The sequence below is a fragment of the Furipterus horrens genome, unplaced genomic scaffold, assembly GCF_987537825.1.
Source record: "Furipterus horrens unplaced genomic scaffold, mFurHor1.1.pri manual_scaffold_12, whole genome shotgun sequence".
Classification (NCBI taxonomy): Eukaryota; Metazoa; Chordata; class Mammalia; order Chiroptera; family Furipteridae; genus Furipterus; species Furipterus horrens.
Window position 1 is genome coordinate 90,745,441 of NW_028327182.1, and position 144,179 is coordinate 90,889,619.

The 144,179-nt window shown below is 41.9% G+C and overlaps 4 protein-coding genes across 9 annotated transcripts; all 4 read right to left on the reverse strand.

Annotated features, from left to right (window-relative positions):
* Positions 1-450: 450 nt before the first annotated feature.
* KLKB1 (kallikrein B1) lies at positions 451-19,392 on the reverse strand. Of its 3 annotated transcripts, none has more exons than XM_090257979.1 (13): positions 14,005-14,107; positions 11,558-11,717; positions 10,999-11,108; positions 8,911-9,070; positions 8,038-8,147; positions 7,718-7,880; positions 7,506-7,618; positions 7,008-7,176; positions 4,441-4,616; positions 3,378-3,473; positions 1,664-1,803; positions 1,022-1,227; positions 451-939 (listed from the first exon to the last, which is right to left on the reverse strand). In XM_090257979.1, exons 1-12 carry the CDS (start codon positions 14,075-14,077, stop codon positions 1,051-1,053), a joined length of 1,647 nt encoding a protein of 548 aa, XP_090114105.1. In that variant the 5' UTR covers positions 14,078-14,107; the 3' UTR covers positions 451-939; positions 1,022-1,050. The 3 variants fall into 3 exon arrangements, with proteins under 3 accessions (XP_090114105.1, XP_090114103.1, XP_090114106.1); XM_090257980.1 differs by lacking the exons at positions 451-939; positions 1,664-1,803 and adding exons at positions 15,417-15,579; positions 19,335-19,392 and having other exon boundaries at positions 1,083-1,227; positions 14,005-14,111; XM_090257977.1 differs by having other exon boundaries at positions 451-1,227.
* A 3,551-nt stretch (positions 19,393-22,943) lies between these two features.
* CYP4V2 (cytochrome P450 family 4 subfamily V member 2) lies at positions 22,944-46,449 on the reverse strand. The gene is made up of 11 exons (XM_090258280.1): positions 46,161-46,449; positions 37,456-37,568; positions 36,005-36,090; positions 35,048-35,238; positions 34,594-34,663; positions 33,088-33,214; positions 32,100-32,285; positions 29,165-29,267; positions 25,723-25,857; positions 25,451-25,630; positions 22,944-24,264 (listed from the first exon to the last, which is right to left on the reverse strand). Exons 1-11 carry the CDS (start codon positions 46,369-46,371, stop codon positions 24,092-24,094), a joined length of 1,575 nt encoding a protein of 524 aa, XP_090114406.1. The 5' UTR covers positions 46,372-46,449; the 3' UTR covers positions 22,944-24,091.
* Positions 46,450-55,740: 9,291 nt separating this feature from the next.
* FAM149A (family with sequence similarity 149 member A) lies at positions 55,741-95,968 on the reverse strand. The gene is made up of 14 exons (XM_090258084.1): positions 95,343-95,968; positions 75,707-75,817; positions 75,267-75,405; positions 72,719-72,861; positions 70,488-70,613; positions 69,635-69,805; positions 68,862-69,052; positions 67,889-68,043; positions 64,346-64,449; positions 63,683-63,892; positions 60,714-60,834; positions 59,437-59,562; positions 58,721-58,799; positions 55,741-56,360 (listed from the first exon to the last, which is right to left on the reverse strand). Exons 1-14 carry the CDS (start codon positions 95,966-95,968, stop codon positions 56,287-56,289), a joined length of 2,376 nt encoding a protein of 791 aa, XP_090114210.1. The 3' UTR covers positions 55,741-56,286.
* Positions 95,969-106,648: 10,680 nt separating this feature from the next.
* On the reverse strand, positions 106,649-116,931 carry TLR3 (toll like receptor 3). 4 transcript variants are annotated; one of them, XM_090258546.1, is made up of 6 exons: positions 116,670-116,931; positions 113,477-113,643; positions 112,264-112,711; positions 110,397-110,588; positions 107,559-109,411; positions 106,649-107,315 (listed from the first exon to the last, which is right to left on the reverse strand). In XM_090258546.1, the coding sequence occupies exons 3-6, from the start codon at positions 112,705-112,707 to the stop codon at positions 107,087-107,089; spliced, it is 2,718 nt and encodes a 905-aa protein (XP_090114672.1). In that variant the 5' UTR covers positions 112,708-112,711; positions 113,477-113,643; positions 116,670-116,931; the 3' UTR covers positions 106,649-107,086. The 4 variants fall into 4 exon arrangements, with proteins under 4 accessions (XP_090114672.1, XP_090114669.1, XP_090114671.1 ...); XM_090258543.1 differs by having other exon boundaries at positions 116,660-116,931; XM_090258545.1 differs by having other exon boundaries at positions 113,380-113,643; positions 116,660-116,931.
* Between the last annotated feature and the right edge of the window lie 27,248 nt (positions 116,932-144,179).

The window sequence follows — 144,179 nt, forward strand, 5'->3', positions numbered from 1 at the left end:
TAATCTCTCTTAGAAACTGTTATATTTTTCTACTTAATTTACATAATATTCAGTAAGTGGCTTCTTCTGTGTAAATATTACATTAAACTTAACTGCACCAAGTCCAACCAACTACCTGGTATCAGTGTGGTCACCCCTGGCAAGCTCGGCATTCATGTCACGTAAGGATTGATATCATTCACTCCAGGGCTACTTGCTACTGCCATGAATTTACAAGAATGAACTTTATGAGAATTTTTATACCTAACAGTGCTTCTTAAATTACTAGTACAGTTGCCAGTACCCACTGCACCTGCAGCAAAGCAGATCCCTTGCTCTCCACGAAGGTTGTGCAATGGGCCTGTGGCAGGAGCCACAAGCAAGCAACTTCAGCCCCATAGGTCACCCTTGGCCATGCCAGGGTAACCAAAGGAGGAAGTCAGGAAGGGAAGTTAGTTGCCTGTTGTTCTCACAAGTTGAGGTCACTTAATCTCTTTCTTACAGAATGAACGTTGCCCAGGTTTCTTCTCCTCCACTTGGCAATCAATCAATCAAACAAACAAACCAAGCTGGCCAGCTCTTCACCCCCAGTAAGGCGGGCAGCGGTAGGTTTAATGACCATGCAGTGAAGCGCAGGGCACGAGAAGTTGTTACCTCTGAGAGAGCCTGAGTCCCAGAGTACGCAGTGAGATTAGAAGGGTCCCAGACACTGGCTAGAATCTGGAGTCACTTTTCTTCAGTTCTGTTTCACAATCAGAGAAAATAATCACTCTTTAATTTCACTCTTTTGCAATTTTATTTCACGACCAATCGTCGTGATGTTTGGGTATCTCCCATTATTAGTGTGATTGTCGTGTGCTGAAAGCATGCCCCTGTAAGACATCGCCCTGAGCAAACTTGTATGCTGTCTCTTTTTATCTTCATGAAAAGGACAGGAGATCGGTATCACTCTCCATGTTTCTGCAGATAAGAACTCCAAGGCTTAGTATTGGAATTGCTCCCATGTTGCAAAACTTAGGCTATGAACTGAGCTCTTCCCCACCTCTCTGAAGCTTCCTCATGCTGGTGACTTCATCCAAGACGGTCCATGCCTTCCTGTGTCTTTTCTAAAATCCAGTCCAGGTACTCAACAACTTTGGTGTAGACACCTGGTTGTTCTCTGCGAGCACAGCCTTCACCCCAACTGGTGATGCCCACCAAATGCCATATTCTGTTGTGTTGACACACTAAGGGACCACCTGAGTCTCCCTGTGACATCGTGGGTAGAAAAATAAAATGATAGAAGGTTATGACAGGCATACTTTTAAAATTCTGTAGTCATACCACACGCATCCAATTTCTTATAGATCTTCAGGTGTCTCTTATGCCTCATTAGCTGTTGAATGTGGTGAAAATTATTTAATTCAATAGTGGATTGTCCAGCAAAGAAATGTTGACATCATTATCCACTCTCAAGTAAGTCTAATATTCTTAAATTTTAGAACATTAATTATATGTACAATTGTCCTCCCTTAGATATAGCATGTCTCTGCACAGATTGTGACATATGTCATGTGTGTTATATATATCATTTGGCTCAAAGTTTAAAAATAACTATAATAAAATGTGCTAGTGGAAATACATATTTTGAAATGAATTTTCTCAGGTAGCCCCTTGCATTTTTTAATGTAACTGAATGTATTACCTTACAGGCATCCTTTCCCCCTTCTTTATGTCCAGCGCAGATCATCTGTTTGGTTATTTCATAATCTCTATATCTTTTCTGGCATTCTTCATTTGTTACCAAAGGAATTTTTGCCTTTTGTAGGATATTTTGGATTCTACCTATGAAATAACCAATATATAGCTTCAGAAGGAAGAGATGCAATCAATATGAAAATAAGACTGAAGTCTTAAAGCAAATCAGAGCGACGCACTTTGTATTAAAACCACTGCTTTGGATATAAATGGCAAAGGTGAGTAGGGAGAGTTAAAGAGAAGGGGGACTGTACTCTGCATTGGCCTCTGGTGCTGGGTCAGGATGACCTCCGAACCCTGGCCTGACCAGAGACTTTGCTTCCATGTTCTCTGCTATTCTCTCATCTCAATAGGAGTTTCTCAGTAACTCCTTCTTGTTGCCTACAATCCAAAACCTTGGAAGGTTTTACCTTATAGTTTTTGTTTTATATATTAAAAATGATAATTTTGAAATATTTAGTTTTTTGAAAAAATATATCTCTGGTGATAGAAGAGTGGTTTGTTCTTCAAGTAAAAGCAAGTGGCATTTTTCATTTACAAGTAAATGCCACCCATTAAAGTTACCTGTAAGTCTTTCTCTCTCAACCAGTCAAAAAATAGGGAAAAAGTTTGAATTAGTTGAATAAAGGACTGAATCAGGAAAAAAATGAGAAAGCGTGGCAAGCTATTTTTTTTTTTTTTTTTTTGTAAAAAATGATGCAACTATTATATCTTAATGTGCCTATCAGGAACATAATTTTGGAAAGGAAGAATGATTGATTTCCTGAAAATTTTAAGGGCTATTGAAACGCTGTAACTATCTTTAAGTTCTTAATTTAGGATCTATAGATCCTAAGAACTCACACTGTCAATAAACTTGGGTTGGAAAAAATACAATCTTATTTTTGCCAGCCTCCAACTGAAGTCTACTACTCCTTTCAATTGTGAATAAAGGCAACATTCTCAGGAGTATTAGCCGTACCCATGACTTTCCCATCAACATAAATTGCAGGTATGTTCCTATCACATTACAGTTGTGGCAGATAATGGAAATTTTCACGTGTGCTCATCACAATTTCAAAGTTATGATAGTTGTTAGAACTTGCTACTTAATATATTAATAAAGAAGCAGATACATTACTGTGTGATATCTTTTACAAAGTATTTTTGAGAACCGCCTTGTAATTTCATTGGTTGCTTTTGTAACCTTATGTGTTTCTATTTGAGCATTTAAAAACATCATTTAGGAACTGGTTTGTAGACATTATCAGATTGCAGGAGAGACACATGAAAAATAAATTAAAACCTGCCATTCAGAGAGATGGTCATTAACATCAAGGGAAAATAGTATCATCAGGAAGTGGGAACATTATTAACGCTAAAAACGGGTGGGCCAGAGTGGGCTTGTTAGCTCCCTATGGGACCAATCCTTCCTGTGAAGTCAAACTGATATCTTTATCATAGAGTAAGATTCTCAACAGTGTACCTTATTTATTCTTCCAGGCCCAGGCAAAAATATATCTTCTCAAGAGCCACTGAACAAATATTTGAGACTCAAGAGATTGGAAAGACCATGAGTTTGGATATAATTTTAGACAGAGTGCCGACTAAACGGACCCATGCCATAGGTTTTCACATATAAGGCTTGCTTTAGGAACAACATTTAAAAAGTCATACTGTACCTCTTTCCTTTGTGAAGCCCCAGCCAGTGATCCAACAGTTAGTATAAATTATATCTGTATCGTCTTTGGAAGGGAGGCATATTGGTTTTTGGAATTCTGAAAGGTAGTTTTTAAATTAGAGTTTGGTTAAAGTTACAGATACTGACTTTAAAAATACACACTTTTCTTTTCCCATATTCTCTTACTCTAGAGTAGCACCAAGAAGAATAATCCTTTTGCTTCCTGCTCAATGGCTAAGGTCAGTGATTCCAGAAAATTTCTTCCCCTCAGAGTCACTTCCACATGACATTTTTAGTGTTAAATTTTCTGGATTGAATTAAAAAGTCAGAACCCAAATTTATAGTCAAAAGCATTTAGAAGTTTGCCTTGTGGTGTGTGTGATACTTTTAACGGTGATCGAGAGTCTAACACTGTTTCAGGCACCATTTTAAATATTTATCTTATTAACTGACTTAATTATTATAACAGCCCAATGGGATAATTATCATGCTCACTTTACAGACCAGGAAATTTGAGGTGCTAAGAAATAAAAGCAACTTGCCCAAGGTCACGGAATTGTTAATGGACCCAGAAGGTGTTTAGGGACTGCAGGGCGTTATACCTGAAAGGCAGGGCCTCCAAGGCCACGTGACTGTCTTCCCAGAACTTCCTCCTGCATCAGCCTCTCCTCTGCTCCAACTACACCTGGAAGCTAACGTCCGGTCCTGCTTGCCCCCATACCGTCTCCCTCTGCCTAAGCCCAAAGCATGGTAGCTCTGCTCCACTTGTCAAAAGCAGCCGTGCTTCCCCGATGCCAAGGACACTTCTCTGTCTGTCATTTTAATAGTGTACAAGAAGTTGTATTCCTACCTGGAAGAACTAATGAACAGTTCTTGCCCCTACTAGAGGAACTTTTTATGTCAAGTCAGGAGTCTTACTTTCCCTGGAAATCCTCATCTTTCTCCCAACTCCACCAACCAGAAAATAAAGACAATCCCTGCAGATTCCGCCCTCTCATTCAATTCGATGTGAAAACTTAAAACCAATGCCTTCAGCTGTATGGCTTCTGAAATGTGCTACGTACCAGTATAATTCAAAGGAGCCTCGAGCTTGATTAAGGCAATATCGTGAGTGTTTTCTGAGATACTATAATTTTGGTGAATAATAATCTCTTTTATTTGTGAGAAAGGTGTTTCTTTTGTTATCTCTGATAAGTTTAAAATGCCACCGTAAATGCGCCAAACATCCGAATAGTGGAGCCTAGGAAAGGAAAATAAACATCTCTTTGAAACCAGAAAGGCTGGTCCTTTGTCCTTGCACTTCATCTTTAACAACAATGACAACAAACAAACAAACAAACAAATGCTTGGGAAGAAAATACTACATGGGACATAGTTTTACTGACCTAATCTCTCCTCCTGGCAATTTAGCATCACCCACAGCAGCGGTCTTGACTCTCTGAAGGTTTAGTTAATAACATTGAAAATATACATTTATGTAACCATCTCACATGTGCCCTAAGTGAAAATACAGAAACGTGGCTGTTCCATTCTGGGAGACACTGGTTGGGAGGAATTCTAGCCGTTTATTACAGAATGTTCTCAGTTCACCGATTCTGAGAGCGACTGTGCATGAAATCCAGAGGGTCAGGGAGGCAGACCAATCCCGCACAAGCCCCTCTGACAGGGCAAGCGAGGGGGGCGTCAGTGCCATTTCAAATCTCCCTATCTCTGTTGTGGAAAGTGTGGAAATTTAAATTACCTCTTTCAGTATTCTAATATCCCAAGTACACCTAAAATTATTATTTAAAGCAGTCTTATTTTGTGTAAAGATATGGGAATTTTTATTATCAAGTGAGGGGTGCAAAGCATGCACAAAACTCTAGCGCTTCTAAACACAACACTGAGCCTTCAAGACTAAGAATTCTTAATGTAAATAGGTGTGACCACTATGAAAAGCAGTACGGAGGTTCCTCAAAACATTAAAAATAGAACTGCATGATCCAGCAATTCCTCTTCCGGGTCCATATCCGAAGGACACAAAATCACCATCTCAAAGATAAATCCTCACGCCCAAATTCATTGTCACATTATTTACAACAGCCGAGGCATGAAACAGCCTGAGCACCCATCAACAGGTGAGCGGAGAGAGAAAATGTGGTATACACAATGAAGTATTATACAGCCATAAAAAGAAGGAAATCCTGCTGTTTGCAACAGCAAGAATGAAACTTGAGGGCATCACACTCAGTGAAATAAACCAGAGATAAGTACTGTATAATCTCACGGGTGAAATCTAAAAAACCTGGGCCCAGAGACACAGAGCAGATTGGTGGTTGCCTCAGGGGGAAGGTGGGGGTGGGTAGGTCAAAGGTTACAAGCTTTCGGTTATAGGATGAATACAATCTGGGGAGGTGATGTCCAGCATGGTGACTATACTGCATTGGCTAACAATACTGTTTGTATACTTGAAAGTTGCTAAGAGAGTGAATCTTAAAAGTTCTCACCCCACATTCACACACACACACACACACACACACACAAAACCATTGTAACTATGTGAGATGTTGGATGTATTAACTAACCTTACTATGGTTATCCCTTTGCAATATATACACATATCACATCACTGTATTATACAGCTTAAATTTACACAATGTTATATGTCAACTATATCTCAATAAAGTTGGGGGAAAAAGGATGAAAATTCTTGGGGACTGGGGTTTATGTAGTAAAAAGGGGAACAATGATTTCTCTTCACAGCGTCTTCCTTCCGGGCCCACAGCCTCCGCCTCAGCAACGCCATGGGCAGCAGAGCTGCCCGGAGACTCCTGCCGCCACGTGGCAACCAGGCAGGAGGCTCATCTGCTCCCCTGCGCGCTCAGCAACGCTATCCTGAACCCTGTTCGCAGCACCTTTCAGATGAGGAAAGAGGGGGAGCTCCATGGAAAAGAAAATATGCTTTTGAAAGAGATCAAGTGTCTTTTATTTTCCTCGTAGTATCTCTTTTGCTCATTCATATGCTTTGCCCATTTTTACATTTATTTAATCATAGCTTATATCTTTTGAGTAACGTTCTGTCCCAGGAATAGTGCTGGGCATTTTAAGTGTGTCACTTAATCATCCAGCAACCTTATGGACTTGATAGTGTTGTCATTCATACGTTACAGATAGAAAATAAAAATAAGAGAGATTTGCAAATTGCCCAAGGTCAGGCATGCCTCAGATATGTGGCAGAGCTGTGACTCAGGCCTTGTTCTAACTACAAAGTCTAAGGTTTTTAAACTCTAAAATCCTGTCGTGTATACTATTTGCTTGTTGTGTATACATGTTTTCTGAAATATATAGGGTAATAAGCTACTGCATTTTTTGTTTTCTTATTTACTGTTAACACTACTTAGTCTTCGAAGGAGCAGTTGGGACATGTGTTGGTTATTCCACAGAGGACGCTGTCGCAAGCACACCCCACGTTGGTCTGATGGATCACATGGGTGAGTGCTCAACATTTTGAATACCATCCCTGCTTTAAAGCACTTTTTATTAAATAAGAATAATCTCCCATTAAGAAACTGACAAGATGATTGAGAAATTGGTGCAGATTCTTTAAAGCGAAAAGCAAGCTAGGATGCTGGATCAAAGAACCAAAACTTACTCATTGAAGCAATGGGCAGCAGTGAGAACCCACCGGTCCCCAATGAGGGACCCTCCGCACATGTGCTTCTGGGATGTCAACCTCACTTGAAGGCTCACGTGCCAGGGCCATTCTCCCCAAGAAGAATTGGTTCCTCCAACAATGCGCATGGTTGTTTTTGTCATGCAGTCTAAAGGGAGAGTGTGGGATGAGAGGTACATCAGCCAAGAAAGACGAGACCATAATTCCATCTCATAAGACAATATGAGCTATGAAAACAATGCAGATAGTCCTGGCTGGTGTGGCTCAGTGGGTTGATCACCAGCTTGTGAACCAAAAGGTCACCAGTTCAATTCCCAATCAGGGCACATGCCTGGGGTGTGGGACCGGTTCCCAGTTGGAGGCAGGCAAGAGACAACCACACATTGATGTTTCTCTCCCTCTCTTTCTCCCTCCCTTCCCTTCTCTCTAAAAATAAATAAATCAGATCTTTCTTTTTATAAAGTGAGGTTTACTCACTGGCATCATTTTCACTTCTACACAACCTCAAAGAATAACCAGATCTTGCTTGTGTCCCGTATGTAATTCGAGTTGGGGAACCGTCCAAAGATAATCGTAAGGAGCACTTGCACCTGGATAAAATGATCAGGACAAAGATTAAACCTTCAAAGATGGGCAGGTTTTGTGAAATTGGCTTGTTGATTGACTTGGAAAGATAACTTCTCACCCACTTGTCTCCTCTACAGTCTTCTGGGAGTGAAGAGTACGTAAAAAACTGACAGCGGATCATCTTTGTGCAAGACTCTTGGCAATCACTCGCTCCTTTAACAAACGTCACGTTCAGTTCTTCCCCCCCAAAGTCAACTCCTGCATACATTCTTGAATGGCAAGGCTCTGGGGCGATTAGAAACGTAGGAAGATAAACAATGAAAACAGCCCTAAACCAGATTGACACAAGTTTCTGGTACACAGAGGATTGTTTTATCACTATTACTTGTTAGGAGATCATAAAATTGGTCACATTATATGCATTATGATTACATCACATTACCAGGCATAGTTCGTTTGCAGGTTAAAAGGCTGAATCCAGATATGGTGTTTTCCTGAGCAGTAGGGGAGCTTGGTATCCCACTTTTGGAAGTCTTCAGTAAACAAACATTTCTATTTTTAAAAAAAGCAAGAGAAAGAAAACTGCATTAAAAGTGAATAAAAAGCACTTAAGGTCAGGTGGCGGGGGGAAGCTCACCCCTGCCAATTTTATGCTTCTGAGACATTCTCTTCAAGGCAATTCAGACTGCAGGACCCGAATAAATTACAATGATTAAGTGTAAATCAAGCCGCATCTACCTCTAAAGAAAACTGATAGGCAAGGATAATATAAAAGAGGAAAATGGTAAAGTTCTACCTTCTGAATGAAAAAAGAGAGAGCCAAGATCAAATTCTGGGGATTTATGCTGCTGACAATGTTATGTAACTAGATAACCTTCTCCGTGTTGCATATAAAAAAGGGTGCATTATCAGCGAGTGAGCAGGTCAAACCAGAACCTTGATCAGGATAAACAGCTCTGGTTTCTGAGGCGTTAGAACCGAAAGAGCTTCAGTGATCTGCTGCCGGCCAGTGGTTTTTACTTCAAGCTGATCCAAAGCATTAAGATCAGTAAGAAAGGGCTCTGATCTTTCCTTTTCCATGGTTGCTGTTTCCTGGACTCCATGGTGTGTTTAACTAAAAGAAGGTAGGAGGAGAATTCTGCTCGTCTCTTAAATAAATGGCACCTGGCAGGAAAACACCTTCTTAAATGGTGGGTAGCAAGCATTTGGGGGGAAATGAACAAAATTAAAAAAAAAAAAACAAAAAAAAAACCTCTCAAACTATAGAATTACAGGTGCGATAGGAGAGCGGCCGGCGCTCCCCATCCCAGCTCACCTTTGCGACTCTACAGGCCAGGCCTGTGTATAGAAGGTGAAGAAGAGGCAGCCGGGGTGGTAGGTGCAGACCGTTCGGCACACAAAGGCGTCTGGCGTCAGAACTCTGGCCACGTCCACGTCCGAAAAGGCGAGCTGTTGGAACATGTCCATGCGGCAGCCTGTGAACTCACAGAGGGAGGATGCTCCTCAGTACATGACACAGTGCTAAATGTACATGCCCTTTGTCATCCTAACTACGGCAATTAGGACTCTTCACAGCCCTAAACATCCTCAGTGAAAAAATACCAGTATACCCTCAACCTTGTTTGCCATTTGCAAGAAGGAAGAATTCGTCGAACTCGTAAAAGACAGAATCCTATGTCAGAGAAGCAAACTCACTCAGCCTGTGCTCCTAGCTCCATCCTAACCAGTTCAAAATACTCAGGTGAGGCAGCACAGGCTCATATTTCCTTTATGTTCCCTTGACCCTGAATTCCTGGCCTTAGGGACATGAGGTTTTGTGTTATATTTTCCTAAATATTATGAGAAAAATTTTAATAAAAAGAGATTAAGAAAAATATTAGGTGCTAACAAAAACGTCATGTGCCCATTGCAATTAGAACAGAACAAAATCCACTTTCATTATTCTTATTTAATCTTATTTTAATTCCATTTTTTGTTTTATATTATTGTACTCAATTTACTCAATTTGATAACCCAGAAGTTCTAGTAAAGTTATAGAGGCTGAATAATCATAGCAATTATGGGAAAGGCAAAAAGAACGTTATTTATTTTTATTTTTAGTAAATAGTTGTTATTTCTTCTATAAAATATTATTAAATAGTAACAGAGGGTTAACTGCTACACGGGGTGCATAAGAACTTTAAACAATTTAGAAATAGCAAATATAGGGATTAGGACTGATGCAAATTACCTAAAGGCAACACTAAGAACTCAGAAGACCCCGTCCCAAGGCTGAGGTTTAAGCCTGGCTGGAGGGGTTATGATGGCTACTGGGTGATGCAGCTGGGTGCTCAGGTGCAGCTGGTGGTGGGTGGGAGCTCGTCCCCAGGGAGTCATTTGCTGAGGCAGGAGAGAAGGGTCTGCTCTGCCTGGCAGTGCCTTCCCAGCTTCCTCTGTTGACAGACTGGCAACACACTGACTGACGACCTATGTTTACCGGTCTGGCTCCATTATCACCAATCAGGGCAAAGGCAGGTAGATATGGAGCCAAGAGAGAAAATACGCTGATAACAAGCACCGTTGCTAAGTTTACTTATTAATTCTAGTAGCTAGTGCTTCTCTTTGTAATTTCCTTAGTAAATTTCTTAGTATTTTCTATATCTTTTAAGTCATCTGTTACTGAAACAGGTTTGCTTCTTCTTTTCACTCTAGGCACATGTTATTTCAAAAAGAACTTAATTTAAATGTGCATCGTCAGCTTAGGAGAAAGACCCCACCGTAACATAACATCTTCATAGGTGCAGGCTGGGAAATTAGAGCACAGCTATTTAAACCTTTTTTTTTTTTTTTTAATAAAAACATAATATGGGTCACGGATGTCAACCCATAACCATATCCTCTCAAGGATGTCCCTGGCAAGTTGTTCGAGTCTTACTTAGACGTTCACGTCGGTGAGGAGCGCACTACCTAATGCCAAGGCCTGTTTCTTTCTGCACCGCTCCTGGAGTTAGAAACTTTTCTTCTTTTTTTCATGGTAGGATCTCCCTCGGTCTGCCGTATGGAACCACGCAGATCAGTATAGCCCCTTTCCCAATGGCAGGTCTTCAACAAACAAAAAATTAAGAAAGCCAGGATGACCCTTCCTCTGTGTCCAGACCAGCAGCGCCACAGCTTCAGTCTCTCTGACTGATCCTTCTGCCTCCCTCTGTCTCTGGTAAGGACCTTCGTCACTTCATTGGGCTCCTACACACAATCCAGAGTAATCTCCAATGGCAAAGTTCTTAACTTAGTCACATCTACAAAGCCCCTTCTGCCATATCGGGTGACATAATCACATGTTCCTGGGATTCAGATGTGAACACAATGGGGGAGCTCTTATCCTGCCCACTACAATTACATAGTGAAACGGTAGCCATGGAATTACCGATGTCTGAGAGACCACAGGGCTTCAGAGAGAATCCAGATGCCACATTTTTCAGCACCTTTATGCTGGTCGGTGTCCCTGTGGAACTGTGCTTTAACAGACACTTGTTCCTGAAGGCAAAGAAAGGAGGTAACTTTGTTGCTCCAAATGCCAAGTGCACACGGCCATCCATTTCATGGGCCATTGAGAAATAAACAAAGCAATCTGAACAATGACTTCCACCGTGAGTGGGCCAGGGGGGTTGCATTTTTAATGAAATAGACATCCTCATCCTCTTCAGAGGGAAGCTTAAAGATAAGAATAGGGTGGGAGACCTTATTCTATAGGACATTATTCTACTAAACCTTTTTTCTACCAGCACAGCTGTCTGGGAACCAAATAGAAAGCATTCTCTTCAGGGAACATGCCTCCAAAATTAAATAAATAAGGGGGGGGTGTGCTTAGATCTAAAAGCCCTGTCTAGTTTTCAGTTGGAAAAAAAATTTTTTTAAGTTAAGAAGAAGGCAATCAAATCATGGAATCACTGTGGTAAAGAACAAACACTATAGATTTTACTCACCGGTACTCCGCATTGTCAAATGTTTTCGTGGCGTAGCTGAAGAACTTGCAGTGAATGGTATCGGTGCACCTTTTTTGGCATTCTTCCACACTTTCAGCCTCAGACACATTAAAATTGACTCCTCTCATATCAATTCCTTCATAAATGTCTCTGTGGCAAGCTGTCCAAATAAAATGCATAGAGCAAATTCAGTTTCCCTTTTAGAAACAGATGGTCAATCTGGGCAGAATCATTTTGAAGGATAATATCCTGTTTTTGGCAACTGCTCTATTCATTAGGGGGTTTAGGGTTTTTTATTACATCACTCAATGGTCAAAGTCCGCCTGAAATCAACACATTCCAATGTTTTAGAGTGCTAGTGTGGAAAACGGGTTACTTTGCTTCTGAAACTGCAAGGTGTATGCAGCAATATAGATAACACTTTATGCTGAAATTATCAATGAGCAGTGGAAGACAAACAAGAGCCCTAATGCTATGTGCTAGGGGTTCCATTTAGTCAACAAACTGACAGCCTATGACCTCTTGCGTTAAGTGAAGGAGACCTTCCCTCTTTGCTTATCAGTTTTCAGCTACTCCTGTCTGATTGCAAATTGCATCTATAAGCCCTGTCCTTGACATCAGTGTATCCCATCATTGTCACAGAAAGTGGGGAGTTCTTGCCTATGTACGATGAAACCTTTTCCATTCTTGCTTTATAGTTTTATTAAATTCCACTTCACCCTTCCAACTCAAACTTATCTCATGTCAAAAAGAATAGATCGTTCTTTTTACAGACAGTGAACCAAATTCATGAGTTACGCTCTTCTTATTCTTTAAAGGCTGAAACTTGTTAGTGAGACTTTCAGCTAGGGAAACCAGGAGTATAAAACATAATCTACTGTATTAATTTTCCACTCCTAAGATGTATGGTTGAAGAAGTCATAAGACTAGGTTTAATGATGGGGATGATAGAAAATACACAAAGTATTAAAAAAGCAATATATTGAGGTGGGCAGGGGAATTCACGGTGTTTCATTTGCAGATTATAGAAATGGAATCTCTTTCTAATTCTGCTGCACATGAGAAAAGAAACAGGCTAAGAACTGGATGGGATACTTACAAACCAAAAATTGTTTTATGGTTAGTAGAAAGCTATAAACCTACCTCTAAATGTTTTAAACTAAAATTGGTCCTGAGTCTAGAAACTTTATTTGCCCAGGATCATTTTTCTCTTTAATCCTCTCTAAATTATTTGGGGAGAGTTAGAGGGGAACATTAAATCAAGTTCTGTGTGTAGACTAATTTTGGGGAAAATAAACAATAGAGAATTGAAAAGGCATAATATTCTTTTTTTAATTTCACTATGATACTATAACGAAAAATAATGCTTAATTGCATAGTTTATACTAAATTATACTAAGATATAAATTTGATCTTATAAAATAGGAAATGTACTCTTCCTCAAGTGAACTATATATTGGCTAAGTGAGGCCACCATGTTTATAGTAACTAAGGACTGCTTACTTTACAGACTGAGGGCAGAGAAGTGTATTGTGTTGAGGGAGTGGTGGTAATGGGGGAGGAAAGAACAGAAAATGTATAAACCTCTGAAATCTGAACCTACAAGGTTAACTGTAGATAGGAAACCTAGAATAGCCATGCTATATAGTCACAATGTGATTATTTTAAGGTTTTTGCCAACCTACGGTTAAGAGAATCTTTTCAGCACTTTTTGTTTTCAGATCAGTCATGGAAGAGCTGTAGTGAATTTGCCTTAAATTGGTTAGGATAGGGTTGGAAATTGTTTCCCAAGACATTAGTAGCAATAAGCCTCAGAAGTAAAGTTTTCTGGCCCCCTTGTCCTCGAATTTCTTCTAAGCAGTGTTGTTTTTAGCGATATTTATGGAACCCAGTCCTTCAGGGTGGGGGTTTAACAGGGTTTCTTAACCTCGGCACTAGTGACATTTGGGGAAAGAGAATCTTTGCTGCGGGACCTTCCTTGTGCCCTGTGGAATGCCTACCAGCATCTCTAGCGTCTATTCACTGGGCACTAGCAGCGGCATCCCCACAAGTGGTAACAAGTAATAACGTCTCCAAATAGCGTCAAATGCCCCCTGGAGAAGGGACAAAATCTCCCCTGGTTGAGAACCAGGAAGAACCACTCGTGTGAAGCAAGGAGAGACCTGCTCTGTGTTCTCTTTACGATTCTTATCTGGAGTCAAGGGAAGGCCACTGTTTGGATGTCCCTTTCTGCACCTCTTAAACAGTAATGCCAACCCCAAGGCAACAGAGGCTCACTCAGCGGGTGTTGACTGATAAAGACCGGAGGATATGGCCAAAGGACTGTCCCTCTCTGTCATGCCTCTGAGGGTCCCCTTCCGAATGTCCGTGGAAATACATTTGAGCAGGAACTATCCTAGGGCAGACTCATTATTTATTCAAATTGAGCTGAGAAATCCACACCTTACCACTTATTCGATGGCCACACTGCTTTAAGGAATGTCCAGAAATGGCACCTGTCCGTGACGTTCTTGGCAGCATCCTTGCAACACTGTCTTTCAAGAAGCAACCAAACCTGCTTTTAAAAATAGCTTCACTTAGGAAGTGGAATAATAAACACACATTGAGGAAATGTCTAGCATTTTTATACAGTAATAAATATAACCAGGAGTAAGGAAAATAGGATATCTTCCCCGACACTTGCTGGAAAGAACATTCTTAGAGGAATTTCGTAATGTCTAACATCTTTGAAATTCTCAACTTCAGCATTGTTTTCTTTTACAGTCACGTTTTTAAGTACAGAGAGTCGCTTGTATTAAAGAATTAATGATTTTCCCCGTGTTCCTAAACTTTCGGGGAGTTGTGTTCCTATATGGTGATTATTTTTGTTCATGCTTTCATTTACTTAAGAAATTAAATCAGTCATGAGAGGTGGATCTGTGTTTATCTTGCTTATTAACTTTTTCTAGTCCACAACTGATGAAAGACTTCTTTCTGTCTTTAATGTCAACCTTAATGGTAATTTCATCATTCAGAAGGATTCTAGAACCTAACTCAACTTTCTATTTAAAATGTTTATATCTGTCATATACAATCTGGGTTTTCTGTACAAGTTTAGTATGTAGAATCAAGGGGTGATTGTCTAATTCCTAGTTTTTAAATTCAAATAAAGTGAAGATTTTTTTTTTAAAGGATGATAAATGTGGTAATGGGGATGATGAAGAAACATTCATTGTGGGTACTGATCAAAATTAAAGAAAATTATAATGAAACTATGGCTGTATTTAGGCAACTTCATGAAGTAGTAAGATTTTTAATTACCAACTTCTTTTGGCAATGCTCTTACTTTTCCAAGTTACCAGTTAGTGAGATATGTTTGCCCTCACCCCATACATACCCTAAATGACCAAACCGATTCACTGCAAACACCATTCGGACCTGCCCTCCCCAAAGATCACAAGCTCTGGATCTTATCCAATTATATTTGCAACAAAATGCTTGCTTTCTAGTCCGTTTACGTAGGATGGTGTTATCCACAAATGTGATCATGAGTCCCTGTGCAGGTGAAACATTCACCTGTTAGTAAATCCTTTCTTGTAACAGTCGCTTAACTCAACAATTCACAAGCATTTTCCTTGTAAGCCTTTGATAGGATATGACTGGCTTCTACCCCTTTACGTGAATGCCGCAATTGTTTAAAAGGCAGATTTCCAGGCCTGGGCTTCTGCCTAAGAAATTGCTTGTGTAAGAACCACTCTCGGTCATTCCTTAAGCCCCACTTGAGAAACATAGCCCTGTAATATGCTGAACCACTTTGTACACAAGGGACTCCATTTTGAAAAATGACTGGCTTCCCCAATAGCGAAATGTCACCCGTTACCTTTTGTCTGCGTCGTTAGTGGAACTTTCAGGAAGAAAACTGAAGAGCAAGCACCGGGGGTGAAAGGTACACAAGGCCTGGCAGTGCCGGGCGGTGGGGCTGTACACGGCAGTGATGTCCCCGCCTCTCAGGAAGACGTCCTGATAGAGCTGAGTTAGGCACCCTGTGGTGCAATCATTGAAAAAGACATTAATTTGGAATGAGCGCAAATCATATTAATAGAAATCTATCTGTGTCCTGACCCTTCCTGCTTCCTCGATGGAATACCTAAAGTTCTTGGCAACATGACTTTAATTATAGAGGCAGGATAAAACACATTTGAGCAATGGATGATGTTCAAGTCATTTTATGGGTACTTCTGTATAAAAACACTTGGTCGATTTTTATTAAATCATTCAATACTTTGCACCTAAATTGTCCCCGAGAAAACGCAAGCCTGGCTTGGCTTCTTTCTGTAGCCTGACATGCTATGAAAGTATCATGCCTTAAAAATAACAAGGAACAGTCTCTTCTTCAAAACACTTTCGTAATGAACTCCTCCCTAGAGTCTCACAATTGATCTGTAAGGGAAGCTAGAGACAGCCTTTACCATAGGCATCTGACTTTTTTTTTCTTCAAGAAAACCGTTAGGTAACTGAGCTTTAGGGCAGTATGGACTTATCTGAGATCCACGTGGCTAAGGACTGTCTTGGGACACCAACCCAGCTTTTCTGCCTTTCGATCTCATTCCTTCGTATTGTCCAATGTCCAATGTTCCCCATCTCAGTTTAATCCAAGCAAATGAATAGTTGTTGGGTATTTATTACTTTAGGAATGAGTGCAGAGAAGGCAGCAGTTTCTCAGTGTCTACCAGCTCGTTCTTTAGGTAGTTTAAGCAAGTGCATGCCTATGCCAAGTTGAAAATACATTTTGAGCTATTTGCTGTTCGGACTTGTTCACAGTTCTGGGTTACCCCGCATCCCACGTATTGAGAGTATTGTTACCTTGACGATTCTACTCTTTCACACATTGAAGCGATACCTTTAATGTGTGAGTGTAGGGTGATCTTGAAAGACTCGCTTCAAAGTCCGTTTAATAGGCTTTTCCAAATCAGGTAGTATATCTGCCCTAGCTGGTCAAGTGCCCATTAACCACAGGACAGTCCCACAACAACTTTGTCCTTTGCTCAGGGCAGCAGTCACACTTCCATTCTAATCATATCTGTTTTTGCTTCGCCCTTCAGGGAACGGGCAGCTTAGACACATACATTTTGTTAAACACTGAAGTTTATAATTTCGTCTGCACTATCCAGCCCTTCTGGGGACCTGGCCCTGAGCCTTATTATGACAACCCAACCCAGCCAAGGCACTTCTCTTTCCCTCAGAGGTGTGGCTAAGATGACTTACCCTTGGGGAAGGTTTATATTTAGAAAGAGCAGAGATCTCTTTAGGCTGGAGCTTCTGGGAATACAAGTTGCCAAGTGTATAGGACTCGATTTCATATATGCAAAAAAACACTGAGCGACAATGCTATCTGCAAAGTGGCCTGCTTTTTTTAGACAGTTGTTGTTTTGGTGAAAACATAATTATTAAACAGCCATCTTGCCCATTCCAATGCACGGAAAGGGTACAAACAATGACTGGTGCTCATCTGGGAGCCCCCATTCTGCACCTGAGACTTTGTAAACTGCCATGTGATTCAGCTGGTGCAAGGGGACACCTGGGAATACACTAACTTTGAAGAGGACCAGAAAGAAATTTCTAATAAGTGTTCTTGCTTAACCTCATGAGTTGGGACTAATGCTGCTGCTGCTGCTGCTGCTGCTGATGGTGGTGGTGGTGCTGATGATACTAGGATGACAGGCTTATTTGTATTGTACTTGAGTGCATGTAAAACATTGTTCCACAGGTTATATCATAACATAAGTATGTTATATCACACTGGCCCCTAGCCCATAGACTTTGGGCAGATTATTTGGTCTTATTAAAAAAATTACATAATCTAAAAGGGAATGAAAAACACTCTAATTTTTAAAAATTGGGTGAAAGACATGAAAAGGTACTCTGCAAAAGAAAAACAAGTGACTAGTAAGTATATGAAAAACTGTACGAATCATTAATACAGGCCAGTTAAAACAACTAGATGCCCTTTTACTCATCAGGGTAGAAAAACTTTTAAATGATCTCAGTGATCTATGTTGAGGTACTTATTTTGGCTGTAAACGATAAACAGAAAACCGAGCTTAGCAAAGGAAGCTGAGGAGCAGTGAAATGTATCGGCTCAGACACAAGAGTCCGCGGCAGATGTGGCTCCAGGAAGTCCTGGACGCGGCGCTCAGCTGATCCCACCAACACAGGATTTGTGTCCACGCATTTGTTCCTTTTCAGGTGTGGCCTTTGCTCCACGTGGTGCCAAGATTAGTCCCAGAAGCTCAGGCCTCTGTCGTCTCCACAGTTCAAGTCCAGTTTGAAAAAATATAATACATCACAGTCTTATTTCGAGAAGTAGCAGTTCCTCGAAATAAATCAGGATACTGCTTCCAGAAAGGTGAAGACATGTCAGGACCCAAACAACTGATGCCTGTTCAAGCCCCTAAGTGGGAAAAACGATCACTCTCACTTGCTGGTCGGAAACAGTCAACTTAGGAATAACCTTTCTGGAAGACAATTTCATAATGTATATTATAAAACCTTCAAAAATATCCACAAGTTTATTTTACTGAAATAATTGAACATGTGTGTGAAAAGCTACATATAAAAATACTATGAATAAGGAAGAATGCTAAGCTTCAAATAATATGACATACAGTTATTCACTTGAAAAGATAGCTATCCATGGGAAATGTAAATGATAAAAAATATTTATAATTAATAACATCTTTGTTAAATGTGTAAGTGGACATATATAAAAAAATATCTGAAAGAGTAAACAAAGGCTTTTAAAAATGGCCATTGCTGAGTTATGGAATTATGGACACCCGTAGTTTCTCATTTTCTGCCTACTTGTACCTCTGATTTTCCTAGCATGATTTTATATATATATATATAATTTTTTGCCAAAAATATAAAATTGAAGTGACCATGGTTCACAGCATCTCTGGCTTCCAGTCCTCAGCATTCACTGGGTCTGTATGGGGTAATGATTTTGGCTCAGAAGAGCAATGAAGAGTGAGGGGACAGAGGGAAGGGAGTTGAGGTTTAGAAAATAAAAGCTTCTTCCTGAAGAAATTACATCCCTTTATAAATAAACGCTTACCCCAGAGGTGTTCCCCTTAGCCATACATCTGAGCGTTAAGTAAACACCACTGTGGGGTGGTCGTCCCAAGTCAACACAGGCTCCAAACCCACCCGCCGCTGTGGCACAGGAAAAATGCTGCTCTACCATGATTCCTGTGACACCGTGCCCAGAATCATCCTAATTCTCTGAAAAGTTAAAGGAATGGATATAGAGAGAAATAAGATCAAAAGCGCTGTTGTTGAAACTAGAACTACTCCAGTGGGTGGTTTACTAGGTGACATTTGAGCCAGGCACTTTCAATTTTGAAATGGTTCCTGGTTGCCTACCAGAGTCCAAGTACGTCCTGTGTACCTATTATGATGACTTGGGCTGGACTCACACACTTTAAAATGCCAGCCCTCTTGAATATCCAGGTAGAGTTGATTTTTTTTTTTAAGTGTTGATAGAGGGCCGGTTGCTTGGTTTAAGGTCTGCTTTGTAGAGAGCCCTTTCCAAACAGAAGTTTCTGTTAACACAACCGGGAGACATCCTCACTCCTGGGTTCCTCCCCCGAGGGGTCTAGGGCCAAGGTGAGTCCTGAATCCCGACTTCCTAGGGCCTGGCTCCTTCCCCAAAGCTCCATGTGTAGGAGCTTTCCCCACGTTTCTCTTAACTACTGTTTCACACACCCTCCAATGTAGGTCTTCCAGATAAGGCACTCACCACAGGAAACGGTAGCAAACAAGCAAATGAAATACGCAGCTTGCCTGAATGAAATCATCCTGAAAGAGAAAGCAGCACTTGGTGACTCCGCTGTCTGGCGTTGTATTTAACGTCAACCTTAATTTAGGGTGACACAGATTTTCTTTTCAATGTCTGGATTGTGAAGCTAAGCCCACAATTCCCAGGATAGAGAACAAGAGTTTTCTGTACATTTTTGCCCTGGGACTTGGCACAAGGTGTAAACTGAGACCTCTAGGCTATAATTGTGTGTACTGTTCAGGTGCCACCTTATGTTGTTAGTAATTATCAAAAGGGAATCGGTAGAGGGGAATTAAACAGTGGGAATTCTCTTGATTGCAGCAGAAAGTTATTGTAAATAATGGCAATAATATCATTCCAGATTCCCTACGTAAAGCTCTTAAAATATTCAAGCCCATGTGATAACTTTTGAATCAGTGAATATTTGTTTGATTTTAAAATATCTTACATTAAAATGTTTCCACATAAAAGAACACTACTTCCTTGGATACTGTCTAAATACACAGGAAATTAAAACAAACTAGTAGCTCCTTCATAATGTAAAAACCATGCTTAATTTTTTTTTAACCCCACTTTATTTCCAAGCAAATGAAAAAATAGAACTTCTCTACCTGAAAGCACAATTGGGTCTGTGCTTCTGGGCTGAGGGTCTCCCTCCAGTTAAAAATGGACGGTCTTCAAGCTTCCCCAACGCGGCACTGCAGAAAGTATTTGCTTGACTTCATATTGACTTTGGCTTTCTACCAACGGTTCCAACTTTTTGTCCTGTCAACATACCCTATGCATGTGCCATTCCTGTGTTCAGCAATTTAATATATTAACTAGTTCACGCTGGGCCATACAATTTGTGCCCAGATTTCCCTTTTTAAAAACATTCATAACATTCCCTGTTATTTGGGGTCATGAAGCTTAAACCTCATCTAACTGTACTTCTTCCATTAGAATTGCCTAGATGCACACGTGAATGAAGGGTGGGTACAGGCAGCTGATGCGGGAAGGATCTTATCGTAAATGATGCCTTTTTATGTCATGGGCAAAGAATTTAATACGGCTCCACTGAAATCTCAGTACGGAAGGGAGTTGGTTGATGTTTCGGTGCTGCCCCCACCTAACTCAGAGAATAAGATGTAGCAGGGTTGGCAAGCAGACCAAACCTGGCCCAGCACTTGTCTTTGCCAATAAGGTCTTAACGTGACACAGCCATGCCCATACAATCCTGTGTGTGCTTGCTTCCGTCCTCCAACCACAGTGAGCTGGTTGGGACACACACACCGTGGCCTGCAAAACCGAGATTCGCCGTGTGGCCCATTTCGGATAACGTAGGTTGAAAACCCGGTCTAGCGGTCCCGGCGTGGAGCTCAGACTTCTGTGTCAAGATATCCTGACTGCAAAGAGGCACCGTGGTTTTCCCGGGAGCCTGTTTCTGCTCAGGGAGTTTTACCTCATTTTAATTTTTAAGAAAAAGTCTCCCTATAGGAGACTTCTTACTATCCTTCGGTCTTAGATTTACCCACTAGAGCCACACAAAAAATTTATTTTCCTTTCTGTGCTTTTGAAAATATTTAAAGACCACAACTGGTTGACCACTTAATCTCCTTTGTTTTCTAACTATGTTTCAAAATCGCATAACATCATTTGGGCTAGAAAATTAGATTTCTAGGGAGTTGATGCTTAAGTAAATACCTGACGCATATTACTGCAATGTGGAACTGTGTTTATTAAACACGTAGGATAGCATTGCCAATAAAATCACTTATGGCTGTCGTGAAGCAGCATATTTGAAATAAGTCAGCTGTGATGCCTTTGAGATTCAAGGTGTCCATTGAAACACCCGCCATTTCTTTTCATTGTGGTTTACGTTACCGATTCTGTCTCTCTTAGTGTTAGTCAACTTAAGTTTCATGAGAATACTGTGCTAAAAATCCTATTTCCATATAGAAACCTTAGACTACTCTTTTCTTCAAAAGAAAAATTGTCATCATATTGAGACACGATTGTCTTATTGAAAGAGGGTGTTGGAGGAGAACTCTACAAATACCCTGGACTTCCAGATAGAAGCACAAATGGGTCCTAGCGCAAACTAAGCCTGAAACACCACTGGAGGTGGGAAAAAAGACGAAACTGAAACTGTCCTACCTCAGGCACACCATTAGAAGGTAGTTATTGGGACGAGACAGTAGTGCTGCGTAAACTAGCAGGCGGCAGGGAAAGGGGAAGACCGACTATGAGATGGGTGACCCTCTCAAGAAGACACAGGTCCGAGTCTGCAGGAGCTGAGCAGGGCTGTTGAGGACAGGACAGGAGTGGGAGAGCCGACTAATGGCTAGTAACACACACACACACACACACACACACACACACACACACACACACCAGCATATTATTTAGGTGCTGGAAAGAAATACATTTTGTCCTTCTAGATAAGAGTCCATGGTAAAAATTGATCTCTTGGAGACCAGAATCTCTTTTTTGTGGGACAGGTCTAGAAGCTGACCTTCCACAGTTGTCTGTGACAATGAGCAGAGCATCAATCAATTATTCATCACTTGGAGAGGTGTCTGGATGACAAATCCCTGGGTACCCAGTGGGTGCCAGTGGGTTTTGCTGACTCCCTGGTAGTCCTAAGAGACGTCACTTTCTTCTATCAGCTGAGCAAAATTTCCTGGTATTTCTGCTTCTCTAGTTTATTTTTCAGTCAGGGAAACTCGAAATCAGTCTAGAATAACCGCATAAGGATGACATTAACTCAAAAGTGCTATTGTTGTTATTACTTATGAATCAGTCACCCACTAATTTACCTTTTAAAGTTATCTATATTTCAAAATGATATCAATTCTTAGAATAAAATGCAGCACCCATGTTTAAAATGTAGTTTATTTTTATTAAGATACTACTTTCAAGCAGGAGCTTGACAGGGAATAGGGACAAAGATGTGTGATTGTCCTCTTATTTACAAAAAAAAGTCAGCATCTTCATTTTGACACTACAGACCATGACACACTTTCTCCATTCCAACGCTAACAGAGTTTAAGGAAATTTCCAATTAAAATAGGAATAACACATTGTTTTGGGGACAAATGAAAGTGTTAGGCCCAAAAGTAACATGAAACAATGTGCTATTTTAAATTTAATTTCATGTCTAGTGTAGGGTCACGGAAAAGTTTTTTAAAAGGCAAAGTTTAAATGTAAGTGTATAAAATTGAGAAATAATACCGAGTTCTAGGAATAACACTTCAATTATCCAAAATCATCTGGGAACAAGTTTCCTACACAGACCCACTTTCTCGATGACCAAGTTTACCATATCACGGAAATCATTTTCAACTGTATCACATACTTGTTTGACTTTTTTCTCAGCAACTTGGGGACTGACTTGTGTGCACTAGGGCTCTTTGGGATAACAAAGCGGATCGAGCGGTTGACCCAGCCCTAAATACCGCAGCCTGTAACGTTTGCAAAATGGTTTTGGTTTGGTAACCTCGTCCTTTGGAATACATTGAAGAATATATGTTCCATTCTCTTCATTTGTGGCTTCTATCTGCTGTCGCTTTCAGACAACTAAATAAACAATCATGTTAAAATTATTTATTAAAAGAAGTTTTTTAAAAGTTAGTGAGGGAGTAGAGATATTGTCAATGGAATGAAAATGCAGGGAAAATGCTTGACAGGTATGTTCCGAAGGATTGTATTTCCTTGAAGTTTAACCCTGAACTGAGACAATACTGGATTGTTAAATATGCATGCATGGTTTCTCTCTTCCTTAATGGAAGAATTCTAGAAGATCTGTGTTCTAATGACACACCCAGTTACAGACCTGAGTTTTACAAAGCAATAGCATATTGTAGTAGAAGTGTATCATTCTGGGAGTGGAGAGATTGAGAGTATGACTTCTGTGTATTTCCAGCCCTGTCACCCACTTGTGGCATGACTTTGGTCAGAAACTTACCTCTCTGTCTTCTTCCCTTACTTCTAATGAAAAGGAGTATAACTAGGTAAGATCTAAGGTGCTTCCAGTTCCAAAAGCCACTAATCAGCATTATGAGGTACGGTGAGGGATTGGAGATTGCGTAGAGGAATCTCTCCCAATAATATATGATAGATAAAGGTAATGGTGACTTTATTAAGATGAAATGAAGGCTATAAGTACACAGATAAAAGAGAGATAAAAACAGAACCTATAAGTCAACTTATAAATGATATACTCTCCTTGATAAAATCTGAAAAGTATCATCATAATAATTATTCTCATAACCAATGCCATTGATATAATTTTTAAAACTTAAGCTCCTTAACTCTAAGTACTTAATTACTCTCCCTTTTCAAATTAAATGTGTATGTATACATGCACATTTGTGTTCCTGAGTCAACAAGAATACCTTATAAATTCTGGAACTTCCATTAAGTTATATCCTTTAGGTCTACGAACTGAAATTGAACTGGCCTATGGATCCCTCTGTTGAGAAACTTACATGTTTATTTGGGTATGGATATCAGTTAACTCTCTTTTTGGGACCAAGACCCGGGGTGAGATCTATGGTCGTTTTAAATATATAAAACCCTCCATTTGGTGGATTTGACTCCAAGGTAAGAAGGGCCAAGAGAAAAAGAGGTCTAGGGATTAAGGGTATTGTTTGTATTGATGATCTATAAACTGAAAATGAAAAGTTTCCCTGAAAGAAAGACCATAGCCATGACCAGGGCACAGCTGGAGAGTGAAATTAGGCTTCATCTGCATTTCTCCTCTTCAACTTGATCCAGATGCCATTACTTGGACGAAGAATCAGCTCTCCTGCAAGGCCAAGGTCTTCTCTTTTCTGGTTGGATTCCACCCAAAAATGCCTCAGGACGCAGGAAAGAATGGCCTTTTCTTCCATTATGGCAAACTTTTGACCTTCAAGTCAATGTAAATAACATCATTTTAATTGCAGATATACCTCAAACACGAGGAAGAGGAGGTTCTACTGAAGGAAGGAAGCAATGTTCGACTTTCACAGCAGCCCCCCCCCCCCAGGGAGCATCAGAAACACTCAGCATTCTCCCTAAAACCAAAGACTCCTGAGTGTCGGTCCCCATTCCTACCCAGTGCACCTGGAGAGCTGAGCAGGTCCGGAATCTGCATCTCTGCAGCCTGCAGCCCACTGCAGCGCGAGAACCACTACCCTAGAATGCTTTCTTACTGGGCCTGTGATGTGATTTACTAGTTATCAGGCCTCACTTGACCTACACCTGCATTTACATAATTAATAAAATGCCAGAAATACTAGAGCCAAAAGCGTTTATAACGCATGGTGATGTGCCTTCCTATTGTCTGAGTACTTCAGCTCGTCCTGTGGCAAGGACCCTTGGTTTTGGTTTTGATTTTGAAGAAAAGCAATTCTTCAAGGCAATAAACATAGAAATTAGGTTAAATATAACTAATCGTTATAAATACGCTTTCTCCCATAGAGAGTATATTATACTTTAATCCAAAACTGACCACATTTTAAAACTCAGCCATGAAACCGATGATGCTTTATGTTATGGGGTGAATGGTGTTCCCCCAAATTCCCATGTTGAATTCTTAACCCCTAGGACCTCAGAATGTGATTCCATTTGAAGACAGGGCCTTTAAAAAGGTAATTAAATTAAAATGAGGTCATAGGGGTGGACCTTAATCCAATCTGACTGGTGTCTTCATAAAAAGGAGAGATTAAGACAAAGATGGATACACACAGAGGAAAAACTATGTGGCGACACAGCGAGACGACCCCCATCTGCAAGGAAAGAGGCCTCCGAAGAAGCCAGCTCCACTGGCACCTTGACCTTAAGACTCCTGGCCTCAAGAATTGTAAGGAAATAAATGTCTGTTGTTGAAGCCCCCCAGGCTGTGGTACTTTGTAACGGCAGCCCTAGAAAACTGATAACCTTTATGGCAGTCATACTTCAAATCAATAAGGTATCATAAAGTGGAGAAAAAAATAAAACAACTAGTTTTTTAAAAGATGTGTACGTGGAGCACGACATCTCAAAGAAATTATAGTGAGAAACTTCCTACCATGTGGGCCTGAGAGGCCAAACCACCTTGGATGGATACAAACCTATACAGTTTCTGGGTCCCGCAGAGAAGGGCACATAGGCGTATGGATGGCGTCCCGCTGCGTTCTCAGGAAAGAAACGCTCCGGCTTGAACTCCTCGGGCTCTGGGAAGTGTCTTGGGTCTCTGTGCAGCGCATAGGGGATGATGAGAGCTTGCGAGCCTTTGGCGATCTTGAACCCCCCTGTCAGGAGGGAGCCGAGACGCCATGAGAACGGAGCAAGGCAGACATTTAGAAACCCACGCTCCCTGCTGCTTGGATTATGGAATTCTTACCGACTTCACAATCTTCATTAATATGACGGGCAAAAATAGGAACCGGAGGGAACAGGCGCAGGGTCTCCTTAATAACACACTCCAGGTATTTAAGTTTCTTCAGGTCTTCTAGGGTGGCAGGGCGGTCAGACTTCCCTGATGATTCAAGTAAATACACATGAAATAAATAAAATAAAAAATAAGTTGGGCTTGGGGGATAAGACACCAAAAAAGAATTCATTAATCGATACACAGAATGTTAAATACCACAGCTAAAGTAGAATATCTCATATTAAAGATAATCCAAATAAAATGAGATAATAATGCTAAGTCAAAAGGAACCAGATACACAAGGTCACATTTTGTATCGTTCAATTTATGGGAAGCATTTAGAGTAGGTAAATCTATAGCAACAGAAAGTAAGTGAGATGTTGCTAGGGACTGGAGAAAGAGAAAATGGGGAGTGGCTGATGAGTGGTACAGGCTTTCTTTTGGGGGCGCTGAAATGTTCGGGAATTAGAGGAAACAGTGGTGCAGCATTGCGAATGCATTAAACTGTATACTTTAAAATGGTGCATGTTGAGTTCTCAGCACTTCTTCCAGAAGCGCATCTTCTCTTGGGTCAGAGTCTTGGACGTTCCCCCGAGCATGGCTCCCAAACGCCCTCTCTTCCCACCTCAACAGAGAAACCCACACCGCCTGCCGCCTCCAGGCCTGAGGGGACAGCAACCTCTCTGGACCTGCGCAAGGGAGACGAAGCACGGCAGGCAGCAACGGGACACACCGAGGAAGGAAAAAATGAAACAGACCCACTTAATGAACCAGCTGATGGGAAGGTTCCGCAGGGAGACCTACAACCAACCCTGCTGACTGTTTCTCTTTTCCAGAAGAGGTTGAAATCGGTTGCCAAAATCCCAAATTCGTCAACCATCTCTAAACCTGCACTGCTTGGGAAGGGAGATGAAAAGGCACGGGGTCATTTGACCACAGCTGAAGTGACTGAATTGGAAGATATTAAGTCAGGTCACAGAATAGATGTTCATTTGGATGGAAACCCTTCCTTCGAAAATAAAGTTCTCTCCAAAGAATTTCATCAGAGTGAGAGCGGTGATGTATTTTCAAAGCCCACTGAACTATGTGGAAAAAGATTTGATGAAATGTTCACGTCGAAGGCTGAATAAATCCAGCAGGGAGAGGCAGTGTGAGAAACCAAAGAACAGCCTGATCTGGGGTATGACCGCTGTGATGCAGGGGCTGCTAAGTTGGGAGAGATGCTCACAGGAGATAGTCAGCAAAACCCAATTCATTGCGACGTGGTTCCTGATATGGACGATGAAGAAGGGGGAGGAGAAGAAAGAGAAGATGATGATGAAGGAAAAGAGAGAGAGGCGTGAAAGGTACCGATGAAGCTGACGAGGATGAAAGAGAAGATGTCTAAGGAACAAAGATGGATTCCAACCTTCAGTTTAAAAAAAAAAAATGTTCTCCGGTCACAGGGAGCAAGGCCTTCGCTACCGTAATTTTGTTCCTGTTTATTTTAAATTTTCTTTTGTTTCACTGGAAAGAAAAGATAATGCTCAATTTTAAACATTAAAAGTGTACCAGTTGCTTTGTTACAATAAAACTAAAAACAAAACAAAACAAAACAAAAGGAATTAATACTTACATTGCAAAATCAAAGATGAGTTGCTCAAAAAATTTAGAACTAATACTGGGGGTAGAAGAAAAAGTGAGGCACCATTAGCAAAAATCATGAGAAGCAGCAGAATAACAATTCTAGTAAAAATAATGGGACTAATTATGTGAAATCAAGAAGCATTTGTGAGACCCACAATGAACCAGACATTGTAGAGAACACAAACACGTGGATGTATTCCAAAAGACCCTGTGAGCTTTTAGAATACCAGATTTACCCACCAGAGGCAATCTGAGGGGAATTCACACTGACAGGGAAGAAATAAAATGATGGCAGAGACGGAGATGAGAACTTTGGGTTGTCTCCATGCTACAAAAGAGTCTTCCCTCTTGATATGAAAATCCAGTTCTTACACAATCTGAACACGAAATTACTTTTCCAACTTCATCTCTCAATATAGTCGAACCAGTGTTCTGAATTCTACATGTCCTTTACTACTTACTATTATCTTCAAACTTTTCCACTCTGCGATTGTTCATCTGGTTCCTCTTTCTAGAATGCCTTCCCTCTCTTCCTTTTACCCTTTATTTTTCTCTCCCCACTTCTTTTCTGTAGGAAAATCCATCAGGTACCACTTTGTTGGTGGGTCAACTTAACCTTTACCTTTCTCCTTCCAGCTATGGGAGGCCATGTGACATCTGCTTAAACAAAGGACAAAGTTGATGGCACAATGCATAGTCCCTTTGTGGTAGGCCCTAATCCAGGGAGCCTGCAAATGTTCCATTATTTGGGAAAAGGTGCTTTTGAAGATTTTATCAAGGATCTTAAAATAGAGAGATGATGGTGGATTATCCAGGTGGGCCCTAAATGCATCCCAAGTGTCACTGCTAGAGACAGCAGAGGAAGATGTGACTCACACCCACAGAAGAGAAGGAGAAGTGAAGACGGAGACAGAGATGTGAGTGGTGTAGCCATAAGCCAAGGAGTGCTGGCAGCCACCAGAAGGAACAGATTCTGCCCTAAGGCTTCCAGCAGGAGTGCAGCCTTGCCAATACAGTGATTTAGCTCAGAGGGACTCATTTGGGACTTCTGGTGACCAGAACTGTAAAAGCATAAATTTCTATTGTTTTAAGTCACCCACTTTGCAGCATTTGTTACAGCAGCCAACAGAGACTAATCTATCCTTCCTCTCCTCCTCCCCTATCTTCTTGCCTTAAAGATAAACATGAGACCCAGAACAGCCATCAAGAAAACAAAACCCATGATGGTGAAAATGAGATAGAAAAAAGAGCAAGGCTGGGACTCTGGTGGCATCCCTCTGAGCATGAGCCCAGGACGCTGTATCTACAGATCGCTGGTTGTACAAAAGAAATGCATGTCCTACCAGCTTAACCCACATCTTCTCTCATTTGTGGCCCGAAGCAATCCTACAGAAAATAGCTCTCCTGGACCCTTCTAACTATCCTCTCCTGCTCCTCTCTGCTCCCAAATGGCACCTTCTTCATATCACTCAAGCCCACAGCCATGGCTGCATGGCTTATTTACAATGCTTGCTTCCTCTGTGAAGCAGTGAGGTCCTTGAGGAGGTAGGATTTATTGGCGTAGCCCCAGCATCTAGCCCAGTGCTATCATATGCCTGGCAATTAGCAAATGCCTGTAAGTGAATGGATGAGGTCTTGCAAAGCAGATCGGTCCTGGAAGGGATCCTATACAGCTACCTTCCTGCTCATGGCAACCTCTTTAGAACAGGTCCAATTGCACATTCGGAATGAGAAAGAGTGACATTTGCCTCAGTGACTTGGGACCCGGTAAAGGAGCTAGACCTACCAAACACTTCATCCAGTTCATTGTTCAATTTTTTCTGGACTTCTGGGTAGGAACCCAATAGATACAAGGCCCAGTTTATGCCAGCTGAAGTTGTATCATGGCCCTACAAATGTAAGAAAAAAAAAAAAAACAGTTTAAAAAGCAGAGCTTTATTGAGAAGACTCGGAATGGTAACTATTTGGAATTGTTTCTGGATTTGAGGGCTGCAATGGGACCCTGGAACAGGACACGTTAATGTCGGGCAGGGTTTGACTTTGGTGAGAAGCAAACAAATAAAACAGTCCCTTCAAAGCAGATGCCTCTGCTTAGAGGGCCCAGAAAGCTTATTAGGAGGTAGAGGCAAGACTAGGACCCTTGGGACTTCTGATGACAAAGCAGAGTCCACACTGTTCCCCTCTGGGAGCACGGGGGTCTGCGTTCAGGAGACTCCGGCTCAAGTACAAGTGGGACCACCCTGGACAACTCTATTCTCTGCCCATTTGGTGGCTCAGGCATTAGCCCCCTATTTCTTAGTTTTATCTCTCCAGGACTCTCCACGTGCAGAAATGGTGAGTTCTGCAGGAAAAAAATGTATTTGGAAAATAAAAAATAATATTATAGACCTATGACTAAGACTTTAAGGGGGAAAAAAGAGAGAGAAAACAGATCACGTCCTCTGTGGAAGATCTTACTCTCCCGTTTACCCCACGCGACACAAGTGATCGTTGTCATATTTCATCTTCTGGGCAGAAATCTCTGAAGCACTTGTTTTAGCTCCTAAGTCGAACTGTTGAGGATTCTTCTGCAATTTTTTAAAAACACATAGTTCGCAAGTCTCTGATATTGGTGTCACTGCATTTTCTCACCGCTGTAGTTTCTTCACAGAGATGACTTTGAACTTCAGACAAAATCTGACCCATTTCACTCTGTGGTTTTCCAAAGTCAGAGAAGGACGTGCTCTTGCTCAATAATGTCGAATAGCTTTTCTTGAGTTGGAGTGGAAGCCTGATCTGAATGTGTAGGAGAAGCTGCTGAACTTCCTGTTTTCTTTTGTCTGCTCACTAAACTCAGCGAAACACAAAGCACTGAACTGACTGGTGGAACTGGGCAGGAGCAGGCATCCGAACATCTGACGGCCAGAACTGAAGCGTGAACAGCATGGCAGCCATAGCCTGCGTCCACCTGACGGAGGAGGCCACCATAGTACAGTTATACGTGCTGTGCCTTCTATTTCATGCCAAGAACAAAAAAAAAATAGAAAGTCAAAGAACGTTAGAGCTGGAAGAGATTGTTGGTCTGGTTGTTTCTGGGAACGTGGGGGATTACTGGTGGGAGGTGGATGTGTGAGTGTTGAGCACATGGGTGTATGTGTATGTGCATGTGTGTGGAGTGGCCACATGTGATGTGTGAGTGTGTGCATGCGTGTGCGGGTGCAGGGTCCACTTCCACGTCAGATACTAGCCACGGGAAGGTGCCAGCCACGACCCTCGGTGCCCATGAGAAGTCATCCATCTAGTAACTGCTCTGGGAGGACCATGCTTAGCAGGGGGCACACAGAAGCCCAGGAGGGCTAGCGGAGGGGCCTGAGGTCACACTGCCAGGACAGATCAGAGCTGGGATTTGGCCCCAGAGTCCACAGGCTGCACACCTCTCCGCTCTTCAGCTGATGAGGTGTCCACTTCTTACATAACGTCTCTTTTCAATAAAGGGCTCTGCTTGAAAAGGAAGTGGAAAAGCCCTGGCCGAGTCCACGTCTCCGTCTCACACACAGGGAGCCCGTGACAGGGGTCTGCAATGACTGGCCCGTCTCCTATGGCCCGGCCGCCCAGAGCCGGGCAGAGCCAGGTCTGTGGACCCTCCGCACAGTTGCTTCCTGCTGCAGGGCACAGAGCCTACCCCGCAGGGAGGCACAGGCCCTAGACGGCAGCAGGCACCACTTCCCAAGCCCTCCCTCTCCCCCGCTTCCAGGACATTCCACGTGCTGCTGTTTAAAACCACTTCTTTGTCTTTACTTGGTAATCCGCATGTTGACAGATTTATTCTTTATAATATTTCATACAGACGTATCTTTGCAAAAATTTATCTTTTCTGTTTCTTTACTGTAAAGACCAGAAATCCCTTTAGAATCACAAACTGGTTAACTGCTCTCCTAGAGGATTCCTGTTATCTTTTTAGTGAGGGTAGCTCACAGCAGGAGCTAAGCACTCATGTCTAGGAGTTCAAAAAGGAAGGAGTGACCGGCATTAAAAAAAGAAGGAAATCTTACCTTTTGTGACAGCATGGACGAACCTAGAGGGCATTACGCTAAGTGAAATAAGCCAGACAGAGAGAGACAAATACCATATGATTATATGCAGAATTTAAAGAACAAAACAAGTGAACAAACAAAATAAAAACTGACTCATAGATACAGAGAGCAAACAGAAGGGGGGGTTGGGGGCTGAAGGAAAAGGTGAAGGCATTGAGGAGTGCAGATTGGCAGGTACAAATCAGCCACAGGGATGTAAAAACGGAATATAGTCAGTCTGGCACTTAATGAGGGTCTTAAATTTTGTAAGTTCAAATTATAACGCAATGACCCTTCCTCGGCTGCAGTAAACGACTTTACAATGAGATTAGGCATTTAGAAAATAGTTAAAACTTTTTAAAGGATTCCTCTAAGTGGTTTTTTTTTTTTTTTAATCAAAAAAAGACTGAGAAAAGATCACCTCTGATACCAAGAATCCTGACATATTTTAAAAGGCTGCTGCAACTAATTCTTGATGTTTCGTGTTATTTCCAATTTTACCGTTAAATACTTAAACACGTCTAAGCATCGGTGTTAGCTATTTCTTCGTCCTGAGCATTTTAAACTCCTGTGATTTAACAAAGCCGGGAACAGCCCTTTTTGGGGTTATGTAACAGGAACTGTAATTTGTTGCACGGTACCTGAAACTAACAAGACAACCCAAAATACCTCAAACATGAATGTGTCCACCTCTTCTCGGATGTCCTCATGACTCAGGTTTCTCCCTTCATCATCAACCACGTTCAGGAGCAAGTCAAGAAAAGCCTTGCGTTTATTTTTGGAGGGGGAGGCGTCCCAGTCATTAGTTTTACATTCCTCATCTCTCTTTACTTCTTTGGCCCGTTCAGCGATGACCTGTATGATTAAAATAATCACGTGTTTTGGTTCGGAATCTGATATGGCCTCATCATACATTTTCCTATAAAAATACACTAGCTTCTTTAACTGATTCTTCTCTTAAACTTTTCCTGTTCTTTCTAACTCAACAATAACACAGGCTTTTGTGAAAATATGGTGAAGTTTTCTGTTAACATTTTTAGGGCATTATTGGGTATGACTTTTAGAAACAACTTTAATATCAGACAAATAAATAATTTCCAAGAGCTATTTTTGTAACATTTCCAACACAACAATAGAGTAGGAGTCTACTAATTTGGGCCCTAGAGAGTTGAATGAGCTAATGAGGAAAACTCTGGGTGATGGAGAGAACGCAATTACTATGTATTTAATAGACTAATTACGGATCACACTGTAATTACATGTTGTTGTGGAGAAAAGAATCACGCTGCACGTTTGCTGTTCCTTCTGCTTAGAATGAATGCTGTTGCCTCAGGCACCAGCATGACTGGCTGTCTCCCTCCTTCCAGGAATCTGCTGCTCTTTGTCACACTCTCAGAAAGATGTCCCCTGATCACTGTGACCCCAGCCCCTAGCCCTGAATATCTTCCTAAGCCTACTTAATTTTTTTCCCATTGCACCTACCATTTAACAAAAGACAGAAATCACGGACTTACAAAAGTTGTAGAGAGCGACAGTGGTATGATCGCACAGCATTGTTAATTCCCCTCAATGCACTGAATGGCACATTTAAGATGGCTATCATGATACATTTTTTGTTATGTATGTTTTACCACACTAAAAAAGATCCAGGACTTACACTGTTGGTAAAATGATGTACGATCTTTAGGGTCCTTTTGTGTTCCCATCCTTCTTTAAACAAAAAGAACAAAACATCAAGCCAGAGCCAGGGTATCCTCATTCTTCGGTGTATCAAATCACTCATCCTATAAATAGGATACAAATATATCAGCTGATGCATCCAAAATGTGTATTGCTCATGCACCTATTTGGTGCCTGGTCTCAAGGAGGAGGATGTGTGGCAATGATAATGATTCCTCTTAGAGGCCACTAAAAGCTCCATTTTTTATGACGCTCAATAATGAGGGCATAGATTATTACAGATCCAATGAAGCTTACAAATCAAATGGGTTTCTTTAGGGAAATGAAGACTCCATTACGAAACATCTTTGCTACACGGCCATCTGATTCTGCTTCCGTTTCTCCAGGAAGAGTTCCGGACCTCCCCCAGTCTGTGTGTGGCCCTGGTAGCACACGTGGGATGAAATCGGCCCGTGCAATGTCCCCTCCTTTGCCTGATCACTCCTCCGGAGTGATGGATAACAACTGGTTGTCCTTGTCTATGGACATGTGCTCACTGAATACCCGTCGGTCACACACCTGTCCCGAGTTCCTCCCTCAACATTTCCACTAATAGAGTAGAAACTCCTAGACACGATCCCCTCCTTCAAGACCAGCTTACCAGCCAATTCTGCAGACAGGCCTTTCCTGATCACTCAATCTGTGGGACGTAGCCTCGTTTTCTTCCCAAATGTCAACTTTAATTTCTTTTTCTAAGCAATTATTATTATTTATTAGCTTACATTGATTTGTTTCAATGCTTATCTCCCCTGTTACTCTGTTTTGTGGGTCACTGTAAAACCAGTCAGCACCTTGTGCAATGGATGGCAGGTTATATATGCTAAATAAGTGTTTGTTCACATGAAGTAAAATGAGCTGTGAATACATACATACTTAACGACAGAATACATCAAATGAAATCCTGGCCCTGCCTTTCAGTAGCTGAGTAATGGCAAACCATTTTTTTTAAAGTAAAAATGATTATATTTCAATTAAAAAGTAATACACACTCAGTGCAGAAAATATGGGCAAGAAGAATGCACACAGCAACAACAAGAAGAAAAAACCAGTAAGAAAGAGAAGCGCAGGACACAAAACAATAATCACAGCGAACATTCTGGCATAGAATCTTCAGGTATTTTTTTTTTTCAGTGAACAACTTTTTACACCTAGTGGTCACCATGCTTAAAAAATTGTTTTTGTCTTTATCACTAGATATCATAATGTAACCTCTCGCTGTATTATAAAATCACCGTTTAACATTACTACCTAATCTGGGTGTGCCAAGATATACGTACCATTCCTCTACTGTTAAAATACCTGCTTACGTGATTAGGCTGATGGTTAGTACACTGTTTCATTCTGAAACAGTGAAAAAGATACAGCACAGACAAGAAACTATTAGCAGTAATTTTGTTAAGCCCTAATCAATAACAATACTAAAAGTAAGTAGGACTCCATTTACCTATACACGGCACGGACATACTCAGAGTCGTCATTGCTCTGAGCGCCGATATTCTTGCCCATCGCCGTTTCTGTAAAACATGGGTGAGAAGCAACTGTTCAATTCACGCACACACCTTGCATTTATTTCCCAGTCGCAAACACGTGAGAAAAAAAGACAAACGTGTTTACGTGTTTTAGGATCGTTCCTTCCCCTTCCGCACTGCTGCATCTTCTGTTTCTCCTATTCCCTGGGCCTGCTCTTCCTCCCCTCTGCCCGTCCCGACCTGTTGGCTCCGAGACCACTCTGCTTAAAGCGGCTGCCCCTTCAGGAGGCGAACGCAGCAGCACGACCGCCAGCAAGAAGCCAGCCTCCTTTCCACGCCTGTCCTCTGCCTTCCCGGTGGAAAGTCACCTCCTGTTTGGGCCATTTTCCCTTTCCACCACAGATCTAGAAACACATTGGCGAGACTTACCGCAGATTATATCTAAGGCACAAAGAGCGATGTAAACAAAGCAGTCAAACGCTTCTCCGTCAACATGTTTTTTTAACTTATTAACCAATATATTTGCTTGTTCATTCATGACATCCAGGAAGTCTTCCAGAATGGTAAAATGGAAAGAGGGCGTTAACAGTTTTCTCCGAGAGCGCCACTTGCTGCCAGTACTGGAAAAACAACACAGGGTTACAAAGAAAAGCAAAGCAACATCCAAGAAATGTAAAGGATAATAAAGACAACAGAGTTCTTCTGAAATAGCTTAGTCCACAGATCCTCAAATGCTTCGGTCAGAATGACAAGGAAAAATTCACCTATAGTTACCGAATGGACATATTTTAGTTATCCCTCTATATTACTAATATTTCAAAGAGTGCTCCTACAATTTGAAAAATCTAAGAATTTTTCTAAATGTCTGAGTTTCTAAAAATTAGCTTTCTCCCCCCCTCTATTAAACCTTAATCCTCCAAAGATCGACGAGCTCCATGAGGCTACTTGGTATCTATCCTCTTCAAATTCTCCTACGTCCCCACCAAGGACCTGCTTCCTTTTCGTCAGTCGACGGAATCCTGTGTTTGGATGGCAGAGCTCAAGTGTTGAGGGTACTGTGCTCCACATACTTCCCCAACGACGACTGCCTCTTTCATTGAATTTTCAAGACTTCCCTGCTCAAAACTCCCTGTGCTTTACTCCATTCATACCTCAGGACTTTCTAATTCTTCTTGGGACACTGGTGATCATCGTTACTAAATATCGTGGCTGCAGATTACTACACATCCTGGATTTCTGACTGTCCAAAGCCCATTTTCACCCAACCTTTTCTTCCAGCTTCTCCTTACTATCGGATAACATGTTCTTGCTACAGGGAATCTATCTTGTGTCAATGCCTGACATAAGTTACTCACGAGACAGCTTTACAAATTTACCCTGACGTACCTCGTCAGGAGTCCTAGGCCGAGCCATGGTTCTAGAAACTTGTACATATAAGCTTTGTCAATATGCCTTGAATTAGTTAAAATCACCTTAGGAAGAGAGAAAAAGTAATTGAGAGATAAAGATATCAACACAATCTCGATAAGAATACCTGTCTAGAACACAGCTACTTGTCAAAGCAACATTTCATAACTATTATTTTTCTGTGATTCGTTTTTACGCATGTGACTCAAAGAAATTCAGTCAGAGTTTTGAACACGTAACTGTCCCTCAATCTTGGAGACTAATGGAGTTGAGAGAAGGGAAAATGCCCAAGATGGTTCCCTGGTTTCTGCCATGAACGAGGACCCAAGTGGAGTCACTGACTGAGGGCGGAGAGTGAGGGAAGAGGAGGCAGGTGCATCTCAGGATGCCCATCTCTAGGGTGATGGAAATCACGAGCTCATTATCAGGTATGTTGCCTTGGAGGCATTCAAGTTGCCGCAGCGTGAAACCAGGTGTGAAGCTCAGGATGAAGTCTTGTACTAGAGGTGCTCACATTTGAACGTCTCCAGCATGTAAGTAACATTGGAAGCCGTGGGTGTAGTTGGGTCACCTGAAGGCAAAGTGGAGCTACAAGACAGCATGAAACGCACCTCAGGCTTCCTGCTCGAGTTCCCTGCTCTGGACAGATCTCTGTCCACTTACACCAAGCACACGGTCAGCCGTGCCTGAAATCCTTTATGTGGCCCTCTCGCTATCTCCTCCAGACCAGCAGATTCTGCAGTTTCCCCACAATAACTAAGAAACAACTATCCCAGCCCAATTTCCTAGGAAACTCTGCCTTTAATTTTTTTCCATGAAGAGAAGATCTGTTTATCCCATTTTTACTCCCTGACGCAAATCCTTGGTCATCAAACCACAAGATAATTTCCCCAATGTCACAATAATAAGTGACAAGTGAAGACATTTGTTGAGGAGTAATTTCAATAGCATGGATTAATAATATCTGCCTCGCCAATATCAGATTAGTATTCTCTTTTAGAAAAAGTTACTTAGAATAATAAAAGTATTATGGATATAAATATGAAAGGGAAGCACTCATATTTTATTAGTCTTATATTTCTGGAATCTTAAAACAATGCCTGAAAGATAATATGAGCTCACCTTATGGGACAATCTATTTATGGTTCTGTAAAACTGTATCCTTCTGCAGACCTTCCTCCCCGCAAAAAGGAAATATATTGAGACCTGCTAACAAATGTGTACAGACATCTAGAGGCTGCTATTCTCTGCAGAATTCAGACTCTATTTGGAAGCATGAAAGGGTCCCTACACAACCTAAGATATTTAGTGGAATGTTCGATGTATTAAATTCAATTACACATGAGGACATATTCACTATATTTATTCTGATGAAATTCTCACACCATCGAACAGCCAGGGGCATATTGATCACATTCATCAAAACTTACCTCCACGACCTCTGCGTTATACATGGCCATCACCGGGACGGGGCCCAGCCAGAGCTTCAACAGTGGCAGATTTCGGTTAGTTTCAGTGTAGTGAATTAGCTGCTGAAAAAACTCTAGGAGAAAAGATCGGGTTTTAAAGAAGTTCTTTACTGTGTCTTTTGAGGTTTTTTTTACTTTCTTCTTTGGGGTAACTCTCTTAATCTCTCCCAGGTCCTTCACGTCTTAAAGGTAAGGCCCACACTCCCTACACAATGATTTAATGAACGAAATATGAGGGTAATTTAATTTAATTACAAGTGAGATAACACACATGCAGCAATATCGGGTTAACTGTGAAATGCCTAACACGGGGGCGCTGGCGGTGAGCCTTATCCTGCGCCCTTCCCGAGCACACTGATGCTCTTACACTTCTGGCCCTGCTTCACGTTACCCTCTCTTAGGGAGGAAAACCTGTCCTGCCTCTCCAGCCCTGGTAGAGAGACGCTTCCCTTTCACGCTCTCTAAAACTGTACTGAGGTGCCTCAAAAAATTGAGAACAGAGCTATCACATGACCCAGCAATTTTTCTTCTGGGTATTTATCTGGAGACCATGACAACACTAATTCAAAAAGGTCTCTGCATCCCCCTATGCACTGCAGCATTAGAGTCGTCCCTCTCTATATCGCGGTTCACTTCTCGCGGCCTCACTATATCGCGGGGTTTTTAAAAATAGTGTATTTATCGCGGATTTTTTGCTATATCGGGGGATTTTGTGGTACTGTATACGTATGTTGTTAAAGTTATGTAGGTTTAAGGGTGTAGAATAAATGTAAGGTTCCTACTTCGCGGGGCGGGGGTGGGTGGGGGTGGTGGGGCGTCTAGAACGCAATGCCCGCGATCAGTGAGGGGATACTGTGTCTACAATAGCCAGACTACGGAAGCAACCTTAGGTGTGCATCAGTGGATGAGTGGATGAGGAAGATTCCACACAATGAAATCCTACTCAGCCACAAAAAAGGATAAAATATTGTCACCTGTGGCCACACGGATGGACCTTAAGGGTATTATGCTAAGGGAAATAAGTTAGACAAAAAAGGACAAAAACAGTCTGACGTCACACCTACGTGGAATACAAACAAAAAAGTAACAAACGAGCAAGCACAACAAAGTACAAACCAACTCATAAATACAGACAACACAGTGGCAGTTGTAAAGGGGAAGGAAAGTGGGGAGCAGGAGAAATCTTAAAGGGGGTCAAACAAACGGTAACAGATAGAAACCAGAATCTGCGTTGTGAGGACACAACAGGGCATATAGATACCAAATCACACTATTGGACACCTGAAACTGACATAATGTTATGAACTAATGTTACCACCATAAAAAAATAATTTCAAAGAAAGCTTCCGTTTTACTAACCCTTCACCCTCTCCCACGCCTCAGCGCCTTTACAGAACCTCTTGGTGGGAAATGCTTATTCCTGCTGGTTTTTGCCTAATGACACCTACTTGCTCTTCAAATGGCCTCTTCAATGTGATTTTGCTGCAAAGTCTTGCCTGGCCCCTGAAACAAGATTTCTGGTAATAGAACTTCCCAGGCTGGCTTCCTGTCCTTGTTCGGGCCCCCAGAACCCAGGATTTCTAAGTACCGTTCTACAATAAAACAACGCAATTATCCTGGGAGAAGTGATTGATTTCAGGGCTGAGGCAGGGAAAATACAAGAAGAGTGAAATATATCGCGGTGTCGGAAAAGAAGGAAGTGCTTAAAAAGTGATGGCGCCATGTTGAAACATCAAGGAGCCAACCTGGAAGAGCTCCTAAGACCCAACACGGGAACGACTGAAGCAATAGGTCAAAGTTAACAACACCGACGACAACATGCTGTCTCCTGTCTCCCGTGGCATGATGTGCGATAAAGGACACAGCATCACTTTTATGACATTCTTTTTCTAACTGAGTTATAGTTGACACGTAACACATTAGTTTCAGGTGTATAACAGACATAATGATTTTATACTTTATATATTATGAAATGATCCCTCCAATACGTCTAGTTAACATCCATCACCAATCATATTTACAACTTTCTCAATGTGATGAGAATGTTAAGATCTACTCTGTTAGCAACTTTCAAATATGCAGTACAGTGTTATTAACTATAGTCACCCTGCTGTGCAATACATCTGCAGGACCTATTTATTTGATAACTGGCAGTTTGTACTTTTTGACCCCTTCCCCCATTTTGCCCACCCTTTGCCCCCACCTCTGGCAACCACCAATCTGTTCTCTGTATTGTGGTGGCGGCTGTTGCTTAGATTCCACATGTAAATAAGATAAACAATAGCTATCTTTCTCTATTTGACATATCTCATTCAGCATGAAGCATGATGCCTTCAAGGTCCATCCATGTCTCCGCGAGTGACAAGACTTCCTTCTTTCTATGGCGAAATAGCATTCCATTGTATGTACACACCCCACATTTTCTTTATCGCGTGATTCATCAACAGGCACTTAGGTTGCTTCCATTTCTTAACTATTGCAAGTAACGCTGCAATGAACAAACATCTTTCCAAGTTGGAGTTTTCATTTCCTTCAGATAAATAACCCAGAAGTGGAATTGCTAGATCATATCATAGATCTATTTTTAATTTTTTGAGGAACTTCCAAATTGTTTGTCATAGTGGGTTCATCAAACTGCGTTCCCATCAACAGTGCACATCCATACCAACACTGATTTCTCTTTTTTTTTTTAAAATATGTATTCTTATAGATGCGGTATGAGATCTCATTGTGGTTTTGATGATTGATGCTCAGCATCTTTGTATATATCTGTTGTCCATCTATATGTTTTCTTGGGGAAAATGTCTATTCAGATGCTATGCCAATTTTCAATTAATTAATTTTTTTGGTGTTGAGTTGCATGAGCTCTTTATATCTTATCTATGATTTGAAACTATTTTCTTTCACTTTGTAGGCTGTCTTTTCATTTTGTTGACAGTTCCATTTGCTGTGCAGAAGCGTTTTAGTTTTATGTACTCCCACTTGTTTATTTTGGCTCTTATTACTTTTATTTTTCCTTTTTGGTGTCAAATCTAAAAAGTCATTGCCAAGAAGATGACAAGAAGCTTATTGCCTGTGTTGTCTTCTAGGAGAGTTATGGTGTCAGGTCTTATGTTCAAGTCTTTAATCTATTTTGAGTTAATTTTTGTCTATGACGTAAGATCGTGACCCAGTTTTTCTGAGAGCATTTTTTTAAAATTAATTGAATTGAGAGAGACAGAGAGAAATGTCAATTTGTTGTTTCAGTTATTTATGCATTCATTGATTGCTTCTTGTATGGTCCGTGACCAAAGATCAAACTCGCAACCTTGGCATTATAGGAGATGCTCTAACCAACAGGCTTACCTGGCCAAGGCCCAAGACCATTTGTTTTATAGTTTGTCCATTTTTCATTGTATATTCTTGTTTCCTTTGTCAAAAATTAATTGACCAGATTTGCATGGGTTTATTTCTGGGCTCTTAATTATGTTCCATTGATCAATGTGTATGTTTTTATGCCAATTCCATATTCCTTTCATTACTGTAACTTTGTAATATAGTTTAAAATTAGAAATTGTAAAGGCTCCAGCTGTTTTTCTTTCTCAAAATTGTCTTGTCTAGTCAGGTGTTTTGTGTGTGTGTGTGTGTGGTTCCATAAAAATTTTAGATTTTTTTTTCATTTTTTTTACAGTGTACAGGACTTCCACTGCCTTGGTTAAATTTATTCCTAGGCACTTTATTCTTTTTGAATCAATTGTAAATGGGACTGTTTTCTTAATGTCTCTTCCTGATAGTTCACTATCAGCATAAAGAAATCCAAGTGATTTTTGTATATTGATTTTATATATCCTGCAACTTCATTAAATTTGTTTATTAATTCTAACAGTCTTTTGTTTTTTTGTTTTGGTGGAGTGTTTCGGGTTTTCTACATAAACAATCATGTCACCTGCAAATGGTGACAGCTTTATTTCTTCCTTTCTGATGTGAATGACTTTGATTTCTTTTCTTGCCTAAATGCTCCGGCTAAGGCTTATAATACTGTGTTGAATAAAAGTGGCAAGAGTGGGCATCCTTGTCTTGTTCCTGATGTTGGAGGAAAAGCATTCAACATCACATTTATGGTATTCTTGTCAAAAAATGTACAACCTCAACATAACTATGAAAAAACAGCAATAGACAAACCCAAATGGAGAGTTATTCTACAAAGTACCTGACTCAGCAAAGGGATCAAGGTCTTGACCTATTTGGAAAAACTGATGAATGGTCACAGATTACAAAAGGCTAGTATTGAAGAACAACAAAACACAATTACTAAGTGCCAGGTGAGATTTAGGATTGAGTCGTGGAACAGAAAAAGGACATTACTGGGAAGTGTAAATTTCAAATAAGGGCTGCTGTTTTGTTAACACCATTGTACAAATATTAATTTTCTAGTTTTGATAATTAAACTAATGGTGTAAAATACCACCATTAGAGGAGACTGGGTAGATGGCATATGTAAACTCTGTATTATTTTTACAACTTTCTGTACTTCTAACATTATTTCAATAAACAAAATTTTATAAAGAATAAGCAGTTTTATTTTTCTGAAGTCGGAAAATAAAAAGCTGGAGGAAGATTAAAAAATATTTTGTTAGTAGAAGAGGACCATATATAAACAATATGTAAATAACTGACTGTGTCTATATTTTCTCTGACATAGGAAAGAAAGCTTAGAACTGAAAAGTCTAGGTGATGGAATTTGACTTGGGAATGTAACAAAAATGTGGAAGAAATGTCACGGTGAATGTAAAAAAAAAATCATTAAGCTAAAAAGAACTGCTGAGCAGCGGTGAGGAAAATGTTGGGATTAGATCGGGAAATCTGGTCATCAGTCATATGACATGGCCAGAAATGACAATGCATTCCAGGCCAGAAAGGTGCCCCCCCCCCCCACAAGGGCCAGGTCCCTACTCTCAAGAAATTGATAATCATAGGAGATGATCACATCTGTAACTAATCACGATATCAGATAAGACGAAATGGGTACTGAAACAGAAGTTTGAGTGTGACGAGTTAGTGATTGTCATTGAGAGGCGTGGGGAAATTCCGTGAAAGAGATGGCATCTGAGCATAAAAGAAGGAGTAGGCTTTTCACAGGCAGAAAAGCGGAAGTTAGTGGGGGGCGGGGCAGAATGTAAACCAGGCAGCAGCAGCGGCAGCAGAGCAGAGGATGGAGGTCTGAAAACTCCCCGTAGGTTGGGCCCACGCAGAGGGCGGGGACGCTCACACTGCTAGATGGGAGTGGAGCATCGGGAGGCTAGGGCAGTTTGAGTGTCTTTTACAGGCTCGGGGAATAACGGAAAGTTTCTGAGAACTACCGTGACTGGGGTTGCATTTTAGGACCGTAACAGCGAGATGTGTGAGATCTGTGAATAACCTGTGTATTCTGGGACCACAGGAAGTTTGGGGGGTATGGAAAACAACTGGGATTTGATGCAGCCAGAGGTAGGGACCCTGGTCCTGCTTCATGGCTGGCTGGTCCCTGGGGTGGGGTGAGGGGGGAGAGATGGTGATCGTTAATCCCAACAACAATGAAGTAGTGAGGAAGAGCTGGGACTCAACACCCTCTGTGTTGAAATTCTTGAGGCCCCAGCCCGGGGGAAGGCAGCCCAGCACTCAGAGAGGTCGAACAGTGACAAAAGTCATCTCAGTCAGGGAATACCATTTTGGTGAGGGCCACTTCGGGGGAAACACAGTGACTAAAGAATTGGTGTCCAGGGTCCAGACCTCGGAGGAAAGACCTGGCGACGGTTAGACGGAGCCCAGGTCAGACAACATGAAGCCAAGAGAAAAGCAGAGTTCTAGCTGGGGAGCTGACGACAGGTTCGGAAAGGAGGCAGAAGTCTCATTAGGCTGCTGGCAAAGTCTAGGTGGGGAAGGATGAGGAGGCTGCCCTGCCTGGAGGCCTGTGGGGACCCGGGGCTTCTTCCAGGCAAAGGGAATGCCCGGCCACCAGCAGCAGGACTGAGGCCAACCACACTGTGAGGCCACTAATTTGGCATTTAAGATTTTGACAGAACTGTTTCAACATGGGAATTTGGGCACCACGGACAAACTGACATGGCATTAAAAAAAAAAAAAATCCAACTCCTCTCTCTTGTTCAAAGCCAGTAAATGCTCATGCCCTCAGCTCATCCCTGCTCCTTATCCACCCCCGAGCCTTGGGGCAAGCTTCTCAAAGTGCAGCAGGAAAGAGGTCAAGGCTCAGGGATGTCCATTGCATGTGATCATGAATAATCAAAACTTAATCATGATTATCCTAAAATAACTAACATTCGTTATGTCATATTTATCTGTTGTGGCAGGTAATTATACATCAGACCAGGGCTAAGGCTTTTAGATGCTTCATGTCTTTTATGCTTCTCCCCAGTCAGAGGAGAAACACCATTATGGCCACCATTAAACAACTGAAGAAAATGTCCACAGTCACGTCTCCTACACAGTATCACAGGGCTGGTAAACGCTGGGAGCTGACTTTGTACCAGAGGCACCCAGACGCACAATATGCCATCTTAACCATGACAACAGAATGCTTCAAAGTTTCTTCCAGTCAAAACGGCTGGCTAAATTGTTGTGAAAAGAGCTAGGTCAGATCAAGAGTGTCAAAATCTATGAAGCATGCCAAGACACTGGCTGCTTTGCTCTGGCCTGACAGAGGAGACAGGAGAATCAACATCTGTGGTTGGAAGGTTATCAGGTTGATCCCATAGCAGGGAGTAGCTGGGGAAGACAGATGTTTAAAAAAGGAGAGAGAGGACTGGAAAAGCAAGAGATCAGAGCTCACAGGCCTAGTTGGAAGTCAGCTAAGGTGAGATTATTGAGGCCAGAATTTGGACAGTAGCCATAAAATGAAAGGCACAACTTCTTGTTTAAGAGACAAGGTTATTGAGAATGGAGAATATGTCTTAAAAATGTTCTGATATTCCCAATTTTGCTGAGCTCAGTACTGGGCCCAAAGGCAGGCCTCAAATAAATGCATGATTGACCATTAAAGTATTTCCTCTAACAGTGTTCTAGAAAATGATGCAGGCATTAAATTTACTCCTTAGGTAACACACTCTAACTTGGAGAGTTTTAAACAATTTGTCAAAGTCAGGCAACTTGGTTGCATAGCTGGAAACTGAGCAAGTTTGTCTCGTGCCAAAATACAGGAGTCGTTGATGGATTAAAAAGTTGTCTTGTAAAACACAATGTATTGCCCTTCTCTTCACTCAGGATGTAACTGTAAGGAGAATTACTTTAAATAATCCATCAAATCACTGTTTTGAAATGGATCTTACACATAGAGATTTCCATTCATAAAAAAATTCCCCCAAAAGAATATGATGAGATTTCGTAAGTCTATTGTTTCCTGTTGGGGAGGGGTGTCTATACGTCTACATAATATATTTTTTAATACTATAAAGCCTTCAGGTAGAAGAGAAGATTAGCTCTCTGCTTTTAGCATTAGCATAATGATTTTTTACAAATGTGGTTTTCATGTATCTAAATTTGTGGCATCACTTGTAACATTGGTCACATTGATGTCTGGTGGGTGAAACCTTTACTCGGATTTCTTCTGCCAGAAACATTTTCAATATTTGGTAACACTCTCCCATGCATGAGTCCTCACCATATTCCCGTGAAGCTGAAATGACAGCATTATTTTTATTTGGAGAAAGAGAAGTAGGAAAGAAATAAACCTTCAAGCTTTGGAGTTAATGTTCAGTCTGTGAAACTTCTGCAACAACGAATCTGAAGAGGAGATTGGGTTCTGGTCCTGGGCTCATTTTAAAATATGTCATTTGGGCAAATCTTTTCAGCTCTGGGTATTTCAACTTATACACCCCTGAAGATGGCAAGAGCTCAGGTCTAGTTCACCCTCCCTCAAGGGGGATTGCAAATATCAGGTCCTTTGAAGAGCTTATTGACTTAAGGTGATTTTTTTTCCCCTGTCAGCAAAACATAATATAAACCTCTCTCTTCAAAAGATGGTTTCAATTTTTTAAAAAAGAAAGAAAGAAACCAATTCATTCTTTAATAAATAACACTTTTGAAACTTGCTGTATGAGTTTTTGGGAAGGCTGGGTCATCTTAATTTATTATTATGTATCTTCTTAAAGGGCTAAAGGAATGACAGTTCTGAAATGAATCTCTAGTCCCTTATTTCTCAGAGAGAGAGAGAGAGAGAGAGAGAGAGAGAGAGAGAGAGAGAGAGAGAGAGAAGAGAGAGAAAGAGAGAGAAAGAGAGAGAGAGTTGAATTAAGTTTTAGGGTGTTTCCGCCTTCAGGGCTTTAACAGTAAAGACAGGCGGGGTTTTGAGATTGCAGCCGCCAAGAGCTGGGAAAAGGAGAAGAGAAACCGCAGAACGCCCGGGGTTTAGAAACACCGCATTCCATGCTACACCTAAAGAAAAAGTTCTTATGGAACGGCGGGCGCCAGCAATCGTTGCGGGTGTCATAGGAAACACTGGATAGACTCGAGAACCCATTACCCAGGGGGTGACAGAGTCGTGGTGTCCAGGCTGAGGGACGGGGGTGCGGCCCGGGGCTCCGGCGCCGGGAGGAGCTGCTGCGCCTCTGTCTGCCTGCTCGGCGGGGCGCGCGGGCAGCGACCCCCCGGCCCTCGGGTGGGAATGCTGCCGGCCTGGACGCACGGTCTCTTACCTCTCCCGTCCGGCTTCAGTATCAGCGCATGTCCCAGAAAGGGGTAGGCGCCGCCAATGCTGGGGATCGGCTTCATGAGCAGCCATTTCCGCCAGTAGCTCGCCACCATCTGCAGGAGGTTCAGGAGGACGGTGGCGCCCGCCAGGGACACGGCGCTCAGCGCGCCCCAGAGCAGCAGCTTCTGGACGACGTGCAGCAGCCACACCGCCATCCTCGCGTCAGCAGTGTGCTTCGCGAGGGGACTGATGTAGGACCTCGGGCTGGGGCGTGGTCCAGCCCCAGCAGTTGGGGCGTGGTGGGGGGGGTGCGCTGGGAGGAGTCCCGAAACTCTGGGAGGCGGGCGCTTCCCGGAGCGCCCAGAGGTGGCGCCAGGCCGGATCCCATCTTCCTCCCCCGCAGAAGCGGGGACTTCGCTCTGCAGGAGCTGCGCTGCCACTCGGGACTAGGTCGCAGCCTCCCAGGCTCCCAGGAAAGCACGGGGGGAGGGGGGATTATTGTGCAAAACAAACGCTGACGTAAGGCACACGTGCCTCTGGGTTTGGTTCCCGCAGAAAACAAAAGCCCGGAACACTGTGCTGAAAGTCACAGAAGGCACTTGAGTGGAGTGGGGAGGAGCCCGGAGGGGACATTTCAGGCAGCGCCGTGATGGAAAGTCGCGCTGGGGCCAGAGCGGGCTTATCTTCGGGCTACGGGACCCCGCTGCAGGACCTGGGAGAATTCCAGCTGGAGTGAGCAGTTCTGTTTTAAAATGGAAGTCAAGAGGCCTCGGGTTTGAAGTTCGGCCTTTCGAGTTATGTTTTTCTTCTCCTTCCAGCTGGGTACCCGGTCTCATGCTTCCTTGCGCAACCGGCAGCGTCTTGCGCTGGGCTGGGACTGGCTGCCCGCGGGAGGTGGGGTTCAGCCTGGCTTCGCACCAGGGTCATAAAGACCAGCTTCCTACTTTGATCTAGCTTTAGGGACACCAACCTTAGGAGAACTAGGAGTACTCGTTAGTTTCCCATCAGGTCACGGGAGAGCTGAGTAATGTTGTTCTGATTCAAATATTTTCCATAATATCCCTGGGACCAAAAAAAAAAAGCCAGCGAGTAAGGGAACCTGCGGGCGGGCGGGGGAGGCGGTAGCAGGGAATGAACCTCCAAGTCTCTGGAAGAGGTAGAGAGCGGGGTTGGATAAGGAGACCTTAACTATAGAGTGTTCTCAAAAGACAAGGGAGGCAACCCGCTGCGCCCACGCACGGACGGTGAGGAGGACGCCGCGATTCTGCCGCAGGGCTGTGTTCCCTGACCACCAGTTTCTCTCTTCAGGCAGTGGGACCCCGATCCTGACTCTGGGTCCTTTTTTTCTACACGTGATCCTCCTTACAAAGGGGCTGAGCTAGGAGTGCCCCTCTCCTAGGAGCAGGTCCCTCAGTTATAGAACAAGTGCCAGGGAAGATGACCTTGAGACATCCCCTGGACCTCTACTTGGCTCAGTTAGATCAGCTTCTCTTGCAGCTCTGACACAGCTTATGCACCCCGCCCCTGCAGGGCCTCTTCGCTGTAGAGAAAATTGTCTAAGGCTTTCCTCCAACTGTTTTATTTTTTAAGTCATCTGTATGTACTGACACGAAAAAAAAAAAAAAAAAGCCCATGAAATAGTGAAAAACTTTTAGAAGTTGCAGAACAGTGTATATAATGTGATGCCCTCTTTGGGGAAAAATAGTTTCTTTCTCTACAGTGAGACTAATGTTTGGGGGGGAAAAAAATAACATTGATCAACTTTATGGCGTGTACTTGGAGAAGAAGTTACAATCTTCATTAGATGTCTCTTTGGTATCATTTAATCGTTTAAGATTTTTTAAATGTCATATTTTTAAGTATATCTCACGGGCTTTAGTTTCCTTCTCTCTAAAGGTCTATTACAGCGATGAAACTACTGGATTCGTCTGTATCTGATGCTCTACTGATCTCTGTGGACAAAACAAGGAATAAACAACCCCTGCCCTCAAGAATTGGAGCAACGGGGGAGGGGAGCGCTTTGGCCAGCAGCAAGCAGGAGCCAGGAGTGCTCCAAAGCAGGGCAGGGCATGATGAGTTCAAGAAACTGTACAGAGGGCTCCCGCTTGGAGCGCAGGGTGGCTCCTATATATAGTATGGAGCCAGCTGAACTAGAACTTGACGACCAGGCTTAGAACTTGGATCTTTATTTTGAAGGCCATTTGTGGCTGAAGAAGAGATTGCTCAGGATCTTTTCAAAAGGGATAGAACAAAAGCGTTGTCCCTTTGTTCCCTGTGTCATTTTTCCCATCCTATTCGTTACCAGGTAGGACCCTTCTCACACTGCCACGGAAGTTCAGACTAAACAGTTGGATGGCCAGGCCCGAGAGCAACCCATGGCCACACCCTTGTCTCCTGGCCATGGCGCTCACCGTATCGCGCCTTAGAACAGCCGCGCTGAGACATAAGGGTGTTTTGTACAGGAAACAGGGCATAGCCAATCTACCTACACTTGTGGAGCGAAGCCTGATGAATAGGAAGTTGTCTCCGAAGTGTCTCTCTTGTAGATTCATTCTATGTTCAAGGACAGATCCTTTTCCACTTGGAAGATCTTTGTTTCTCTCCCTTGCTTGGAATACATGCTTTTGAAAGTTAAAGTCATGGCCACGACATGTTATAAACCACAGAAAGGCCTTGTAAATGTTAACACTTTGATTCCTTTAAATTTTCCGTCACTTGGAATGACTACGAATATGAAAAAGATATTTAATTTAGATTACAAAAAATAAATTCTGGCTGAATATAACACTATATTATTAATATACTCATACATAGCAAATTATCAGGGTAACAGGAATTGTTGAATCACCAAGATCAGATAAAGTGCACGTTACTTAAAAGCACGGTTTTATGGAGCTTCTGTATAACTGCCCCCCAGGTCATACAATAGAACACAGAATCATATTGTATGTGCTCTTTGCATCTGTCTTCTTAAACTCAACATTATTCCAATGACATGACTCTATATTGCTGTGTGTAGTGTTTTCCCTTATTTTTCATAGCTGTGTTTTATTCCATTGTTTGATGATACCACAGCTTACTATTTTATGACCAATGGTTGTTTCAGATGTCTCATATATATTTCATTTCATATATATATCCTATTAATTCTTTCTATGGAGAATCCTGACTAATATAACCATTTTATTAAATTGATTCCTATTATCTGAGGTTTATGAGGCTATTACAAATCATATATTTATATTTTGTTATCTAATTGTCATTACTATATAGAAATGCAAATGAATTTTTATGTTGACCTTGTATTTAATGAGCTTGCTGAAATTACATATTGATTTATTTTTATTCAATCATTTTATTTTGTTTTTTCCGTTACCTCCCTCCAACCAGTACTCCCTTTCCTCCAGCAATTCTCCCCCAATTAGCTCATGTCCATGAGTCATGCATATAAGTTCTTTGGCTCCTCCATTTCCTTTACTGTTCTTAACATCTCCTTGTATATTTTGTACCTACCAATTATGCTTCTTAATTCCTGTATCTTTTCCCCCATTCTCCCTCTTCCCCCTCCCCACTGATAATGCTCCAAATGATCTCCATATCTATGATTCTGTTCCTGTTCTGCTTGTTTACTTAGTTTGTTTTTGTTTTTTAGATTCAGTTGTTGATAGTTGTATCGTTGTTGTCATTTTAATGTTCATAGTTTTGATCTTTTCTTAAATAAGCCCTTTTAACATTTCATATAATAAGAGCTTGGTGTTGATGAACTCCTTTAGCGCTACCTTGTCTGGAAAGTGCTTTATCTGCCCTTCCATTCTAAATGATAGCTTTGCTGGATGGAGTAATCTTGGTTGTATGCCCTTGCTTTTCATTACTTTGGATACTTCTTGCCAGTCCCTTCTCACCTGCAAAGTTTCTTTTGAGAAATCAGCTAATAGTCTTATGGGAATTCTTTTGCAGGTAACTCTCTGCTTTTCTCTTGATGCTTTTAAGATTCTCGGTTTATCTTTAACCTTTGGCATTTTAATTATGATGTGTCTTGGTGTGGTCCTCTTTGGGTCCAACTTGTTTGGGACTCTCTGTGCTTCCTGGACTTGTATGTCAATTTCCTTTGCCAAATTAGAAAAGTTTTCCTTCATTATTTTTCAAATAAGTTTTCAATTTCTTGCTCTTCCTCTTCTCCTTCTGGGATCCCTGTGATTCAGTTGTTGGCACTTTTGAAGATGTCCCAGAATCTTCTTATTCTCTCATTTTTTGAATTTTTGTTTCTTTACTCTGTACTGATTGACTATTTATTTCTTCCAGTTAATTGATTTGAACCCTGGCTTCCTTCCCTTCACTATTGGTTCCCTGTATATTTTTTCTTTATTTCATTTAATGTTGCCTTCATTTCTTTCTTTAGTTTGTGGCTGTACTCAATGAGTTTTCTGAGCATCCTTATCACCAGTGTTTGGAACTCTGCATCTGATAGTTTGGCTATCTCCATTTTGCTTCTTCCTTTTTCTGGAGTTTTGATTTGTTCTTTCATTTGGGCCATATTTCTTTGCCTCCTCAATTTGGCAGCCCCCCTGTGTTTATTTCTGTGTATTAGGTAGAGCTGCTTTGATTCCCTGTCTTGGAGCACCTGTGGCATTATAAGGGGCAGAGCCTTAGGTATTTGCCAGGGCGTGGCAACCCATTTCACCACTTGTGGTGCTGTATGTGGTGGTGGTGGGGTCAAAGAGGAAACAATGCCACCTGCTCAGCACTCACCCCTTTTCAGTCACTTCACCTACTTCCTGTGTGGGACTGGTGCCCCTCTAGCTGTTGCCCTGGTGATGCTTCTCAGAGTGGGTGGATTTGCGTGTTTTAGGATGTGGGGGCCCTCTAAATGGACTCTCCTGAGAGATGGGTAGTTTCTTCCACCACCCCAACCCCCACTGGTTTTCACAACCAGAAGTCATAATGCTTTATTTTCCTGGTGCTGGAAACCTGGGTTGAGCAGTCTGGCCTGTGGTTGGGATCACACCCCAGGTGTCCCTTTCCAGCTTTTATGTGCCACATGTGAATGTGGGACTGCCTTGCTGCCATCACACCACATCGTCTCTGCCCCTCCTACCTGTCTGGATGAATATTTCTTCTTTAAATCCTTGGTCGTTGGACTTCCATACAGTTCAATTTTCTGGCAGTTCTGGTTGTATTTTGTTTTGAAATTAGTTGTGATCCTTCTCATGGTAGTGCAGGGAGGCGAAGTGTGTCTCCCTCGCCTCCATCTTGACATTCAGCCTGTAGATTATTTTGTATTTTCTACCTACACAATGATGTTTTTTGTGAAGAACAATTTTTTTTCTTTCTTTCCACTTTTTAAGACCCTCTATATTTAATCTTACCTTATTGGGCTGGTTAGGACATCCTGTAAAATGATGAATAACTTTGGTGGCTAACAGAAACTTCTTGTATTGCTTCTGACTTTAGGTATAGATGAATATTTTATGTTTAAGTGTGACATTTGCTGCAGGGTATCTTTTTTCTCTAAATATTAAAAATCAAATTCTAATTGTTCCCTTCTGTTCCTAGAAGATTTTATTATGAATGAATTTTTTCAAAGACCTTTTCTCTGTCGAGAAAATCATATAGTTGTTTTCCTTGACATCATTTGTTCATTGATTAATTGATTATTTTTCACTTGTTAGACCAAACCTGCATTCCTGGCACATCTAATTTGGATGGGATGTATTATCCACTTCATACCTGATTGATCTGATTTGCCACTATCTTGCTTAATGTTCAGAGATGAGTTTGGCTTATAAGATTCCTTTTTTTTTTTTTGTAATACCTTTACCAGGTTTTGTATCAAGGTTATGCTAGCTTTTCAAAATGCCTTTTTATATTAGAAAAAACTTTTATATTGGTGTTACTGATACCATTTTTTCCTCAAATATTTGGAAAAATCAGCATGAAAGTCATTAGGACTTGGAGTTCTCATTGGAAAAAATATTTTAATAATAGATTTAAGTCTATAATAGATATAAACCTTTCCAGATTTTCTGTTTCTTCTTTGTCTAATGATAAGTAATACTTTTCAAGGAGTTTAAACATTTCCTATAAATTATCAAATCGAATCAGTCAGTATACTGGTTAAATTTTAACATCTGTAAGATCAGTAGCGATGTGGCCATTTTTATCCCTTGAAAACCTTTTCCCCTGCATTTGACTTTGAGGATTCCACATCTTCTTGATTTTTATTCTCCCCGACCAGTCCTTCCTTCTCAGTCTGCTTTGCTGGTTTCTTTCCACAACCCATACTTCTAGATGCCAAAAGGCCCAGGGGCCAGAACTCTCTTTCCCCAGCTGCTTTATACTCGCTCTCCTGGTCCTCTCATCCATTTCAGCACTTAAATACCATCTCTGTGTTGAAAAACTTATGCTTCCAGTTGAAACCTCATCTCTATAAACTCCAGGTGCATATACCCAAATACCTCCGCATCTCTACTTGGGCATCTCAAACATAGTATGTCCCAGCATCTGCCTAAATGTGGTCCTCCTGAATTCTCTCCAATTTCAGTGAATGACTGCACCGTCTCTCCAAGTATTAAGCCAAAACTTTGGCGTCTGTATTGATTCTTTCTTTAGTTACACTTCACATCTAATCCCACAACAGATCCTGCTGACTCAGCTTTCAAAACATATCCAAAGTCCCATGACACCTCAGCAGCAACAGCACTGTCACTTGACTGTCTCATGTCAGGTTGCATCACTCTGTCCTCAAAACTTTCCTGTTGCTTCCTATTCAGATAACTTTGAATTTCTAGGGCCAAAAAGGATCTTAATAGCTCCGCACCTGTTGTTACACTCAGGATCTCCTGTTATTCTGCCCCTTGCCAATTCCATTCTATGTCCCAATGGCATGTTTGCTAGTCTTCACATCTCCAGGTATGCTCCTGTTGTAGGCCTGTGTGTTTTTTCCTGTGTCCAGAATTCCCTTTTTTGTATCTACATGGTTTCTTAACTCTTCTTCTTTGCATCTTTGCTCAAATATTACCTCTACAACAAAGCCTTCCCTGACTATTCTATCTGAAGTTGCAGCCCTACTTTAGGTTTCTTTATAACATTTGTTGCTATCTGACCTTCTATTATGTTTTAATGTTATTGAAAACAATGACAATAAAAATATAGTACCCAAATGAATGAGGGTATTAGTAGATTGATTGTCTCTTCCACTAGAGTCTAAGTTCTGTTAGGGCAAAGATTTCATCTTATCCAGTCCAATGCTTAGAACAGAATCTTAACACAAAGAAGGCACTTGATGACTATTCAGGAACATAGTAAATCCATGATGATCACCACATAGGAATGTAACCTTCTGAAACAAAGATTAAATTGAAGTATTCATAAAAGAGTTAAAATTCTCACAGACATAGATGGATATATATTTTGAATTCATGGGGGAAAATTTGCTCTGTGGTTAGAAATAAATGAGTGAATAACCTGAGTGGTAAATACTGCAGACTAGAGAGATATTTCAACAAATTATATAAAAATTGGGAACCTGGACAAGTTTTTATACATGTAATATAATTTTTAACTCTTTCAACACTTTATTAAAAATTAAAAAATTAAAAATCCTGAACAATGATCTGTAGTCATAAGGAAACAATAACAATAAAAATATAATACACAAATGATTTATGGTATTACAAAATGTACCTCTTAATTGGCATTAATTACATTCTAGTTTAGAATAACATCAATATGGATAGTCCCTCTTCTGTTAAATTTATAAAACCTAGCAGTTTTATGCTATTTTACATGTTTTTATATTATTTTAAAATCCTTTCATTCCTTCTTTGCTTTTGGATAAATTATTTTCCACAATAACTTTATTAATGTAGACACTGACCTTAATTTAAAAATCAATCTCACAAGTAATTTAGGTTGCCTTTTTCAATTTTTAACAGAGAAATTTTAAGATGACTAATTTGTCAATGGTTATTATGAAAACACTGCCCTACTTTTTTTACCTAATCAGTTCAAAAAGCACCATCCTTGATATAAGGATTATTTACTAACCTCTAAATCTCAATTAACCCATAAATAAAACATTATCTTCAATACCAGAGTAAAAATACATTCTATGAGCAGGTCTTTTTAAATTCAATGGCAGAGCTACATCTTTTGGTTATGTCTAAAATGGTACTTCACTTCCAACTGAAAATATTTAGAAGGTATGAATAAGGGTCACTGTATTTGATTCTATTTTTTTAAGTATTTTTTATCGCTGTATGTAAATAATAGCACTTTTTGTCGTTGTTGCAAAACTTCAAAGCCAAATAAAATAAAGCTAACATAAAATCTTTTCATTGGTTTTCTATAAGAAAAACATAATTCATTTTGGATACTCTAATGTTAGTATAGCATGCATGTCAATCCTCTTCTAAGAAGTCTGAGCTGATTAGGGAAGGACTTGGATGGGTCTTAGGTATTGCTATAAAATAGCCTGAGTGTTTCTGGAAAAGCCAGGTAGATAGAAATGGCACACTTAGCAGTACTTATGGACCAGAGAGCACCTAACCAGAGACCCTTAAGAAGAGGGGCTCCAGACCACTTACATGTCTAGAAGTTCCTGATGTTTGACAACTGCAAAATTAAGACTGCTATTTTCCCTTGAAAGTCTCACTAGCTAATACTTAGGGACACTTAGAGAACTCTGCGCATGTTACTAAGCATTAAGAATATTACCTAGAGTTATGGAGCTGGGGCCATCCAAAAGAGCTCGAGATACAGTAATTATTCTCATGTGTACCCCCTACCATTTTCCATTATTATATTAGTTCAGGTAGAGAATGGAAAGGGAAAAGTATCGATCAAAGGCAAGGCTCTAAGATCATTTTTGTTTTGTCACTCCGTGATAAAGGATAACACTAATTCCAGTCCCAACACGCTTCTTAATTTCCAGACATCTATAAATGGGCAACCATCCTCTCTTCTTACAAGCAGAAGAAATATGTCTGAAAATAATGTCTCATACATTTATAGGAATATATGCATATGTAGAGATAAAGTCACACTTTGGAGTAATAAAAACTAAATTGATAAAATATAATTCTCTGATAGAAAAGAAGACATTATGGCAAGCTGAGATTGGAAACAGTCCAAATGAGCCTAAGAGTTTAAATTACGCTAAAGAAAAACAACAGGGGAGAGGAGGGAAAGAGAAAGGACCGCAGAGCCTTGCTTCCAACAGATCACCCCTTCTCTGAAGAGAGGAGGGAGCAGCTGCGATAGAGGGATCGGAGGGTTTTACATCCGCAGGGGACACCTGGGGAAAGACCAGCTTGCGAGGGGATGAGGGAGACGCCCCTGCGGAGCCCCCTCTCCCATGGAGGAACACTTCCATTGCAAACCATAAAGGTGAAGCCACAGGCAATGTCTTTTAATTATGTGTCTATTCATAATCAAAATCAATCGATTGACTTTAAAAATCAACCCACTGGGGGGATACTTCTAGACAGAGAGCCGGAACTAGAACAAGAAAACTAGTTAAACAAAATGGGCTCACGAGACTCAGCCACTGCTGTTCTTGGTGGGGGGGGGGGGGGGCATGAATAAACTCCGGCACAATGACTAGAGCCTGAATCGTAGTCAAACCGGCACGTTGCACCAAAGAGGACTTCGCTATTTTCTAAAGAAGGAAATGACATGTTAGTGACTAGGATTTTGATGGATTAACAATGGAATGAGACACAAAAAAATATGTCGAGACACAAAGTTATAAAATGGCCTACTACTAGAAAATATACTCTCATACATGAAGCAGAGTGTGAATATGTACATTAATTATGCGTATGCCTTCGTATAATTGATAAAAGAATGAATTATAAACATGTACTGGATTTTTCTGAGCAAAGCCTAAAGAATCCATATGGGCATGCTTCCAATAAAGAAGACTCATGAGTTTGACTTGCATTCTGTCTACAACGCAAGGCATTCAAATTAAGTTGTTTGTCTGCATTTCTTTCAGACAGTTTACTGTCTCAGACCATCAGACAAACAGATACTTAATATAATACTTGTTCTTCCATTTCTCAAGTGGTAAATGGGGTGCTGAGCTTCTGAACACCCCAACGAAGTGCGGCAGTTCGGGGGGAGTAGCATCAGGACGCCACCTGGAATCGCTTTCGTAAAACCAAAGCTGTCCTCTGAAAGGATTTAGATGGATACTGTGAACCTGAAACGCCAACCAAAAAAGTAATTTTCATTGAAATGTTAATAAGTCCAGCTCGCAAAAGGATTGTTTTGTATATCTCATGCAGATGATATTTTTTAAAAAGAAAAAAAAAAAAAACTATTTCAATGTCATCCTTACAAAAACCAGAAAACAGTCATTGCAAAAATTGCTCTTCCTCCACCAAGCCACGGGTCCCCTCAGAGCCGTGGGTCTGCAAGAACCTTCTCCCCAGAAGTGGGTCCCTCAGGTCCAGGAAGTCGAGTAGGGGCTCCAACAGCCCCACGGCTTCACAGGGCAGAAGCAAAGTCAGCTGCCTTCCTGCTGTTGGGGACACCCCATCAGCTCCTTCTCTCTCATTTTTTCAGCCACAGAAACAATAAGTTGCTAAGTTAACAGCTCCAGATGCTTTTAGACTTGGAAGCAAAGGTAAGAAAGAGACTACATGCTTCCTTGTCAGAGAAAAAGGAAAACAAACCCTTAGATAGAGGGGAACATCTCTCTTCACATACCCTCACTCACTTCTACGGAAATAAAAAAGGCCTCTGACCTTCAGCGATAATTGTTGTCACAAGTTTTAGAGAAGAGACTACACTGACTTAGTAGTGAGTGAAAATTTAAGAGTGCAGAGTCCAAACAAATTCAGAGCCCAATTCAACCTCCTACCTCCACTCCTGAGCACACAGCAAACCAGCGAACATCTCCGCTTAGCAGGCTGTAGTCATCATCCCTGGTGCGAAACTGATCAAAACTCCTCGCGTCCCCTCTTTCAGTACCAGACAGAATCATACTGATCTGCCCTCACTCCTTCCCCCTCACGGTCCCCAGGCTGTGCCTCCTGGTGCGGTGGCCCAGGTTCTCTACCCCTTTGCCCACCTGCTTATCCAGGTAGGTGGCCCGTAACTCTTCCATCTTCCCCACTAGACTGAATGTTTGTCCCTCCTGGCAAAGACCAAAACGTCCGTGGTGTTTGAATCTCTGCCTTTAGCATAGAATTTGGCACAGGGTGAGCAGTTAGTACATGGTAATTTACTAATAAACAAACTTGGATGTCTACTTTCCCCTTGCCTGTCAACAATTAGGTTAGGAGCAATACCTGATACTGTAGCATGACTGCCTTTAGAGGAAGAACTGTTCTCACTGACCATGACAGCTAACATTGCTAGGGAACATGTAAGAAAAAAAAAAAAGCAACAAGAAGGTTCAGCAGCCCAGAGCTATGAAGTATTGGAGAAAAATCTCAAAGGGCTAAAGAATCTTTGACATCACTCTGTTCTAGAACTATAGAAGGGCTGATGAAAACATGACAAACCTGTGTTGTTCCAATGGTTACATTCGGCTAAATTTATTTTAACGTTATAATATATGAAGTATGTCCCTTAAAACAACAAAGTATTCTTTACATTTCAGATCATCTATAATGCAAATGTTCAAAAAGTTTGAGCAAACAGTGTCTGTGTGACATTTAGCCAGGTCCCCTCCATACATGTTTCCAATGATTATAAAAGAAGAAACTGAGGCCCAGAGAGGTTGAGGTACCCCAAAGACTGCTCAGCTAGTAGGTGGTATAGCCAGGCTGGAAACTGAGCTCTGATTCCAGAGGGGCTCCCCTCCTGACAATACCATGTTGCCTCCTTGGACAAAAGTGTTGGTCATAGGTTGAAAATTAAGACATCATTGGCTTGAATTCAGACTACATACTTTATTCTTCAAAGAGCATACTTCTCTGTAAAACTCTACATTTTAAATAATTAGAATAGATGCATTAATTTTATTTATTTTTATTATTTATCTTTAGAGACAGTGGAAGGGAGGGAGAAGGAGAGGAAGACAAACATCAATGTGTGGTTGCCTCTTGGACACCCCCAAATGGGTTGCCTGACTTACGACCCAGGCACATGCCCTGACTGGAAATTGAACTGGTGACCCTTTGGATCACAGGCCAGTGCTCAAGCCATGGAGCCACCCAAGGCTATGTATTAATTTTATTAATCATTTTATAATTAGATCTTCAGAGAATTGAAGGTTTGGGTATTATTTAGAAGAAAAGCATGAAACTACAACTGAAAGAGACATCAATTTCTCATAAGACTCAGAAGGCAACATTTTCCCCACCCCCTTTTTTTTTTTGAGGGTGTGGGCCTAAGTTAATTCAGGGCATTTAGGCATTTTCCCCTTTGCCAACCCCACCAACCTGCCCTGCAGTTTTTCTCTTTATAGAGATTTCCAAGGTCTGGCCACAGACCATGTTCTCTGACATGGTCAAAAACAGTCCTCCCAAGGTAGACAGTCTTCTCTTCCTCTTTCCAAAATGTGAAACTTCCCAAATTATGTCATTTTATTTATAGATAGAGGACACTGACCTGTCAGAAAACCTTGACCTGTCCAGGTGTGACCAGCAAATTCCATCAGTGTCAAAGAACCTTTTCGAGGTGTGTCTGACTGTCAGAAGAAAAATAAAATAAAGGATGTTTTACTGTTTCAGATTTTTTTTTCTTGTATGACATTCAATCAAACATACTTTTTTGACATTCAATATTATTTGATATTAGTTTCAGGTGTTCAACATAGTGGTTAGACAATCATAAACTTTATAAAACATTTCCCCAATATTTCCAGTACCCGCCCCCTGTACCATATACATAGATACAATATCACAATATTATTGACTCTGTTCCCTGTACTGTACTTCACATCCCCATGACTATTCTGTAACTACCAATCCATACTTCTCAATCCCTTCACCTCGTTCACCCAGCCCCCCGACCCCCTACTTTGTGGCAACCATCAGTCTGTTCTCTGTATCTACGAGTCTGTTTCTGCTTTGTTTATTTTACCCTTTAGATTCCACATATAAGTGAAATTATATGGTATTTGTTTTTCTCTGACCAACTTATTTCACTTAGCACAGTACCCTCTAGGTCCATCCACGCTGTCGCAAATGGCAAGATTTCCTTCTTTTTCGTGACTAATATTCCATTGTACATATGTATCGCAACGTCTTTATCCACTCATCTACCGACGGGCACTTGGGTTAGACATATTTAAAAACTCAAGGTATGGTCAACAGAGAACCTACCCGAAATGTATGGGTTGTGCTGGGCCTTGAAAACTGCTCCATGGCCAGGGATCTTTCTCGAAGAGGTGACCATGCTATACTATCAGGCATTGTGCTTAGCACACGGTGTGCCTGCCTTCCTCTGTACTACATGAAAGATAATATGGTCTTGTTTAAATGAAATGCAATCCTTCAAAAACAAAAGAAGATCTATATACACTTCATTCACTCATTTAGTCATTCATGCACTCGCTTATTTGAAAACTTGTTTATATATCTCTAAGTATAAGGTCTACTAAGCATAACGATCAAAATATTTTAATTATGTAATTGTATTCTTTAGACTGATAAAATGGTAGTGTCCTAGTAGGTAAATATGGGTTGAAAACCTTAACCACATCACATCCTTCATATTAAATTATAATGTGAAGCATCAGACTTTTTTTAAAGGTGATATTTGTCTCCTTTTATGGTTTCACTCTCAGCCTTAATGTTCTCAGGTTAAACATTAAGGCTCTGCCACTCCGGCCTCCAGGGAAGGGGTGCCCACCACTGTGCTCAAGGGGACATCACCTTGGTCGTTTGTCCCATCTCTAAGCCTTTATGCTCCCACAGCCGGGTCCTTCTGTGGTTTATAAAGTAGACACAAGCTGCCAGAGGACAGTGCATGGTCATTATCAAATCTGGTTGTGCATATTACAGGCAGCATGGCCTCCTTTTGCGACTGCATGGCTGAGTGAGCTTGGGGGAAGGAGCTATGGACTCAACGTGACAATAAATGGGGTCAAGTTAGTGGTAAAAATGACTGCTAATAAAAATGGCAGGGGTATTGGACTGAGCTCTAAATTTATGCCGGTCACTATTCAACATCAGTGTTTTTATGGAATCCTTATAACAATTCTTTGAGGTAGAAATTATCATTGCCCTTTTATAGATGAAAAAATGGAGGCCCAGGGAGATTGATTTGCACCCAATCACGGAGTTTGTGTGGCAGGACTCAACCACGGGTGTGCCTGTCTGCTGACCTCACCTTCACGCTATTTCCTTCAGCACAGCCTCCTGACCATCACACTCAAACTTTCCAATTTAGTTCAAGGCATGTTTTTATTTTGCAAACTAGTGAATTAACCCTCTCGCCCCCTGGAAATTCTCAAAAGCCGTTAACTTTCAGGAAGCAGATTATGGAGACATTTTTTTGTTAATGATCTCACATCAAAGTGCCAAGATTATATTTTGTGTGTTTGTTTTCTAATACACTATCTAAGCAGTGCACGTAAATATAATGCAATCTGTCTTACAGAAGCAGGGCGAGACCTGGGAAGTGCCACATTCTGTTCAGCGGACTCGGAGCCTATTGGGGGCAACCTGCTCCGTGACGTTGGGACTGGTGGTGAGCACATGCGGTCCAGGCCCGTTTGCCTGTAAACACAACAACAGGTGACTGAGCACCCAGGTGCCAAGACCGAGGGCAGACCTTACCACGAGCTCCTGATCTGAGCTCTTCATCACTGAAGTCTGCCTTCCGAAAGAAAAGAGCTGAGGTTCAGGAAGACAAATGTGGGCAGGGGGCTGCCTACCAGCTCCAGTCTCCTCCTTGCTCAGCAAGGACTGTCCGCCTGTATTCACTGAGTGCCCAGCTATGCCAGCCACTGTGAGGAACAGAGGTCTAGTTCCAACCTTCACAGAGTTCACAAGGTATTGAAAACGCACAAAGTAATCAGAGCACAATGCCCTGCGGTTTATACCATGGAGTGCTATGTCATATGGTTTTGAATATAAGCACTGTAGAAATTTAAGGAATAGTGTAATCTATGAAAGAAAAAATTAATTGTGATGTGCAAGGCCTAGATCTGGAAAACCACAAAAATTTATATACGGTCATAAAAGGGAGAGGCAAAATCTATTCTTTAACAGAAAACTAGATATTGTAAAAATGTTAGTTATTTCCTTCATTTTCAATAGATTTAATCCTATGAAGTCCAATGTAACACTTTTTAAAAAAAGTTTGACAGTCAGATTGTATAGTTTGTCGAGATGGCTGAATAAATTTTAATTAAAAAAAGATTACTAATGATGATAGGAGACTTTCCCTACCAGATGTTAGCATTGAAAAAATTAAATTGTCTGTTTCATGCACAAGACTACAGATGGATATTCTAAAAACAGATTCTAATTTATTTATTCATTAAAAATAAAGTTGTGAAAATGAAATTAGAATCATTTTTGACCTATCAAGTTTTAAAGTATACACACTCCTCAGAGTTTTGCAACAGAAGGAAAAAAGATAAGTCTTTTGTATTGTCAATGGGACTATAAATTGGTAGAACCATTCTGGAAGAATTTGAAAAAATGTTTAAGAGCCTTAAAAATATCCATAACCTTTGATCTGGTAGCTTGAGTTTCTAGGACTGTCTCGACAGGAGGCAATTTAAAGGCATCGTTACTGAGACTTACACAAAATGACATTCACTGCACATTATAATAATGAAGAGATAGAAGAAAAGTCTCAATAATAAATAAATTGTCACATACCCACATGACTATATTTTAGTCATTAAAATCACGCTTTCAAAAATATCTAATAATATAAAAAATATTTAAAATGTTACTGCTGTTGAACGGCCATCTGCCTTCACCTGTACCAAGTGCGGCAGGGATTGTCACTCCCGAATCGGACTGCACAGCCATTCTCAGCGGTGCAGATAGACTCTCAAGAAGCTACGCCATCGTCTCTCGAGACGGACGGCTGCCGACGATGACGATTTAAAATGTTAAGTGAAAAAAGTATATAAAAAGTGCTACATTCTGCAATAGTAAGATAATTAGTATTACCAAAAAAAAGATAATGGAAAGAAAAGAAGAAATATATTTATAGGAGAAAAATGGTAGTACATTTACCAACAGTTGTCATTTTTCTATTTGTATGTGTTGATTATATAGTTGATCTTTGATTTCTACTCATATATATTTTTAAATAATTTATTTATTTGTTTGTTTATTTATTTATTTGTAGAGAGAGGGGAAAGGAGAAAGAGAGGGAGAGAAACATCACTGTGTGGTGGCCTCTCACCCGCGCCCCCAACTGGGGACCTGACGTGCAACCTAGTCATGTGTCCTGACTGGGAATCGAACCAGCGACACTTGGCTCGCAGGCCGATGCTCAATCTGATTTATACTCATACTTTTGACATTGTCCTAATATTCCACAGTGAACTTGTAGTACTTTGATAATTAGGAAAAAAACTGTTCTTTCAATAAAAGGGAAAGACGGAGCATGACCGAAATCACGGGAGTCGGAATATGCATGACTGGTGGGCCTGTGGATCAGAGAGAGGATGGGGCTGACCGGTTAATCTGGGGATGCAGAGTAATGGGAAAGAGTTACGCGTGATCAAAGACCACGTTACTGTCGCCAAGGGACAAATGCTGGTTCTTGGCGGGACAAACACAATCTTACCCTTTTACTGCAGAAATCACAGATACAAAAATGCACACGACCTGTACAGTACGGCTGTGGAATATTAAACTGTACACGCCGGGGAGCAGTTAGGAAAGAGGGTATCAGGGCCCCCCGAGAAGGGCAATAACAGCAAACATGTCGGAAAACAACCACGTGCCGAAGGAAAGGGAGAGGCCCGAAGCAAAGGCGAAGGCACCGTCAGAGGTGCCCGAGGGCACTTCCCTAGGAAATAGAAGCGGCTTTGAGGCTGGAGCCCAGGTCGTCGCTGGGAGAAAGCGGCGAACCAGTGAAGAGCGACTGACGTGGGCGCGGGTGAAGAACAGCCCAGGCAGCCGCGCAAGGACGCAGCTGGAAATGTCAGGTCCAGGCTGTGCCACAGACGCCGACCTATCAAAGAGCTGACGGTGGTGCTGCGCTACGCGTCTCGAAAGAGCCCAGTTACCACCGGTCAGGCTCTGGCAGTTGCTTCCGCCCCCCGCCCCTGCAGGGGGACCCTTAATAACTCCCTCCCTTTCTGCAGAAGGCCGGTGGCAGACGGTCCAGGCAGTGTCTCCAAACCGGGACTCCACAGTGGGGGTGCCGATGCGTTCCATACGCAGCTAAGTGTACCGCTGGCACAAAATTCGTGTTATACCCGTATATTCAAATGTTAAATGTTCAATTCCTGTGAATATTCAAATACATGAGCTACTTAAAAAGGGATCCACATGAAATTTGATAAAGGATCCTTTGTCTGGAATAATCCATGAGCCCTAAGTGACAAGGTCTCTGTCCTACGTGACCTTGGGTTTACCATGAGAGACTTACAGTTTTGTTCCCTTAAGCACCTCGTCACTGTCCACAGTGGGGGTTTTCATTCTCTGTGAGTCTGAAGTGAGAGAAGGCAGCCTTCTATGGGCCGGTGTTTTCTTGGCAGGAGTCAGCAGTCCACGTGTATCTGACATTCGTCCCAGGCGACGGTTTGCAGAGGAAAGTGCACTGGCCCCTGCACCCACTGGCTTGTCCTCTGGTTCATTCCTGGGGAAGGGAAATCAAGTTAATGACTCGGATGTAAGCTCTGTGAGAACAAGGGACATTGGCCAGCTACCAGACATGGTTTACAAGACTGCCTGGCTCGTGGAAGACACTCCTAACTATCTGTTGAAAATAAACAGAGTATCATTTCCATTTCACCTTCAATTTCAATGAAGAATCATCGACATGGAAGAAAAATCTAAGTTTCTTATCATTTATGACCAAACAGGATAGCCCGTAAGATTAATAATTCACAGCCACACTCTCTTTTTCTTATCCACCCCCAACTGCTAGTAATCCTTTTATGGTCGATGTTAGAAGAGCATGTTTTCATTCTGACACAGTGGCTGTGTCCTGCCCTGAGCGCGACTCTAGTTCTCTCATGCCCTCTAGAATCTCGGAGCTCAAGTGTGTCCCGCACAGGGAGGTGACTGGGAGACTACTTCTTATACGTACTGGGTCCTCTCTGCCAAAGAGGAAGGTCTCTGCTGAAGCGGCTTTGCTTGAATTGTCATCACACCACTCAGATCATTATAAAAATTGTTGGAGAAGCGATGACTCTGAGAAAAGTAAAAACAGTAAAAATTAAAAAGCATCACAAATGCCCATCAGGAATCCACAGGAAACAGCGGCACATGCAAAGGGGCTACTTGGAGGAAAATTTAATAAAGGGACTAGATTTTATAAAGATGTGGGAAGCAAAATTAACAAGGGATAGCTTAACTCCCCAAGACTCAAAACAGTTGGGGACACATGCCCACACGCGAGCCCGGATGGCTGCATGGAGAAATGCCACCAACACATTGTGACCTAGCAGCCAGGACAAAAGCAAAGCCCGGGCCCCATTCTTCTCATCTCTCAGCTCCCAGGCACAGCAGGGTGAAGGAGGTACAGAGGGGATCTGGAGAAGCACAGCAAAGGTGTCCCAGCTCCTAAGTGGCCAGTGTGACCTGGGGCTCTCCCTGACCCCGTCCTTCACAGCATTGCCCCCCGAGCTTCCCAGGAGTGGCAGAGAGCACCGGGTCTCAGGGGCCTCCATTGGAATCCCAGTGCTAACCACTTCCTGGTTGGTGATCCTGAGAAGATTACTTGGGAGTTTTAATTTCCTTATCATTAAGCTGGGAATCATGGCACCTACTTCCTAGAATGAGTACAGGAATTAAATCAGATAATATTGGTGAGAGCATGATGTACAGGCTCAATAATCAATTCTTTATTCAACCCCTTAACATGTCCAACTAGGATTCAAAATGATATTTAGATCTAAACAAACCGGTTACCTGAAACTAGAATTCTATTCTAGTTCAAGAATAGATGTAGTAACCATGATCACATTTTCCTCAGGTTGAATATATAGAAAAATAAATGTTAGAGGAATAAATATCTGCTGTAATTACTACTAGAATGCTTTGACTATTTGAAAACAGGTTCTAGTAGTATTTATTTATACTTTTAACTGGGTTGTCCATTCATATTCTTATAGCAATTATCCAAAAGAAAACCTCAAAAAATAGAGAAAACATTTTTTAAACCATAAAAAGCTCTAAAAGCCACAAAATATCTGTAAAAAACTGCTTTGATTTAAAAATCTCCCTGCTGCTCCAGTTTATCTCTTTTTGCCTGATATTTAAAGGTTCTTTTCTATGTTGTTATCAACTGCTCCTTTTTAGGCAATTCACACTGCGTATTTTATTATGCAGAGTGGGAAGTAACTGTTCAACTCTCAGAGCAGTTTCAAGCAGACCAAACATTACTAGTCGGTAGCAATTCCAAAAGTTTCTTTTGAACAGCAAAAGCAAAGAAGACTTATTATAAATCCTGGAGAGTAACTCAATCTTATTCAATAGTTCTGTTCCAAACCACTGCTCGGGGAACGACATGCCCTATTCAGGCCTGGGTCCTTTCAACCTTACGAATCTTACGAAGACATCCTGTTGACTTGCTCCCGCGCCAGGTGCATGCGTTTTGCCTCTGCCCCGAATATCCCCCCTTTCCTCGTCAGCATACCAAATGTTGCCCATTGTTTAGGAGTTAGTTAAGTCTTATTCTACTTTGTGAAGGGTGTGCTGTTTTTCCTTTGAACCCTACATCATTTATGAGCTCAAGGACCTCTAATTATTATAACAAATTGTGATATAATAATATGAAACATGATATAACAGAATACACAATTAGCATCTAATTACACTAGTAAACTCCCTGGCTGGTTTGGCTCAGTGGATTGAGCGTCGGCCTGCGAGCTAAGTGTCGCTGGTTCGATCTTCCAGTCAGGGCACATCAGAGAAGGAAAACTTTGACTCCAAAAAACCTCCGCTGCCTTGCGGCATACCTCTTCTGGGGAAAGGCTAAGGGAGTAAACCCCGACAGAAAATCCGGAGCCGGAGTCCCTAAGGCGGTTTGACGTTGTAGTCAACACCGGCAACTCCTGCGGCGCACCTGAAGCCAAGCTGTATTGACTCCGTCTTTCCCTTGGACCCTTCAGCTGCGAAGAGAAGGGGGGTCTGCTGCATGGGCAACAGCAGACCCTCCATATCACCCTGCCCAGGCTCTGTAGCTTCAGCTCCACTGGAGAGGACACTCCAGCGTCATCGCAAGATGTCGATTCAACACGGGAGGAGACAGATACCGTGTCACTCCCGAGTCGGACTGCACAGCCATTCTCGGCGGTGCAGATAGACTCTTGAGAAGCTACACCATCGTCTCTCGAGACGGATGGCTGCCGACGACGACACTAGTAAAACTAACACTTATTGGGTGCCTGCTCTATGCCATGCCATGTTTTGTCTCCTTTAATTCTGACAGCTTCCTACCTCATAGATCCCATAGATAATGAAACTGAGGTATTGAGAGGAAGGGACTTCTTCACCATCACAGAGTTAATAAATTGTGACGTCAGGTTCCATACTTGAAGGCTATACCCAAAGCTCGATCTTCCATTCACTCTGCTCTCCACTAGACTGCCTCCTCCTGTGTATGTGCATGTGTGTGTGTAGAATTGTCTGGCATGGCTGGACGCCTCCAACTAAATTAGATGTACCCTGAGACCAGGAATCCTCTCTCACCCCTTTTCTCTGCTCCCCTACACAAGATGGGCTGTGGAAACATAAAGACCCCAGTGCTTAGCACAGCTGAAGGTCTCCCAGGCACAAGCTTCCATTTCCACTGGGTCTTTGGGTAAGAACACAATTCAAGAAAAATTTACTGAGTCGGTGAGTTGCCAGGATCTGTGTTAGCAGCTCTCACCCATTTACGTGATTTTATCCTCACCGTATTCCTTGGACAGTATATTATTATCCTCATTCTATAGATAAGGAAACAAAAGTTTAAAAGAGTTAAACAACACATCCTACAGCTCTGGTCTTGCCACAATGCCTTTGCTGGTCCCAGTAAGTCACCCTCTAACACCAAGTTCAGTCACTGTTCCCTAAACACGCCTTTTCATTCCTCCATGCCTTTGCCTGAAATGACCCATGCAGACTTCTTATTCCATTTATTTGTTCTCCAATGACACTTTTTGGCACATCGCTCACAGAATAAATATATGGAATCTGACTTGTTTCATACTTTTTGTTTTATGAGGCCAGGGGTTATCATTTCTTCATCTACAGATCTCTTCAAAACACCTACTACAGTTTATATAATACAAATTCAATTAATGTTGAATGAACCCAACATATACTCACTGACTGATTCTTTTATCACTTTGGTGGGAGGAGAGAACATTTATAAGCTAAAAATACCGAGGGAAACATTTTTTCTCTTCAAAAATGTGTCAGCTCAAAGCTGATGAAAAGTTTCAAATCTGAGTGCCCCCGCTCTGTTAAAGAATACAGTCGTTCTATTAAACTGCATGACATAATTATTTTTAACTGTTAGTCTTAATGACAAACAGACCCAAGTACCGTGATAATAAAATTTAATAGAAGGGCACAGTCCTTGACAATGGAAGCCAAAGATATAAAAGCTGAAGGAAAGAGAGACGGGTGGAAAAGCACTTACCTGAGGTGGATTAAGGTGAGAAGCCAGGGAGAAGCTTCGAGTCTCTGAACTTCTGGATGGAGGAACACTGGATAAATCAGTGGTGATACGGGGAACGGGGACACGTGGAGATGTAGTCTCAGCGACTGTCACCTTTTCTTTCTGTTTCTTTCTTCCTGTGTCAACAGAAAATACAATATTATTAAGAAACATGTTATCTAACCTAGGTGCTTAAAATTTACTGCTCAAAGAAAATATTTATTCTTGAGTCACCAGAAGTCTGCAATGGTCACTGAACCTTGCTATAGGCAGCAGAGAGGCCACCAAGCAATTGGTTGATGTGATACTTTTCCACATGCACATAATGAAATGCCTATCATTTCAGAATTAGGCAGAAAAATAGAGATTATATACTGACACAAGGAAGACTCTTTCTATTTTATGATACCCTAACTAATCCCTTTGGTTGGAAAAAGAATAATATGTAAATTAGCATGACTATACCCTATTGTACAAAGTGATTCTGTAATACCAGTCCGCCACTAACATGGCTGTGATTTGCTTCTGCTCAATTTCAAGTAGTTTAGAAAGCATTTTATGAGGTTAAATGAAGTGATTATTAAAGTATCCATGTTTACGTGTTACTTTACAAATAATGTCAAAAATAATTAAAAACCAATATTCCATTATTAGAGGTTAGTTATGTAAGGCTTTTTGTTGTTGTTGTTGCTTTTTTACCATCATACATTTTTTAAATGTGACCTCTAGCCTCTTTCTTGTGTATTTCTGTGGGTTTTTTTCCAGAGTCCACATATGTTATTTTTACAACTCAAAAAGAGTGATGTCCTTTTTGAAGTGATTAAAGAGCACTTGTGAATGAAGGCAGAACACCCACCTTTCTCTCACCTCCATCATGTGCTAGGTGTGGCCAGGCTGAGAAATGGGTTTTTTTTTTTTGTGCTGCATTAGGCCAAGCACTACTACAAATAAGTACCTGTGAGTGTAATTTCCCAGTTTTTTCTAATCAGCTTTTCCAGTATTTCTACCATGTTTGTCCAGACGTGATCGAACACCTCTGCAGCCACGGCATCTTTGATGCAGTCATGCGGGGACACGGGAGGAAGTCCATGTTTACGCCATGTCCTGTGACGATGAGCTGGTTTTTGCCGAAGGCACTCGTCATCACTAAGGACAGAACCCATTCTAATTACCGAGAGAATCGATGATTGAAGGTAAATAACATTACCTATCTATCTAACATACATGCCTAGACACATTTTGTATGTATACTGTATATGACATTCTTTTTTAAACAATACGGTGTTAATTTTAATGTACCAATTTTCGATCACAAGGTAAATTTTTATTATATAATACTTGTAGCTCTTGTTTAAGAACCAAATATGCATTTAGTGGAGAGACTGGACCATCCCCTTTGCCCTTCTGGGCAGCCAGGTATAAGGTACCCAGGGCTCTTGGGCACCAGGTCCACTGGGAGCCTGTCCACGCTGCCCGGCACCCTAAACACAATTCCTGTTTTCTTTCTGTGACATATTGTCAGAAAGAAAGGGAAGCCCTCCTCTAGCAGCACCGTTTCCTGCTAGGAACGTAAAACCTTTTGAGAGCACATTACTGTCCAAACAATGGAAAATCTTTTGGATGAGTGAAATATACACAAAACGGTAAATGAGCATGTCATCTAAATAAATACCAAATAAATCAGTATTATTAAACTAGTAAGTTCATGTCAAATAAAATTTTAGTTACTCCTCTTTTCTGTCGAAAGCGAAATATTCTTCAATCTTTCCTTCCACATCATAGACCTCTTCTTGCAGGGATGAACATGCCACTAGGTCAGCCACCCCTGCGCAGTCGGGACCTGGCACGGCCGGGGCTGCAAGTGCTGCTGGGAGTAGTTGAGAGCCGGAGATGCACAATCTATGGGAAAAGCAGATTCCCCGTGACAGTGTGAAGAATGTCAAGAATAGAATGTCTGTGTGGCTATGGGAGGGCTTTACGTGATTCATAAAGCACAGAGTCGCACATCTGAAGATCACTAACTATTACATTTAAGTCATATCCTTAAAAGCAACATTTTTAACACAGGCATTGTTAAACATTGTAAGGGCTTCTGAAAGCCTACATTATTCTATGGATTTGTATCCTCTTTGCTGTAATGTAAGGATATCATGGCACCATCCCAAATACATGTGCCAGGCATAGAGGGGTTTATCGAAATCTGTTGTGAGCAAAAGAAAACAGATGGGGCTTTGTTTCTTCTGCTGCTACTGCTTTGGGGCTTAGGATCCATCAGTTTTGATTTTGCACCTAGCTCTTTGGAACAAAACTTGAAAAGTTAACTCCCTTGATATCCGTACTAGAGACACATACACACACACACACACACACACACACACAGACACACACACACATACAAGCCATCATCATCATCACCAATTTAGAATCAGCAGCAACTTTTGAAAATAATGCTCTGAACCCGCCCTTCATTGAAATCAAAACTTCCAAAGCGGTGGAGCCAGGGCTCGTGGCTGAGATAGACGTGAAAAAGTGTAACAATGCAATTCAACATACTTTTTGAAAGCAGCAGGTAGGAACTTACTGCTGGATGTTGCCGTTGCCTTCATGGGCCTCCGAGAAGGATTCGTGGACTCCAGCACGAGGCTCGCTGCCCTGGAAGTGGCGAACCCCTTCATCAGTTGGCAGGATGATCTGTCTTCCTACTACTCTGCAAGGTTTAGGAGGGGAAAAAGAAAACTATGTGCTAGTATTTTTCATTGGAAAAGGAAGACAGGTTTTGCAATTTTAAAAGTCAAATGAAATATTATTTTGAAGGGCCGTGTATGAGGCAATAAGGCACACACTGGTACATAAGAACTGTGGCATGACAGAAAAGCCACAGGCTTTAAGGGAGAGGCCAGACTGCTCCTGACGCTGACACAGAGACTGGAGGCCAAATTCTCTGGTTCTCTAAGCCACTGACTTCATTTGTTTGTGCATGCACGCAAAAATACTAACAGTCACCCTGGGGGACCCATGAGTGGCTTGGAGATCATATCTATCAGGTCCTTACACTTAGGGCAATGATTTTCAACCTTTCCCATCCCATGGCACAACCTAAAGGAAAGCAGGTCAGTGCCCCTGACGAAATAGTCAGATGATGCATGTTTTAAAGCTTCTTGAGGGGGAAGAGGTCAGTGCCCCTGACTGCATGTTTTAAAAATTCTTGTGGCAACACCTGACTGTTTAGTCAGGGGCACTGACCTCTTTTCCCTTAGACTGTCAAATAAAAAAAAAAGACAACAGCCAATACAACAATAGCCATCTGTTGAGAATGATTCAAAATTATACTTATTTATTTGTCAGATTGGCAAAAAAAGATAGTATAGTTTTTGATGTGCTGTAGATTTTAGTAATTTGTTTCTGTGTGCCATGAGATGAAAAAGGCTGAAAATTGCTGCTCTGGGGCAATGCCAGGCACACAGAAGTTCTCTATAAATGTTAACTAATATCTACATAATGAACAAAAATGTATAAATACATAGACTTGGCTAATGTTCCCAACAATCTTCCCTTTTTCCACCCTCCTGCCTTCCTTTTTTATCTTAGTTATGTGTGTTAACGGTGACAGGAAGCAGGTCGGAGCTCCTGATGTTTCAGTAGGTTCACCAGGCCTAGAAATGTAAGTACCCACAACTAATATCGGGTGAACACATTATACTTTTTAAGCCAGGAGGTTTATGAAGGGCTGGAAAGAAAAGATAAAAACCCATTTAGTCAAGATTTTTTTAAAAGGTACCTAGTTGAAGTCACCAGAAGACCTGCTGACATTTGTATGTCAGTATAAATGAGTATTTTCATTTATCTGACCATATATATAATATAGAGAAATTTTGGATATCCTGTATGGATTTTCCCCTAAGTATTTGGATCAATAATTGAAGAAAGAGAAGTTTCCCTTTATATCCATTCTATATTCTTCATCTTTTATATAAAAAACAACAACAAATGATCCTTCCTACGTAAGGAATCTTGGTGCAATGGTCAGGTTCATCTGTCCAATCCGTCAGCAAATAATTACTCTGTCCCTCCCCCACCTCTTAGGCATAAGACCTGTGTTCTGGGCATTCTGATCTAATTTTATCAAGTCTCAATAAGTCTGCTGTCCCCCCAGTAACTGCTGACACCAGTAAAGGCCTGTGTCCTTCAGCGATATCTTGGTCTGCTGGCAAGAATTTAGTAACTTCTCTGTTGTAGTAAACTTCTCTGTTCTCAGAGCCAACTCCCCCAAAGCCATCCGCAGAAAGGCCCTTCAACTCCCTGTCCCCTTATCCCCTTTAAAGACCCCTGCCCCACTATGGTTCAGGGCTGAGACCAAAGAGCTGACATCTTCCTGCCTTCCTGGTCTCAGCCCACCTCTGCAACTGGCCAAATAAACCTTTTTAAATGCACAGCCTGTCCTCCTGGGGTTTCTCCTCTACTCTCGCCGGACCGACCACCACCCCGACCCTGTGCCCTGCTCTCCGCACTGAGGACACACGCACGTCACTCACATACTAGTGAACGTGAAGGTAAAGGGTGACTTCTGCCAGTCTCACATTGGTCATGCATGTAATGCCTTTCAGAGGACGAGCTAAACGAGCTTCTCACAAATTAAAATGCACTCGAGTATTGGGTTGTCTCAGTAGCCGATGACGCCATTTCAAAGGATGCGATTTCTCTGTAGAGGGCATGTGTTTTGGGTACATGTTTAGCCAAAATGTGCTCATTGTGCTAAGCAAGTCGGGAGGGGGCAAAACCCACTCTGGTGAATGACTGTGAACACCTCCCTACCTCAGGTGGACGGATCGTCTGGCCCACTCAGCGCATTCAGCCACGAGGTTCTGGGTCTGAGGGCTCGCTTTCCCTTCAAACAATATTTCCTCGACTTCCCAGAATAACTGCTGCACTTTCTGCGCACTGGTTTTGTCAAAGTCCTAAAAGAGAAACGCACATTTAGTTATAAGACTAGAAGTTGTCGAAATATCAGCCTCATAATCAATGATGCTTACATATCGAAAGCACCCGTTACATAGCAGAGACTACGACATGATTAAGAAAAGTGGACTTCGTGGTCAGACACATCAGGGCTGCCATTTTTACTCTTCTGATAAATTACATTCCACTCTGAGCCTCAGTTTCTTTAACTGGTTAGTAGAGATCATTTCCACCACGTGAGTATTAAGACCTATTCAATTTTACGTAGATATACGGATAGGTATATATATTGACTCTGATATAGATACTTAGACATACATACACTTCTCTATCAATACACAAATATGTATATATACACACACAGATATATGTCCCTCGTATAGTTGGGTGCGATGCATCTACGCACATCTGCAAAATGCAAACTACTTTTTAAAATCTGATTATACCACTGAAAAGGAAAATTGCTTTTCTAGAAGGGCCATTCACCTTCTTGTAATCAATGAAAAAGAAAACATCCCGAGGCGTGGTTCTCAGGGTGAGGCCAGACTACTGATTTTTCCTGCCTGACCGAAAGAGGCTCTCGAACAGTGGGTGCAGCGACATGAGAACACCTTCCGGCCTTTCTGCACATTGTCCATGGCTGGGAGGCCACAGCCCTGCCGCGCTCAGAGCCAACGAGGGGGACGGAAACATTGCTGCGACTGGGAGAGCCAACACTGAACCGGAGCCTCCAGGGTAAAACCCTGGCTGTCTTTTCTTCCAAGGATGTGGGACCCTGAGATCCAGTCCACAACTCAGAGCAACAAAGTGCGTATTCGGTCTGACCTGCCTGACCCACAGGGTATGCTCAGGTTGATTTTCACAGAACGCTGTTTAGTATTTTCTGTGTTACCGCTTCCCTCCAGTTGATAATAAACTAGATTCCCAGGGGGCAGGGGAGTTGAGTTCTCTTTTAAAATGCAAATAAGGAGAAAAATCAATAATTATATATGCCTTTTAGGAGGGGACTGGGTGGCTGGGGCCTGGAAGAGGGCTTACTTTCAATGTTCTCTCTTTTGCATTTGATTGTTTTTGAAAATATTAACTTATCAAAAAGAAAAGTGTTTAAAAGCAACTGTAAGCCCTGGCTGCTGTGACTCAGTGGATTGAGCATCGGCCTGCGAGCCAAGTGTCGCTGGTTCGATTCCCAGTCAGGGCACATGACTAGGTTGCACGTCAGCTCCCCAGTTGGGGGCGCGAGTGAGAGGCAACCACACAGTGATGTTTCTCTCCCTCTCTTTCTCCTTCCCCTGCTCTCTAAAAATAAATAAACAAACAAACAAATACATAATTTTTTAAAAAATTAAAAAATAAAAATAAATAAAAGCAACTGTAGGTTCTGGGGTAATGAAAATTCTATAAATGAAAGTTATACGAATTTCTCTGGATAATGACATAAAAATAATGTCCTCAAGGAATCTCCGAACGTGGACAGTGTGAAGCAAGGATTCTCAGCCTTCTTCCCTCCTGTGTCCCCGTGAGCAGAGCGTGAGTGGGGGCAGCAGGGAGCGGGTGTGAGGCGGGGGCTGTTCATCGGCAGGGAGAGCCGCATCTTATCGGGAGAAGCCCTGAGCGCCCCAGAGCGGACTGGCTTCCCGCGCCCCTCCCACGCTTTGGTCATCACCGCTGTAAGATCGTAGGAGGAAGAGGAGCTGGTGGAGAACTGCTTTTAAAGAGAACAAAGGAAAAAGGAACACAGAGGGGCAGACAGGACTTAGGACGTCCTAGGTGCCCTAGCGGAGGCTCTCCCCAGCCAGAGGGCTTCCCCAGAGGACGGGTCCCGGGATTCTCAGGGGCACTTTGGGGACGGAAGGGTCAGGAGACCTACCGTTCTATTGGCAGAGTGCCCAGCAGAGCCTGGGCTGTGGACTAAAATCTTGCCTGGCTACGAGTCTCCTTCCCGAAAAGAATGAAAATAGGGTTAAAGTTAATAGTTTCCACAAGAGTTAGAAGGACTTAGAAATGTTCTAATCGTGGTGATATTTTAGTTTTTACTTCTCCCCAGTTTTTCTCTTATTCGAGTTCCTGTTGTCAGGGTCTGTCCTGGATTTCCAGCCTTAGATCTCACTCAAGAAATCATATGTAGTAACACTGAGGGGAGGGAGAACTAGGAAAAGCAGAGTTATCAACAGCTAAGACTCTGAGTTATGAGCGTATGAGCGATTTTTAAGTTTCCTTATATTTTCTGTATCTTTAAGTTTTTACGTGTTACAGGTAAATACTCTTATATGTATGGCTATGTATGTATGTGTGTGATAGGTCATGCTTTTAAAACTGGTAAAAAAGGTTTTTTTAAAAGAACAGAAACAAAATTCTTCATTAAACATTGTAATCATGTGATTATCCAAAGTACTCAGAGACATACGTCATCTCTCCAAGAGGAAATGGAGCTCCTTTCGGAAGACAAGCCGGTGGTCGGACTCTGCGTCCCAGACCCAGACCAAGGGCTGTGGGCGTCCGTGGGCGTGAGGCTCCCATCAGAGGAAAAGGATGATGTGGACCCACTGCGGGAACAAGTATAGGTAATATAAACACCAGTTCCTGGGAAGAGGCTAGTCTGGAAAGTGGCTGCCTGTCCCGAAGACACTTCCTCTTTCTTTCTTCAAATATATGTGCTCATTTCACAGCACACTGCATTTTAAAATACTTATGCAATATAATATTTCACTAACTTTAGTTTCCTCTGTAAATAAATCTGCTTTTATACTTTCAGAAATTCGTGGCCAATCGCCAACTTTGTTCCCCATATTCATACGGGCGTGTTCTGCTCTTGCAATCTGAAGCATTTCACAGATTAATTCTTACCGGGTATATTTATCAATGGCTTTCTGCACGTTTCTTGTAAAATGTGTCGGTAAAGGATCTTTCCTTTTCACAGAAAAATTGTGTTTTCCAGATCCTCCTGACAGTCCTCTTCTGAAAAATAAAATAAAATAAAATAGTAAACATACCTCTAATGTAATAACATAATTTTATCCATTGGGCTTTTAAAATGTCCTTTTGTATAAAGTTGCTCCTTCCCTCCTGCCGTGTTCCCCTAAAATCACACGTGTGCATGCACACACCACATATCCTCGAGAAGCTGAGGCCCGGGAACTTACTATTTTTATTTTCTTAGAATGAAGGTTGCTGTGAACCTACATGCAACTTAATTTAAACTGGATCAAAACCCACAACGTTTTGTGGCTTAGCCAGACTGGTAAAAGTTTCCCCAAACTGTGGACAGATACAGCCCCACTCCAACACATGACTTCACAAGTAAATATGAGCTGGATTTCAGGTTCCACCTGGCCCTTGAACAGGTGTCCTTGTGCATACAAAAGCCACCCAGCATTCTAGGGAAAAAAAATCAATAATTCCACGTAATTCCAAATACATCAGATATCCTTGAATCACTAAACACATAAATTGGAAAATGAAACAAAAGAACTCTCTAAATCTTGAATAAGGTATTAAGTCTGGCTGGTGTCGCAGTTAGTGTTAATCATTAACTTTCAATGAACTTCTTAAAATGTTTACTGCACTCAAGTCAAAATACCTTCCTAGCGTTTAACAGTAAACGACTTCCATTTTTATAGACCTGTTCTCTCAAACAAATAAGTTATATTTTATACTAATTTAAGGCATAAGTAATTCAGGGGGAAAAGTCAACTTTCACTACTTCGAACAGGGACATCACTCTAGCATTTATGAAAATAAAAGTTTGCTTTCGCTTTCTATTACAATAGAACCTAATTTTTAACATTAGTATTTCTGAATGTAAATGGAGTTTTCAGAAATATTCATATATGAACAAATTCTGCCCTTAGTTATTTACTTAGAGGTACTCCTCAACAAAGGGAACTTCAAAAACAAATCAATCACTATAAACAGAGGTTAGCAAGAACCTCTGCCTTCCAAACATGTCTTGTACGAAAGAGAACAGCATTACATGACTGAAGTGCAGCCAAGCGGTTCTGAGGATGAAGGTGCTAAAGGATGGGTACCAGAGAAAAGAATACAGGACAAGCTTTCACGCCAACGGACTGCGTTACCTTGAGTCCTCATCAATTGCTTTAAAGCCATCAATTATTTACCATTTACACGTGCCACAGTAACTCTTCAGATAAACACAAAAGTAGGTGAGACATAAGAGAGGCAATCCATTAAAATGATATCAAACAGAACTGCTTTGGACATTAAGAAATATATACTGGTGTTATGAGTGAATTGGCTATGCTTGAAAAATAACTTTAAACCTCAGGGTGGTGAATCCAATAAAACATTGTTCCTTTATAATATCTCTGTAATAATAATGATGGATGTGAGTTTTGCTCTGCCACTCACAGGGCTGCGTGCTTTGAGCGAGTGATTTCTCCTCTCCTGGACTCAGGATCTATTACACCTGTAAAACAGGGACAATATTGTGGCCTGTCTTGTACAGTTGTTGTGAGACTTAAATTAGATAAAGTGTGTGAAGTGCCGACCCAATCAGTGCTAGATATTATGTTCTGGAAACATCAGTTTGTCTTTCTCACTGCTATTATTGTTAGCAAATGCTACCCTATGAAAACTAGGCTCTGGTTGACTTGGCCCTCCCACGCTGCCCTGACTTAACTCAAGAACATCCTAGAAGTAACCTCGGCTCTCCGGACCTAGGAAGAAGTCATCTCAGGTGTCACAGCCGCTCCTCTGAGCGAGTGAGCAACTTCACTTAGGAAGGCCGGGTGATGTCCACACGAGAGGTTTCATGAATGGATGCAGGAAACAGGCCAGACAGATTCCAGCTTGGCAGGCGGGGAAGAGGGGGAAGCACATGGCACAAACACAGGACCCGACAGAGTTCAACCACTTCCCTTCCCGAATCAGGACTTACCCAATCACGATCAGCCCCAGGCCTGCGCCTGGGTCCCCAGGGCCGGGCTCCACGTCTCCAGGCCTGCGCGCCCCGGGGCGCAGATGCACCGCGCGGGCACCCTGCTGGCGGCGGGCGGCCGCGCGCCCCCGCGGCCCCGGGGCCCCGGCTCCACGCCCGCCCAGTGCTGCGCCCCTGGCCCAGCTAAAGCCGCGTGGGCCGCCGAGTCGCGCCCGGGAACCGCGAGCCTCTAGCGCGGCCCATGGGTGAGGCTGCTCGCCGGGCGCGCTGGGCCGCTTCCCCCTCCAGATCCTGGGGCCCCGCAGGGGCCAGATTCCTGTTCGGCCAGGCGACGCCTCCGTCCCCTCCGCGCCCGCCCTTCCCTCCTCCTCCCCTGGTCCCGGCGCTCTCCGTGGAGGTCGGGCTGGGCCCGGCGGCGGGTCCGCAGCGCCCCGTCTTCCACAGCCTTGCCGGGCGGGCTCCCAGCCCCCACCCACCCCCCACTCTCCCAGGAAAAGCACGCGGTTCTCCCTTCCTGCTGCCAGAGGCCAGATTTCATAGTCCAGTGACCTGAGCTTTCCCCAAAGGCCCCCACCCCACCGCCCTCTCCGGGACCTCCAGTGAGCATGGGTCTGGCCTGCCCACCCTTCCCCGGGGCTGTCAGGGTGGGAGGGTCTATCCAGACAGGTGTTTGCTGTTCTTAATTCTTTTAAATAGAATTTCCGAGACTTGGTGCATGTAAGATGCTATTCTGATTACCAGGGACTCCAGGTCTAATTACGCACCAAAGATTTGTTTCCTTTCATATATCCTCTCTCCACCTTAAAATAGGTGCTTTATCCCACGCAGTGCGACAACTTGTCCACACACTAGGGAACATGCGTGTGTTTCGGTTTAGTAATAGGTGCCTGTTTCAATCTTGGAGTCATGCAATTACACCAGGACCACAGTCACTGGGCTCTGGGTTGTGAGACAGCAGAATGAGCAGGCCACCGTTTTCCTGACTCAGAGAAAGAGCAGTGAGCTGCTGAGGTGAAGCACGCTTCTACAGCCGAGTGTCCAAGGGTGGATATCACCTCTGGCGCGATTCGTAATAATTACAACTGATCAGGTGGATGCTGGTTCACTTTCCAGCCTGCCCGCCATAGCCAGTCTCCTTGGAGGTCTGAGTCCTTCTCAGTCTGAACAGCTACAAAGAAATGCACCCAATGTCCCTGCTCAGTATCCTGCACTTACAGAGGTAAACCTGCGTGTTCCACTGAGTAGGGAAAAATCCTGTTTCTTTATTTTGAAGCCGTTTTAATGAACAACCCTAAGGTGAGAAGAAACCACACCAACAGCATCCATTTCTTGAACTAAGGGTACTAGGATCCTCACCATGTTTATAAACAACCAGTAAGCAATTATAAATTCTAAAATTAATAAGATTTTAATGCCTGATACACACATATGTGTCTACATGTAGGGTGTTCATGTATATCTATCAGGAAAATTGATGGTATCTGAAGTAAACACATATCTGCTAATACTATTTATATGTAAAGAGATATGTGATAAACAAAGAAAAAAAAGAACATCATGATCCAAACGTATGGTAACTGCTTTATACATCCGTGATTTTTTTGTTTTGTTCACTTGTTTAACACCCATACCTGGTGTATACTATTACCCAGTTTTACTGATAAAAATACTGAAGGCAGAGACCTCAAGTAACATGTTCAAGGTCATTCAACTGGGGTGTGGCTTGTGTGTGTGTGTGTGTGTGTGTGTACATGTGCGTGTGTATGTCCCAGGTATCCATTACTGCATAATAAACCACCCCAAATGTAGTGGGTTAAAACAAAGGCCATACTGTTATGCTCCCCACCCACAGAATTCAGGAAGACTTGGCTGGGTGATCCTTCTGCTCCTTGTGGCTTTGACTAGGATTACTCGATGGTATTCAACTGGACACTGGGCTGGTCTGGAAGGTCCTTAAGGCTTCACCCACCACCTACCTAACACTTTGAGGGTTGGGGGGTGGCTGGAAGGCTGGACGCAGCTGGGCCCTTCTCCCACATACTCTCAAGACCTCCCCAAATCATCTCTCCAGCAGGGTCATCATAATTTCTACATAGAAGCTCGGGGCTCCAAGGAACCAAAGCAGAAGCTGTCAACTCTATTAAAGGCAGTGTCACTTCCATTGTACTGCGTTATCAAACAGTCACAGATTCCAAGAGGTGGAAAATAGAACCCAGCTCTCAACAGGAAGACTGTGAAAGAATTTGTGGACATCTTTATTTTGCCATAATCCACCTGAAATTTCTTCATCTCAATCATGTCCTGGTGAGAATACAGAGGCTCTTCCTTGGGGCATTTCCTCCTGATCTGAAGACCTCTGAAGCAAAGGGATGAGCCAGCAGCCTCCCGCAAGGCAAAAAAACAATGAGACTGAGACCAGATACCGCGATGGACACTCGGGGACACAGCAGTCACCGGTCCATGACTATCTGAACTCCAAACAGGCGCAAGTTGCCTTGGTTAAGACCCACTTCTGCTCTTTGGCTTCTTCTGGGCCCTTAACTCTGCCTTCTGGGCTCTTGCCTCTACCCTCTGAGTCACCCTCACGGGTATGAAGTGGTCCAGGTTTGCAGCTGAGGATGCTGTCAACCTGCTGCCTTCCAGTGAAGGGCTGCAGGGAAGAACGAAAGTCTGGGTCCCTCTGCTCCAAGCTGGTAGTGCATCCACCACTCTGCCAACATCAGTCTCTTCGACACATCTTGGGATTTTCTTGGAATTTTCTCAGAGTTTACTCCATCAGTCGTAAGCCATGCTGATCTTTTTTTCAGAAATATATTTTATTTCATCTAATGTTTCTCCAGTATTATCATTTCAACATGTAATCGATATAAAAAATTATTGAGATATTTTAACTTACTGCAGATTTTAGACTTACCAAGTCCACAATCATGTAAACTAATTCCTTAAAATAAATGTATCGTTATCTGTTTTTCTATCTATAAATATACCTCTCTATATAAATCTATAAATAGGGATAAAGATGTTGATGTAGAGTGTAGATATAGATTTAGATTTAGATATATCCTATTGGTTCTAGTTCTCTGGAGAACCCTGACTAATACACTGGAATAAAATGATAAAATTAATAATAAAAAAAGCTATTCTTATGTAAATTTAAAACTTTTTTAAAATAAAAAATCAATTTAAAAATGCATTAAACTCCTCTACACTTTTAAATATATTTTATAAGTTAGTAACTACTTCCCAAGGAAACCAATAAAACAATTTCACATTTTATTATTTTAATGTGACTAGTATACTAATATTAGAGAAGTTCACAGCTTATATAAATTTATTTTAAAATATAGAATTAATATATTATTTAACATAAAAATGAAAATATATTGCCTTGGTGGTAAAATTTATAAGGATGTTATTGTTAAATGATTACAAGAAATATTAATAGTTATATCTCATGAATAATAACAGAAATTTGTGTTACGTGAAGTTTTTTCTGAGAACAGCTTATGTAAAACAAAACACAACTACAGACTTGTCTCCTTTTGGATTAACACATTTTAATGCATTACTGCTAGAAAGCCACTAGATGTTACTCTTTCCCATCTTTTGCCACTCTAAAAACTATGCCAGGTGGATTTTAATGTATGGGGTTTTTTTGAAAATTTTAGGATTTAGTGAACGTTCACTCCAGGGCAGATGCAGAACCCTGTTTAGATCAGAAATCACTTTCGCAGCGAGCAGTATCCAGTATGCAGAGCCAACAGAAGGTGTCCTGGTGCTAACATGCACCTCGAATGGGAGCTTTCACTCAGGCAGGCAAATAGGGTCCTGGCCTACAAACCTTACTCTTAAACCTCCCAACCTGAATGGTGGCTACTTTTTTTGTACATAAAAGCAATATTGAGTAAATTACCAAGGGTAAACAGTTTTACCTAGACCTGAACAGTCTGACTTTAAAAGCTGACCCTTTTTAAGATTCATCTCAGATTGGATTTGCAGATTTCTGTTAAAGTTCCTGTTTCCTAAGATGTTCCATGGACATTGTTATAGAGAGAGCAAATATGTTCTGTAACAATATTCACAATCATTTCTTTAATACTTGCCACATCCCAGGCTGTTTTAAATGCTTGACATATGCGTTAGTGCCTTTAAGCTTCACAACAATTCTTTGAAGGGGACACTGTTAGTACCATTCTGCAGATTCATAAACTGAGGCACAAATAAGTTGATGGTGTAGCAGAGGCACATTCTAGCTTAGGTCGTTAGTGATGAAGCTAACACCACACTTCTTTGCCAGGCATCCCCCTTGAAAGCCCCCTGTGAATAACACCGAGAAGCTAAAAGTTCACTATATTTAGCAAAGAATAAAAAATAGTTTTAAAATTTAAAGGAATGCTGTATCTCAAAAGAGATCACAGAAGGAAAAATTATTAGAGCTATCATCCTACGTAATCTTCAAAATGAGTGCAGAAATCTATCAAGGACAATAATTATTAGGTGCGATCAGAGTAAGTTGCCAGCAGTACACCATTTTGAACCAGAGAACCAGAATTTCATGTTTCAATGTTATACATTAGAGAAATGGGTTCAGTAACATTCATTAACAGCCCATATTTTTTCTTACTTGTAAGCATTGACTGTATGATACAGTGAAAGAAAGAACAGGCCAAAAACTGGCTTTGAATATTTGTTTATTTCTTTATTTTAATTGTTGACACTATTGCAGAGATCCCGTCATCCCTGCCCCCATCTCTTTACCCTTCTCCACCCATTCCCCCCTTCCCTCTGGCCATCACCACCCTGTTGTCTGTGTCTATGAGTTACACATCTATGTCCTTTGGTTAATCTCTTCACCTTCTTTCATAAAGCGTCCCCCACTGCCCTCTGACAGCTGTCAGTCTGTTCCATGTGTCGGTGCCTCTGTCTCTATTTCGTTCATCAGTGTATTGCGTTCATTCCATTCCACATATAAATGAGATCGTATGGTATTTGTCTTTCTCTCACCGGTTTGTTTCACTTAACATAGTAACAGCCAACTTCATCCACGCTGTCGCAGAGGGTAAGATTTCCTTCTTTTCTATGGCCACCTAGTAACTGAAATGTAAATGTACCACAGCTTTCTTACCACTCATCTACTAATGGGCACGTGAACCCTTTCCAGATCTTGGCTATTGTAAAGAATGCTGTTATGAATATAGGAGTGCATATATTCTTCCTGATTGGTGTTTCAGGATTCTCAGCATATATTCCTAGCAGTGGGATCAATGGTTCAAAAGACAGATCCATTTTTAATTTTGAGGAAACTCCGTCCTGTTCTTATAGAGAATTCGTCAGGCTTTCAAAGTGGAAATATCCCCCTAAATGTATTTTTTAAAGAGTTCAAGTTCCCAAACTGCAACATCAATATAGTCAAATTCCCCCCAAAGAAGTTTTTTATAAATATTTGATTTCAATTATTCTTTTAATTAGTATAGTATAAAATGAAGACTTTGTAATAATTGCTAGGTCACTATTATAAGTTTCAGTTTCATACTCTGGGTTAAAAAGTTTACTAGGTCTCCCCTTAAAAAAGCTACAGCAGCTTGGTTTTTCTTTGCATCCACATTTATATTCAACATTTATATTTATACCCAACATTTCTGTATTCTTCCATTTAAACTGTCTGTGGTAAACAATACAAAGTCGTTGCTTACAGCTTTTGTTCGGAGGGGATTAAATTTGCTTCTACGGGAGACTGGGCTGGGGAATACAATCCCTAATCCAATCCAGAATTGAGAAGATTTAACTCTGGGGTTCAGTCCCTGATAAACGTCTTGTTCCATCTCACCTAACTCCTGGGTGGTTTCTGTTTATTGTCTAGCTTTTCCAGTTACACTCAGGTGCTGGCTGGTCTCAAGCTACTCAGTCTGCCGTTGGTGGAAATAGAACTGAGGAAAGTTTTGTAGTGAAGTGCTGCCCAATGTGTGATATAAATCACCATTCACCTCCCAAGAAAATTTCTAGTAAAATACACACGCATCCCCCATGCTTTCAATGCAAGAATAAGTCACTGATGCTTTCTTGGGAAAAGAAGGTTGCATTCTGTCTCATGGTCAGCCTGAGACAAAAACAGGTTTCCAACCGGGACAAATACATGGATTAGAAGTGTATGTGGAATACATATGTGTGCACACGCAAGATGCCCAACTCAAAATGTGTTATAATTTTAGCTAATTAGTTACGACCGTCGTCGTCGTCGGCAGCCGTCCGTCTCGAGAGACGATGGTGTAGCTTCTTAAGAGTCTATCTGCACCGCCGAGAATGGCTGTGCAGTCCGACTCGGGAGTGACACGGTATCTGTCTCCTCCCGTGTAGAATCGACATCTTGCGATGACGCTGGAGTGTCCTCTCCAGTGGAGCTGAAGCTACAGAGCCTGGGCAGGGTGATATGGAGGGTCTGCTGTTGCCCATGCAGACCACAAATTGTAAAAATAGAACTTATGTTGAGCAAGTTGAGCTCCTGTCACTGCTTTGCATAAAAAGGAGGTTTCATAACAAAAGCAAAGGGATTGTCCCTTACATATTTGCTCTCGCATAATTCTTTGACATCTCATTGTAAGGAATTGAAGTTCATGATTAATTTAAAAATTGTCACTTTAATGAATCTTTAAACAAATATCTCATTAGACTTTCTTAGATCATCAAAATCATATCACTTATGTTAGAGATCAACAAGCAAGAAAGATACAAATTGTTAAATATTATGTGAAAGAAATATTTGGGTGAACATAAAAATAAGGGCCTGGGAGGGATTACAGTTGTCAATAGTTAATTATAAGGCATCTCTAGAAGAGAAGTGAAACATCTCCTTAAGTGAAATGTCTAATTAAGAAAATACTGATGTGTAGGTATATTCTTTCCCTTTGCAAGAGCCATATCTAATTTCTTCTGTGTCACTTTTTTCTAGTAAGACATGTTTACTCATCATTGCCTTACTAGAATGAATAAAATATTTGATTTGCTATTAAATATACACGAAATAATTTATAATATGCATATATAACAAACTAGGGTTGGCAAAACTAATGCTTTATTTTAAAGAAGCCATATGCTAAAAGTCATCTGTTATCTGTCCTTCAAAATTGATAAAATGGAGCTTTAAAGTTGGTCTTATCAGGATTAATAGGAATAATACTTGGAGGAAGTTACTTTTAGGTTACTTATTACCATGATTTTTAGTTTTCAAAATTTATTTTTATAGGAAAGAGTATAATTTCTTAGAGTAGGTTTGTTACAGGAAAAATACCACTGACTGCCTTAGAAGTAGATTTTAATTTTCATTACCATCTTAAACAATTTGTTTAAAAAAGAAAAACACTTAGTTACACATATTGGGGATGATGTACATTGACTGCCTGGATTTGATTCTTACATTTTCCACATATTGGCCATGTGAAATTAGACACATTATTTCCTTTCTGAGCCTCAACTTTTTCATCTGTGGGATGCAAACAGCATCCTTACCTTGTATGTTTGTGTTTGGGGCCTCATGATAATGTCTTCAGATGCACGCAGCCTGGGAATTGGTACCAATGGAAGTACCGGTCTTATTTCAAATGTGAAGGACCTAAGATTTGTGCAATAATACATATTCTAGCAGTGCTCTAGAATTGTGAAACACAATTACAAAAATGTTAAATCTAGTAAGTAGAACAAAAGTCTGACTGAGGTAGGCCTTTTCTTGAAACTGTATTATCTGCTTCTTTAAGATATACCTCCTATACTAAAGTTAAAGTTCCCTAGGAATTTTTTATGCATTAACTTGGCAATGAGCGTACTGATTTTTAGGGGGAAGGGCTCATTTTATTCAATGTAGACCCTTATTTCAAATGGATTATAAAGAGTCCTGCATGTACATGAATGGTTCCTAGTACTTCACTGTTTAATGTTAGGAATTGGCATTAAATGTTCTTTTTAAAATAAATCCTTAATTTAATTGTCTATACATTTAGTGACATTTTCTGAAATAATATTATTAGTATTAAAAGTCTGATGTAAATTGTGAGCTTCTAAGGTGGGGTTCGGCCTTGTCCTTGTTACTAACATTATCATAAATTTAAGATGACAATGGCCCTAAGAAGACTATATGTGTATATATGCATTGGAGGGGGACATTTTATTTTGTTCAGCTTAGCCATAATATTCTGTTAATTAAATGACAGTAGGAAAAGTCTTACTTGACTTTTTTTCTTGTCATTGCCAAAGACCATCAACTTTTTTTACCAAGTTCACAACTGGATATTTAATCATATCAAAAGTTTTATTTAATTTCTCTGCTTTCTTAAATATGGTGTCTACCTCTCAAAAATAAAGAGGCAACTTCGAAATTTATCAATACATATTTCACGAATAGCACATAGCATTTAATGAATTATGTTCTATTTAACATATGTCTGTATTATATTGATACCTAGTATTCCTAGGACCATAAGATCCTTAGATAATTTTTTGCTACAAAGCAAAATGGCTGCCTTTGGAGTGTAAGATCATTCATATCCAGAGAGATTTGGCCGTTGTTCAATGAGACAAATATCTACACTGCCCTGGTGAAGGAAAAAGAGTTCTCCCTGCATGTGAATGGTGCGTGGTCGTCTATTTTTAAATGCTAACTGACACTTCCCCTGGGTTTTCATCGTCTTTTGTCCCTTCCCACATTGAGCAACCCCAGGCTTCCCCTTCATTTTTTTTTTAAGCCTAAACTTACAAGATCAGTATGAATTTTTAATAAGAAAAAGATTTAGGAGGTAACAGGTATATCAGAGGTGCTCTTCCCAGCTTCAGAAGGGAACCACGTTCCCTGGAATGGGAGATGAGGACTCAGAACTTCTGTCTCTAAGAAAGAAAATCTCAGAGACGCTAGGGAATGGGATGTGTGACTTGAAGGGCCACTGCAGGCCAAAATAGTCCATCAGGGACACTGTGCCCTATGGGATGGCACCCAGCCAGGAGGTCCCTTGATTTGCCCCATCGCGCAGTGGTGGGCCTCCTGCAGGAAGGAACATCTTCTGCACCGGGCAGTTTCTAGCATGTCCTCTATGACCCTGTAACTCACAGGCACAGATCTCAGACCTCGGGTGAGCTGGAGTCCGAGGTGGAGGCCGAGCTAACATGGGAGGGTCGTGCGTTCTGACCCTTCAGGAGAGCGTGGGTAAGATGAGGGGATCCCCGAGGGCAACAGAAGGCCATGTGATGTGAATTGGCTATCTCCTGGAAGTTCTGCGGTGGACGAGGCTGTTATGATAGTAGGAGGCTGACCCCGGCGCTCCCGTGAGAACCACAGAAGTAAGGGAGCCAGACCCCTGACTTGTAGGGCCTGTGGATAGTGCATGAGACCAGGGCTATAAAGAACGAGGGCGAGATGAGGTTATGGACATTTCAGGGGATCCAGTCCAGCAAGGACAGAGGTTATCAGAGAACACGTGAGCTCCTTCCCCACCTGTGAAGGTCCTGGTCCCAGGTCGATGCTGAAGTCTAAGATAAAGTTATCTCCAACTAACGGAGTTTTTGTTTCTACAGCTGTGGCAGAAGCTGATCTTCACTCTCCCCAATGTTTGGCCAAGCGCTGTGATCCTGACCATTCCAGTATGATTATTTTATAAGCTTCATTCCCAGTACCTACCATCTCTCTTTGTTCACGCTCTCTTATGCATTAATAGAACCCTTCTAAAGCTCAGTCCTCTTCATGCCACTTCTCTGACTTAAAACAGTTAGTGGCTTTTCCAGGGTTTACTAAACAAGACACTGGTACACAAGGCTCTCCCCAGTTTTCTCTTAATCCCTTGTCAAGCACCCTGCCCCTAAATAATCAAATTCCTTGTATGGCATGTAGTGTTGTACCTCCACACTCTGTTCACACAGTTGTAGCCTCCTGGAATGTGCTCTCAAACCAAAGTACTTACTTGACCCCAACTGACACATTCTTTATGACTCATGACCTACCTCCCATCTTTCCCTAATCTCTGACTTCTCCTCTCTTAACTATGTACTCATAGCAATTTGTCTGAAGCTCTCCAGGCTCATTCCTCTCATTTTCCCTCTTCTTTGATGATAAGATCCATTTCTGACTCTTTAGATTATTCAAAAAGCCCAGCTCCCTCTGGGTTTCAGAGGGAATAGATATTTTATACATACAGGTTAATAATTAATGGTTGGAGTATAATATACATATCTTTCTAGAGGTTCTAGCAGTACACTGTACTCTGCACAAAGAATGTTGATTGTGACTTCTGGCCAAGATGGAGGTGTAGACAGACACACTGCATCTCCCTCCACAACTGAGAAGGAATACAACTACCTCAAAACTAGAAACAACCAGAAGTTCCAGAAAATCAAACTGCATGGAAGTTCAACAAACAAAAATATAAAGAAGAAATACTCATCCAGACATGTAGGAGGGGTGGAGCCAGGACGGAGAGGGCGAGATGTGGTGGCAGCAGTGGCGAGCCAGCAGAAAGCATAGTTACATACTTTAAAAAGTCAGGAGGAACACCTGGGGAGTGTTCCCAGCTCCTCACCAGAGCAGATCATGGTCCCAGCACCAAGGAAAATCAAGTCTCATTGCTTCTGACTGTGCAGACCAGTGGGGGTTGGGGTGGAAAAAGAAACTGCTGGTCTCTCAGCAGAGTCCACTTGTTTAAAGGGCCCCCATGGTCCTGGAAATGTCTGCAGACCCACCCACTCTGGGAACGACAGCCAGGACAACAGCTAGAGGGGTGCAAGTCTGGTGCGGAAGTGGGAGAAGTGCCTGGAAAAGGGGCAAGTGCTGGGCAGGTGGCATTGTTCCCTCTCAGATCCCTCCCCCACACACAGCATCACAACGTGGTGAAACAGGTCCCCCTGCACTGACAAATCCCTAAGGCTCTGCCCCTTACAGCGTAACAGGAGCGACAGCTCTACCTGGGACACAGAGGCAAACAAACACAGGAGCCTGTCAGAATGAGGAGACAGAGAAGTATGGCCCAAAAGAGGGAATGGATCAAGGTTCCAGTGGGAGAACTAAGCAACGAGGAGACAGCCAACCTAACAGATGCAGAATTCAAAACACTGGTGATAAAGATGCTCACAGGTTTGACAGATATGCTTGAGTACGGCAAATGCATAAGGGAAGAACTGAAGACTACGCTAAGTGGAACGAAGAATCCACACAAAACCAAGGGTGAAGGGAAGAAAACTGGGGTTCAGATCAATGATTTGGAACATAAGGAAGAAAAGAACAGTAAACCAGTGCAGAATGAGGAAACAAGAATTGAAAAAATGGGGAGAGGCTTGGGAACCTCTGGGACAACTTTAAATGTGCCAACATCTGAATCATGGGGGTTCCAGAAGGAGAAGAGGAAGAGGAAGAAATTGAAAACTTATGTGAAAAAATAATGGAGGGAAAATTCCCAAATTTTGTGAAGGAAATAGACATACAAGTCCAGGAAGCACAGAGAGTCCCAGGCGAGCTGGACGCAGAGGGGACCACACCAAGACACATCATGATTAAAATGCCAAAGGTGAAAGATAAAGAGAGAATCCTAAAAGAAGCAAGAGAGAAGCAGAGAGTTGCCTACAAAGGGGTGTCTATAAGACTATCAGCTGATTTCTCAAGAGAAACTTTGCAGGCAAGAAGGGACTGGCAAGCAGTATTCAAGGTGATGAAAAGCAAGGACCTATAACCAAGATTACTCTATCCAGCAAAGCTATCATTTGGAATGGAAGGGCAGATGAAGTGTTTCCCAGACAAGGTAAAGCTAAAGGAGCTCATCATCACCAAGCCATTATTATATGAAATGTCAAAGGGACGTACTTAAGAAAAAGAAGATCAAAACTATGAACACTAAAATGACAACAAACTCACAACTATCAACAACTGAATCTAAAAAATAAAAACAAAATCCAACTAAGCAAAACACAATAGGAACAGAATCATAGGTGTGGGGATCATTTGGAGAGTTATCAGCTGGGAGGGGGAAGGGGGAGAAATGGGGAAAAGGTACAGGGATTAAGAAGCATAATTGGTTGGTACAAAATAGACAGGGGGAAGTTAAGAATAACATAGGAAAGGGTGAAGCCAAAGAACTTATATGCATGACCCATGGACGTGAACTAAGGGGGGTGGGATTGGTGGAGGGAAGGGGGGTACTGGGCATAGGGGACCATAGGGGAAAAAAATTGGAACTACTGTAACTACATAATCAATAAAATATACTTAAAAAAAAAAGAATGCTGATTGTGGGTGATAAAAAATGCATTTAGAATAATGAGAATTATAAACTAATAATAATAACTATTTATTGTGGGGCTTATGTACCAGACACTGTAGAGTAGAGTTTTTATATAGTATTTCTTTTCATGTTTACAATATTTCTTTGAATGGATATTACTATTAATTTTTATTTTATGGGTGACAAAAGAAGGCTTCAGGAGGCTGAGTAAGGTACTCAACGTGAACACTTAATCGGTATTTTATTCTTAGTATTCTCAGAAAGATTATAAAGTGGGATTTGAATCACAGTCAATCTGAGTTCAAACCTATACTTTAAAAATTTTACTAATTTAAATGAGCTATTACAATTTTACAACTATAAAGGATTCAAATCCCATATCATCCAATTGTAGCTATAAACCTGGCACATATCAAATATTATACATGTGAGCTATTACATTAGAGAAAATTCAAAATGTGTTCTTTAAATACACAGAAGAAGATATAACTATTGCCTCAAATATAATGTTTGCAATCTTAACTGTAATAACAAAGTAAAGAAGATAGTTTAAAGTTTAAAAAACTATTGCAAAAGACAGGAAGAACAAAATTGTTTCCTTGGGTTTGAGCGAATGTCAGACATAGACAACCAAGTCAAGTTTATTACTGTTTTTAATGAAAGTAAAGGCCCCTAAAATACAAGTAATGATGACTGTAATAGATGATAATAGTCATATGGCAATTGTCTACTGAGTTCACTGTTCATCCCTGTGCAAATACAAAGTCCCAGCAGAAAGCATTACTGATTTTGGGAAAACTCCAAAGCAAAAGAACAAAAAGGCCCAAGACAACAATTATTCTTAAAGGAAAGATATTTAAATTTCCTCTAGATTTTCATGAGATTAGGAACCCACGGAACTCGGTTATATGGGGAAGAAACGGTTTTCATTCATTCATTTAGTAAATTTTATTAAATGCCTTTTCTGGGCATGTGTCCTTAAGTGGCACTGGACAGGCAAAGAGTTTATAGTCTCAAATGAATATGAAGTATGATACAAATCACAGGAGCACCAAGTAGAAATGGGCAAGAACTACACCAAGGGGGAGTGGCGTATGATTTGTGATACTACTGATGATTCTGCGTTGTCTCTAAAAATTCAAAGTTCGACCCCAGGGTGGCAAGCACAGGAATCAGTGGTGATGCGAATTAAAATAAGCTTTATCTACTGAGAGTTGTACAGGGAAAACGATGAAAGATTATAGTGCCCTATCATTTGTTCTTCCAAATAATTGAACTAAAAGATGCCATGTATGTAGTCACTTGATAAATGTAAATGAATTATTTCTTGTCGCTCTTTCCTTCACTGGGAATGTATGCATTTTTTAATGAAACACAGTCTGAAGTTTCATTTCCGTGCCAAGAAACATAGAATAATCATAGAAGATATTTTAACCACATTTCTCTGTGTTAGGCACTGAAAACATGATTTCAATTAATTTTTGGAACATCCCTGGGAGGAAAGTATTATTATCATCTCCATTTTATCTTGGTGGCAGTTCTACAGTTTGGAAAACTGAATAACTTGCCCAGAATGACAATCTAGCAAATGGTTCAAAATTGGAATCCAGCTCAACTGATTCCTGGGTCCATGGGCATTGGTCCAAAAATAAGGTGCCCTGGTAACGAAAGAATTGAGAGAGAAAACCTTGCATTCACTTTATTGCCAGCTAAGTAAACAAGCCCTGTAGGCTGTTACTACAATATTTCCACACCCATGTGACTTCAACATCAGAACTCATTCACTCAAAACAGCAATAATTATATGCAAACTGCAATAACTTACGAAAGCTATACATCGTACTTCCTGACCACATGAAGCTCACCATCCACCAACATTTGCATGGAGCAATTTCTACCTACCGACCGTGATCTATTGTTAGAAACTCTTCTATTTCAAGAACAGAGAATAAAGCCTTTTTACAAGATGATATAGTCTAGTTCGAACCAGAAGTGCCAACAGAGGTAGCAAACAGGGACGGACAGGACAGAAAATTAGAGTGTCAGCCAGGTACCAAGTCTAAATGAAATGCACAGGCAGGTGAAGGTGAAGGTGAGAGCACTGGATCACACAGCAGGGGCGGGAGAGGGAGATAAAGAAGGGAACTCAGCATCCTCCAGCTCGGGTTCGGGTGTGGCAGCCAGTGTCCCCTGTGGAAAGAAGGGAGACAAACCCTTTTCCAGGGCCATTCCTTTATCTAATCCATGGGTCAGAGATCAAAACTTGTGCTGCTCTAGACCATCTTCATGGGGAAAATAAAAGACTGAACTGAATGTTTGCGTACTCCCCACAACCTAATTTCACTTTTTTTAGTTTTAAAAAAGGTCAAGGACATCATAATCAGGTCAAATGTAAAACACATGGGCTTTCTTAAAAAAAGGAAAAAAATAGGACTGAGGGTTTCCTTTTGCAACTGAGTGTGATTAACGCTTCTCGGGGATTTGTTTACATGTATCCACATCCTCTTGACCTAATTGTTTTTTCTTCCTGCTCCTACTTTGTTTTTCCTTTAAATATGGTTGGTATACTATTTTATAACCTGGCTGGTTTGGCTCAGTGGATTGAGCGTCGGCCTGCGAGCTAAGTGTCGCTGGTTCGATCTTCCAGTCAGGGCACATCAGAGAAGGAAAACTCTGACTCCAAAAAACCTCCGCTGCCTTGCGGCATACCTCTTCAGGGCAAAGGCTAAGGGAGTAAACCCCGACAGAAAATCCGGAGCCGGAGTCCCTAAGGCGGTTTGACGTTGTAGTCAACACCGGCAACTCCTGCGGCGCACCTGAAGCCAAGCTGTATTGACTCCGTCTTTCCCTTGGACCCTTCAGCTGCGAAGAGAGGGGGGGTCTGCTGCATGGGCAACAGCAGACCCTCCATATCACCCTGCCCAGGCTCTGTAGCTTCAGCTTCACTGGAGAGGACACTCCAGCGTCATCGCAAGATGTCGATTCAACACGGGAGGAGACAGATACCGTGTCACTCCCGAGTTGGACTGCACAGCCATTCTCGGCGGTGCAGATAGACTCTTAAGAAGCTACACCATCGTCTCTCGAGACGGGCGGCTTCCGACGACTATTTTATATTAGTTATGTTAGTTTCAGGTGTACATTAGAGTGACTTGACATTTTATACCTTACAATGTGATCACCCCTCTAAATTCTAGGAATCATATGTTGCCCTGCAAACTTACCACAGTATTATTGGCTATAGTCCCTGTCCCTTTTCTCATCCATCCCCCGCCTCCTCCCTCTGGTAGAACAATTGCTTTGTTCTCTGTTTCTATGAGTCTGCTTTTGTTTTGTTTTGTCTGTTCACTTTTTTTTTAGATGTCACATATATGTAAAACCACACAGTATTTGTCCCTCTCTATCTGACTTATTTTTCTTAGCATAATACCCCCTAGGTTCATCCTTAACCCTAAAGTTTACACGGAACCACAGAAGACCACAAATAGCCAAAGCAACCTTGAGACAAAAGAATAAAGTTGGAGGTGTCATGGTTCCACCCCTAATTTAACCACCTCCCCTCTGAGGTCTCTGGGTTTTAGACTGGCAGCTGAGGTGGTAGTTGTAGACTTTAAATCCATTATTGAGTCATGTTTGTTTAGTCAAAGTTATAAATAGCTACCCCATAAACCCAAGAGGGAAAAAATATACTTCAAGATGCAAAAGGTCTGTAGCCTTGAAGGAAAAATCACCTTCATATGTTCTTCCTTTCCCCTTGGTGAACTTTATTATAATTAACGAAGGAATGAGGCTATTTGTGCATGTAAATTAAAAACAAAAAACAAAAAACCTGGTGTAGACGAGGGTTGTCCGATGCCCTACAGAGAGTACAAATTCATTACAGGAAAATCTTTGAATGTACCTGTCTGTGCATCATTTTTCTCATAGGGATTACCTATAATCCAATGTCTGCACTTTTAGTTAAATTGATGCATTTGCTAATGCAAAGTAGCCACCTCTGTCAGCAATACCAAATACAGTGTTATTTTAAAAGTATCTGTTAAAAATGTGTCGACAATGCAAACATGGATTAAGATGCTCAAGAATGGAAATCGACATCAGTTGCTTCACCGGCCACAGGATGTGTATCAGGGCCTGTTTGTAAAAAGCACTAAGACCAGAATTTCAGGTCAGTGTGTAGACTTGTTTGCCCACAAAACATTAACTGTATAAATGTTAAGGGCTAGTAGCCAGTAACAGAAGTCTAATTCCTTAAACAGACATATTCTCGCCACTTATCCAAATGCAACTGACTTGCCTGAAGAACAAAACACCATTGATTCATGCATTTCAGACTGTAGTATTTTAAACGAAAAGAGACAATAACTGAACTATTTATTTTAGCACGGAGGTGAATGTCCTGCAGTTTTGTAAAAATGTAATTATTTGAACTGTGAACGGGTTGGAATCTGCCTTAATGCAAAAGTTCTCCAGTTAATTTATTTTTGGCGGGGGCAGGGAGCTTCTGTGCTAGCAGGCCGGATCCTTCTTCCTTCACTAGATTATAAGGCAGAAATCTGCATTCTGTTCTGCCATTAACCATTTCACTATTCTTTTGTAGGATTCAGAAAGCTGAACATTTTTGTACCCACTTAACTGCTCATTAAAAACAAATAAAACTCACCTTAATTCTAAAATACACACTTTATAAGAAGAATGTTTTCAATTCTGCTCATGTGGTGAAAAAATTGTCAGTGTTCCTCGAGCATCTCCGGGCACTTTGCAATAATACCCCTACGGTAGACATCAGCTGTGTCCTGAGCGTTATAAATGCCATTGGTGCCGCAAGTTAGACATACGTAGATTAACTAGATGTGGCACAGAGAAAGCCCGTCCCGCTTAGGATAAGAATTGGGGCTGATCCTTGAAAAGTAGGAAGGCAGCGTTTCTTAAAAACGCGCTGCGCACCTGTGCACTCAGTTCCCCTGCACCTCTGCCAGGCTCTGCATCGGAGAAGGGGACCTGCGGCTCCTTGTCAAGACCTGGAGAAAACCAGACTCTCAAGTTACCTGTCAAGGCTCAGCTAGAAGAGAAACAAAAGTCTCCCCTCTTGCCTTCAAGTTCTGCTGCATCTCAGAGGATTATCTCGGAGAGATAGGTTGAGCAAAAGGCTGCCACAGCGTGTTTGAAAAAACAAAAACAGAAAGGCGCGGAATTAGGAGCCAAGAACCGCGCAAGGAGGGTGTCCGGGGGCCCGCAAACAGCGCAACGTTCTGAAGGGCTCCTGGCAAGGTGGGTGTTGCGGGCGGAGCGTCGAGGTCTCGGGGAAAGACACACAGGCCTCGGCTCTGCCGCTACTCACGCGTCTCCGCGCTCCTCCAAGTTGCTGTCCCAGGCGCGCTCCTCGCCAATGTCCGACAGGGTGAAGAGCAGCGTCTTGGGGCCGGGCCCGGGGGTCACCCAGGCGCCGGGCTCTCGGTCCCCGGGGCCAGGTTGGCGGTAGTTTCCGGGGCTCACGGCTGAACTGCCGTTGCCGGCGGCGCCCCCGATCGACGGCAGCGCGGCCCTTATCCCGCCAGGGCCCGGGGGCGGCCGTGTCACCGCCACCAGGTGGGCAGGGGAGCCCGCCGTGCTATCGCCGCCGCCGCCGGAGCGGGCCAGAGGCAGGCCCTGGGCTTTGGCTGTTCTCGGGCTACTGGGCAGCGAGAAGGGGGTCCCTAGTGCTTCTGTCCCGCTACTGGCGCCCGGGACCCTGGGACAGGAGGCGATGAGCCAAGGATGGAACGGGGCGGGCGCTCCCCGCGAAGTGGACGGGGAGCCAGGCGCTAGGGCTGGGAGGAGGGTCAGGGTGGGAGCCCCCAGCTCGGCGGTGGCAGCGCCTTCCGAGTGGCTGGAGGAGGCGACCGGCGAGGGAACCCCCGGGGGCGCCGTCGAGGTCTTGAAGATTTTGGCAAAGAGAGACCCAAGGTCCAACACAGCGACCTTCATGTCCCAGCCTTGGAAACGCTGTCCGCGCTGCTGCTGCTGCTGCTGGAACCGCAAGGCCACGGGGAGCCGGGCTTCGGGGCTCCATCCACTGCTGCTCGCCGGGATCCAGGGGAGGTGGCCCCGGGCAGCGGTTGGGGTCCTGGGGACCTCGTATGCTGCGACGTCCCGAGGGCCTCTAGTGCGCACCCCCTCTCAGAGGGTGGTCTGGGGGCGCTCAGCGCCGCAGGATTAGAGGCCGACCTCCCCGACGCCCAGGTGGCCCGCAGGGTGTGGGGGGGGGGGGGGTTCGGCGGCCACCTTCTGCGCGGAGCAGTCCCTCCGCCCCGATGCTGCGAGACCCCAGAGAGCCACAGTGCTGCCAGCGCCACCACGGACTGCAGGTGAGGACTGGGGCCTCCGCCCGCGGAGATACCCCAACGGGCCCCTGGGACGCGCGGGCGGTTGCTAAGCTAAACAAAAACCCTGCTTAGCTCACTGCTAATTGGGCCCCGGACTGCAGCTTGGGGCTGTGTCCACAATAGATACCCTGGCTCCCCTCCTTGCTTGGTGTCTTAAAGGAACACTGTCCAATTTCTCCATCACCCTTAGAGCTCTGGGCTGAGGGTGAGGAATTTGAGCAGAGTCCTGGGAAAGATAACCCTGCTTCCAAAAAGATCTAGAACTTAACTAGTCTGACAAGACCAAATGTGCCAGGGTCAGAGAAATGGCCAGCTGTCAGACAGGAGGGAAGGTGGGTTGAAACACTCACACACACACACACACACACACACACACACGAGTACTCAGGTGAAGGGGCTTGAAACAGCAGTACCCTCTCCACTTCAGGGCCACGTTCAAAATGTGTCACTAAAGATGACATAGGGGAACAATAGCAGGTGCCTCACCCAACAACTTGGAAAGAAGATTGGGCCCTGATGGGTAAACTAGTAATATCCACACACAATGTATGTGTTTAAACACCTGTCAGACTGGACCAAGAAATCACTAAAATGTCTGGGAACTCAAACTATAATCAGACTGATTAGTTATAAGCTCAAACAGCAGATATGAACGGTAAGAATTTCTTATTAAGTGGAATATATTTTATTTTGCTAAATCCGAAGAATTATAGTGAAAGAAAGACTGCATGGGTGTGATGATCCGCAGGGATGTGGGGTCAATTCTGAGCAAGATTAGAAAATAAGGTACTGGCAGGGTCTATCCATTCATGTTTAGGAGATATATTTTCTGACTTGGGGCAGGGAAAGGACATGAATAAGCCTGTCAGTGAAAGTGAGTAAATTCACTGACATTCATGAGTGTATATATTAGTTTTTTTGGCAAGTTATCCACCTGGATTCTGAGCCACATAAACTTCCGCTGGTAACGCCAAGTTTTGTATTTCCTTGGAGAGAGCTAACCAGTCTCCTACTGGTGACACCCTCCTTCTGTCAGGATTCTATCTCTGAATCCAAGGACCATGAGCACACACGTCCTGGGCACTGAGCTGTGAAAGAAGGGGTATTCTCTTCTCACAGATAGAAATAATCAGCTTCTGGTCACGGCTCAGGGTTAGGTGGGTACAGCTGGTGGCAGCCATCACAGTCAGCGTGAACTTGGGGCAAGAACAACTGTGTGCTTAAGAGAGGTGAGACGCAAGGCTGATAAGGGTCCGACTCTCCAGGGCCGGGGATGGTGGAAGAGGGAAGAGCATACCATTGTCAGCATATAAAGCACTAGTGAAGAATCAACGCGAGGGAAAGAGGGAATAAGTAACAGGCATTGGAGAACAGCGAAGGAAACTAGAGGTAGAGGTCTCAGGGTCCCAGCAGGGAAGCAGTGCCCACTCCGTCATGATACTAGGGCCCCAGAATCGTCCACATGCCTCATAATCTCCTTGTTCCTCTGTTGTAGCTGCTCATCAGATCGCCTTGGAGGTGTGTGCGGTCCGTCGGAACATTGGGCTAGTTTCCTACAGCCCTCATTCAGGACTGCAGTGCTGTGTCCTAAAGACTGGCTTTGATTCATACAATAATCAAATCCTCAATATGTTAGGTCACTCAATGCAAGCAGAATCAGTTCTAAAATATGCACTTTCAGTGTTTAAACTGCTATTCGTCCAATTGATTCTGCACCCTTCCAGCTGACCAGCCTCTCAGGATGGCTCCCCACTAATCTGACTCATAAAATACAGAGGTATACCCCCCCCAACTCTAATGTGTTAACTAATAATGTCACAGCTGCAGAGTTGTCCTCTGCTCTTTCCCTCTGAGAGGAATTTCTGTTAAGACCAACTTAAGCTGAGAGATTGTTAGGTGAGCATAGACTCCAGCAAGGGCAGTGCATCACAAGATTCATACGTAGGGGACATTCACAATCAGACAACCTTGCTAGAACGGTGGGGCATTCACCTACCTGTCTTCTGCTCTTCAGCTTTAGATACTTCCGTGCTCCCATGACTAACCACTTCTTCCCTGTGCACATGCTGTGCTTTATATGGAGACTGTTAATAAAGCTACGGAAGATCTGCAGACTCTTCCAGATCCTGCAAACAGTCTGTCTCTAAGGTGTGTTGCATGTACCCTATCAGTTAGGAGTTGAATTGTGTCCCTCAAAAATATATGTTGAAGTCTTAAAACCTCCTGTTCTTGGGAATGTGACCTTATTTGGAAACAGGGCCTTTGTAGATGTAATCAGGTTCAGATAAAGTCATTAAGAGGGGGCCTGATCTAATGTGACTGCCATACTCTTAAGAAGAGAGAAATTTGAACACCAAGACACAGGGAAAACCCCAGATGACAGAGGCAGGGATCAGAGTGAGGCAGCTGCAAGACAAGGGACATCCAGGGCTGAGGGCCACCATCAGAAGCTAGGAGGCCAGGAAGATTCTTGCTGAGGTTTTAGAGAGAGCATGGTCCTGCCGCCATCGGGTATCAGACTTCTAGTTTCCAGAACTGTGACAGCATAACTTTCTGTTGTTTTAAACCCCCCACACTGTAGCACTTGGTTGTGGCACCGTAGGGAACTAATACACTGTTGGGGTATTAGTTAATTGATGGGGTACTTCATAATAATTATGGTGTCTTACTGGTACATTTATGAAATCTTCAGTGGGTGCGTTTTCTGTAAAAAGCTAGCTATAAATTAAAATAATCACAGCAGTTTCCAATCTACAGGAAAAATGACAAGAATCTTAAAAAAGACAGAGGAAGAAATATCACTGTCAGTTCAGGCAGGGAATGTAGCGTCCCAGCCAGCCGGCCCGTGACGATGGCACAATGGATGAATGACTGATCCTTTCGTTTGAAGGTCCTTTGAAAATGGTCTTTAATGCAAACACAATAAACAGTTCTCAGCGAGATGCTAGCCCTTTTATACCCCTTGTTCATCCATCGACAGTCTTTCAGAGAGACATCAGATGCTACTAGCTGCTCTGTTAATTACCGGTGTCATGGCGTTCTTATAACACGAGGCCCAGGTGATGGACTGTGGCGGCCCGGCTCAGGCAGGATAAGGGAACGAAAGGAAGTGCAGTAAATCATTGTTTCTCACTGTGGCAGTGTTAATTTCAGCTAGGCTTTGTTGGAAATGTCAAAGCAGTGTTTTGTGTGATAAATTTCTGCTGCTTATATCGGTTAATTAACAATTTGAAGAATTGATTTTCTGATGTGTACAGTAATGCTTGGCTACATCATTGAGCAAGTGTTGGGCAGTTGGGAGCATGTTGCTATGAAGAAGTGGTATGCTTTGGAAACCTGGAAGTTAAAATAACTGATCTGAGTAATTCATCTGTTTACGAATCGAAATTGCCTCACTTAACATGACACCAAGGCCAGAACCTATAAAGAAGAATACTGTCACAAGGGAAAAAACGGGACCACTGTAACTGAACACCAATAAAAAGAAAAAGAAAAATACTGTCAAGTTTGACTACAGAAAGTTTAAACTTCTGAACAACGAAATGCAGTTGTTGATTGAACAAATACTTACTAAGCACCACAGTGGAGACAGCACAGTCTGGGGGACTGTGGAGCTGGCTTCTGTAGGTTCACATCGTCTCTGCCACTGACCCACACGCAGGCCCATTGCTGCCCCTTAAATGGTTCCTGTCTCCAATAATGGAACTTTGTGAGGGTCACATGGGTTAACACCTGCCTGGTAACTGGAATAGAGCCTCGTATAAGGTAAGCCCCCAGCAGACGTTAGTTTTTATCATATGTGGAGCCAGGTTACACTGAACAACCTGAAAAGAAAGACTTTGAAGGAAATTATAGCTACGTTGATGTCCAAGTTTATTTGTTTTATTATTTGGATCTTTTCCATAAGTGTGTCTTATTTGTTTTCAGTGATAAACACACTAACCAAAAACAAAACAGATCAACACCTCAAAAGCCTCAAGCAAGTTTCTTGACGTGTGATAAAGGGCTGTGGATTCTACAAAAACAAGAATACCTTTCAGCCGACCAGAAAGCTGCTTTCGATGACAGAAATCATTAGTAAACCATGACTGAATCTACTGGGTGTGGTGGCAGAAACAGTGCAGTGGGGACAACAGAGACCAGACCCATGAGGCCTTGGCGTGCGCTCTCAGCTGCACGTCATGGAGAGAGCCTGCACTAGCAGCGCCCTGAGCATTTGAGAGGCATCCACAGCTCACAGCAGGAAGCCCCCAGCAAGCTGGTTCTGGGATTGGTGCTGAGACTTACCAGTGCCGTCAGAGATTCAAGGTCTTCCTCTCTTGTTTGCTTGCTCACTAGCAAGACGTGATGCCCTGTTTCCTGGTTGGGACCCTGAACACCAAGCATCTTTCCCTCGAATAACTACATTCAAGGCAAGAAGAAGGTACAGCTCACTCTCTTGCTTTCCCTGTCATTAAGAAAAAATACTTTCCAGAAGGTGCTCATTGGCTAGAACTAAATTAAAAGTCCTTCCCTAAACTAACTATAAGCAAGGGGAAATGAGAGTTGTCATTTTGAATCATAGTGCCTCTCCTAGTGGTTGAGAAAAAGTCTACCTTCCCTAAACATGTTACCATCTGGACAAAATCAGGGCTCTATCAATCAGGAAAGAAGGAGAAATGGGCATGTATGTTGGGTGTAGTAGATAGCTACAATGAATAATCTGACTATCAGTTATTATCATATTAAAAGGGCAGCTACCAATTAACTGCTTGCATTGTGTGCTACGGATATAAACTCATGCATTGAGCATTTCTTCACCATTCTAAATGCTATTTCTGAAGAGGCAGTAATAGGCCTTCTCAAACTCAACCTCTTTATATTTCCAAGTGACATATCACAGTCAATAGCAACATCACATCATGGTGAGCACTACACATTTTGATAGTATTAAAGTAGACTCTGGAGTCAGACTATGCAGGTTCATAACATGACGCCGACACTTGGCAGAGATGTGACATTGGGCTCGTTAAGTAACCGTGTGCTTCAGTTTCCTAATCTGTACAATGAAGACAATACTAGGACCCTACGTGGTGGCGAGGATTGAAAGAATTAATACATGGAAAAGACTTAAAAGTTTGCCTGACACAAAGTAAATGCGCTATTAGGTGTCAAGGATAATAATAACCATGACTGAAAATGTGGCAAATGTTCATGAAGACTCTTCACCGTGCTTTCTCAGTCTTTGGTTAGAAAGCGTGCAGTTGTCTGACAGTGTAGCTTTCCATGGCTGGGGAAACTGTGTCCCAGGGGAGAGTTCAATGTCTTTGTGGCCGACCAGCTTGGACTGGAACTTTGCACTTGACTTCACACACGTCCCTTGGTTCTATGGGGTGCAGTTCTTCCACCTGTAATATCCCTTTCCATAAAATCATTATGACTATTAAATGACATTAATGCATAAAGTAGGTTGTAGGTGATCAACAGTTGCTTAAAAATTTTATTAACAAACTTGTCAAAATAATGGAGGCACATTGGTGAAAGGATTATGGTCAATTCAAAAGTCTACCGAATAGGAGTCTAGTTAGATGTTTCTCAAAGTGACATCTCCAGAGTCCCCTCTAGCGGGGTCATCTGGGATGAATGTCAAAATGCAGAACTCTGAACCAAAGTTTGTGACTCAGAGTTTCTGAGGGTGATTCCCAGGATCTGCATTTTAACGAACTAACCAGGTGAGTGTTCAGCTTGCAAAAGTGTTATACCTGTTTGTCTACTTAATATGCATGGATCCCTGCTAGCCCAGCATCTGCTTATTTGCCCAGCGTTTATCCCAGACTAGACTGCTTTGCACCAAAACAACCCGGGCAGGACAGCATTTTAAGTCCCGTTGCCCTGAAGGGTTGTCTGCAGCCAGAAAGGAGAGTGGAGGAAAGCCCTGGCCTTAGAGTACCCTTCAAGTCATGTGGCCGAGGCTAAGCTCCTTCTCCTACCAGGGTTTTGTACAGATTCTTGCACCAGATCTGAAGGCTGCACCCTCTTCAGGCTCTTTGGGCACTCGCACTGCTTAGGAGATTGAGCCCTTTCTATCCCAGGACGATGGGCACAGGGTAAAGGGCCCACCGATCTCGTCCTAAAGAGGCAGTGTGTTGGGGAAGGCTGTAAGTTTCAAGGCCTGGGTCAGGTTTGGTCAAGAGTGAGGTCTTTTTGTAGGAGAAGTTGATACCTGACCCAACCCTTGAATTGGCAGGATTTAGCCAAGGACAGAGGCTACAGAAGAGCAGTGAAAGCGGAACTACGTTTCCATGTGGATGGGAAGTTAAATGGGGAAGGTTCGCTGGGAAATCTGCACGGGGTCTGGGTGGCTGGAGTTTGGAAAGTATTCACTCAACCTTTTCATCACTGTGTGTCGGGCACTCCATAAATGTGAGGGAATGTTTGGAAATGAAGCAAGAGAAGAAAGGGCAAGATCACAACGAAACTTCGAGTGTGAACTAAGGCGTTAAGTGGGGACCTGGAGTTCCTTGGACCTTTGCTCCATGGAGTCCTGGCATGTCCTTGGAACTGGTATTGCCGAGTTGAGGGAGATTGGAGGGAATTTCAGAGCATCCTGATTCTCTTTTGTATATTTTCCCTCCCAGAAACAGAACTAAATTTCTGGATGGTAAATATATATTTTCACAAAATGGAATATGTTTATTTTCCTCCTATGTTCACTGCCGCAACATCAATCCACCATTTTCTGTTCAACCATCTGTTGTTTGAAAAATTACTATATTCCAGTCATTCTTTTAGATACCGAGGATACTAAGATGAATATGATGTAATTCCTTGTATTCAAGGTGCTCATACCCTAGGGTTCCCGGATGGAGTCAGATATAAACCATGTCCAAAATACAACACGCAGTTGGAGTAAGGGTATGCATAAAGCACCGTGGATGCTAAGTAATAAATTAATTCATTCTGCACAGTGTGTGTGGGGGGGGGATGGGAGTTGGTATATCATAGAAGGATTCCACAACAGTTGCTTGGACTGGAGTGTCAATAAAAGTAAAATATGAAATCCTTGTTGTTTCTTACAGTCACACTGTTAACATTCTGAAAACATCGTGAAGTGGGACAATGCTGTTCTTCCTTAATATCATCCTCCGTTGGTGCCACAACTTGAGTTGGTTCCCGTGTTTCTGACTCTCCATAGTCCATACATCACGTAAATTTTTGTGTATTGAGGACCCTCACCATCATCTGGTCCCTGAAATTTAATTAAATAAAGCTTAACAGGTGAACTGAATGCCATAGTAATAAGAGATTGTTCATCACAATCATATTCCAAGAAGGTCACGTCTTTTTGTAAGTGGTGGGGACACTGTGCCGAGATGCTCCGCAGCCTGTCCTCTTTCACTGCCATGTGAGCAATAAACCCAATTCAGTAAACTGTGTGTGGGCTTCCGGTGGCCTTGGACTGGAAGACATCAACACTGTTAAGGCATCCTTGTTTTGTTTAAAAAAAAACAAAAACTTGTTTTTTTATGAAGCAATTGGTTTCCAGAATTTCTGAAAGAGGCTTTATTTTAAAAAATAAAATGGATGGAAGCTTGCAGAGGTGTTTCAAGAAAGCAGCTGAGCTATGTCTATTTTAATCCTCAAACGCCTTGGGAGGTGTTGTGGCCCCTGCAGCGAGCTGCCAAGATTTCCCCATTCAGGCCCCAGGCACCTCTTCTTCCAGTGTGTCGCTCCTGCTGGCTCACAACGGGCTGCGTAGAAATTCTCACACAGAACTGGAGAAGTCTCATGACTCCTGCCCAACGTAACCAATGGGTTGTTTGCCCAACTGGTGGGGAGAAAAGTCACATGACAGGACCAGTTTCTCCCTTGGACAGGAAGATGGACCAAGGCTAGAGAGTTGGAAGAGCTAAGCGCGGCTCACAGATCGGTTTACCTAATGTCATTAGTCACTAGTGACCAACTGATGGTCATGCTTTGTTATTTTAATACCAATTTTAATTTTGTAGGAAAAAATAAGTGCTTCAAATCCCCCCTCTGTTCTGTGAGAATAAGCTTGGCTGTTCGGACTATGAAGCAGTAAGTCACACTCTTTCTGTTCAACCAGCTGTCACATAAATCTAAGTCATAGATCCAAGGAGGGACTTTTATTACAATCTCTGGTTTCGCCAATCGAAACCCATGAAGTTACAATTTCAGAATACCTTCTCCTGAAGTCTACACTCCTCTGCTGTGCTCTCTGCAGCGTGGTTCCAGCCTTTCGACCGTCCGCCAACACCAAGTTCACATCTCCCTCCCTTCCTTCCACCTTAGTATTCATCCTGCCACCACCATCCTCACCCACCCAAATCCTCCCCACCTTTCAGAGGCCTATCTGCTTCCGTGGGGCCTTCCTTGTCCAGGTCCCTCTTTGGTAACCGCTCCCTACCCTGTTCCTGCGGCCCCGTGTTCTCTAGGGCAGCTCGTGCCCTCTGTACCCCACCCTGTTTAGCACAGGGGCAGACGCAAGCAGCTACTCCATGAATACGGCTAATTTCACCGCTTTGTTAATATGTAACTTACGTACCATAAAATCCACCTGTTTTAAGTATATGATTCAGTGATTTTTAGCAACCTTACATAGTTACGCAATCATCGACACAATCCAGTTTTAGCATATTTTCATCACCCCCAAAAGATCTCTTGGGCCCACATGCAGTGACTCCCCACTGCATTTCCTGGCAAGAAATACATTTTAAGCACTTGACTTGGAGCATCTTTACATTTTTCACGGTCACCATCACTTGTTGCTGAGTAGTGTTCACGAATGACCTAAGGTAGGCATTTCAGTAATTAGACACCATTAAACGAATGGCATTGAATCCCTCCTCCTCACTAACACATTGATTGTATCTATTTCCTATTTCCAATCTGAAAGGTGTCACTTACAGTTAAATACGTCGGTTCACCTTAAACTCAACGTTGTTGATTCAGCTGGGTTTGGGTTTGGGAGTGAAAAACAGGAAGAAGGAGTTAGAGTGAACAGATTACCTGATGGCAACCAAAGATGTCAATTTGCTGGTGGGAATTAAACAGGTCAGACAAACGGCCTTTTCTGCACCTTCTGTCTTGAACCCAAGGGAGACAGACCTCTCCTGAGGACAATCATAAATGACAGCCTGCAGAAGTCACTTCCTGTGTAGGTCAAACACGAGTCAAGGCTTACGCCTTTGATTAGTTTTGCTTATATCCAGTTCAATAGGTCGTCCCTTGTGTTTTCTGACCCCTTAACTATTAATCAACTTTTAAAAGATTACATTTGAACTCAATTTAAATTGCAGCTATTTGATTGACTATCTCGTAAGTAAATACAGAAGAGAATAAAAGCCAAGTTGCTTCCTGCTCTTCTTTTCACAAACTGATGATATGGCAATTAATTCATAATTTATTTAGAAATATTTTAATGAGGCAGAGAACATTGATATACTACAATGTGCATCAAGAAAAAAGTAGTTGTGAGTTTTATTTTATGACGTCAAAATAAAACAGGATTATTTCACAGTTAGAAAACAAATCTTAACAAAGAAGTTGTTTAGCAAATGTCTCACGTTCAAGTGTCTGGTATAAGGCGAAAGTGAAAATAAGCCCCCACGTTCAACACGAGGCTGGAAGCCCGAAGAAGTTCAGTGGACGTGACTTTTGCCAGGATTGTGTGAATTCAGCCCTGACAATAACGAATCACAGTTCCAAAATGATCACATTTATGATCTCAAATGCTCCCTAAGTTCAACAAAGGAGTGCTTTAAGTATAGAGATCAACTCAGCATGATAATTTCAACTCTCTCCTCATTTGAATACCAGAACTATAAAGATTTTAAAAGGCTATGTATGTTTATTTTCAATAATTAGACTTTTTATTTTAACACAAAATAATCATAAGGATTAATTTACCCATAGCATATTATTTTTGGGGACAATAATATATTCTATGTGAAGGTGTTGTACCTACCATGACCATCATCACTAATTATATGATAATGTTTAAGACTTTGCTCATCACCATAATTTTCAAGATCATGAGTCAAAAAATCTCAATGGGGCCGAGGGATTTGTCCAGGGCCACCTCTGCATCTGTGAGCAGGGAGGACAATGTTTGGTTTTCACAACACCGATCTACTAAGCAACCTTCAGAAAGCACATCTTTCTGCAATATTCTAAGTAACAGATTTCTTTCTTCTAACACCTCCTATAGCAGAAATCCAAATATTAGGAAAATGTGAGTATTTTATTAAACTATTTTATTAAGTAATCAAGATGATTTTAAAAATATGAGTATATATTTGACTCTTTCACAAATGAAATAGCAATATGCCAATTAAATCGATTATTTTTCATTCTATTATGAGTGCATCCCCAAACCCAAATATACCTATTACAAATGCTCACACGACCCTTACTTTACTTAAACGAGACATATTTTAAAACTTTCTTAAGTTTGCATTGCCCTCAGTAACCAATTATGAATATTCATTAGTAAAGGATATTCCCATATGTTTCTTTTGGGTCAAATTAAGTCCATTGGTAATAAAAGGTCTGAAGTGAGGAGATATATTTCCATAGAAGACAGACCCTGGTAAGCTAATGCTCTCACCTATAATGTAAATGAACAGATTTACATTATTTTCAAGTAAAACTTAAATTTACCATGAAAAATTTTAAATTGTGAAACTCACTCCTCTGTTAATTTAGTCCTTAAATAAATTTAGTGGACTGAATTTCTGGATCCAAGTGCTACTTGCAATTTATGATGAAAGGCATTTATTCGTTCCTTCTGAGCTGGCCAGTTCAGAATGCAGTGAGATTTAAACATTCCTCTTCGCAAACAGAGTGCATGGTTCAGTTTATAATCTGGAATCTCCTCAAGAAAGATCAAGATAATAGAGTCCAGATTTTGTTCAATAGCTTTCTGAACTGCTTGGTGCACCTTGAATCTAAGTAAAAAAAAAAAAAAAAGAAAGAAAGAAAAAAATTATTTATACAGTCTTTAATAGCCAAAAGCTCTAAAATGTAAAATTCCCCTTAGACTTTACTTTAATCTGTCACTAAAAATCAGGTAATATTTTTTCTTAATGTGATTTTTAAAATTCTTTGAGTTGTGAGTAATCATGTTGGTAATATTTAAAAGTTCAATTTAAAAACAAGTTAATATGTAAAATGTGACAATATTCACCTACCTTTTGCATAATGGATCTTTTAATAGATGCTGTGTTATAACAAAAATAGTTTTTCTGCTCCTTTTGATGCTATTGACAATTGCTTCAAGTTCAAGAACACCTGCCTGAAAGTCCCTTTCTTCCAGACAAAACTTGAGAGTGTGATCTTTTTCCTCCATGGGGGAGAAGTGTTCCCACACCCAGTCCCTGTCTTCACGGGCATGAATTATGTACGCTGCGTAGTCAAATTGCTCTGGCTGTCTGTCCACTTCTTTGAAACCGAGAGCCCGATGCACTAAAACATTCCAATAAAAAGATATCCTCCAGCCTTCCAAATGGATGAACAGTACCATAAAGATGAAAATCAATAGGAGACTGGTATTTATCATGAAAAGGAGTTCAAAGGGCGCACTGTCTTTGCAAGGTGATATATCAAAAAGCATCACTGGAAAACCATGATATTGAGGTGGGGTATTGCAGAGGTAATGACTTGACAGCTTGGAAATGTTGGTATGGGTACCATTGATCCAGTTAACAAACCAGGCAATACTTTCACACGTACAATCAAATGGGTTAAAGCTCATGTCTAAATTACTCAGGTTCTTGAAAGCTGGCCCAAAAACATTCTTCTCAACTGATGTTATAAGATTCTTCTGAAGGTTCAGTGACTTTAGCGAGGCCTGATTATCAAAGACAGATGGCGGAAGTATGTTTAAATTATTCAATCCTAAATTAATGCTCCTTAACTGAAACAAGTCCTTGAAGGCATCTGCTGGGATCTCATCAAGGCCATTAGACTCTAAATTAAGGATGTGGAGGCGAGAAAGACCCTTTAGGAAGTGAACGGGACCATCAGGGTTTGCCTGTTTCCAGAGCCGAGCTAAATTGTTATGCTGCAAATCCAGAATTTCCAGTTTCTCCAGCCCCTCCAAAAGGTCATCATTTATGTTGGCTATGTTGTTGTTGCTTAGATCGAGAATAGTCAAGTTATGAAGAGGGAGAAAAGGGGAAGGGGGCCTGAGCACGATTTTAAGGGCCACCCTTCGGAGCATCAGTTGTTGAAGGCTCGGAACCAAGGTAAACGAGTTGCTAGTCAGTTGTAGGTATTTGTTGTAGGAAAGGTAGATTTCAACAATATTTCCTAGACCTCGCCATTCCTCACCCGTGAGTTCTTGCCCAATTTCATTAAGACCGAGATCAAGTACCTTTAGGTGCCCCAACCAAGAAAAAGCACCTCTCTCCATTTTTGAGATTTTATTTTTGCTTAGGTTGAGCATAAGTAAAGGAGAATGAGCGAGTGATACAAAGGTTTCATTTGTTAAAGTTTGCAAACTTGTGAAGGAGTTGGACAGGCTTAAATATTTCAGCTTTGGGAGTCCCGTGAACATATCGCTTGTTATGCCTGGAAAGTTGTTATCGTCCATGTTAAGATACTCCAAACACTTTAGCCATTGAAAGGACAAATCATCGAGCTTGGGATGCAAAGCAAGGGAATTGCTTTGTTTCGTAAAAGAGTGCCTCAAGTTCAAGTATCTCACATTGGAAAGCCCATGGAAGGAGCGAGAAGACAAATGTCCTATGTTATTATGCTCCAGGAAGAGATACTTTAGATGCGGAAGCCAAGCGAAGGAATCATTGTCGATCGTATTCAGACTGTTATAGGAAAGGTCGAGCACGGTGAGGTTTGTCTGCTCTAGTCCAGCGAAGGTCGCGTTGCTTGTTCTGGACAACTGGGTGTAGCTCAGGGACAGACTCTGGATGCTGGTGTTCGACAGCTCCAGACAAAGCTTCTCCGTGAGACCGGGGCCCAGCGGGGCGTTGTTCAGAGAGAGACCCAGTAATTTTCCAATTGCGTGAAAACATCCTGGAGAGAACTAAAGGGGGAGGGGAAAAAAGAGGTTAGTAAGTGAAGCACAATCACGTCTGCATGACCCTTGTGCAGCGCAAGGACAGTCCGTTACTCAACCCCCGTTGCGCTCACCCCCCGGTCTGGGTGTTCTCTCCACCCCCGTAAGGCACAGTCCCTTACTCTGTCCCTGCCACCTGTGCTCTGTCCAGCTCCTCACCTCCCCTGGCCACAGGCGACCTCCTCCTCAGCACCCACTTAGATGTCAACTTAGAAGTCATTTCTTCTGGGGCCTTCCCTGACCTCTCAGCCTAGGTGATGTGTCTTAGTACTTGCCCCCCATCACACTGACCGCGGCTGTCATTAAGAAACTGTTCGCCAAGTCGCCACCGGGACAGGGCCTCTTTGTCTCAGGGACCACTGCTCTCGGTGAGCATGGTGGAAGGAATGGCTGGATTTCGTTTTTGATATAGAAATGCCCGTTTTCCCTTCTGTAACTGAGTTCCAGCGGCCCTCTCCGTCTTCCCACCACGGTTTTCTCCTGGCTCATTTCATCACAGGGGTTCCAGCTTCCTTCTGCTCTGCCCCATCTCCTCATCAGGAGCTTTGGCTGCGCTGGGGCTCAGCACGGGCACCAGAGAGCCAAAGGCAAGAGAGAAGGAGTCCAGAGGGGACAGTAGCCAGTCCCTGTGGCTGAACACAGGAGAGCAAAGAGGCTCTGATTTCTACCGTGCCATCTGTGAGTGGTGGCGCTAACAGGAGAAAAGACAGAACTTTGAAAGAAAGCGTGCTTTCTGTGAGTAAAGTGAGGTGAACTGCAAAGCAGGAAATTAGTAAACTAATAATCATAAATGTACATGGTAGGATTATTTTGCCATAACTAAAATTAAGTTTCTGAATACTTCTTACTGACATCGAGGATGTCTAGGATATGTTACTTTTAAATGGCAGGATACACTGTCATCCTCAAACACTTGAAGGTAGAACACAAAATAATTGTATCTGCTTCTTACCTCTTTAATCGAATTTGATGACAACTCTAATTTTTTTAAAGAAGAATTGCCAAGGAAATCAAGTTCTTCGTACGTTAGTGCATTGATTTTATTATTTGATAATAGAAGCTCTTGGAGATTTTCCATTTGGAGCTGAGTTCCTAATTTAGTAGATGATAAACCATTATGAGACAGATCTAATTTGATTAAATTCTGAGGAAAAAAAACAGGTGTATAAGTTAGTCTTGCCATCAAAAACAGTTCTTCCAAATCTACGCGAATCTTAGAACTAACTCAAAAGCAAAATGTCATTTCTCTATTATTCTACAGTACACCAATGATAAGAGTAATGAAAATCTTTGTTGTGGCTAAAAATACTATTGTTGCTAGGATTTAGTTTCTCTTACCAAAATAAAGGCCCTTAAGCTTATTTATTCATGACATAGGGAATAGTCATAATAAGCATGTTTTTACTTGTTTATAATAAACAGTTATGATATAAGAAATGCACACATGGCTTACCAAACATATAATGTCATGCATCAGTCTGGAAACTAAACAAGAGGAAAAAGAAATGTTTTCTTAAAAAGTCTGAGTGGAACTTTGCCCCCCAGGAAATCCTAAGAAGAATTTTATATTGAGAAAGAGCAAAAGCTATGTAAACATGCATCATGGCTAGTAGAGAATATTAATTTGTGTTTGTTTTTTCAGTATTGTGGGATTTTTTTTCAGCCTTTGTTGTTTTTGAACACGTAAGCTTCCAACTCCAGTAAAAGGTAAGGAAAAATGTATATCTGTTAGGGAAAAATCTTATATCTTTTAAAGAGAACAAGAATTTTATTTATGTCTTAAAAATACAAATAACAAAGACAAATAACATTTTTTCAACTAGATTTTGAGGTCTTTGTGTACAAAGACATTTTATCCACATCAGAATCTAAAAGACACAAGAAAGAATTTCAAATGGTTTCCAAGAAAATCATTTTATAAATGTTTCTAAGCATACTTAAATATGTATGTTCTTTTTGGCATTGAAAGTCAATTTAATGACCAGTTTGTTATAAGCCCATAAAAAAAATTAAAAAAAAGAGTTTTGAAAATTGCTTTAGCTCAGGAAAAGCTTTATGGTCTCAAATTTAGAGAGAATAAATACAGGATATGGCAAAAGTAGGTTTACAGTTGTTAGTACACAAAACACAGTCTATTATTGGATTGTTACTTATTAATTATTGTATCACTTTCCATACAAGCAAATGTAAAAATACTGTTGCCCCACATTGTACGTTTTTTAGAGATTTTAAATTCAAGCAAAGTATTGAAAGATTGTAAGTAGTCATTGCAAAAGTAATATTGTGAGGAGATTCCTAAAATCAAGAGTAGGTAACTTTTAGTTGAATAGCTTATCATGTATCCAAGTGATAACCTTATTTAAGTCAGAATTTGGACTCAACATTTTTTCATTTTTTTAGGCACTAAATCAGCAGCTTCGAGAGTTTATTTGCTGTGTTCCTCATGCACTGCTCCGCCTCATCTCTGACCTCTACTTCTTGTATCTAAAAAAAGTTTTGTTTCTAATGGGAGGAAGCAAGAGAGGCATTGTTCTTTAAATTTAGGATTGAAACTGAGTTAAGATGATATTTTCTCTTCGGAAAACATTTCCAATCATAATGGCAATATTTGTGTGTGACTCCCCCCTCCATGCCCCCCGCCCGACACACACACACACACACACACACACACACACACACACACTTGGGTAGACCAGATTTCTCATTCTTTACCTGGATATCTAGATATTAAGTCTAAGGATAAATACATGACTTGGTAACTTAATATTAGATAACATATATTTTGTTTCTTATAAGAAAAATGAACTTTTTAATCTTACCTTCAGGTTCTTAAAGGGATTATTTTGAATTTTTTTAATTGAGTTGGACCTAAGATGGAGTTCAGTCAAATTCAGGCAGAAGGCAAAGGTTTTATCGGAAAGCTGGGATAGCTCATTGTGTTCGATGTTCAAAATTTTCATCAAGGGGAGTTTTTGGCACAATTCTGGCTCCAGTTTGGAGATGGAGTTAAATCCTCCATCCAAGATTGTGAGTTGGCTGTATCTGGTGAAGTTGGCAGGTGGCAATTTTCTGAGTTGATTATGGGTGAGATTCAGCACTGTTATGTTTGCTGGGAGGTCATCAGGTACCTGAGTCAGCTTCAGGTGGCTGCAGTCTGCTTCTTCGTGCCGAACCACACACCTGTTGGCAGACGATGCACACAGCACCCAAAGGGGCAACAGTCCCCAAAGGCAGGCGCCATGACGCAGCAGACTCTGGCTCATGGTTCTGTTTTTTAAAAGAAACGTTAAAAACCAATAAACAACATTAATAACACACATTCCCCATGCATTGGTACATTCTTTGTAAAATACGTAACCAACTGGGACTGTGCATGATTCCTTATTATCACTCTTAGGATACACAAGCAGAAGATAATAGGGAAAATTTTCAAACAGCACAGAAAGTACAAAATGGAACATACAAGCTCCCTCTTCACGTTTCATCTCCACTCAGTGGCAGAGATCCGAGGTGGCCTCTGGCGGTTTCTATTTGTAATTCTCATGGTCACCTTCAGAAACCTAAATAATAAGCCCGTGCAACTATTTCTTCCTTTACTGACTTTCAGTGTTTTCTTCCCACTATAATGACAAAGAACTTGGTTACACCATTTTATTGTCTTCACAACTTTTCTTTAGTTATTTTTAATTTGATTTAGTCCATGTTTACAATGATAATTTTAAACACTCTATTTAAAACTCTATTTATTGATCAACCAACCTGGGAAAAAATCTCTTGATCCTCACCTTGTGATACAGGAAGTGCACACCCCCCATGTTCTCTACACACTTCTTGCTTCCTTGCATTTCCCCAAACTGTCAGCTACAACAGTGCATGACATTGTCAAGACAGAACATGTTAGCATGTAACCTAAGACTGGGATAAGTCAGACATACTTGGCCTGGATCAATTCATCAAATCTGAAGTCAACAAATGAACATCCACTGCAGAATTAGTAAGACGTAGAGAAACATGCTCATTGAGAGAACAAACCCTGGAATGACACCCTTTGAGTTCTGATCCTGGATCCTCCACTTCGTAGCTTCTGGCAGGTCAATTCATTTCTCCAGCCTTTGCGTGCTCATCTTGTAAGTGGAGGTCATGTGAGCAGCTCCTCCATGGGTTGTTAGGAGGATTAAAAGAGGTAAGTCTTGAAGTATCTGGAATAAAGCAGTATTGATGGTATTACTATTATTACTCATCAGTATAATTAAGATTTATGAAGTGGTTATTATAACTATTTCTTATTTTGTAAACTTTTTACTTTATAAAGAAAAACCTATGTAAACAAATTCCATCACATGACAATCACAGCTAGCCGCTATAGTGGAGGGAGCCAAGCATGTTAAATAATTAAAATGCAAGGAAATTCATGGCTGGTTAGGAAGAGTCAAGAAGCTCCTTATTAACTCTACCTTGGGTTAAGCTTCAGTACAGATCTGGGCTGTCTTACAGTCTGGGAAGGAATCAGTGTCTTTCCTGAACAACTACAAATAAGATTCACTTAAGGAGGCTTGATTCCTTTAAAAGTGCTTTGTTTCTCAATTTTATTTTAAAGAATTAAAAGAAAGCCTTGGGTTATGTGGCATCCATGGGTCATTTTACCCTACTACTTGGTCTAAAGAGTGAAATTAATAAATGTAAACACTTGTTAATACACCATTCACAAAATCCAAGGCCTTTAAAAGTTTTAATAAGAATCTTTTATATACGCTATAAAAATTGCTTAGGAAATGTTGTATAAGCTACTTTGATTTTTTATGTAAAACTTTTATAATTCTCACTACTTACACATCATCATGATTGATATTTAAAATGGATGATATGAGGAGCCCTTTCCCATAAAGAGTGTGCATTGCTACCTCCAGTTCAATGTTTCTTAATAGAGATTTTCCTTTGATGTAAAATTTACATACAATGACATGCATGAATTTGAGCATACATTACAGGAGTTCTGACACATGCATTCACTTGTGTAACCCAAACCCTAAGGAGCTCCCCATCCCTTTCCCAATTAACTCTGATCCCCATCTCCCAGATACAATCACTGCTCAGATTTTTTTCTACTATAGATTATTTTAAAACCTCCTATCACTGGGATCATATCCGCTCTATTAAATAAGGCTTCTAAGTATTTTTAAAGCTACACACAATTTTATATTCATAGGCTAGGAGCGACATCACAGCCCAGGCCAGTTAGGATGCCTCTTACCAAACTGCTCAGGTTTGTAAACAACGTGGGGCTGGAAATGACACAGTGCAGATCGGGACCAGCTTCCTACCCTTCTGGGCCTATAAGGGTACTACGTCCATTCACAAACTCACAGGTACAATTCCTGCAATGTAGTCACCTTGTCTAGGTGACTTTCACTTTTTCCGGAAGGGCAATAGGTAGAGATATTACCATAGCTGTCCCTCGGTAGGCACAGGAGATTTGTCCCAGGACCCTCACAATACAAAAATCCAGGGACGTTCAAGTCCTTTATCTAAAACGGCATCGTATTTGCATATAACCTATGCAATCTTCCCATATATTTTAAATCATGTCTAGGTTGCTGCTAATACCTAAAACAATGTAGATAGTTGTGATACTATATTGTTTAGGAAATAATGGCAAGAAAAGAAAGCCTGCACATGTTCAGTGCAGACGCAACCATCATGTGCCAACTACACGGTACAGGGAAGCAACAATGTAACATTTTTTTTTCTAATATTTTTGATCTGTGCTTGACTGACTCCGTAGATGCAGAACCTGTGGCGACTAAGGGCCAACTATACTGAGAGGAACAAGTCCATTTACAAAGGGTACTCCTGAGGGACTGGAAGACGTTCCCAGATCTAAAGGTAGACTCCATCAGACGGGAAAGACTCATCAAGTACGAGGTAGGAGAAGTGAGAAGGAAGAAGACACAGAGAGAAACCGATGAAAGGCAAGGATTGTGACCACTCACACACACACACACACACACACACACACACACACACACAAAACAACAACAAAAAACCTAAAACCTCAGAAAATGTACGCTCAACTACTTCCAAAGGAAAGATCCTGATTGATACAAAACTTTTCATCAGCCGCTAGAAAACAATAATAATGAGCTTTCAAAATGTTCAGGAGAAATTATTTTGAACTTAAAATTTCATTTTTAGATGAATAATTAAAGATAAGGGGGGAAGCGTTTTGAAATACGCAAAGATTCAGTACATTTATAACCATACTACCTGTATGAAAAAGTTATTTTAGGATGTGCTTCAGTAAAACAAACAAAAACAAACAAAATACAGTTCGAGGATGAAATGAGAGTGAAGAATGAGTTGGTGTTGAATGAGACGGTAGGAACAAAGAAAGCTAAGAAGAGAGGAAAAACGGAGTCAGTGGGCCTTGCAACTTTGGAAAGCTTTTCCGGGTGCGTGAGATTCTATTTCTTTGTCCATGCCAGCTCCAACATGGCACAATGCTGAGAAGGTAGAGTCTGGAGCCGGGCTGCTTAGCCTTACCCCCAGTTACAGTTTGGCTTGCACAGTTCAGTTGTGAACTTTACATTTTTCCCCCTAAACTTACACAGACACATGCCAACACAAAAGCACACTGTGAAGCTGGCGGGCACCTTCCTGAAACCAGGACTTAACCCATATCTGCCCGTGCTAATTTCTGATCCTCTTATACACCTGAATGGTTTTCCACGTCTCACCTTCATCTTTGTCTTTTCTTAGGCCAAGAATTGAAAATAAAAAGTAAAAAAATAAAGCCATTTTCTTACTCCTAGGAACAGCTGAAGTGTCTCTCCTTCTCAAGCACATTATCAGCAAGCACCGGCTTCTGTCTCCTCTCCAGCCAAGAAAACCAAGAAAAGGAGATCAGCTCTTCTCACAGAGCTTTCTATCTTTAAGAAACTGTAATTTTTTTAAGGTTGTTGCAAAATGATTTCTATAGCTACCCTAATGTACTTGTCTGAACTCTACAAAGGAAAACATTTTTAAAAATTTCTCTATAAAATGTTTTATCATGTTAATTAGAAATTGTTGCTGTTATTTGTACTGATACCACCTGCCTTTTCTGACTAGATTCAAGCACCAGATTAAAGAAAGACCAAAGAATGCCAAAGCCAACATGCATTCATCACTTCACCCAACACAAAAAACCCAATCCCCCTAGGAATTTAAAATGCAAACCTTCACTCACTCTGATGACAGCTTTTCTGTCTCTCATCAGCCCAAATCCTGTCGTGTTCACCAGGGAAATGCAGCAAATTCACTGCAATCTCGAAAGTGAAAGTGGAGTTTTGTTGTGTTTTGCTATTTTTTTTCAAGCCTTTTATAGCTGGTGCATTCTAAGAAGGGCAAAGGAAACAAAATCTCCGCAAGAGGCATTTTAAATCGCTTCTTGAAAATGTCTTCTACCTTGCTGCGCAGGTACAGTCCCCTGGGTTTCATCCAAACGCCCACAGATTGAGCAACAGAGAAAGTTCAAAGACCCGGACTTCACCGCCTCGCGCGGGAGGGGCCCGGCCCCAGGAGTTAATGAGTCTCTCGCTGAGCGTGAATTCCTCTTATTGACCAAGGGCTGATGCAGAACAGTCAGAATGGAGCGGTGTGCGGTCAGAGGGACAGAGAGAAATCTCGATTCCGAATCACAGCTAATCACTTCCATCTCTCGGATCTCACTTTCCCTTCTTGGCAGCAAGGTTAGAAACTCACGGCAGAAACCCAGCCTTTGATGGGAGAAGAGGCCGGGTTTCCCAGCAGAGAAGGAGCCGGGCTGGCAACGTCCAGAGTCCGCCTAACGCACGCCGCTCTGCCTTCCAGGGTCAGGACCTGCTGGGGGACACAGAGGTGCCCCAAGAATGTTCAGGTTCGCGGTTGAGCCTCCAGTTTGCTTTACTGGCTCCAACTAATGAAAGGAATGTGCTTGACAAGGAACGAACACTTATTTAAAAAACTGTGAATGTGATACAATATTATAACTCTGTCGATATGTGGTAAAATACAATCGACAGGGATTGCAGAGATCGCTTACTCCATCTCCTTAGTCTGGAAATGAGGAAAATGAAACCTAGTGAGGTGAGAGCTTTGCCTAAGGACAGACCAACAAACAAGTCTAAAGCAGCCTGGGACAGTTGAAACTTGTCACTGGCTTGACTTGATTGCAGAATCCAAAGCAAGAAATAAACTTGTGTCAGGGTGTAAAATGCCCACTCCTGAGCCCCAGACTTGGCTATTTGGGTATTTAAAAGGGCTAATATAATGCATAGGTTTAATCTAGAGTGACTCTTAAGAATTTTTGAAATAAACCTTTACTAATAGGAACAAAGAGATCAGACCAACCGATCCTCCCAGTGTTAGCAAGAAGCTAAAATGAGACTGTATCTTTTCATTATTAAAATTTCTCATGGGTTTATAATGTGCCGAATATATTATGGACCTAATGTAATAGTTGAACTTACTGCAGAGCATTGGTTTGGTCTGAACGGTCATTTGGAACTGTGCTCATGGATTGCCCTCACAGCCACCACTGAGAAAGGACATGGTCTTGCTTTGTATCATCTGCAATTCTAGAAGGCATTTCTTTTTTCTTTTTTGAACTCTCTCCCTAAACTAAAGGTACAGTTCCTCTTCCCAGGGTGATTTTCATTTCTGCTCCTAAAGCTGCAGGGGATTTAAATTAAGCTCAACCAAACCACAGACTCAGCAAGAACATTCATGAGAGAGGAAATGACACCTCCTGTGCCCCTTCTACAACTCTCACTTAGGTTTGCCGAGCAGGACTGAACTTGAACTTCCCCTCTGAAAAAGAAATCAAGGTTGAAGACACAGAATTTTTATTGAACCTGAAATTTTATGTGTGTAGTATTTATTTGTAATTTTACAAGGTATTTTGGAAAGTGGTGGTAATGTTCTGTCTCCGTCAGTCTGTGAGAGGGGTTGGTGTAAATACTGACATTCTCATGACGTGGCTAAAGGGTCTTCCACTGGGTGACCAATGGATGCAGTCAGAAATGTCAAACAAAACTATTGAATAATCAGACCTAACACAGGATGTTCAAAGTATCGAAGTAGTTACAGGTTTCCCCTACCATGTCAAAGTAGAATGTTTTGCAAGCCAAAACGGCATAAAAAGAAGAAACAATTATCGTTAATTTAACATGAAAAAAGTTTTTGAGCATTCCTCGACCCAAAACATAACCTACCGAATCATAGCAAATAACATCTAAAGTCTAAAATAACACTAACCGCCCTGGCTGCATGGCTCAGTGGATTGAGCATCGGCCTGCGAGCCAAGTGTCGCTGGTTCGATTCCCAGTCAGGGCACATTACTAGGTTGCACGTCAGGTCCCCAGTTAGGGGCATGAGTGAGAGGCAACCATACAGTAAAAAAAATAAATAAATAAAATAACACTAACCTAGTAAAGGCAGGAATGATGTAGTAAATACACAACCTGTATAAAGTGGAAATAATATATTTACAGGGTAGTTTTACTTATTAAAAAAGATTTGACTAATTTCTCTGTAAGTACTCGTATAGGATAACTTAATGGAACATCACGCTTGTACGCCCATCAATTCACCAAATCAACAGACTTTTCGTTTTATCCACGGCTGGATGCCAAAGAGAAGAGACCACTTTGCTATTTAGCAGGACCAATAGCCACCTCAGCAGCTTTCAAGATTTTTTTCTCTCTCTGGACATAAGCAAGTTCAAAACACATACAATGTCTTTATTTCGTTCACCATCACTGTATCGCTTAATTACATCCAGTTTTACGCTAAGTGTGACACCCTTACAAACTCTCTGTGGCTTTTCTGATACCCGAGGACACATCTCACTAATTGAAGCACAGGATACATTTACACGAAGCACTGAGACAGGCTCGCAGACACAGCTCCAAGTTGGGGTGCCTGGATGCTGAGATGCTGGATGCTGAGACGCTGGATGGTGGATGCTGGATGCTAAGTGCGGTCCCCACCGAAGGACCTTGGGTGGCACTTCTACCACCCGGGGTATATGCTGCCTCTCTAATGGCTGCTGCAAAGGAAAAGCTCAATGCTAGTTTTGCTTTTCAGCTTTTTTTCATAAAAGCAAAAATCCTCTTCAGATTTCTTGCACTGAGAGGAAACGGGTACTAATATAGGTCATGTATAAAAGCAAAGTGGTTTAATGCAAACTTTCAAAAAGCAGGGCATACCTGTAATAAATTACCATGATGATATTGAACTGGTCATCGGTGAGAATTAATGCTCATGAAGATTGATCTTCACTTTATAATTCAATTCTGAGTCAATGGGGGAAATCAAAAAGAAGGCCCAGGTTGGAAGGTTGGGTAATTGATTTCACTACACTTCTTACCACCTAAGAGGAAGTTTTATCTGGATCATGGGATGATTCATAATAAAGAATATGAGAAGCAGTCTTTGAAAAGGGAGAAGTAAAAGTGGAATAAATGTGGGGAGGAGGGTTTACTATGAAAAAGACTTGGAGATAAAATACACAAACCTGACAAAATTTAGAAAACTCCAATACAGGGTGTACAGTCTCTAAAAAATGCTAGTCTTATTCTTTACTTTATGTAGAAATAAGCTTATATAAGAGTTGACCATATACACTTTAACATCATCAAAAGAAATGTAACATTTCTTTTTTTTTAACCTGTTTAATTACCTGTTTCTCTTGTTTGTCCAAATTCCCACTTGGTTTTCATATTTTTATTATTGATTTGTAAGTGCTTTTTGGAATATTATGGAAATCAGCTTTGACCTAACTCCATTGCATTTTTTGCTTAATATGTGTCTGCATTTGATTTTTTTTAAGTGATTCTTTTAACTACACCAATGTGCCTTAAGGGAATGACATCAGCAAAATGGCAGACTGAAAAGCTTCGAGGCTTTGGTCCTTGGAAACATCAAAAAACAAGAAACTGGCCGAACTAGCTTTAATAGTAGCTCTGGAAAACAGCCAAAGACCTACAGTAACCAAGTGAACACCCAGGGAAGAGAAATTTACCATTAAAAAGATAGGACATTTCATGACATTGCTAGTCACCGTTGCCCCACGCCCTCCATGGGCTCAGCAGCCCTAACCCTACCTTTGAACTGAAGGTAACAGAGTAAATGTTACTGGCTTCCTAGAAAACCGGCCTCTGTCCCCTTGAACTTGGATCTCAGGCAAAGGGAAGAGCAGTAGCCTCTGCTTCAAGAAGATCACATACACACACACACCTGGGACAAGAAGAGATTGTAAGTGAGGACGTACTGCAGAACCTCTAAGGCCCGAGGAGAAGCTGGGATGAGCCTCTTGGGCATACGAGACATTCATAAACAGCCATGTATAGAGGGGATCTGAGAAAGCCACATGCAATCCCAGGCGGGGGGCATTCTTGGAAAAGACCTAAGAGGACCATAAGCTCCCACCTCAGGCTGATCCTGAAGCATAAATTTCCTCCTCCGTCAATTGGAGACGATGTAACCAACTGACAGATTTGCCGTGAGGTTTAGGATCAATTAAAATAAATATTTGGCCCTGACCACTGTGGCTCAGTTGGTTGGGTGTCGTTCCACAAAGCAAAATGTTGCCGGTTTGATTCCCAGTCCGGGCACGTGCCTAGGCTGCGGATCCATCCATTCCATGATGTTTCTCTCCCTGTCTTTCTCCCTCCATTTCTCTCTCTCTCTAAAAATAAATATATGAAATCTTAAAAATAAAAATTAAGAAATGTTTGGCACATATAATGTACTCAATAAATTATTGCTATTGCTTTTCTGAGATAAACCAAGTCATTCTTTTAAGAAGACTGAATAGGCAGTACCCCTGAGTTTTAAACACTCCAAATTGTGCACAACAGCTTGTTAGCAGGTAAGAAGAACTGCATCAGATCAGCGATGTGTTTCTCAAGAAGCAGGCATAGTCACAGTCTAGGAAAAGCGGGCCTGATTTTATCTGTAAAATAGCACCTGGTGCGCGAGGGTCCTATTACAGCCAGGTGCCCATATGTTCCGGGCCCATCAGAGGGGGAGATTGGTTAAGGAGATATCACTGACAAAGACTTTTTCTGAAGATATTAAGAGACTTTAAAATGCATGTTTTAAAAATAAGGGCATGCTTTTAACACTATTGTAATATAGCTATTGTTCGATCTTCATCCAAAATATTATAGCAATTACCACACTATATTCTCCACAGACAACTCTTGAGAGTGCCCGCTTCCATACGGCCTTGGCGGGGGGGTGGGGGGGGGAGTTTGCACTTGGACAGGCTGATGGAAAGCATTGTCTTGCTCTTCTATGGAATCTTTAAAATGGTCAAGGAAAAAAGAAATGTGAGTGAGAGCTTTTTTACCCATCAAGATTATCAAATATAAAAGGCACAAACTATCACCAGCATGGAGGAACTTAGGGAATATTGTTCACACGACTCCTTCCTGAAAAATCTACCAAAGAATGAGCTTCCGACAACCGATCTGACCAGAAATAATTATCAACACATGAGCTAGTGTGACCATTAAATATAGTTACTGTAGAAGTAACACTGAATGAAGGTTAAAAGGAAAAGAATACAGCTTGCAATGCTCTAGCAATGTAGTTAGAGTTCTTGCCATATGTGAAATAGACATATATAAGTGTTTACGTTTTAAAGGAAGGCTTTTAGTTGAAACCTTGAAAAAAATAAACTGCTCCTCAGAGAAATTTAATAATCAACTTCACAATCCTTTTGAAAAAATATCACCTTTTAGCCGACTTTAGTCCTTCAAATGCCATCCATGACATGCTGAACTACATATTCACCTACAAACAAATCAACTTTCCTTCACAATATTCATTGAGATACTTTCTATTAACCAATATTTTACACCTAGAGAAAAGTTGAAAAAAATTGAACAGGGAACATCCCAAAACCTCACTTCTTAGCTTCTACAATTAACATTTTAATGTATTGACCTTATCACATAATTATCCATCTATATATCCCTCTATTAATCTGTCTTATTTTTTATGCATTTCAAAGTAAGTTTCAGACATCAGTACACTTCACCCCTAAAATCTTCAGAAGGCGTATCATTAGTAGAGCTCAATACTTGTTTATAGCTTCTTTTAGATATTTACATACAACGAAATGGAAAAATATTAAGTTGATCACTCAATCAATGTGAATAAATGCAAACCACTATCAAGATATAGAACATTATTACTTTCACCCCAGAAGGTTTCCTCTTCCTCATTTCTGTTCAATTTCTGTCTTTCATTTCTCTTCTCAGAAGCAATACTATTCTGGTTTCTTTTCACCGTAGAAAAGTTTTATCCTGTTTCTAGAATGTCAAGTAGGTGGAATCATGCATTAGGTAGTCTCTTTCACTTACTATGATGTTTTTGAGATTCACTCATGTTATTATGTGTAATTAGACTTTTTTTATTGTTGAGGGGTATTCTTTTGCATGAATTCTATAGTTTATCCAATTATCTGTGGATGGTCACTTGTCCTATTTCCAGGTTTGCCTACTGTGAGGAAAGCTGTTAGGAAAATTCTTGAGATATGTCTTTTTGTGACATAGGTTTTCATTTTTCTTAAGTAAATACCTAGAATTGGAAATGCTGGTAGGTATAGCTTTACTTTTATAAGAAAAAGCCAGGCCTTCTGTTAAATCCCTCAAACTATTTTACACCCCCACCAAAGACGTGTGAGTGCCAATCATCTGCATCTTTGCAAAGACTGGTATTGTCTGTCTGTATAATTTTAGCTGTTCTGCTTGATTGTGCCATGGCCTGTTATTGTGGCTTTAATTTTCATTTCCCTGATGACTAATGTCTCTGAGCACTTCCTATGTGACTGCATGTCTCTCCCTCTCTTTTTTGAAATGTCTGTTCAAAGATTTTCCTCATTTTGAAAAATGGGATTATTCCTCTTTTTCTTCTCTGTCCTGGTTTATGCGGGGTCTGCAGCTGGTCCTTCTGGTTCGTTCCCTCTCATTCTAGAGCACTGAGGATGCGGCAGAGACCCTTCTCTGGCCTCCTGCACAGGCGTTCCCATGGGGGCCCTTCCAGAAAGCACCCTCTGAATTTCTGTTGACCTCACGTTGGCCACATGAGTCACCTTCGTATCAATAAGAACTTTCCTGGAAAGTGGCCATTGTATTTATTACACTTTTTGTTGAACCTTCATCTTTTGGCTGTGCAAATGTGTAACCAGTCCCGACCGGTGTGGCTCAGTCGGTTGGGTGTCATCCCGCAAAGCAAAGCAAAAGGTTGCCAGTTGGATTTCCGCTCAGGACACTTGCCTGGGTTGCAGCCAGGTCCCTGGTTGGGGCACATGCAAGGGGCAAACTATTGATGTTTCTCTCACACATAGATGTTTCTTCCTCTTTCTCCCTGCTTTCCCCTCTCCCTAAAATAAATCAATAAAGTCTTTCTAAAAAGTATGTATCCAACCAGATTCCTAAAATTCTCTCTCATAGGAACCCTGGAGTATTAAAGAAATAAACATTTTTTTCCCTTTCACGTTGACTTAAGTTTACCAATGACGTTATCCTCACAGTATGAGAAAAACCAACTATAATGTTCAAGAAGAGGCAGGTGAAGACTTGTAACATTTCCCTGCATAATGGTTCTACCAAGGAGGTTAGCTGCTTCCACACCGCGTGGCCTTTGGGCTGTGAATATCAAGGAGCATGTCATTCCAAGACGCAACACTAGAGGGAACAGAGAGACCAACTTTGTTTACATTTACGTCCTGAAATTCTAAATGCTGGCAAAGCAATATTTCATTTTAAAACCAGGTGACTATTCTTATCATTTTTCAATTACAGTTGACATTCAATATTATTTAATATTAGTTTCAGGTGGCTAGCATAGTGGCTAGACAATGATACAATTTACAAAATGATCCCCACGATAAGTCCAGTACCCAACTGGCCCCATACCTAGTTATTACAATATTACTGACTATAGTCCCTGTGTTGTACTTTACATTTCCATGACCAGTCTGTAACTACCAATTTTTACTTCTTAATCCCTTCATTTTTTTCACCCAGGCCTCTAACTCCCCTCCCCTCTGGCAACCATCAGTCTGTTCTCTGTATCTATGCACCTGGTTCTCATTTGTTTGTTCATTTATTTTACTCCACATATAAGAGAAATCATATGGTATTCGTCTTTCTCTGTCTGGCTTATTTCACTTAGCATAATACCATCCAGGGGCACCCATGCTGTTGCAAAGGGTAAGAGTTTATTTTTGTGGCCAAGTAATACTTTATTTTGTATACTGTATGTACCACACCTTCTTTATCCAATGCCCTGTTCATGGGCCCTTGGGCTGCTTCCATATCTTGGCCATTGTCAATGAGGCAGCTAAATGGGCCAATCAGATTACATCAGAGCCACCTTTCCAATTTAAAGAGTTTGCAATTCTCGGTCAAGAGCAGTTCGTCCCTTTAGGCTTCTCCCCTTCCATTGCCTCTATTTCCTCTCGTACAACCTTCCACCAAGTTTATTCGAGATAAGCCCTTGTCGAGTCAATGGGCAACCTGCTAAGGGAGTGGAAGACTGGCTCCCTGGCCTCATGCATCCCCAACACTTCCTTCCCCTCTTCTGCTCCTCACCTCCCCTGCTACCTCCCATTTTACTAATTTGCCCCTGTTGTTTAATTGCCCTTTGCCAGTAATTGAATTCCTCCCTTTCAGGTTAACTCGCTAAAGCCATCTTTTCTGTGGCTCTCCACTTGTTTTCCTGCTGTGTTGCTTTAGTGGCTAGTGCTCTGCATTTAGGTTTCCACTTTTCTCTCTGCCTTACATGCGTGAGATTTCTGCTCACTCAGACAGACTGACTGGATGTTGACAGAGATGGCAGACTTTTTTTCACATCAGCTTGCAAAAAAAGCATTTTGAATCTGTGGACAAAAAAAGGAGGTTCTTTAGAAAGTACCCTCACAGGGTGATTTTGATCGGAAATTCCTAGCTGGGCAGGTCATGGTCCTTAGTCCTGCCCGAGGCATATAACTTCTTCAGTAAAAGGTCTACCTTTGCCTTAAGCAGGCCCTGCCCATTGTTTCGGTGCATTTAGGTTGCCACGCCTTTGAGATGCCTCATAAGTAGAACCGCCCTCAAGAGAGCACATAATCTTGTTAACTAGCCTACAGTTGATCCCCACCTTCCTTGCCCCCTCCTCGATGGAGTCTCCCTTACTATCCAACGTATAAAAAGAAGCTGCGAACTGCTATTCTTCTGAGCATCAAGAACCTGCTTCCTGGCAATTGTCAGTTTTGGCTCAAATAAACTCTTCTAAAAATTCTCCGTAGGTCTGGACATTTCTTACATTGACAGAAAATAGATTTCGAAAACATTGTGCTCATTATAAACCATCACTCATATGAAAGGAGATGAGTGTGAAGAAGTTTCTTTTTATCAACCTTCCTCTCCGTCATGAACCATCATCATATTTCACATGGAACAAAGCCGAAGGGTTGTTAAACTGGGCAAATTATACAGCTTTAGGAGGGAAGGTCATAAGGAAGAACCCACACTGTGAAAAGAGGACGCATGCACAAAGCTGAGAGTTACCAAGAGCTTTAGTACAATTTGATTAATTTGCTGCACATGTGTTTGCCTGTTCCTTGCGATTTGCCTCTGAAATACAGAAGTCTGACAAATTAATCACTTGACAGGTGAATGTCTCCATGCCAAGGTTTCTCCTTGCTCCAAAACATTTCCTGTTCTCCCTGGGTAGCCTGTTAAGAGCAGGGCACGCCTCTCCTGTTCTCCCACAGCAGCCGTGCAGGGTGGGGCTGGAAGAGTGCGCCCTTGGGACTGCCCTTGATTTCTGTCCTCTCCTGGTGAAGGAAAAGGGAAGGCTGGGGGGCTAGGTGGTCGGTGGTACCCACAGAACTAGGAAGTTGAAGGCACAGGCAGAGCACTGAATTCTTCTCACACTAACACTGAGAAAGGTCCTCCCATTCTCTGAAGCGCACATTCCTTCCTTTCTTGTTAATTTCCCCTCCTGGCTATTATTCAACCACTGCAGACCCCTCCTCAGGCATTTAGTCTCCTTTAAGCTGTGCAAGGAGAATGAAAAAAAAAAAGAAAGGCACCTTAAGACCTTGGTTTATTTCCCTTCCTTTTCTGTTGCCAGTGAATCAGTTTGAAAAGCCAACTGGCAGAGGTTCCAGGAATTCGTGTGAATGCCTAATGGAGACGCACTGTGCACTCACAGGCTGGCCAGGCATTTCCAAACATGGTGCTAGCGGATGGCCTGCAGTGTTAGGGCAGTGACCTGCCAGAGACGCATGCATTCCCACCTGCAGAAAGGCTGGAAACATTTCAAATATTTTCTCTCTACTCTATTGGTGGCGGTGGCAGGGGGCAGTAAGGGTAATGCACATTGTAATAGTTTCACGTGCATTTTAAACAAGATAAGGAAAACACACATCATTTCTAGCTCCTTAATGCACTTTCTTCCTGGGGAATCTCAGAAAGCTGAATGTAAATGTTGTGCCTGTACCCAAAGGTATTTTTCCATGGAAAGGGTCATCATTGTTGGTCTTGTTTTCATCCAGTTCTCAGATGGGTCTGCTGATTTATTCAACAGTACTTCCAGAGAGCCATCTGTGTGCTAGATACTGCATGTAGCCTATACTGAGGACACAGCAAAAAGCAAAGTGGACAGGGTCCCTGCATGAGTGGACTTATAGATAAGTAGGGTAGAGGGAGACATAAAAAAATAAAAATAAATAAACAATAACATGTGCTTTACCTTGTTCTCAGCACTTTGGCACTATGAAGGAAAGAAACAGGATGATGTCCTGGTATATAGTTGGGTGGCAGGTGCAGTAGATATTGTGGACTGCATTTTTCAACTCTTATTTCGACCAACTTATAAAATCCCTTCCTGAACTATGATTAGGGTGTGTGCTTGAACTGCAGAAAAAGAAAACTCCCCCCTAAATTAAAAATTTAAATGATGTTTCTCTGCCTCCCGACTCCCTTGCAGCTAGGGTCTGACTATGGCCCCACGCGAGACACACAAAGGAAATGAGAAGCTCAGGGCTGTGGACACTTGTGAAGAGATGAGACTTTGGCCAGTTTGGCAGCAGAAGCCTTAGATTTCTCTGAGCTGCTCAGAGAGAAGCTCCACAGCTGCATGTGGTGGCAGTGAGATTGATAGAGACACATCTATGCTGTAGCATTCCACCCAGCTGCTGCTCCTGACTGCAAAGCTTCCAAGAGCTTTGGGCCCAGAAGATTTTCTTGCCTCTTTCCCTGTGGTTGCATTCTTCTGTTTTGTAACCAGTTCAGGATCCTGCACCTGAACCTTTTCCAGTCCCTCCCCAGGGGCAAAAGGTCTGCTTCTATTCAGAACCCATACACCTTTTTCAGGGACTGTCCTGCCTGCACACGGTGGGAGGCTGTGGGAAGAAGACAGTGAGCAATCACACCTTCTCCTGTGTTGAAGCTACCTACATCCTAAGCAAAGCAGAATTCTCTGTCTCTGTTTAAATACCCAACACTGGAGGTTTGGAGCTTTTGGGTTTTTTTTTCCCTTTGGCAAGTGCTCAGAGCACCCACGCTGCTAAAAGCTTCAGTGAAACATGTGTGAATTCACTGAGCACTTCTTAAGTGTCTATATTTGTACATCACTATATAAAGAGCTGAGGATCCAAAGGTGAGTGAGGCACATTTTTTGTCCTCCATCTGCTCACCATCCAGAGGGAGTAAAGCGACATGAACAAAGATTACAAAGCTGGGTCGCACAGACGATAACAGGAGTGCAGCTAAACACTGTGGGGACATGGGCCTGCGTAAACAGAACACAGGGGCACTGAGGAGGTCCCACTATGTAAATTATTTCTGGAATTTTGAGTAAGAGTTCTCCAGACACATAATGAGGAGGCAGCCACAGAAAAGTGTTCCTTCCATTCCTAATTCACTAATAAGAAGTCCATTTCCTGGAAGAGTTGGCCAGGATCGGAATTCTCTTTTAGTCTAGGAGGTCCACCCAGTCTCGGCCATGGCCCGCTCTGTGACTGAGTCCTCCAGGGGACCTCAGTATTTCTGCAAGGTCAGCAGGTTGACAGGACTAATATCAAGGACTCAGGTAGGCTGTATTTCACTTAGATATTGATACCAATATCTAAGATGCTATCTTTCACACTTGCCTTCTTCATATTTTTATTACCTTTTAGGTTTGTTGTGGCCCAAGTGGGTGGATAACTGGATATCAGTTTATGTGAACCACTGCGGGTAATGTCAGCTTCCTCTGAAAAAAAAAAAAAGTGACTCCATGCAGTGGTCAGAGGCCTCCAATCTGGGCCCCTTGGCGTCAGTGCCAAGACAGGACTAGTGAAGCTAGATAGGGACTTGCCATAGTCAGATGTCCAAAGGAGCATGTGATGTAGGCCATCATTTAGTCCTTGACCTGAAAGCTGAGTGTGTGGCAGGCCAGGCTTAGACAGGGTATTAGCTGAATCGGAGGTGTCATCTCCCAGTCATGTGAGCACAGTGGCAAGTCTGTGGTCAAAGCCAAGATCAGAAGCTGGTGACATAGATGAGGACAGGAACAGGCAATGGGACAGGAAGCTAGATTGCCCAGGTGATCTTGGTAGGCAGGTGTGGCAGGGTCTACCTGAAGGTGTTCAGACTCAGCCCATCGTTCCACATCCACTCACCTCTGAATATCATTTCTGAAGGGCATGCACAGTATCCACACAGGACTCAGTGGCCATTGCTCCAAACACGCAGCAAGACAGAGTGAGGAAAGTGCAGGACAAAACAAAACTGAAAGAGTTCATTAGATCCAAACCACTGTTATATGAGATGTTAAAGGGACTGGTTTAGAAAAAGGAGGATCAAAACTATGAACACTAAAATGAAAACTGTATCACAAGAAACAACAACAGAAGCTAGGGAATTGAAACAAAGGTTAACTAGGCAACGAGAGTGGAAAAAGAACTATAGGTATTGGGAGCATATTGGGGGGAGGTCAGCAGGGAAGGGGAAAGGGGAGAGGGAGGGAGATGGTACAGGAATTAAGAAACATCGTAGGAGGGAATGGAATAGACAGAGAGAGGTTGAGAAGAACTATATGCACAACCAATGGACATGGACTAAAAGGGGGGGACAAGGGGAGGGAGAGGGGCCACCGGGTGGAGGGGAGCAGAGGGAAGGGAAATTGGAACAAATGTAACACTGTAATCAATAAAACACATTTTAAAAAAAATAGAGAAAAAAAAAAAGAAAGTGCAGCCGATGTGCACAGGGGTCCACGTGCTGCAGGATTTACTTTAAAATATTCAATGATGACAACAGACTCTGAAAGGTAACTTTTGAAATGTACATACACTTATAGGAAAGGCACCGACCTTATTGTTCTCAGAAATAGAGAAAAGATTCCAGCAGTGGGAAAGTTTCCTTTTTCTGTAACTACTGATGAGTGAAATAAATTAATGAAGAGACAAAATCAAAGAGGATGAAGAACTGATGTTGTAGAAACTTCGACAGTTGGTCATTGCATGAGCTGGCACATTGCTGTCCTCACCCCTTGGTATTTTAGGTTCTACCTGCACATGGGTGGGTGTGCCGAGCCCTGCGCTATAAAATTATTTCCACGTGCAAATGGAACAGCTAACCCAGTCTTCACGGTCTCAGCATCCCTTCGGCTCTTGTAGTTACTTTCAACTTTCAAATAAGCATGAAGTTAAAATAGTTGTCCACATTTCCCAGACATGACCATAACTATCTTGAGGGTCATTATCAAAGAATAAAAAAATAAAATTACTTTAAGGAATTGGTTATATTATTGGGAGTGTTCCTTCATACTCCATCTTCCCGCACATACGTGAGAATATATTTCCTCTGGTTTTGTTTCTGAATCTGTGATTTCACTGAGAACATTTTTCCAATGAGGGTGAAAATAGTTACCAGCAGATTATATAACTTAACCCAAATATTGTTACCCAGTTGTTAACCTTCATATAATGAATAATTCAGTAATCCAAACAGTTATTTACAATCACTCACTTTTTTGTATTTCAGTGACCCGGAAGTGATTTAAAGCAAGATCAGTTATATTTAGTAGGAAACTTTACGCTGATTTAGGGCTGACTCTCTCCACTGTCTATTGCCGTCCAAACTGAACACCTGCAGGCTTATCATGACAGCTGTGCTAGGGTACTCGGCTGTGTGGGTGCCCTGGAAATGTGGATTGTGTGATTCTGAAAGAGAATCCCAGTGAATTAACCATAGAGCGGTAAGGACAGCTATCTCCCAAAGCTTAAAGTCACCAGGAAAGCATTTTCTTCATGGTGAGACTTTCATCAGTAGGGCTAGAAGAGAGACAATTGCATAGAATAGAAATCATTTTCATTACTTGGGGGAAAAATAAAAACAAGTGTCTGTTGCCAGTTCTGACTTCTGACCACTAGAGCACAGTATTGCGCTCTGCAGGGCTTGCCCAGGACTGTTTGAAGAGAAAAGATTGGGCCCCTGCCACCAAGGATCCCCACACCTTCACCTCGGGTGTCCAGAAATGCCAGGCATGTGGCTTTCAATCTGCAGTTCTAGAGGCTGGCCAGCCCTAAGCACTAACAGGCCCTTGGCCCCTTTACTGGGTGGAGTGGTTTGGGTGGAGGGAAGAAAAGTCTCTGTTTTCATTAACCACACTCTGCACTGGGGCTGCCACAAAGGCTCTTAAAACTTAGATGTCTCTTTCTAAGCATTAAACGATCAACAAATAATTGTTATCATAGGCTCACAGATTTTCAACTTGATCCAGTTCCCAGAGAAAGGAAAACAGTGAATGGATTGCTTTGATCATACTATTAGGTATCAAAAATTATAAAGGGCAGGGGAGAAAGAGAGAAAATATTCTCTGCTGTTGTGGTTAACTATTACATAATATTGTCACAACTGTGTGCAGTGACAGACGGGTACTAGACTTATTGAGGTGGTCACTGCGTAAGGCATATAAATGTCTAATTACTATGTTGTACACCATATTACCCTGCCCAGGCTCTGTAGCTTCAGCGTCATCACAAGATGTTGATTCAACACGGGAGGAGACAGATACCATGTCACTCCCGAGTCGGACTGCACAGCCATTCTCGGCGGTGCAGATAGACTCTTGAGAAGCTACACCATCGTCTCTCGAGACGGACGGCTGCCGACGACAACGACGACGACGACGACACCTGAAACTAATATAATATTGTCAGCTGTAATTAAGAAATAAAAATTTTAAAATTACTATATAAAAATATCTGTTGCGTGACCGTAAGTACAATGTACATTCACCGATGTTCAAAATGTTCCCATGGGTACATGTAGGTGGAAAGATAATTCTGGTGATTGTATGACAATTGAGTATTTCCAGGAGGAAGTAAAAAAAGCCTGTAAAAATGTTTACTGTGGAAAACCATGACCCCTAACTTGTCTGGCTTCATGGCCAATACGACTTGTGCCAATATGAGTACTGATCTACGAGATATCTGCACCAGGAGGAAGCCACACAAGGCCACACACCCTAGCTCTCCCATGAGTCTTCACTGACATTTTAGGGTTTCTTGTCCCTCCTTCTTGAAGTTTCTCTGGACTGAATATTTGTACCCCTCTAGCACTTACCTTCTTTCTGCTACCTTGTAGTTCAAGTCAATTTCCAGAGAAACTAGTTTGATAACTCATTTAAAATTCAGTAAAGATGTACTACAGATGACTTACACAGCTGTGAGCTATGCACAGACGTATTTACATATGACACAGGTCTCTCCTGAGTTAAGCACTCTGTGAGCTCCTCCCCTGTGCCACTCACAACACTGACCTGCCTTGTTGGTCCTTACTTCTGCAGACATACACTGTTGGGGGGTGGGGGGCCCTTCTCACAGCGCCCTCTGCTGGGGGTCCTTGGGATGTCTCACCAGAACCCTCCCGTGATCTGCCTTGCACACCCGCCCCTGCCCACGGCTGCTACCCTCAAAGCCCCCTCAAGGCAAGACCTCCTGAGACAGCTTCTGTCAGTTACAAAAGAAGACAGAGGTCCCAGGGGGCCCGAGCTGCGGACCCTTTTGGGAGTCTTCATAAATCGGGGTGGTCCTCTCCCACAACCTGTCTCTTTATACATTGCCATAGATCCAGGTTGAGAGACCAAAAACAAATTAAAGCTGAACTCTCCTCCTCATTCCTTTTTACATCCACGTGTCTGTGCAAGCCCCTCCCTCACCCCCACCCCCACACCCAAGCAGACATAGATCTTGTTCAAATGAGCCCTGGGCAGCCTCCTACTGGTGGTCACGTCGGGCGCCTCTGAATTCCACCCCGGGCCCACTCAGCCTTCTCTCAACGGGGGCAGAAACAGAGCACATCCTCCCACAGGAAGTTCACATCCGCAGCTTTGGCCACTCCTGGTCCTCAGCAGAGTGAGCTGGATAGATAGAGCAGACGCTGAGGCCATGTTCGGTGAGAGGGGTGATGACGATGTGGGGACTGGCCTTCATTTTAGGGGTTGCTAAACCTGTCATCTGGTTAATGAGCCTCCTGGCCAACGCCCAGAGAGCTCATTTAGTCATTTAACACAGAATTCACTTGCTGGAGAAATCATACAACAGAACCCGTCTTTAATGACCTAGTTCTGATGATTTCATGTGAATAAACTTATCTCCCTAAAGAGACCATAAAGGTCTCAAGGTCAGGGACCTGATCTTACATTTCACTCTTTTCTTTCTTATCACTGTTATCTCCTCTCTCCAAAATCTCCAGTTCAAGCATCCCCAGGCCCACCCTCCACCCGTCGTGGGTCCGGCTCACTCACTCCAGTTTCCCGTCCCCACCAGTGTCCTTCCAATCTCTGCTGAAACATCACCTGCATGGACACCTTTCCCTAGTGCCTTATTTCAAATCAAATACTCAATGGCAGTTATCAGCATCCGATAAACCATGAATTTTTCCTTTGTTTACTGCCAGGCCCCCAACAGAGAATAAGCCCCACAAAGGTGTTTTTGTCTATTTTGGTCACTGTCGCAGCCTCCTCAATGCCTACGGAAGTGTCTGGCATATATCAACACTCAATAAATACGTGTTAAATAAATTAACAAATCAATCATCTAACCCAGCATTTTCCCACAGTGGGCAGTTAAGAAATCCTTGTTTATTTTGTGTGAACACAGCTTTGTCTTCATCAATTCAGGAAAATATCAAGGATCCCTGATGGATGGAACCGGAAGAGCCAAGGAAGTTTGCTGATCGTTAAAACCCCCAAAGTTGTTTACATGCGACTGTCTCAGGGAGCAAAGTGAGAAAAGAGAGCTTCAATGTGAAGACTCTGGGATTGGAATCATGGAAGGCGCTGGAACTAGCTAGGCTTCTAGGATGGTCAGTTCAGGATTTCAAAACCACTTGCAGAGCGATATTCTTTCAGTGCCATCAAGCATCCAAACTGAGGACTGTTTACAAATGCAGAGAAGCATTTAAGGGGATCTATGTTACGAAAACAAATTCACTGAAAACATGTTATGACTGTGCTCAGCACCCAACACAGAACAGTGCATAGAACAAAGAGGAAGCTCCTGGACTCCAAGTTCAGACTGCTTGGATCTAACGCTGATTCTCCCACCAGGAGCAAACTATTTCATCTCTCTGTAGGTCATAGGTCAATTCCATCAAGGCCTATATTTTTATTTTTAGTTTTTTACATTTGTCTTTTAAAATCATTAAAGCAACAGATTCATAAAGTTGGGGAAAAAAATAGCCCTCCAGGCATGCCATGTGGAAGCAGCGGTCCCTCTGTCATTCTAGTTCCCTGGGTGACACTTTATAGGTTTTCAGGTGTTTCTTCCAAACAGAAGGTAGTGGGCTCATGCTATCATTTGCTACTGATCAATTTTAGACAGTCTCTATGAGCTCAGCATTATAGAAGAGAGGGCTTAGCTAGTAGATGGGATTAGCTGTCTGCTACTCTGCTAGGCCTTTTGCAGCCCCACCTCCGCCTTCACAATATGCTTCTATCCCTTATCAATTCTATAAACACTGTTTTTATTGTCGTGACTCTGTAGCTTTGGTTCATTGCAGAAATAAGTCGTGTACTGTGATCACATTTCTTTTGTCACAAAGGGTCTCTTGTATTAGGAGTTATCTACAATCCTTCTATGTTTCATTTATCTCCGTGGCACTTACCACTTCCCAACATCCACTGTATCATCGTTTATATTTTGAGTTATATATTTGTCTGTCTTCTCTCTGGGAGGCGAGCGCACGGGCCAGGAATGTCCTTCGATTTGATTCACTGCTGTGACACCGGAGCAGAGAAGCGCTCCACCCACAACGGAATGAGTCTCTATATAGGAAGAACGTTCTAATGTGGAATGCACAGAGCTGTTACCAATAAATGGTCGAGGAAAATAGAAATACGTGTGGCCTCCCCAAGAGGTCGGAGGGGAGGAGATGCGGCAAGGTAGCTAAGGTGAGGCTGAGGAGGAGGAGGAAGGGCGGAGAGGTGAGCTGAAGAGACAGTGGGGGTAGCAGCCACAACACACAGACAGACACAGTCTTCTTCCAGCACTTTGCTCACCTGAAACAGCCATGAATTAGATGTTTCAGGTGAATATCCGTTATCTCACCTGTGGTGAATCAAACATCAAATAGGAAGAATAGTTAAGTACAAAAATCAAGAAACCTTGATAACATAGGATTGCCAGAAAATCCATTTTAATGACTTCCTTGTTAAAATAGTTTTCTAAGTAGACTTCTTTCCTCAGTGGCATCACATGCAGAGGATGACGGATTCATAGTTGGATAGTATGACAGTGTCTCCGTAGCACTGGCCCGAAGAGTAACTGTGGCCAGATGAACTGAGGTGGAGAGAATAGCTCTGTCTGGAGGATCTATATTCCTGTCCTCATGTGACTCTGTGCATTTACTAAGTCACTGTATTTTAGTCTATTATTTTGCCTTCAGAAAAGAGTATGGGACTAAGGGATCTGACTCGGATTTTAATAGGCTGTTATTCTTCAGCAGTTTCCACAGAGAAGGGCAGTTTGGGGAACAAGAACCTGAATATCTAAGAGGAAGGGATCCTTACGGGCTGATCGAATCAGCTTTTAGTCTATACCGATAGCCAACCCCACTTGTCACCACTAGAAATGGATTCTCTGAGGGGATGGGGCCCAAACAGCTGTAGTGCTTAAACTATCCGGAGGGATGGGATGCATAGTAAAGACTGGGAAGCGCTGGCATGTATGTATGGTCCCAGGGAGGCCCAAGGTCAGCACTTCTTCAAAGCCGCAGGTGAGTCAGAACGAGACCAACGTTGGAGCGGCAGGCCACAGCTGTTACTGATCCAAGACACCGGCTGCTGACGGCGCTCAGTCCTGGGACCCGTAATACAGAGCTAGGCTGTGAACACTTTACAGAACTTCTCCTTCACACACTGCTCACTCTGATGGTTCTCAGCTCTCACTTGCAGGACTGCCCCTCAGACCCAAGTCACTGATTGCAAAAGGACGTGGCAAAGTCTGGATATCCATTACTTTTTTGTTGTTCTATTGCCTTACTTGTATATAGGCATCACGTGTTACACTTGCCAAATTAAGGGCATTAGGTGAATTATAATTGGTTAGATGATTAGGGGATGGTTCTTTAAAGATTGTGAGTATGAACATTATCTTCCCCACAGAGCAGAGAATATGTCCATGGGAAGCTGGCACGGAGAAGAATGTGAAGAAAATAAAGTACAGAGTGTTCTATCAGGAGACTGAGTAATATGACCAATGAAACACAGATGGACAACTTGTGATATATGTTCTCACGGAATCTGATTATTGGGTGGGTAGTTCATGTTAAGCTGGTGCCAGGAAAATAGAAGACTAGAATGTTGATCGCAGAGAACAGTGAGCTGTAAGACGTTGAAAACACAGAAAAGTCCCATTCCCTGTCACCTTGTCAACTACCAGAAGGCATTCTGAAGACAATTTTAGGGAGAAGAAACCTCTTCAGGAGTGGCAAGTGTCATACTCAAAGAGTTGTTACGAAGAGAATGGGAATTTTCTACAAATGACATCAATAAAGACACATTCTGCTATATACCGATACAGGACAAAACCTGGAATATAAATGGATCGTAAGCAGAATTAGAGCAAGGAAAAACAATGAGGAGTGCTGACCAAATCAGAACGGAGATTAATTGCTTAATCAAATGACTAAAGATTGTTTCCCATTCCTTCATATGGAAAAATTGAAAATTTAAATATAAATGTCACATTATTAGATTTTGTTGCTATTTATGACTTACACTGAAGTAAATTGTATAGCAAACCGAAGATAGTTCTTATTCATGGTGTGGCTTTCACCATTATCACAGATATTGCTATAGGCTTCATAAAGCAATAAGTAAAGGTCACTCCAGGTATTGTTAACATGGTGTATCAGGACCAAATAGTCTCCTCATGAGCATTCGTTATGGTTCCAGTAGATTCAGTGGGATGACCCATGAAATCAGCTTCTCTTCCAGAAATGTCCTTGATCAGTTCTATTCACTTTGGTTATAGTTCCATTAGACTTTTCTCTAAGTGAGAACCTACCTAACTTATTCACTTGAGTTGTGTTTTTTTTTTTTTAAGTCCTAAGAAACACCCACAGGTGAATGTTACATATTATAGCACTAACATCCAAGGTAAATCTTAGTCTCAGATAATTTTTAAAGTCACAGACGTGAAAGTCCAGGCAGTAACATATCAACTGTCATTCTTGATCACCCACAGAAATCCAGACGATGCACCAGACCCAGGGGTGTGTCTAGTACGAGAATGAAAATATTTCTTTTAAAGTTGCTCTTACAAAAGGGAGAAAACCTTCTGAGTCATCTTCTGAGGTTTTATTCTTACATATAGATGCCTTAAATTATTTGGAGAATTAAGTGAGAATGTCATCTCCAGAGCAGCTGCCATCTCTAGGAGGACTTTGCAAGAGATGGTCCAAAATGGGTCCCTACAATGTAGGTGTCTCACAAGTGAGAGGAGAGCTCCACTGTCCTGGAAGTGTGGAAGGGAAGGGAGGGCAAAGAGTAGGGAAAATACAAGGGTGGGTACTCGAATTATTTGAACATGAAATAAACAGTCAAGATAGTTTGTGGGCTCACCTGTAGAGGAGGAATGAAAGCCACCGTGTGTCTTCATTATTTAGTATAGACACGTAGGCTTGTTTTTATGCATAAAATCTCAATATGGCTTCTACTTTTTATGGACTGGGAAATCGAAGAGACCGCATTGTTTACATTATTACTTTGTTAAAATGAGGGTACATTCATGATGATTCAAATGTCTAACTTTTATATTTATATCTCTTTATTTTGGCATGATTTAAACATTTCAAAAATAGATGATTGGGGGGGTCAGGAGAAATTCTGTCTTACTCAAAGACTACACCTCACATTATATATTATAATTTATTTATTTGGAGTTGAACTATCAGTGGAGATGACATTTTCAGGTTCATGTTGGAGGCAGGGGTGGAGACCAGTGCCTCTCAGTGACCTTCGCAGGAACCAGATGGATCAGATCACACTATCCACCCCGGAAACCAGAAACATCTTTACCCACAGTATAGCTCTGAGGGCCAGGCTGAAGTCTAGCCCCTCCCACCCTCAGGACTGTGACCGTACAACTTTCAAACAAAGAGAGTTTTGTTTCTTAGGCCAGGGAGCACTGTAATCTATCAAAATACTCAAGGTCAGCACCTAAATATCACCTGATGCCCCCAAACCAGGATTCTAATAGACACACTCATTATGCATAATAAAACAAGGATTTCATGAGAAAAAAAGAATATCTTCTTAGTAATATCTGCTCCTCGAAACCTAGTTACAAGTGCATTAATGAGCAGTGACCGTTCCGGGAAAAGAGAGATTAGAAAGCACTAAGAAGCAAGAAGGAAATCAATTAGAAAGAAGTGAAGAGAAGGTGTCAACCCCAATGTCCAAAATTTTGTAAAGTTCTAAGAAGGAGATGCATTTGGCGTGATTGCCAACAAAGGACCTAATCAAATTCAGGGGACCAAAGATGTTTCTTGGAACTGAAATGCAAAGGGTTTACCCTTTGAGTTAGATTATTTTGCTTGCAAGTGACCTAAGTCCAATTAAAAATTGCTATACCAAACCAATGAAGCATAAAAGGAAAAGGTTGTCTCGCATATTTATAAATTCCAGGAGTAGCTATTACCTCAGGCAAAAGAACATTAAATACTGCTGCAAGGAGCCTATCTTTACATCTCAGCTCTGATTTTTAAGAGGTGGGGCTTCATTCTAAGGCTAGTTCTCTCAACGGGGTGTGCAGATACCTCTCCCGCCCCCAGGCATACAGCACAGTAGCTCAACAACCTCATGAGAAAGAGCGCATCCTTTTCTCCAGTAGTTCCATAGGAGTCTTGTGGTCAGCTTTCCTCCCAACAGCTTAGGTCATGTGACTACCCGAACACAGTCTCTGTCGCCAGCGGTTTGGGATATGCCCACAGTCCAGACCAGCATCGGCCCCCACACCTGGAGCCTGGGGAGGGCATCGGGAGCCCCCAGACCATGGGGGATGAGTAGAGAGAAATGTCATGGCTTGCCGAAAGAAAACCAGGACGCGGTCATGAAAGGAAGGTGGACGAAGGGGCAGCAAAAACAACAGGCCTTTTCAAGCCAACTTGAACGTTTTTTTCAATCATTGAGAAGACTTTCTGTCCAGAGTGACTGAATTGAGGCTCCCTTCACCCACAATGAATCATCCTAATTTGCTTCTGTAAACCTAACAGAAAACCCAAATTTTCTCGTCAACTACTGCATATTGTTTCATTTTCTGCAGTTACACCTAAGGCAGATTTGATGGGCCAAAGTCAATATTATAGTGCTGTAAATGGCAAAGCTAAAACATCCATATATTTATTTGAAAGTATCAGTGAGTTAACTGGCCTATGAATAAGGGAAAAGATATTTTGGATTTTCATGGGCATGGGTAAGAGTGGCTGAGAAGTGGCCCCTAGCGTTTGACAGGTCAATGCAAATAAAACAGCTTTGTACGTGTTAAACACAAGCCATCACAAGGAACCTTAGACATTAGAACACGCCTTCAGTGCTTTATTGCATGGGTAACATTACCCAGAATGCAATTCAGCCCTAAAAGTCCTGTGGAATTTTTTTATTCTGGTAAAATGGAATGGGAGTGATGGAGACTCCTGGCAACCCCCCCCCCCCCACTATCACCGTAGCCGAGGAAAAATTCAGAGTGTGAAAGCTTGTGTCTCCAAGGGAGCAGTTGATGTGATTCCTTATTTTTCCGACACTAAGCAATTACGCTGTCAGCTCAGAGAACGTAGTTCCTAAAATCCGACACTTAGCAATAGCCGCAATGTCATCTGTGACTTTCCTGGGTTATAGTACATTGTTCCTCCATTCCACCTGTCCATCTTTACCAAACAAACAAGATGTCAGCTTCTGGCCTGAACACAGAAGAAAGCTAGCTGAAGTAGTGAAAATTCAGTGGATGAGCAAAAATGGTTTCTGCAGAGTATATTTTTTTCTAAATTCAAAATACACTGATTTGTGAACATGTGATAGGAAGTGACATATAAATGAAGTGTAAGTTGACATCCCATAACAATTTTCAAATTGTTAAAAACATTAAAACATTACAGGACACAAATTAATGGCATGGGACTTAGGAAGTTCTAACCTGATAATAAAATGGGATTAAGCGTCAGAAGTTACGGCACCATATGCAACAGCTCTCCAGGAGTGGGAACGAGAACACTCCCACCCCATGCCAGACACATCTCATCTCATTTTATACCGATCCCATCGCACAGATGAGAACATGCAGGATCGGGGAGGTGAAGAAATTTACGGATAGGAATATCGGATATGAGCCGAGGTCCAGCTGGGCTGCCACCATGTAACACCAAGGAGCATTGAGAACCATTCTTGTTGATTGCAGGGAGGAAACTGTTTCTGTATGCTGCTATACACTGCTGTGTAAATCTAGCTCATATTGGTTATTTTTCCCAAACCCCTATAAATGCTTTATACTCATTTGTTACATCTTTTTGTATGAGTGTGGGTGTATCGTCTTTGATTTCAAATTATTTCAAACTGCAAATAAATTGACCCTTTAAGTTTGACAATTCTGATCTAATTCTATAGGAGACATTGCATGGTATATTACAGCTGAGATGTTGTAATCTTCAATATATATTCCAGGTTATGATTTAAACCACCTTTTAATTAAGTCAATATATTGATGGCAGTTTTTGAATTTTATTTTACCTGCAGGTAGTATTGGATATTGTCGCATATACAAGTTGAATGTAATGCGACTCTTACGTATTTTGCATAGTTTTGCCACATTTAAATGACCACTTTATGGGAAGTTTTATTGTTATTAGAGTTCATTTGGTTTATCAACTCTAACACTTCCATACTTGGTGCATTCTTCTTCCAACCAGTCCACCTGAAACTGTCCCACCTGGTAACGGATTCTGAAAGGAGAGGACACACTTCCTCCGGGGATCACCAGGTTGGACTTGGTCACTCTGCACAGGCCACCTCTTCCTTTCCCTCCAAGCCGTTTGCCCTTCGCAGAACCCAGCTTCTGGCTGCAGCCCGTCTTATACAGGAATGAGGTCACTCCAGTATCACTGGCCAGATCTCTCCAGCAAAGGACAATAACCAGGCACTGAATGGAAAATCTCACACAAAGCCAGATTAGAATTTGCGCTAATGAGACCGCGGTATTGGTTACAACGATGCTATCTGTCAAAGGCAGCACAGTTACTGTAAATGGTCCAGTCATCTTTGCCGCCTGTTCAGGCTCTCCTGGGCAGACCCAGAGACTCCAAGTCGAGATTTGACCTTGTTTTCCGAGAGCTTTGTTTTCTTTACCATTTGAAGTGGCCAGTGGAGGTTCTGAAAATTAAGGCATAACATTAGAAAAAAGTGGAGGTCTCTTGCTGCAACTATGTGAAATGCAATCCATTGTTTCCTGTTATTCAGTTTGACTCCAATGTGGGAGATTATAGAGGTTTCCCAGTAGCCAGAAAATACTTGGGTTTGAAATTGGAGACCTGAATTTTAGTTCACCATTTACTTGCTATATGGTTTTACTTAAGTCCCTGAAGTTTTCTGTGCTTTACTTTCTTCATTGTGAAAAATTGGAAAAAAAAAACCAAACTAATACTCATACCTGCCAAACTGACCTCAGACATATGGAAGTGCTGCATAAACATATCAATGACAAAGACATAAAATACTAATTACTGTGTTTAATATTAAGTTAGAAAAAATAAGTCAACCTTCTAATGACAAAACTTGCAGTGACAGCACCCAGGGAAGTATGAATAGTGTGATAAACCAAATTAACCTTTCTTGGATACGCATAATAGAAAGGAGCACCAAGTGGGTATTTTTTGGTACACATCTGAACAGGCATAACTCCCACGAAATTACGCTTTTCATGGAAACTTTGACCATCTGTATCTTGGCAGAGTTTGGGTAATATTTTTGGAACACTGAAAAGGCCCTTTCATTTTAATCCCCATGAAAGGCTTTATTTTTATACACTGTATTAGGGAAATGACAAAAGGGGAAAAAAAGCACCATCGTGCTGGTGATACTGCTTCATGGAAATAAGACAGTAGGATTGGCAGAGTGTCTTCAGATGTCGCCTTTCCCTGAGCCACGATCCGTGTGTACAAACGAGCCTTTCGACCTTCCTTCATTAGCTGTCATTTCACACTCGGTAATTTCATAAACTCATGTCTGCGCAGCACATGGAAAAAATTGGCATTTTCACCTTCAAGCAGTTTTCGTGCGAAGTGATTTTCTCTCTCGTAGCAGGACATGGAGTCGGACACCCCTAGATGCTTCTGCTCCTGAAACTCCTCACTGTTGTCGAGGACAATGGCTCTTTCAGGCGACCGCAGTGGCCCGTCAGAGCGCCGCGCTGGCTGCTGGGAGAGTTAACTGACTTCCAGGCTGGGTAATGTGCCCTGGGAAGCTAAACGACTTGAGAAAAGGCATCTTGTAGTACTAGATTCATTGCTCTTACTAGTCTACGCACAGACGTGAAGATTGCAGGAGGTGGCAGGGCGGGGGGTTCCTTTTATTCTTTTCTTTTTTTCTTTAATTAATTTTTTACCAAGGTTACTTTATTTTATTTTTATTTTATTTATCCGTTTTTAGAGACAAGGGAAAGGAAAAAGAGAGGGAGAGAAAGAAACATCACTGTGTGGTTGCCTCTCATGCGCCCCCAACTGGGGGACCTGATGTGCAACCGAGTCCTGTGCCCTGACTGGGAATCGAACCAGCGACATTTGGTTCGCAGTCTTTTATTCTTAATAGGAGAAATGAAGCTGGAGAAATTGGAAGATTAAGTACTGAGGACTGAGACTCAGCACCCTCAGCACAGGGAGAAAGCATAAGTCACTCCCATCCTGTGAAAACTGCCTCTATGTGGTTTTGCCAAAACAAGGCTCTCATGAGAGTATCAAGGCTCCAATAATAAAAGCCTGGACCCCAGAGTCTATTATGTGAGTAATGAAAAGTTGCAAAACCCTCACCCCCAAGAGAGGGAAGAACCAGATGAGCCCATCGCCCCACTGGGTGCACAGAGGGATCAGAGTCCTCCACGGAATAAAATGTTCATGCTCCCCAATAAAAGCAGAGGTGAAGCTCTTGAATGATTAGTATTGCTATGTAAGCTTCAGTAATTTTTTTCAATCAATCAAAGCCAGTAAAAAAAAAAAATATTGGATACTTATTCCTCCTAAAGTGATCCCTCAACTTTCATGCACTATAAGGGGAAATATAAATATATGTTTAAGGTTTTAGGGAAAAAGGAAGGAAAGGGGGGGGAAAATGGCTTTCCCTTGGTAGGCAAAGCCAGGAATAGTTTACTAATCTAATAATAAAGATTTGAATATTTAATAATTGAGAGTAATGTCAACCCCCACAGAAAAAGGGAGATCAATGTATATTAAAGACAGATAGGACACTATCAAACCATTACAAAACTAAGAATGACCTTGAAAATTAATGGTGAAAAACCACACATGTTACTGAGTTGGGTTAAAGCTTCAGGCCCCAGACACTTCCAAACCAGAATACTTAGTAAATGACTGGACTTAATAAACACAGGTAGGTACCACCTTAGAGAATGTAGAAGAGCCTAGGAACACTGGGAATGTTAACTTTAAATTGAAAATATGGAAATAATTCTTTATAAGGAAGATTGCTATTTTGGTGGAGGCTATTGGAAATCCGTCAAAATGTTCCTTCCATTTTCCATAGCACCGGAGTCACTGCTGGGCCCACACTGTGCAATCAGACACTACATTTCCAAGTCTCCCTTGCATGTAGGGTAACCATGTTGCTAAGTTCTCAAGAATGCCACAAGGATGAAGTGATGTTCTGGGTCTCCACCTTAAAATATTGGATAAGCAACTTCACTTTCTCTCTTTCTCTGGAGCTAAATCAGGAAGGTACCATTGAACTAATGAGGAAAACATTATATATATAATGGAGGAAAAGAGGAAGCTGGTTTCCTGAAAGCCCCCACGGAAAGAAGCTACCCTCTAATCCATATCACTCACCTCAGTACTGTCATAAGAAAGGTAAACAAGCCCTTAAACTTGAAATATTTAAACTTCCAATAGGGTGAGCACAGTCCCGGTCTGCTCTGCACAGTCCTGGCTTATGCCTGTTGTCT

Excerpts from the sequence above, each read along its gene's own strand:
- KLKB1 (XM_090257980.1), bottom strand. The coding sequence starts at position 19,392 with ATGATTTCATTCAGGCAAGCTGCGTATTTCATTTGCTTGTTTGCTACC. Across the intron at positions 11,109-11,557 it reads TTTGACAATGCGGAGTACCG|GAACAAGTGTCTGTTAAAGC; the intron begins GTGAGTAAAATC and ends CTTTGCCTTCAG. Across the intron at positions 4,617-7,007 it reads GCTGCCCATTGCTTCAATGA|GCTCCACTATTCGGATGTTT; the intron begins GTAAGTTTTGGT and ends TTCCTTTCCTAG.
- TLR3 (XM_090258546.1), bottom strand. The coding sequence starts at position 112,707 with ATGAGCCAGAGTCTGCTGCGTCATGGCGCCTGCCTTTGGGGACTGTTG. Across the intron at positions 110,589-112,263 it reads ATCCCTTTAAGAACCTGAAG|AATTTAATCAAATTAGATCT; the intron begins GTAAGATTAAAA and ends TTTTTTCCTCAG. Across the intron at positions 109,412-110,396 it reads CATCAAATTCGATTAAAGAG|TTCTCTCCAGGATGTTTTCA; the intron begins GTAAGAAGCAGA and ends CTCCCCCTTTAG.
- CYP4V2 (XM_090258280.1), bottom strand. The coding sequence starts at position 46,371 with ATGGCGGTGTGGCTGCTGCACGTCGTCCAGAAGCTGCTGCTCTGGGGC. Across the intron at positions 34,664-35,047 it reads TGCCTTAGATATAATCTGCG|AAACGGCGATGGGCAAGAAT; the intron begins GTAAGTCTCGCC and ends CATGTTTTACAG. Across the intron at positions 33,215-34,593 it reads TATGTCCGTGCCGTGTATAG|GATGAGTGATTTGATACACC; the intron begins GTAAATGGAGTC and ends TCCTATTTATAG.
- FAM149A (XM_090258084.1), bottom strand. The coding sequence starts at position 95,968 with ATGAAGGTCGCTGTGTTGGACCTTGGGTCTCTCTTTGCCAAAATCTTC. Across the intron at positions 64,450-67,888 it reads CTCACCTTAATCCACCTCAG|AGTCATCGCTTCTCCAACAA; the intron begins GTAAGTGCTTTT and ends TACTTTTCTCAG. Across the intron at positions 59,563-60,713 it reads CCAGGTCTCGCCCTGCTTCT|TACAGAGGAAGGCAGGCACA; the intron begins GTAAGACAGATT and ends TCTTTCATGTAG.